Source organism: Heterodontus francisci, chromosome 39, assembly GCF_036365525.1.
Source record: "Heterodontus francisci isolate sHetFra1 chromosome 39, sHetFra1.hap1, whole genome shotgun sequence".
In the NCBI taxonomy this organism is placed as follows: Eukaryota; Metazoa; Chordata; class Chondrichthyes; order Heterodontiformes; family Heterodontidae; genus Heterodontus; species Heterodontus francisci.
In genome coordinates, this window is record NC_090409.1 from 39,042,676 (window position 1) to 39,166,398 (window position 123,723).

At 52.7% G+C, this 123,723-nt stretch overlaps 2 protein-coding genes across 2 annotated transcripts; both read right to left on the reverse strand.

The window, feature by feature from the left end:
- Window positions 1–10,912: 10,912 nt before the first annotated feature.
- Window positions 10,913–69,531, reverse strand: smg9 (SMG9 nonsense mediated mRNA decay factor). Its single transcript, XM_068018515.1, has 14 exons — window positions 69,425–69,531; window positions 39,003–39,063; window positions 37,993–38,067; window positions 36,625–36,856; window positions 33,871–33,968; window positions 32,567–32,679; window positions 28,981–29,092; window positions 28,639–28,734; window positions 28,303–28,388; window positions 25,417–25,523; window positions 24,725–24,832; window positions 22,642–22,767; window positions 16,985–17,129; window positions 10,913–12,583 (listed from the first exon to the last, which is right to left on the reverse strand). The coding sequence occupies exons 3-14, from the start codon at window positions 38,035–38,037 to the stop codon at window positions 12,505–12,507; spliced, it is 1,347 nt and encodes a 448-aa protein (XP_067874616.1). The 5' UTR covers window positions 38,038–38,067; window positions 39,003–39,063; window positions 69,425–69,531; the 3' UTR covers window positions 10,913–12,504.
- Window positions 69,532–79,281: 9,750 nt separating this feature from the next.
- LOC137352750 (intermediate conductance calcium-activated potassium channel protein 4-like) lies at window positions 79,282–121,247 on the reverse strand. The gene is made up of 8 exons (XM_068018517.1): window positions 120,895–121,247; window positions 107,942–108,031; window positions 103,100–103,485; window positions 102,035–102,173; window positions 100,212–100,322; window positions 93,939–94,057; window positions 90,509–90,578; window positions 79,282–80,602 (listed from the first exon to the last, which is right to left on the reverse strand). The coding sequence occupies exons 1-8, from the start codon at window positions 121,165–121,167 to the stop codon at window positions 80,342–80,344; spliced, it is 1,449 nt and encodes a 482-aa protein (XP_067874618.1). The 5' UTR covers window positions 121,168–121,247; the 3' UTR covers window positions 79,282–80,341.
- Between the last annotated feature and the right edge of the window lie 2,476 nt (window positions 121,248–123,723).

Genomic DNA, 123,723 nt, shown 5'->3' on the forward strand with positions numbered 1-123,723 from the left:
CTTGAAGGGAGTGACACTGGCGGAAAAAATACGTCGCCACTGCACACCATCTGGGAGGACGCTCGACGTACAGGTATCTCTGCAGGGTCCGAAGGCGGAGAGTCGCAGCCTGGGTGCGGACGCACACCAGCGACTGACCGCCCTCCTCAATCGGGAGACTCAGGACCGCGGCAGAGACCCAGTGTTTCCTCTTGCCCCAGAAGAAATCGACGAGTTTCTTCTGGATCTTGGTGGCAAATACAGGGGGCGGGGCCAAAGTGACCAACCTCCACAACATGGAGGCCACCAGTTGGTTTATGACCAACGCTCGGCCCCTGTAGGAAAGCACTCGGAGCAGTCCTGTCCAGCGCCCCAGCCGAGCGCTGACTTTCGCCTCCAACTCCTGCCAGTTTGCCAGCCAGGCTTCCTCAGCGGGGCTAAGGTGGACTCCCAGATAGAGGAGGTGCGTGGTGCTCCACGCAAAAGGTGTCATCTCCTCCGGCTGGGAGTCCACCCGCCACTGACCAACCAGGAGTCCGGAACATTTCTCCCAATTGATCCTCGCGGAGGACGCGGCAGAAAAGGTCTGCTGGCAGTCGTGCATCCTCCGCAAGTCAACGGGATCTGTGATTGCGAGGAGCACGTCGTCGGCGCAAGCCGAGAGGACGACCCGCATGGCCGGCTCGCGCAGAGCCAATCCCGTCAACCTCCTGCGAAGCAGGCACAGGAAGGGCTCCACGCAGATGGTATACAATTGGCCGGACATGGGGCATCCCTGACACACTCCTCTCCCAAAGCGAAGGGGCGCCGTCAAGGACCCGTTAACTTTGACCAGACACTCTGCGGCGGCGTATAAAAGTCAGACCCGGGCCACAAAATGCGGCCCGAGTCCGAAAGCGCGCAGAGTCCCGAAAAGGTAATCATGATCCACCCTGTCCAAAGTCTTCTCCTGATCGAGGGAGAGAAAGGCGACCGACTGACCAGTCCTCTGGGAAAGATGGATCAGGTCCCGGACCAGGTGGATGTTGTCCTGGATGGACCGGCCCGGGACCGTGTAGGACTGGTCGGGGTGGATCATGTGGGCCAGCACGGAGCCCAGGCGGGTAGACATAGCCCGGGCAAAGATCTTATAATCCGTGCTGAGGAGGGAGACCGGACGCCAGTTTTTAAGCAGGCGGAGATCGCCCCTCTTCGGCAGCAGGACGATGACCGCCCTGCGCCACGAGAGGGGCATCTCCCCGGTCGCCAGGCTTTCCCCCAGGACCCGCGCGTAATCGTCCCCCAGGACGTCCCAGAACGCCCTGAGGAACTCCACGGTCAACCCATCCAGCCCTGGGGATTTTCCCCTCGAGAGCTGGTGGAGGGTGCCAGTCAGCTCCGCCAACGTGAGCGGAGCCTCCAATCCTTCGGCGCCCTCCGGGCTGACCTGCGGCAGGTCCTCCCACAAAACTCTGCGCGCATCCTCGCTGGACGGATCCGGAGAGAACAACGCACTGTAATAAGTCCGGACCAGGAGGCCCATTCCCTCCGGATCCGTGATGGAGGATCCGTCGTCGGCCAGCAGCTCAACGAGCTGCTTACGGACCCCCGCCATTTTTCCAGTGAGTAGAAGAAGGGTGAGGCGCGGTCCAAATCTTCCAGGATCTGGATCCGCGACCTCACGTACGCGCCTCGGGACCCTATGAGCTGCAGGTCCCTCAGCGCGCCCTTCTTCTCTTTGTACGCCTGCCACAGGGCCGGGTCCACGACGGCATGACCGAGGCGGGACTACAAGTCGAGCACCTCCCTCTCAAGGCGCCCGAACTCGGCTTCCCGCCTCTTGGTTGACCCCTTCGAGTACTCCTGACAGAAGACGCGGATGTGAGTCTTGCCCACATCCCACCATAGCCTCAAGGAGGGGAAGCCCCCCTGCTTCCTTCTCCAGTCGGCCCAGAATCGACAGAACGAGTCCCGAAATCGCACGTCCTCCAGCAGCCGGCTGTTAAAGTGCCAGTACGCGGACCCCGCCCGCATGCGGAGCGGAGTGAACTCCGCCCACACCAGGTGGTGGTCCGAGCACGGCACCAGCCGCATGGAGGCCGCCGAAACGCGGGAGACGTACGCCTGCGAAATGTAGAGGCGGTCGATTCGCGACCCCCCTCCTCCAGACCTCCACGTGAAGGTGCTGGAGTCGGGATGGAGATTCCGCCAGACGTCCACCAAGTTAAGGGAGCTGATCAGTCCCCTCAACTTCTCCACCGACGCTTGGCCGCGCTGGGGACCGGAGAGATCCCCCACCTCGAGGGTGCAGTTAAAATCCCCCCTGAGGATGATGCACTCGCCGCTATCGATGGAGCTCAAGAGAGCGGACACTTCTTCAAAGAAGCGCGCTTGCAACGCGCCGGGCCTGGGCGCGTACACGTTCACAAAGTGGAGCGGCACGCGACCCAGGCGAACGGCAAGGTGGAGCAAGCGGCCCGGCACTAGCTCCTTGACCCCCAAGATCTGCGGCTGAAAAGTCGGGGCCAACAAGATAGCCACCCCACTAGAAATAGGGGTGAGGTGACTCATGTAGACCCCACCCTGCCACTCCAGGAGCCAGGTGGCTTCGTCTCCCGGAACGGTGTGGGTTTCCTGCAGAAAGCTCACCGCGTATCTCCCTTTCCTAAGGACTGAGAGATTGTGAAATCTGCGGTGAGACCCCCTGCTGCCGTTGATGTTGAGGCTGGCTATGGTTATCTTCATGTCAAAGGTACTTAAAACCCGTCACCAACAGCTCACTGTGAGGAGGGAGTGGAAGTGCACCTGGCCCTCCACTCCCCCAGCAACCCATTGAGGAACACATTAAAACGGCGCCTCTCAACCAGTTTCACGTCCGCGCGCTTCCCCGTTACCTTCAGGGCAGCACGGACGGACTGGATGATCAGCGCCAGATTCGACCAGCGGTCGAGGGCCAGCTGAACTTTATTGCGGCAGCCCCTGCAAACCGCGAGGAAATCCCAGAGTTCCGCCGTGGGGATGAGAGGAGATTCGGTGGGAGGCACGAGGGACTCCACCACCTCACTGGCGATGGAATCAAGATCATCCTCCGTGCCCCGCACCGAATCCCCATCCTCCTCCGGGTCGTCACCGCCAGCGGCCGACACATCCACCACACACTGTGGGGCGGACGTCCCGGCCGCGCCAGCTGGTCCCGCCTCCGTCACGATCCCACCCCCAGGATTGATGGCGGAGGAGTCCTCTCTGGGTTCTATTGTAAAACTGGAGCCTGTGGGCGCCAGCAGCCCAGGACCCCCCTCCACCTCCGTCCCCAGGCCAACGAGTGGTCCAGGGGAGACATAAGATCCCGACTCCGGAAATCCAGCCGGAGCCGAGACCGGAGGCGGAGAGAGGAGGCCATCTCCCGCTCTGTGAGCACCCACAGGTCCAGCAGACGGGGCAGCATTCTCAGTTTTCACCAGGTCGGGTGTCTCCTGGTTGGTGGTGGACTTCGGCTGGGAGGGGTCACCCTCTGGGGCGTCGCCCTCCCCTTCATTCAGGGCACCCGACCCAGTAGCAGTGGCGGAATGGGCGGCGTCCCCAGGCTCCCCCACCACAAGCAGGGCCCCACTTACTCCTTCAGGAGGGGCCTCATGTACCGGGGCCTTCCCCTCCCCTCCATCCTGAGGAATAGGGAGCTCCTGCCCGGACTTTGCAGCCTTGGTGGTGGCAGTAGGGGGAACCTGAGGACCAGAAACAGGGGACAGCTCTCCTCCAACAGATGGGCCCTGCACCTCAGGGCCCTGTGTTATTTCTGTGGAGGGGTGCCTTCTCCTCTTTTACCCACTTGGGCGCGGAGGCTCAGAGACCTCCATGTCATCAGAGGCCTCTGCACCCTTTTTTTCCTTTTTAGTCCCCCTGGGCCTGAGCCCAGCCCTGGGACAGGTGGATTCCATGGGAATGGGCTTTGGGCTGAGCTCAGGCTCGGGTTGAGTCAAAGTGTCCAGGGGACGCGCCTCATGATGTTTCTTTTTTCCCCGCGTCTTCCTTCTGCTCGGACGGACGCTCCCCTCCCCGCCGGAGGCCGTGAAAACCACAGCCTCTGGAACCGACTGAGCGGCGTCTCTTGGATGTGTGGGGGGAGTGGGAGGAGGTGCTGTGGAACCACTCTGGGCCGCCGAGGTGGAGCTGGCGGCCGGGAGGTTGGGGCAGTTCTTACGAACATGCCCCACCCCCTTGCAGACGTGGCATCGCGCCCCATCCGAGGTCCAGAAGACGCGGTAGGCCGTCCCCTGAAACTCTATACCGAAGTGGCCCTCCAAGAGCTCCTCCCACGCCAGCTGTATGAATAGCTGGCGGCGGAAGGAGTACACATGTCGGAGGCTGTGCTCCCGAAGACCGAGCGGGACTGGGGTGAACCCTGACCTCACCTCCCCCAGATGGTGTAGGTGAGGGAGGAGGAGCTCATCAGGAATGAAGGGTGGGACGTTCAACAAGGTACCCGATGTGCAGTGGCCCCCAGAGGGTCCACTGGCAGGAAAATCCCACCCACTGTGAGCCCGCACTTAGGGCGAGGGACACAGCCCGCTCGGTCTTCAGGAAGAACACAGCCTTCCCATCCATCTTTGAGGCTGCAACAATGGCCGAGGGGCCGACAACCACGGCCATTGCCTTAACACAAGCCTCAATAGTCATATTAGGATGAATGTAACTCTTCACCCCATGCTTTGATGTTAAGATTTTAAATGGTGACGGGGCCACAGGAGCAGCTGTCGCAGCTGCTGCAGCATAGGAGGGCCCCGCCACCGGAGAGGACTGAGAAGTCATGGGGTAGAAGAGTTACAGGCACTTTGCTGAGAGAAAACAAAAGAGCAAATACAATAAATCAAAAAAGCAACATTTAAAGGATGTAGCACAGGGGAAGAGGCTGAGGGAGAGGAAGGCCAGGAGGAATCAGTCTTTGTTGGTATTTTAAAGAAGTCTTGTAGCTGGTCTTCCAGTTGGGAGGGTGGGGTGATGTCTTCACCTGGGTCAGCTGTAAGCTGCCAAGGCACACGCCTCCTTCGATGTTCAGATAAGAGAAAAGAGAAGTCTCTTCACCTGGGCAGCTCCAGCTGTCCCAGGCTTAGTAGTTGGGGTGGGGAGGGAGCTCCCTATCCAAAGATGTTAAACACAGGAGCTCCCTATTGAACAATGCAGCCCCACCCAAGGTCTTCAAGGTCTCTTCTTTCCCCACCCCCAACAATCAATGAAAAAGACTTCAGGATAAAACAAACTCACAAAAGAGCTTCCAGTTCTTTGCCTTCCTTCCTTTGTTGAAATTTGGAACAAACTTTTGTTTCAGTTTGAATCTCCCTCTTGCAGCAGTCACACAGCCTGCAGCCTCCAACCTGTGCACACAGCCACAGTCAGCTGCACCTCGTTGATGCACTCAGGCTCCCAAATCAGAGAGCAGCCAATCCCAGTGCTGTACCTGGCCTGGGAGTGTTTGACGGGGACAGTGTGGAGGGAGCTTTACTCTGTATCTAACCCTGTTTTTTTTGGACAGTGTAGACGGAGCTTTACTCTGTATCTAACCCCCGTACTGTACCTGTCCTGGGAGTGTTTGATGGGGACGGTGTCGAGGGTGCTTTACTCTGTATCTAACCCCGTGCTGTACCTGCTGTCGGAATGTGCAATGCTGACACTGCTTGTCTAAATCTCCGCAGCATTAGCATTTCTCAGTTGAGTAAGCACGAAATTTTGCCAGAAGTCTTATAAATATATCTAACCCATCCTGCCCTGGGCGTTCCTGTCTGCTACGTGCTCTCATTGTTTCCAGAGTAACTGATGAAAGAAAGTGACCCAGCCAGGCCATGATTTTCTAACTTCCTGGCATTAAAGGCACTGATTCAACTCATTGTCTCCTCTTCATTCTTCATATTAAGGATTTCCAATTCCACAGAGGCTGGACCCCTCCACCTCTTTTTAACTCATTGTGCGAGGTATTTCAGCTCCTGCAGGGAGCTGACACACGCACGATGGGCTGAATGGCCTCCTTCTGTGCTCTGTCATTCAACAACTTAGAAAATGCTCAATTGAAATCCTCAAGATTTGAGTTTGATAGATTTTGGTTGGGTTCAGGACGCGCAGAACATGCGTGGTCTGCCTGAGTTGCAGAATGGGCTGGAGGGGCTGAATGGGCTGTCCCTGTTCCGATGCGACAGGCTCGAGCGGAGTTGAATGGGCCTCCTCGTGTTCCTAAGCTCCTCACAGCTATCCCTGTGGGACAGATCATTCGTGGTCTCAAGAAACTCTGACAGATTATATGACAATTTCTGGGCCGGGTCCCTCAGTCTCCTTTCGCAACCGGACTCAATCTTTTTCACATGCTATTTCAGGCAGTGCTGTGTAATATGAGAAGATGGCTTCATTTACAGTCTCCATGGCTCAGGGCTCAAGGGACCTGAGGAACATAGCAGCAGGAGTAGGCCATTCAGCCCATCGAGCCTGCCCCGCCCTTCAAAACGATCATGGCTGATCATCCACTTCAATGTCTTTTCCCCACACTATCCTCATATCCCTTTATGTCATTTGTATTTAGAAATCTGTCAATCTCTGCTTTAAACATACTCAATGACTGAGCTACCACAGCCCTCTGGGGTAGAGAATTTCAAAGATTCACAACCCTCTGAGTAAAGACATTTCTCCTGATCTCTGTCCTAACTGGCTTCCCCCTTATTTTGAAATTGTGTCCCCTGGTTCTAGATTCCCCAACCAGGGGGAACATCCTGGCTGTATCCACCCTGTCTATCCCTTTCAGTATTTTGTAGGTTTCAATGAGATCATCTCTCATTCTTCGAAAGTCTAGAGAATACAGGCCCAGTTTCCCCAATCTCTCTTCATAGGACAGTCCCACCATCCCGGGAACAAGTCTGGTGAATCTTCATTGCACTCCCTCCATGGCAATAATATCCTTCCTAAGGTAAGGGGACCAAAACTGCACACTGTACTCCAAGTGCAGTCTAACCAAGGTTCTATACAATTGAAGCAAGTCTTCACGACTCCTGTACTCAAATCCTCTTGTGATAAAGGTTAACAGACCATTAGCCTTCTTAATTGCTTGCTGCACCTATATGTTAGCTTTCAGTGACTTATTGACAAGGACACCCAGGTCCCTTCGTACATCTACACTTTCTAATCTCTTACCATTTAAGAAATACTCTGCACATCTGTTCCTCCTTCCGAAGTGGATAACCTCACATTTTTTGAATTTAATTTCTTCCAGCTGCCATGGTGGGATCAAGGGCAAGACTTCAAGGGCTATCTCAGAAACTTCACATGCCACGCCTCTTAAGACTTCCTCCGCTGATTATTAATAGTCTGTATGAATTCAAGTCAAAAATGTTTTTGTTTTGCGTATTTTCATTCCAGCCTTTTTTGGGGATTTTTCTCCCAAAATTAATATTTTTTTAACAAATTGGCTGGATTTCATGTAAATACAAGGAACGCTGAACAATAACCTGGGGCTTGAAAAGGAATTGACATAGCATTCCTTTATCAAATCCCCAGATTTGTTCCAGAGGTTATGGATCAGCCATCCACGCTGATTTAAATCGGAGAAGTGCGTTATAATCAGGGGCTTATTCACTCCTTGGTTTCTCCGGAATCAACAATTCCAACGCTCTCCTGCCCCGCCTCCCATCCCCCACCCTTTGTAAACTTCAGCTCATCCACAACTCTGCTGCCCCTGTGTCCCAACTCGCACCCAGTTCACCGTTCACCCGTCACCCCATGTTTCTCTCTGACCTACGCTGGCTCCCTGTCTGGCAACCCCTCCACTTTCAAATTCTCATTGTTTTCAAACCCCCCTTCGCCTCCTCCCTAGCTCCAACCTGCCCCAGCCCCGACAACCTTCTGTCGGAGGGTCAGCACTGAGGGTCTGCTGCACTGTCGGAGGGTCAGCACTGAGGGGCTGCTGCACTGTCAGAGGGTCAGCACTGAGGGGCTGCTGCACTGTCAGAGGGTCAGCACTGAGGGGCTGCTGCACTGTCAGAGGGTCAGCACTGAGGGGCTGCTGCACTGTCAGAGGGTCAGCACTGAGGGGCTGCTGCACTGTCAGAGGGTCAGCACTGAGGGGCTGCTGCACTGTCAGAGGGTCAGCACTGAGGGGCTGCTGCACTGTCAGAGGGTCAGCACTGAGGGGCTGCTGCACTGTCAGAGGGTCAGCACTGAGGGGCTGCTGCACTGTCAGAGGGTCAGCACTGAGGGGCTGCTGCACTGTCAGAGGGTCAGCACTGAGGGGCTGCTGCACTGTCGGAGGGTCAGCGCTGAGGGGCTGCTGCACTGTCGGAGGGTCAGCGCTGAGGGGCTGCTGCACTGTCGGAGGGTCAGCACTGAGGGGCTGCTGCACTGTCAGAGGGTCAGCACTGAGGGGCTGCTGCACCGTCAGAGGGTCAGCACTGAGGGGCTGCTGCACTGTCAGAGGGTCAGCACTGAGGGGCTGCTGCACTGTCTGAGGGTCAGCACTGAGGGTCTGCTGCACTGTCGGAGGGTCAGCACAAGTGCCAGGCAATGACATCTCCATCAAGAGATCTAGTGATCCAGATCATCTACCCATCTCCCCTTGACATTCAATGGCATTACGAGAACTGAATCCCCCACTATCAACATCCTGGGGGTTACCATTGACCAGAAACTGAACTGGAGTAACCATATAAATACTGTGTCTACAAGAGCAGGTCAGAGGCTGGGAATTCTGCAGTGAGTAACTCACCTCCTGACTCCCCAAAGCCTGTCCACCATCTACAAGGCACAAGTCAGGAGTGTGATGGAATACTCTCCACTTGCCTGGATGGGTGCAGCTCCAACAACACTCAAGAAGCTCAACACCATCCAGGACAAAGCAGCCCACTTGATTGGCACCCCATCTACAAACATTCACTCCCTCCACCACTGACGCACAGTGGCAGCAGTGTGTACCATCTACAAGATGCACTGCAGCAACTCACCAAGGCTCCTTAGACAGCACCTTCCAAACCCGCGACCTCTACCACCTAGAAGGACAAGGGCAGCAGATGCATGGGAACACCACCACCTGCAAGTTCCCCTCCAAGTCACACACCATCCTGACCTGGAACTATATCCCCGTTCCTTCACTGTCGCTGGGTCAAAATCCTGGAACTCCCTTTCTAACAGCACTGTGGGTGTACCTACCCCACATGGACTGCAGCGGTTCAAGAAGGCAGCTCACCACCACCTTCTCCAGGGCAATTAGGGATGGGCGGTAAATGCTGGCCGAGCCAGTGACGCCCACATCCCATGAATGAATTTTAAAAAAGTACTGAGGGAGTGCTGCACTGTCGGAGGTGCCGTCTTTCAGATGAGACATTAAACCGAGGCCCCCGTCTGCCCTCTCAGGTGGGTGTAAAAGATCCCACGGCCACTATTTGGAAGAAGAGCAGAGCGGAGAGTTCTCCCCGGTGTCCTGGGGACAATATTTATCCCTCAACCAACATCACTAAAAAAACACAGATGATCTGCGTCATTATCACATTGCTGTTTATGGGATCTTGCTGTGCACAAATTAGCTGCTAAGTTACACAGTGACCACACTTCAAAAGGACTTAATTGGCTGTAAGGCGCTTTGGCACATCCTGAGGTTGTAAAAGCTACTAAAAAATGCAAGACTTTCTTGAAAGTGGAATTCACACCAGTTCCCTCCCTGGTGGAAGCAATGTTGTTCTTTGTATATACTAACCGCAAACAGCTGGCAAGTATTATGGGTATGTTATGCTCGTTAGCTCCTGAATTATCGAATGCTATAGCACAGCAGGAGTCCATTCGGCCCATCGTGCCTGTGCTGGCTCTTTGAAAGATCTATCCAATTAGTCCCCACTACCCCCCCTGCTCTTTCCCCCATCATCCTGCACATTTTTCCCCTTCCAGTATTTCTCCAATTCCCCCTTTTGAAAGTTACTATTGAATCTGCTTCCACCGCCCTTTCAGGCAGCGCGTTCCAGATCACAACAACTCACTGCGTCAAAAAAATTCTCATCTCCCCCTCTGGTTCTTTTACTGATTATCTTCAATCTGTGTCCGTCTGGTTACCGACCCTCCTGCCAGTGAAAACAGTTTCTGCTCATTTCCTCCATCAAAACCCCCTCATGGGTTTGAACACCTCGATTAAATCTGCCCTGAACATGAACAACATCAAAGGCCAGCTCAGCCTTCTTGGCAACAAGAAGATTAGCAAATGTTCCTTTTTGAGCATCCAGCAATTTTTACGAGTTGCCTATCACCGCCAACAACAACTTGCATTGATATAGCCCCTCTGGCGTAGCACAATTCCCCAAGGTGCCTCGCAGAAGTTCTCAGCCAAAATTTGACCTCCAGGCAACCTACAGATGACCAAAAGCTTGGTCAAAGGTGGAGGTTTATCGGAGGGGAGAGGGGGAGGGAGGGAGAGAGAGAGAGAGAGAGAGAGAGAGAGAGAGAGAGAGAGAGAGAGAGAGAGAGAGAGAGAGAGAGAGGGAGGTGAAGAGGTTTAGGGAGGGAATTTCAGAGCTTAGGGCGCTGCCAATGGTGGAGCGACGGGAAGGGGGGGGATGCGCGAGAGGGCGGAATTGGAGGAACAACATTGAGTCTTGTGTTGGAGACATGATACACTCTCTCACACACACCTTCCAGTTACCTCTGCATTCTAAAATATCACTTCCTGATTACGAACTCCATTGAAGTGCTGCCCCTGATTGGTGGAGATAAGTGCAGGCTGTAATATTCCCCGGCTGCAGCTATTATTTAAACAAATAGATAATTTCCCTTGCCTGCTTTCCTGAGTGTGGGTGGCGACCCTAACACCGAGTCCTTACGGACTTTCTCCCAGGTTTACTGGGAGGCTCTTGGGTTCCAATCGCTTTGGTTCATATTCCCCACGTGTGCACACACACACACACACACACACACACACACACACAAAAAAAACCCAGTCTTTGAATCAATTGAAACGACAACTTTAATGACACCTATTGGACGAACTGCCAAAAATTGGGATGGCTTTTGTCCCCCATTAACACGTGCAAAAACTTTCACTTCAAAACTAGGCACAGCTTTAATTCAATGGGACATAAAGCCGACTAACACACACCAACCGGTAGCAGTTTCTGAACACGTCCAAGGGACCGGGCATTCAGGGGCTCCGATATAATGTATTGATTGGAAGATGAGCTGCGTTGGTAACAGTGGAAAATAGCAAGGAAGGGGAGTTGGTGGCTTTGCTCTATCTGTATCCCAGCTGCTGTCCCCGCATTCTCTCCTCCTCCATTTTAAGATGATTAAAGGATTCGATCGGGTCGAAAGAGAGGAACTATTTCCTCGGGTGGGGGGAGGGGGGAGTCCAGAACAAGGGGGCAGAACCTTAAAATTGGAGCCAGGCCGTTCAGGGGTGATGTCAGGAAGCATTTCTTCACACAAAGGGGAGTGGGAATCTGGAACTCTCTCCCCCCAGAAAGTTGTCGAGGCTGGAGGGGGGTTAATTGAGATTGATGGATTTTTGTCAGGGAAGGGGATTAAGGGTTACAGAACCAAGGCGGGGAGATGGAGTTAAGGTACAGATCAGCCATGATCTAATTGAATGGAGGAACAGGCTCGAGGGGCTGAATGGCCTCCTCCTGTTCCACACGGACGATTTCCTCCCCTTTATCTTGGTCGCCCAACACTGCCTCACCTCTGACTCCGTGACCTGCCTCCAGAATGTCAGAGAAGATCAGGGCTGCCGGTGCATTGAGTGGTGAGATCTGAGCCACAGCAAGTGAGGGGGAAATTGGGTCTTGGGTCAGTGATGTAATTTCACGGAGGCTGGTGATTCAGGTTTAAGGGAACTAGTGAACGTGTGAGGGCCGAGCACCCAAAGCCAACACTGGTCATCGGGGAAATGGGTTTGCAGGCCAGAGGGATAGGGGCTCGCTCCTCTCTGTCTTGCCCCACCAGAGGTTCCAGATTCCAGCTCAACAGTTCAGAACATCAACGACTCAAGTGACAGCCTTGGGAATCGAGAGCTGTCCTGCTTCAGTTTGCCTGGGTACCAGAGAACAGGTAACACAACCACCACAGAGTTCCCCAGTGGTCCAACTGGCCGACTGTCTTCAAACTCCCCAAGATGCACTTTCTAAATCATTGAACCAATCTCAAGCCAAGTCAACAAGATTGCGTCCCCCGAGCAGTACAATACAAATATGGTTAAGTATCGAGCAGTGAGACTGTTCTGGGTAAGACAGAATGAGGCCCAAGGACAACACATCCTGTCCAAACCATTGGACAGCAATTCCTCAAAGAGTCAGTTGTATCAAAGCTCCAGTCCATCTCTGAGAAAACATGCCTCATACTGATGAGAACACATTGCGAAATAAACATTCAAACTGGAAATGTACATACTGTGCTGGCAATGGTCAACGGTTGCACAATTACACTGGGATCGACTGAACCATCCTCAAATCCAGGAGGTGATTCAACCTCAGTTCCTTCCCGTTCCCACTCGAAGGCCTGTCGTCTCTGCAATACCTGCCACGCACATCAAATCGGAAGGGCGAGCTAGGACAACAGGCGGCTGTATTCGGAGAGCGCGGAAGACTTCTTCACACCATCCCAGATTCGAGCAGCGTAGTGGAACCTATGAAAGAAAAGAAAGAACTTGCATTTATATAGAGCCTGCTACGACCTCAGGAGCTACCAGGGAGCTTTAGAGACAATGAAAAACATTTTGACGTGTAGTCACTGTTATAATGCAGGGAACACAGCAGCCATTTTGAACATAGCAAGATCCCACAAGCGGCCATTAGTGACCAGATCATAATTTTATGAAATCATGTTGGTTGAGGGATAAATATCGTCCCCAGGACACCGGGGAGAACCCCCCCCCACTGCTCTTCTTCCAAACGGAGGCCGTGGGATCTTTTACACCCACCAGAGAGGACAGAAGGGGGGCCTCAGTTTAATGTATCATCTGAAAGACGGCACCTCTGACAGTGCGTCACTCCCTCTGTACTGACCCTCCGACAGTGCGGCGCTCCCTCAGTACTGACCCTCCGACAGTGCGGCACTCCCTCAGTAACTGACCCTCCGACAGTGCGGCACTCCCTCAGTACTGACCCTCCGACAGTGCGGCACTCCCTCAGTACTGACCCTCCGACAGTGCGGCACTCCCCTCAGTACTGACCCTCCGACAGTGCGGCACTCCCTCAGTACTGACCCTCCGACAGTGCAGCACTCCCTCAGTACTGACCCTCCGACAGTGCGGCACTCCCTCAGTACTGACCCTCTCGACAGTGCGGCACTCCCTCAGTACTGACCCTCCGACAGTGCGGCACTCCCTCAGTACTGACCCCTCCGACAGTGCGGCACTCCCTCAGTACTGACCCTCCGACAGTGCGGCACTCCCTCAGTACTGACCCTCCGACAGTGCGGCACTCCCTCAGTACTGACCCTCCGACAGTGCGGCACTCCCTCAGTACTGACCCTCCGACAGTGCGGCACTCCTCAGTATCTGACCCTCCGACAGTGCGGCACTCCCTCAGTACTGGCACTGGGGAGTTCTCAGCCTGGATTTTGTGCTGAAATCTCTGGGAATGACATTAACCCAGGGCTTTCTGACTCAGAGGAGAGAGTGCTGTCCACTGAGACACTGTTGACATGTTTCGGAGAAGAGGGGGGAAAAGCAAGAGACAGATAGTAAGGGATCACCTGTACATTTGCAATGCCACCACTTTCAGGAGAATTCCTTGAATGGCAATGGTCTATGACTGAACCTAACGATTTACACTCTGTTTCAGCAGCTGGTACTACTGTGCACTGTGGAATGAATTTTGAAATGTTTTACACAGTGCACCCATCCAGCACACAGGGTTTTACCCCACAGGCACTTTCATTGAGGTGAACCAATGTTCAAGAACCAAAGGAAAACGCCCACATCCATCTACCCAACATCGACTCTGCCAATCTGCTGCTCAGAGACCCTCATCCCTGCCTCTCATCTCCAGACTTGACTATTCCAACCCTCTCCTGGCTGCTCCCTTCCTCCATATCCCATCCTCTGTAAACTTCAGCTCATGCCAAACTCTGCTGCCCCAGTTTCCTAACTCGCACCCAGTCCCGTTCAACCTGTCACCCCCTCTTTCTCGCTGACCGACACTGGCTCCTGGTCCGGTAACACCTCCCATTTTAAAATTCACATCCTTGTTTTCAAATCCCTCCATGGCCCTCATCACCCCCTCCCTATCTCTGTAACCTCCTCCAGCCCCCTACAACCCTCCCTATCACTGTAACCTCCTCCAGCCCCTACAACCCTCCCTATCTCTGTAACCTCCTCCAGCCCCTACAACCCTCCCTATCTCTGTAACCTTCTCCAGCCCCTACAACCCTCCCTATCTCTGTAACCTCCTCCAGCCCCAACAACCCTCCCTATCTCTGTAACCTCCTCCAGCCCCTACAACCCTCCCTAACTCTGTAACCTCCTCCAGCCCCTACAACCCTCCCTATCTCTTTAACCTCCTCCGGCCCCCTACAAACCCTCCCTATCTCTGTAACCTCCCTCCAGCCCCTACAACCCTCCCTATCTCTGTAACCTCCTCCAGCCCCAACAACCCTCCCTATCTCTGTAACCTCCTCCAGCCCCTACAACCCTCCCTAACTCTGTAACCTCCTCCAGCCCCTACAAACCCTCCCTAACTCTGTAACCTCCTCCGGCCCCTACAACCCTTCCCATCTCTGTAACCTCCTCCAGCCCCTACACCCCTCCCTATCTCTGTAACCTCCTCCAGCCCCTACAACCCTCCCTATCTCTGTAACCTTCTCCAGCCCCTACAACCCTCCCTATCTCTGTAACCTCCTCCAGCCCCTACACCCCTCCCTATCTCTGTAACCTCATCCAGCCCCGACCACCCTCCCTATCTCTGTCACCTCCTCCAGCTCCTACAAACCCTTCTATCTCTGTAACCTCCTCCAGCCCCTACAATCCTGCCTAACTCTGTAACCACCTCCAGCCCCTACAACCTCTCTATCTCTGTAACCTCCTCTTGCCCCTACAACCCTCCCTAACCCTGCAACCTCCTCCAGCCCCTACAACCCTCCCTAACTCTGTAACCTCCTCCAGCCCCTACAACCCTCCCTATCTCTGTAACCTCCTCCAGCCCCTACAACCCTCCCTAACTCTGTAACCTCTTCCAGCCCCTACAACCCTCCCTATCTCTGTAACCTCCTCCAGCCCCTACAACCCTCCCTAACTCTGTAACCTCCTCCAGCCCCTACAACCCTCCCCAACTCTGTAACCTCCTCCAGCCCCTACAACCCTCCCTAACTCTGTAAACCTCCTCCAGCCCCTACAACCCTCTCTATCTCTGTAACCTCCTCTAGCCCCTACAACCCTCCCTATCTCTGTAACCTCCTCCAGCCCCTAAACCCTCGAGATCTCTGCATTTTTCCAATTCCGCCCTCTTGCCCATCCCCCGATTCCCATCGCTCCACCATTGGCGGCCATGCCTTCAGCTGCCTGGGGCCCTAAGCTCTGGAATTCCCTCCCTAAACCTCTCCCCCCCCTCTCTCTCCTCCTTTAAGACGCTCTTTAATAAAACCGACCTCTCTGACCGAGCTTTTGGTCGCCGGTCCCTAATATCTCCGCAGGTGTCTGCGGGTCAGATTTTGTTCAATACATTGCTGAGAAGCGTTTGGGTTGCTTTACTCTGCTGCAGGCGCTTTGTAAATGGCAATTCATTATTGTTTCAGGGCAGACTCTTTCGTGCAGCTCTGGTCAGTTCTGACCCAGGGTCATCCCTTTTGCCCTTTTGATTTTCGCAGAACGCAACATAAACTTATCACTAATAACTTACTAACAAAAGAAAAATGGTTCAGGACGGGGCAGCACCTGTTCGGATTACTGCAGCACCTCACCCCGTGACCCTTTTTAGTACAGAAAACGAAAAGACATATTCCCACAAGCATCCTCGTTTTTCTTGTTGCCACGGTAACCCCTTCTTGTCCAGCTTCCAAGTAGCTGCTGAACCTCGGGAATCAAAGCCAGCAGCTGGGAGCCGCAAATCCCACGTTGGAACGAATGGAGACAGAAGATGATTGAGAATCAATATTGACCATAAATCACCATTGTATATGTAACCTCAGCAATGGAGGTCAACAGTAAGGGCTGCCAACTATGATTGGACATATTCCTGGAGGTTTCATCACATGACCTCCAGACGCCCCCATCCACTCCCACTATTGGCCGTCTGACGTGTCCACCCTTGTGCGGCCAACCAGAGAGCTAGTAGACTCTTTGCCAACCCGATTGGGTGAATCTTAATGGTCAGTCAAAACACCCTTTCTCTCCCACATGTTCAATACCTTTTTTCACAGTTGAACGAAAGCAAAGAAAATTTAAAAAAATAATTTCCTTTTCATAAAACCTCCCCATGTTGCTCACAGCAGTGACCCCAGAGGAGGTTAGTCTTTAGTTCCTCTAGACTCGGTGGGGGGGGGGAAATGGCAATTCTGAAGTGTTGGTAACCCCTGGTCAGCAGAGAATCTCACTGGACATGTTCAAACTCCATGTTAAAGGATCCACCATTATTAGCCTTGTCCACATATCACAACTGGATTCCATACTTGCAAACAATATCAGGAAACAGTGCAGCCGAGCAAGGAGAGAAGCCTAACTCGGCCGTCTCCATGGCAACAACAAAGCTGATGAGCAAGCCGTGTAAAACATAGACTGCACAGCGCAGAAACAGGCCATTCAGCCCAACAGGTCCGTGCAAGCCTCCTCCCAACCGCCCTCTTCATCTCACCCCATTAGCCTATCTTACTATCCCCTTCGCCCTCGTGTGTTTATCCAGATTCCCCTTAAAAATGCATCGATACTGTTCACCTCGACCACTCCTGTGGCAGCGAGCTCAACATTCTCACCACTCTGCTGATGAGAGAGGAGATGAGGAAGGATGAGAGGAGGCTCGAGCGGAGCATGGAGGGGCTGGGCCGAACGGCCTGTTTCTCTGCTGTCGTCCGGCTGATTTGAGATTTTTCCTACCAGTTTTTCTCGGTCAGGATGGTGTGCGAGAGTTGGGGCCGAGACATGGACAGGATCTGGCTCCGCAGCTTACTGACCAGGGACTGGAAGCTGGGATGTCCTTTGTAACCTGGAAGCAGCGTGAACAAGGACACTCCTCCGGCCCCTGTTAAATAAAGCAAAGCTGACCGTTAGCGAACTGAGAAAGAGAGAGAATTGTGGAACTGTCACAAAAAGAACGTTTCAAAACAAAACCAATCAATAAGGGAGGGGACGTGGGGGAACACTGATGACCTTTGACCTCCGGGACCCGGATGGACGGGACCGAGATCATTGAACCTCACAGCACAGGAGGCAGCTTTTCAATTTAGTCCCACGCCCCAGCTTTTCTCCCCCTAACCCTGCAAAATGCAGCCTCTCCGAGTATGCATCCTTTTCGAGGAGCTCCTGCCTGCTGGCTGCGATGGGCTTGACGTACAGTGGGCTTGGCATGCACTCGATTCAGCTGACCGCCACAAAACCACTCCTAATATGGTGTGCACTGGAAAGACTTCAGCAGCCCATGGCTGATAGGGATGGATGGCGTAGGAAGTGGAACAGAGCCACACTGAGGCATTTGGGGCGGGGGAGAAGGGGGCGTGCCATTTTAGACAGGCATCAAAGGTCACTGCAGAGGGAACCTACCTCTGTATATAACCCTTCAGAACACCCAGAGGTTCTGAAAAGCGCCAACAAAGCGTCAATGCTGCACCCAGTCCACCTCTGTCTTTACGTATCCAGTGTAGCCTGTTTAAAACATTATTTCCCCAAAGTGTCCTGTCTGCTGGTTTGATCAGTGATCCCAACGCTCATTATATCTTTGTATGTTTCTGGAGAAGGGGGGAGGAGAGTGGCTGTATGCCTCTGGTAAATTACAGTGTGCCTGGATCTGGTCTCTCTGTGAGATGCCTGTAGGTTTCATGCTGACTAACATGTCCCATGGTGACAATGTGGACTGATATTTTACAGATGCTGTGTTATCCTTGGCTTGCTGCTCTGATTTGAGATTAGTCGAATGGGACGAGGAACCTCTTTCACACGCTCTTGTTTACAGAGTTTGTGAACTGTATAGGAATTTTCAAAGTAACTTGTGGTGAATGTTGTGATTCAAAAATACTGTCATAAAACACTGTGGCTACAAGAGCAGGTCAGAGGCTGGGAATTCCGCGGTGAGTAACTCACCTCCTGACTCCCCAAAGCCTGTCCACCATCGACAACTCACAAGTCAGGAGTGTGATGGAATATTCTCCTGGATAGGTGCAGCTCCAACAACACTCAAGAAGCTCGACACCATCCAGGACAAAGCGGCCCGCTTGATTGGCACTTCATCTACAAACATTCACTCCCTCCACCACCGACGCACAATGGCAGCAGTGTGTACCATCTACAAGATGCACTGCAGCAACTCACCAAGGCTCCTTAGACAGCACCTTCCAAACCCTCAACCTCTACCACCTGGAAGGACAAGGGCAGCAGATACATGGGAACACCACCACCTGCAAGTTCCCCTCCAAGTCACACACCATCCTGACTTGGAACTATATCGCCTTCCTTCACTGTGACTGGTCAAAATCCTGGAACTCCCTTCCTAACAGCACTGTGGGTGTACCTACCCCAACTGGACTGCAGCGGTTCAAGAAGGCAGCTCACCACCACCTTCTCAAGGGCAAATTAGGGATGGGTAATAAATGGGTATCGGTTAAAACTCCCCTGTTCTTCTTCCTTCTTCAAAACAGAGCCATCAGTTTACTATCTCATCCGAAAAACAGCCGCTTCGACAGTGCGGCACTCCCTCAGTACTGACCCATCCGACAGTGCGGCACTCCCCTCACTACTGACCCTCCGACAGTGCGGCACTCCCTCAGTACTGACCCTCCGATAGTGCGGCACTCCCTCAGTACTGACCCTCCGACAGTGCAGCACTCCCTCAGCACTGACCCTCCGATAGTGCGGCACTCCCTCAGTACTGACCCTCCGACAGTGCGGCACTCCCTCAGTACTGACCCTCCGACAGTGCGGCACTCCCTCAGTACTGACCCTCTGACAGTGCAGCACTCCCTCAGTACTGACTCTCTGACAGTGCAGCACTCCCTCAGAACTGACCCTCCGACAGTGCGGCACTCCCTCAGTACTGACCCTCCGATAGTGCGGCACTCCCTCAGTACTGACCCTCCGACAGTGCGGCACTCCTCAGTACTGACCCTCTGAACAGTGCGGCACTCCCTCAGTACTGACCCTCCGACAGTGCGGCACTCCCTCAGCACTGACCCTCCGACAGTGCGGCACTCCCTCAGTACTGACCCTCCGATAGTGCGGCACTCCCTCAGTACCAAACCTCCGACAGTGCAGCTCTCCCTCAGTACTGACCCTCCGACACGACAATGCTCACCACTGTCCTGGCACTGAGACTGTCAACCTGGATTAGGTGCTCAAGTTTTTGTGGGGGTGGTGGTGGGGGGGGGGGGGGGGGGGGGGGGGTGTTTGAACCCATGACCTTTTCACACAGATGCGACTTTGTTGCTCCTGGTTGACATGAGCCCACAGCATCAAGATGCCTCTCACCCAGCAACCAATCGCAATCTCCCTCAGACAGCCCAGCATATACAATGCTGTAATGTGCAGTGTGAGGTGCATTTCAGAGAGTTGGGGTTCAGACATATCGATGGGACATTCTCAGGTATTCAGCTAACAAGGGGAGGGTGTGATCAGACAGTGTAGAGGGAGCTTTACTCTGTATCTAACCCTGTACTGTACCTGTCCCTGGGAGTGTTTGATGTGGACAGTGCAGAGGGAGCTTTACTCTGTATCTAACCCCCGTGCTGTACCTGTCCTGGGAGTGTTTGATGGGGGACAGTGTAGAGAGAGCTTTACTCTGTAATTAACCCCGTGCTGTACCTGTCCTGGGAGTGTTTGATGGGGACAGTGTAGAGGGAGCTTTACTCTGTATCTAACCCCAGTGCTGTACCTGTCCTGGGAGTGTTTGATGGGGACAGTGTAGAGGGAGCTTTACTCTGTATCTAACCCCCGTGCTGTACCTGTCCTGGGAGTGTTTGATGGGGACAGTGTCGAGGGAGCTTTACTCTGTATCTAACCCTGTGCTGTACCTGTCCTGGGAGTGTTTGATGGGGACAGTGTAGAGAGAGCTTTATTCTGTATCTAACCCCCGTGCTGTACCTGTCCTGGGAGTGTTTGATGGGGACAGTGTAGAGGGAGCTTAACTCTGTATCTAACCCTGTACTGTACCTGTCCTGGGAGTGTTTCTGTTTAAATGTACCTTTCTCCTGATCTAGAAATTCCCACTATTGCTACTAAACCTCCTAATTCTCCTCTCTCAGGTAATATATTCATTCAATATGGCAGTTTGTAGGATTTGAGTAGATTTAAGCATTAACTCCATTCAGCTTATTGAGAGTTGCTTGGTAGTATAGATATATATATTTATATATCTGCAATCTGCTTTCCTTCCCTGCAGCTAGAAATTGCTCTGGAAGAATCAAGCGATACTTCCACTAAGATTTTATTTGCCATATCATTGCTTCGAGCTTCACTTGCTGTTTTTGAGAAGGTTTTTGCTGTCAATACATAGATAGGTACAGTTAATCTCTCAGCCTGATGGTCTTGTACTGAGAGTCGATGATGAAGGTAGCTTGATGCTTTAGACTAGTATTTCATGTTGCATACTAGTTCGGGTTTTACTGACTTACCTTATCTAAATTATTAACCACAATGTCACTTTGGGAGCACGCGATAGATCAGGGCAACAGAGCAGATTGCGTGTGGCTAATTGCGTCGCACTCTCACATCTGAGTGGTTAGATTCCCCACACCAGAGACTTAAGCCCCATAATGCAGTCTGACACCCCCAGTGCTAGTACTGAGGGAGAGCCGCAAGGTCGGAGGTTCAGTACTGAGGGAGAGCTGCACTGTCGGAGGTTCAGTACCGAGGGAGAGCCGCACTGTCGGAGGGTCAGTACTGAGGCAGTGCTGCACTGTCGGAGGGTCAGTACTGAGGGAGAGCCGCACTGTCGGAGGGTCAGTACTGAGGGAGAGCTGCACTGTCAGAGGGTCAGTACTGAGGGAGAGCCGCAAGGTCAGAGGTTCAGTACTGAGGGAGAGCCGCACTGTCGGAGGGTCAGTACTGAGGGAGTGCTGCACTGTCGGAGGGGCAGTACTGAGGGACTGCTGCACTGTCAGAGAGTCAGTACTGAGGGACTGCTGCACTGTCAGAGAGTCAGTACTGAGGGTGCGCTGCACTGTCGGAGGGTCAGTACTGAGGGAGTGCTGCACTGTCGGAGGGTCAGTACTGAGGGAGTGCTGCACTGTCGGAGGTGCCATCTTTCAGCTGAGACGCTAAACCGAGGTCCACGTCTGCCCTCTCAGGTGGGTGTAAAAGATCCCACGGCCACTATTTGGAAGAAGAACAGGGGGGGGGCGGGGGGGGAGTTCTCCCCGGTGTCCTGGGGACAATATTTATCCCTCAACCAACATCACTAAAAAAACAGATGATCTGGGTCATTTTCACATTGCTGATTGTGGGATCTTGCTGTGCGCAATTTGGCTGCCACATTTCCTACAACAGTGAGCACACTTCAAAAAAAAAGTACTTCGTTGGCTGTGAAGCCGTTTGGGATGTCCTGAGGAGGTGAAAGGCGCTAGTGAAATGCAAGTTCTTTAATTACAGTTGGAGCACGGCTGAGAGATTCCTGGAGTTCAACTAAAACTCCCGAGTACACATTGCTGGTTAATAAGTTAATAACAGATCCTAATTATTGATTAGTAATCAACAAAACCAAATGATTCCGACTGCGATTGTAGTTGGAAGTTTACTATCCTACTGCTGACATTGCGGGTGACAATAAAGGCCATTTGCTATGTGGTGGTCGAGTTATTAAGAGGCAGAAAATGTACTGGAACACCCATGATAGTACAGAGGTTATCAAACCCCAGCAGCACAGCCGGCTGGTCCAGAGAGTCAGATTTCCTGTGGTAAAATCTGTTGAGAGTGAGGGGCTCCTGATCAGACGGATTCTTGAAATACAGACATGAGAATTCAATCAAAGATTGCAGGAACTTGATTGAGCTCCACTGTTTCCTGACTGGGTGTTAGAAACCTGAGGCATTACTGCTCATTGTGTTCCTATCGAGGACAGCATTCAGCACTGCGCACTGTATCCAATGTCTGGTGCTCTGCATTGCATCCAGTGTCTCTGCATTATATCCAGTATCTGACGCAATGCGTTGTATCCATTGCCCAGCACTGTGCACTGGATCCAGTGACTGGCACCTACACAGAGTCCATGAGCAAAAAGCAGTGATGATACCAGTACCTCAAAGTGTTTGGAGGGAGTCAGTTTGAGTTGGTAGTTTTGAAGTGTATCGTTAGATAAATTCCCTTGAGAAATTTTCACGCCTTTTAAGCTTTCAATAAGGCTGGTTTGATTCTGCACTGTTACCTTGATTTAATTTTGTTTTCTCACTGCTCTCATTCAGAGAATCTATCAATCTCGGCTCGATATGAAGTATTCTGATCACTGTATTCGCTGCTGAAAGATTTCCAATACTCTGCATCTAACTTCATCTGCAATGGATCTTCTTCCATGTTCTATCTGAGTTTGAATGGCGCAGGAATTGTAACCTTACCGGCCCTGGCTAGGTTTTCCTCAACCTCGCTTTCCATCACAGGAAGTAGAAACAAGTTGACCTCTGACTCCAGGAATTCATTGCTCAAACCAGGAAAGATGTTGCAGTCCAACATGGAGAGTGCACCTGGTTTAACAGGACGTAGCGTAAACCATACATGAGGGAAATTAGCACGACAAAAGACAAAACAACCACTGAACTGTATTAATTATCAGACTGAAAGAGATTACAAACCAGTGCGGTGTGCAATTTTCCTCCATCTTTCCCCACTGTAAATTCTACATGTATAATGGAAACTTTATATGTAAACATGTCACGCAGCAATGGCATGCTCCCACCTTTGATAGCTACATCCACCGGCTCGATGCATCTATCGTGCACCAGACATCACATTTTGTTACAGATGGTCAACAGTGCAGCCTGAACTTACAAGCAGCTTTTAAATTGAAGAAGTTCCCTCAATGCACCAATTAAACTGAGGATGTGTTCACTTAACAATTGGACACTGTGCACCTTTGCAGCAAAATAATATGCTGAATTACACTGACACAGGAGGCCATTCAGCCCATCGTGCCTGTGCAGGCTCTTTGAAAGATCTATCCAATTAGTCCCCACTCTCCCCCCCACAGCTCTTTCCCCCATCACCCTGCAAATTTTCCCCCTTCCAGTATTTCTCCAATTCCCCTTTTGAATGTTACTATTGAATCTGCTTCCATCGCCCTTTCAGGCAGCGCGTTCCAGATCACAACAACTCACGGCGTCAAAAAAATTCTCCTCATCTCCCCCCTCTGGTTCTTTTACCGATTATCCTCAATCTGTGTCCCTCCGGTTACCGACCCTCCTGCCACTGGGAACAGTTTCTCCTCATTTACTCCATCGAAACCCCCTCATGATTTTGAAGGCCTCGATTAAATCTCCCCCCTTAACCTTCTCTGCTCTAAGGAGAACAATCCCAGCTTCTCCCAGTCTCTCCTCAAGTCCCTCATCCCTGGGAACATTCCAGTAAATCTCCATCCGAACCCTCTCCGAGACCCCGACATCCTTCCTAAAGTGTGTGGCGACCGGAATTGGACACAATTCTCCAGCTGGTGCCGAACCCAGTGATTTATAAAGGTTCAACATAACTTCCTTGCTTTTGTACTTTTGAAGCCAAGTATCTGTCGGCCTTTTTTTCCTCACAGTTCTAAAGAGTGTGCAGGAACAGAGGGACCTGGGGGTGCATGTGCATCGATCTTTGAAGGTGGCAGGACATATTGAGAAGAGTGGTTAGTAAAACACATGGGATCTTGGGCTTCATAAATAGAGGCATTGAGTACAAAAGCAGGGGAGTTATGCTGAACATTTCTGCTGAACTGGAGTATTGTGTCCAGTTCTGGTCAACACACTTTAGGAAGGATGTGAGGGCCCTTGAGAGGGTGCAGAGGAGATTTACTAGAATGGTTCCCGGGGTTGGAGGATTTTAGACACAAGGTTAGGTTGGAGAAGCTGGGGTTGTTCTCTGTAGAACAAAGGAGATTGAAAAGAGATTTAAGAGAAATGTACAAGATTATGAGAGGTTTAGATGATTGAGACAAGGGACAAATAGTACAAGGACTAGGGGAGATCTTTTTAAAGGTTTTGCATAAAAGATGCAGGGGGAATATGAGGAAGCACTTTTTTTTTTAACACAGCGGGTCGGAAGGACCTGGTACTTGCCCACAAGGGTGGTGGAATCGGAGACGATCAATGACTTCAAGAGGAAATTGGATGGCCACCTGAGAGAAATAGACTTGCTGGGCTACGGGGAGTGAGACTGACAGGATAGCTCTGTGGAGAGCCAGCATGGAGTCAATGGGGCGAACGGCCTCCCTCCGTGCCGTATATGATTCTAAACATCCTCAGCTACTTCTCCTGCCACCTCCGAAGATTTCTGTACGCAAGACGCCCATGTCTCTCTGATCCTGCACCCCACACCCCCCCACCACCCCCATCAATGGTTTAGCTTACACAGTAGTACAGCAGCCAGCTCAATGGGTGCAACATTGCAGGAGGCCCAGGACTCACTTCCCTGGCCGTAAAATGAATGACAGTGTGAAGCAATTACCTTTACACTTGAGGTGTGAATGTAGCATGAGCTTGTCGATGACCGCGTGCATCTTCTTGAGGTTCCGAGGGCAGAAATCCTCGCGCCTGGCTTTATTCTGTAGGAAAACTGTCCAGAAGTGGGAGAGTTAAACTGAAGAGGACTGAAGAAAGGGTTAGATACAGAGTAAAGCTCCCTCTACACTGTCCCCATCAAACACTCCAAGACTGACCATGAACTGACTGAATGGTAGAACAGTTTCAAAGGACTGAATGGCCTGCTCCTAGTCCTAATCTCAGCCAATTGTCTAACCCAATATATACCACCTTGTCCCTGCGTTCTTCATCTACATCCTCCTTCTGCCTGGTCTTTTCAACATCAATAGCACCCACCATCCCGACTCAGAAATATATCGGCCGTTCCTTCATCGTCACTGGGTCAAAATCCTGGATCTCCCTCCCTAACGGCACCGTGGGAGCACCTTCACCACACGGGACTGAAACGGTTCAAGAAGACCCAGCACCACCTTCACAAGGGGCGTCTCGGGATGGAAAATAAATACCAGCCTTGCCAGTGACACCCACATCTCAGGAATGAATGAAACAAAAACTGCAGCACAATATTAAGGCTCAACTGTCCCTCTGCCCGGTCTTTCTAACATCCACAGGAGCTGCAGTGAGAGGGCTGACCTGCTCAAGCTCCCGCTGCCTTACCAATGTTAGGGTAGTATTCGGTGCCTTCGTCAGACCCAGGACCCCCGCTCGATTCGTGACTGGGGGAGGGTGTCGAGGGCTTCAACATTTCAGCAGTCTGGAGAAACCTGTGTGGGAGAAAAACAAAAACAAAAACACTTCCGCAATCGTCAACTGACACTTGCCCTCGTTCTCTGGTGTATCTGTGACTTTGTGCCCTCCTTTCCTGAAGGCGCAGCCTCCTGCCGGTTTCTACGGGCACTCTCTATCACTCGCTTCAAAATCAGAGGTCATGGGTTTAAAGCCCCAGTCCAGAGACTCGATCCCCACAATCCAGGCTTTCATCAGTAACGAGGGAGTGCTGCACTGTCGGAGGGTCAGTACTGAGGCAGTGCTGCACTGTCGGAGGGTCAGTACTGAGGCAGTGCTGCACTGTCGGAGGGTCAGTACTGAGGGAGTGCCGCACTGTCGGAGGGTCAGTACTGAGGGAGTGCTGCACTGTCAGAGGGTCAGTACTGCACTGTCAGAGGGTCAGTACTGAGGGAGTGCTGCACTGTCGGAGGGTCAGTACTGAGGCAGTGCTGCACTGTCGGAGGGTCAGTACTGAGGCAGTGCTGCACTGTCGGAGGGTCAGTACTGAGGGAGTGCTGCACTGTCGGAGGGTCAGTACTGAGGGAGTGCTGCACTGTCAGAGGGTCAGTACTGCACTGTCAGAGGGTCAGTACTGAGGGAGTGCTGCACTGTAGGAGGGTCAGTACTGAGGCAGTGCTGCACTGTCGGAGGGTCAGTACTGAGGGAGTGCTGCACTGTCGGAGGGTCAGTACTGAGGGAGTGCTGCACTGTCGGAGGGTCAGTACTGAGGGAGTGCTGCACTGTCGGAGGGTCAGTACTGAGGGAGTGCTGCACTGTCGGAGGGTCAGTACTGAGGGAGTGCTGCACTGTCGGAGGGTCAGTACTGGGGGAGTGCTGCACTGTCGGAGGGTCAGTACTGAGGGAGTGCTGCACTGTCGGAGGGTCAGTACTATGGGAGTGCAGTACTGTCGGAGGGTCAGTGCTGAGGGAGTGCTGCACTGTCGGAGGGTCAGTACTGAGGGAGTGCTGCACTGTCGGAGGGTCAGTACTGAGGGAGAGCCGCACTGTCGGAGGGTCAGTACTGAGGGAGTGCTGCACTGTCAGAGGGTCAGTACTGAGGCAGTGCTGCACTGTCGGAGGGTCAGTACTGAGGGAGTGCTGCACTGTCGGATGGTCAGTGCTGAGGGAGTGCTGCACTGTCGGAGGGTCAGTGCTGAGGCAGTGCTGCACTGTCGGAGGGTCAGTGCTGAGGCAGTGCTGCATTGTCGGAGGGTCAGTGCTGAGGCAGTGCTGCACTGTCGGAGGGTCAGTGCTGAGGCAGTGCTGCACTGTCTGAGGTGCCGTCTTTTGGGTGCAGATTAAAGATCCCACGGCCACTATTTGGAAGAAGAGCAGGGGGGGTGGGGGGGGGGGGGGGAGGGGGAGTTCTACCCAGTGTCCTGGGGACAATATTTATCCCTCAACCAACTTCACTGAAAAAAAAAGATTTTTTTGTTCAAACGGCAGTCACCTCAGAAGTAATTCACAGCCTTTGGGTCATCGTGAGGTCGCTGTATAAACACAGGACTTCTTTTTCTCTCCAAGGCCTGTTGATCTTCACCGATCCAAAGCCAGACCATCTCCCGTCCATCAGCAATGCTGGGAGCGCCAAGAGGAATAAATCCTTTCCCAGGGTAAATCAGGAACACTGCAGTCTGCAGCCAACTCCCACTGGCTTCAGTTTCCAACATCCACTGAAATCAGAGCTGCCGCCAAGTCCTGACGGATGTCGCAGTCACTGTGTCTTCCCACTGAACAGTCCACTGATGGGAGGCTACACTATACAGTCCTGACAGGCCTCTGACTGGAGTCCCTGGACTTGGGCTAAATTGGCTGATCTCAGCCAATGGAGTTATGTTTAAAGTGGGAATGGATCCAGTGTTTACACAGGGACTCGCACAGTGGATCGTTTTGGGCTCCCTACCTAAGGAAGGATATCCTTGCCTCAGAGGGAGTACAACAAAGGTTCATCCAACTAATTCCTGGGATGAGAGGGTTGTCCTCCGAGGAGAGACTGAATAGATTGGGTCTATATTGTCTGGTGTTTAGAAGAATGAGAGGTGATCTCATTGAAACGTATAAAATGCTGTGAGGGTTTGACAGGGTAGATGGTGAGAGGCTGTTTCCCCTCCGACTGGAGAGTATAGAACTAGTGGGGGTGGGGGGTGTCCCAGTCTCAGGGTAAGGGGTCGGCCATTGGGGACTGAGATGAGGAGAAATGTCTTCACTCAGAGGGTTGGGAATCTCTGGAATTCTTTACCCCAGAGAGCTGTGGATGCTCAGTCATTGAGTATATTCAAGACTGAGATCAAGAGATTTCTGGACACTGAGGGAGATCGAGGGATAGGGCGGGAAAGTGGAGTTGAGGTAGAGGATCAGCCATGATCTTATTGAACAGGGTAGCAGGCTCGAGGGGCCGAGTGGCCTCCTCCTGCTCCTATTTCTGATGTTCTCACATACCAATGGCTGTGGAATGGGACTTGAACTCACAAACTTCCGACTCAGAGGAGAGACAGCTACCCACTGAGACTTGGTGTCCCAATGACACCCTCTGGGGCTGTGACCATTTTGTCTCCTAGACCTCTCTGCAGGCTCTGAGCCGGCTGACTCCGGCACCCCCCCCACCCCCCCCCAATGTCTCCCCTCTATTATCCGGCTGGGCGGGACTGTCCTCGTCCGGCCGTCTTTCCGACCCGGAGCACCGCCGCCTAATTCCCGTCAGGCCCCAACCCGCTCCCCCCCACGCTCGCCCAACCCTCACTCCGTGCCAGGCCTGCTCTGGAATCGGGGTCCTACCTGTACAGGTTGAGGTCAGTGAACCAGTCCTGGACCAGGAGGACCGCGTGGCACACAGTGAATAGGAAGGCGGTCATCTGGAGAGACTGCGGGCACACAAGACACTTCATGTTAGAGAGCGAAACAGCAGGGGAACCAGTCCATGGAGAAACTGTCCCGCAAGGGGTGGCAGGAGAGAGAGAGAGAGAGGGAGGGAGGTCAGGCGAGGGAAAGGGGGCTGAGGGGGTGAGGTGTGGTGGAAGGCGAGTGGGGGGGGGGGGGGGGTTGTGGGGGGCAAGGGGTACAGACCTGGGACAGTACCGAACACAATACTCATAAAAGGAAATGAATAGTTACCTGCATCTCCACATATGTGTGAGGCAAACTATATTCTGGAGGAAGCTTTCTGTCATTGTTGATCAGGTGGTCGAGAACAGCAGGACTCAGAATGGGCTGCAAGAGGAAGGGTCAAAGGTAAGCGGTTAGACCCTCCTTCTCCGCTCTCCTAAAACTGTCACAAGTGCTCAAATACAGTGGAACGGACTGACAGGAGGATCAGAAACCAGGACTAAGGGATGAGAGTGGGTAACTCAGAGAGGGTGCTGTGCCCCAGCCTCTCACTGCGGTACATTCGCTGTGAACACTGCTCATCCCAATTCGACAATACCACAGAAAACAGAGACCGTCAGAGTTACACACCTGAGTGTCCAGGAAAATGATTCGCTCCTGGGTGATGAAGAAGTCAATACCATTGGTCTGATTTCCACCACGTTCTTTAATCTCCTGGGTCTGGGTTCTGAAGACATACAACCTTGAAAAACAAAATTCAACACCACACTGTTAAAGAAGAAATCAGAACCAATCTGGCCTTACTGTGAACTTCACAACACCATGGGAGATTGTCTGACAACTACACACACACACTTACACATGTAAACACACAGTAAACACACATGTAAAAACACGCACACAGGTAAAGACAAACATACACGCATATAAACATACATGCAGGTAACACACACAAATGTAAATACGGGCCTAAACACACATGCACACAAACTCACATGTAAACACACAGGCACACAAACTCACAAGTAAACACACACGCACACAAACTCACAAGTAAACACACACGCACACAAACTCACATGTAAACACACACGCACACAAACTCACATGTAAACACACACGCACACAAACTCACAAGTAAACACACACGCACACAAACTCACATGTAAACACACAGGCACACAAACGCACATGTAAACACACATGCACACACTCTCACAAGTAAACACACACGCACACAAACTCACAAGTAAACACACACGCACACAAACTCACATGTAAACACACAGGCACACAAACTCACAAGTAAACACACATGCACACAAACTCACATGTAAACACACAGGCACACAAACTCACAAGTAAACACACAGGCACACAAACTCACAAGTAAACACACAGGCACACAAACTCACATGTAAACACACAGGCACACAAACTCACAAGTAAACACACAGGCACACAAACTCACATGTAAACACACAGGCACACAAACTCACAAGTAAACACACATGCACACAAACTCACAAGTAAACACACAGGCACACAAACTCACATGTAAACACACAGGCACACAAACTCACAAGTAAACACACAGGCACACAAACTCACAAGTAAACACACAGGCACACAAACTCACATGTAAACACACAGGCACACAAACTCACAAGTAAACACACAGGCACACAAACTCACAAGTAAACACACACGCACACAAACTCACATGTAAACACACACGCACACAAACTCACAAGTAAACACACACGCACACAAACTCACAAGTAAACACACAGGCACACAAACTCACAAGTAAACACACATGCACACAAACTCACATGTAAACACACAGGCACACAAACTCACAAGTAAACACACAGGCACACAAACTCACAAGTAAACACACAGGCACACAAACTCACAAGTAAACACACAGGCACACAAACTCACATGTAAACACACAGGCACACAAACTCACAAGTAAACACACATGCACACAAACTCACAAGTAAACACACAGGCACACAAACTCACATGTAAACACACAGGCACACAAACTCACAAGTAAACACACAGGCACACAAACTCACATGTAAACACACAGGCACACAAACTCACAAGTAAACACACAGGCACACAAACTCACATGTAAACACACAGGCACACAAACTCACAAGAAAACACACAGGCACACAAACTCACAAGTAAACACACAGGCACACAAACTCACACTTGCGTACACACATGCACACAAACTCACAAGTAAACACACAGGCACACAAACTCACAAGTAAACACACAGGCACACAAACTCACAAGTAAACACACAGGCACACAAACTCACAAGTAAACACACAGGCACACAAACTCACAAGTAAACACACAGGCACACAAACTCACACTTGCGTACACACATGCACAAATTCTCACATGGGAAAACACGCGCGCAAACACACAATCAAAACAACTGAGGTCAGGGCCAATCCTGAAATCTGTCTGCAGCTGGATTCCAGAACAGAAGACAAACAATAGCTGCAGTGTAACATGAAGCAGCACAGGGACTGCCAGATCCAGCTGGGCACAGTGCTCACTCGTTGCTGCCAGCTCCTTCCAGTCTGGAGAGGAAACCTGTTTAACCTGCCCAGGCCTCCCGGAGGCAAACTGGCAGAGTGACTGACTGCCGATGGAGCACGGTGGACTCCCCCCCCCCCCACACAGCCCCCTTCTTGACGAAAAGGAAATGAGTTTTTATGCGTTTTATTTTCATTTAGCTTCGTGTTTCCCCCACAAAGAGGAGAGGAAGCTTGCAATAATATTAAAGTCAAATTTACTTTATTAAATCGAGCACTTCACACGTAAACAAACTGTGCCGAACACTCATCACAAAAAGTGCAATAGTCCTGATTTCCTCCGACTCTCTGGCAAAATGGAGTCAGAAAGTCAAGGTTTCGAATCCACTCCAGTAACTTCAGCCCCATAAAACAGGCCAATATTTCCCCTGTCAGTACTGAGGGAGTGCTGCACTGTCGGATGGTCAGTACTGAGGGAGTGCTGCACTGTCGGAGGGTCAGTACTGAGGGAGTGCTGCACTGTCGGAGGGTCAGTACTGAGGGAGTGCTGCACTGTCGGAGGGTCAGTACTGAGGGAGTGCTGCACTGTCGGAGGGTCAGTACTGAGGGAGTGCTGCACTGTCGGAGGGTCAGTACTGAGGGAGTGCCGCACTGTCGGAGGGTCAGTACTGAGGGAGTGCCGCACTGTCGGAGGGTCAGTACTGAGGGAGTGCCGCACTGTCGGAGGGTCAGGACTGAGGGAGTGCTGCACTGTCAGAGGGTCAGTACTGAGGAAGTGCCGCACCGTCGGAGGGTCAGTGCTGAGGGATTGTCGCACTGTCGAAGGATCCGTGCTGAGGGAGTGCTGCACTGTCGGAGGGTCAGTGCTGAGGGAGTGCTGCACTGTCAGAGGGTCAGTACTGAGGGAGCGCCATACTGTCAGAGGGTCAGTACTGAGGAAGTGCGGCACTGTCGGAGGGTCAGTACTGAGGGAGCGCCATACTGTCAGAGGGTCAGTACTGAGGGAGCGCTGCACTGTTGGAGGGTCAGTACTGAGGGAGCGCCACACTGATGGAGGGTCAGTACTGAGGGAGCGCCACACTGATGGAGGGTCAGTACTGAGGGAGCGCCGCACTGTCGGAGGGTCAGTACTGAGGGAGCGCCGCACTGATGGAGGATCAGTACTGAGGGAGCGCCGCACTGATGGAGGATCAGTACTGAGGGAGTGCTGCACTGTCGGAGGGTCAGTACTGAGGGAGCGCCGCACTGATGGAGGATCAGTACTGAGGGAGTGCCGCACTGATGTAGGGTCAGTACTGAGGGAATGCTGCACTGTCGGAGGATCAGTACTGAGGGAGCGCCGCACTGATGGAGGATCAGTACTGAGGGAGCGCCGCACTGATGGAGGATCAGTACTGAGGGAGCGCTCTCTTGGAGCTGGCACTGAGAGTGTGGCCTGGGTTATGGGCCTCAAGTTTCCAGTCTGTGACTCAACCCCTCGAGCTCCTGTCTCAGGTGAGAGAGAGAGAGAGAGAGGAACCCATTGAGCCCCCACTGACCCCTGACGAGAGAGGAAAGTCAGTATGTTCTTTAACATTGGTCTCTGCATATCCGAGTGTATGTCAAGCTGCATGTCTGCTGTTGAGAGCCCAAACCCCATCTCTCAGTACCTCTGGTCCTCTTCTGGAGTGTTTGTGGAGAGCAGTGACATGATGGTGGATTTGCCAGTTCCTTGCAGTCCGATGATTCCGATTACGAGCACGTCAGTCTGGTCCAGCAGGTACTGCAACTCCAAACACATGTAAGTTACTGACAGGACCAGGCAGAGGCAACTCAGCCCTGCCGCTCAATTCAATTCGAACTCGTGTTGACCTCGCCTGCATCAACCCACCTTTCTCCACAATCCTTAATCCCCTTACATAACAAAAATCCATCCTCTGAAATTTCCAACTGACCCCCAGCATGCAAAGCCTTTTTGGGGGGAGTGTGTTCCAGATTCCCAGGCCCCTTTGTGTGAAGACACGTTCCGGGTATGACCCCTGAATGGCCTGGCTCGAATTTTAAGGCTCTGTCGCCTTGTTCTGGTTCCTCCCGATTTCCGGCAGCAAATGGGCTTCCCTGTCCACTGACAGCTGCGGCTCGGCCTGTCGCACTCTTGTCTCTGAGTTACAAGGCTGTGGGTCCAAGTCCCACTCCAAATGCAGTACTGAGGGAGTGCTGCACTGTCGGAGGGTCAGTCCTGAGGGAGTGCTGCACTGTCGGAGGGTCAGTACTGAGGGAGCACTGCACTGTCGGAGGGTCAGTACTGAGGGAGTCCTGCACTATCGGAGGGTCAGTACTGAGGGAGTACTGCACTGTCGGAGGGTCAGTACTGAGGGAGTGCTGCACTGTCGGAGGTGCCGTCTTTCAGATGAGACATTAAGCCGAGGCCCCCGTCTGCCCTCTCAGGTGGGTGTAAAAGATCCCACGGCCACTATTTGGAAGAAGAGCGGAGAGCGGGAGGGGGTGGGGGGAGTTATCCCCGGTGTCCTGCAGACAATATTTATCCCTCAACCAACATCACTAAAAACACAGATGATCTGGGTCATTATCACATTGCTGTTTGTGGGATCTTGCTGTGCAAATTGGCTGCTGCGTTTCCGACATTACAACAGTGACCACACTTCAAAAAAAAGTCCTTCATTGGCTGTGAAGCACTTTGGGACTTCCTGAGGTGTTGAAAGGCGCTAGTGAAATGCAGGTCTGTTTTTACCATTGGCAGCCATGCCTTCAGCTGCCTGGTGCCCCAAATCCCTGGAATTCCCTCCCTAAACCTCTCCGCCTTGCTCCCCCTTCTTCAAATCTACCTCTCTGACCAAATTTCTGGTCCCCTAATCCCGCATCTCCGAACACAGCTCGTTATCACATTTTGTCTGATTTATGCTGCAATGAGGGTGCTATATAAATGCACGGTGTTGTTGTTGGTGGAACCTACCTCCATGGCGCTATCACACCAATTCATCTGGTCATCCACCAGCTTAATGGCGTGTTTCATCCTCTCGGGTGGGTGAAGCTTGGCCTGTCCGATTACAGCTGTGAATCCAGATAAATAAGGCTTTAGTACAGCAGCATCCGACGACTCAGCGCTCGCTCGAGGCGAGGGACACGAGGGCTGGCGGGCAAGCTGCAGGCAGCAACGCCGCCAACTCACCCGCAAACGAAAGCCCTCACCTTAACGGGAGAAAACAGTAACAAGTCTGCTCCCCTGCAGCATCTCAGTGCAAGCTAGTGCGTTAATCAGGAGCATTGGTCCAGGCTCAGTGCATTTAGCAATCTCGCCTCCGAAACACTAAGTGGCGAATTCAAATCCTCACTCCAGAGACTTGAGCCTGTAAACCAGGCAGTGCCAATACAGAGGGTGTGCTGCACTGCTGGAGAGGCAGTACTGAGGGAGTGCTGCACTGTCGGAGGGTCAGTACTGAGGGAGTGCTGCACTGCTGCAGAGGCAGTACTGAGGGAGTGCTGCACTGTCAGAGGGTCAGTACTGAGGGAGTGCTGCACTGCTGCAGAGGCAGTACTGAGGGAGTGCTGCACTGTCGGAGGGTCAGTACTGAGGGAGTGCTGCACTGTCAGAGGGTCAGTACTGAGGGAGTGCTGCACTGTCAGAGGGTCAGTACTGAGGGAGTGCTGCACTGCTGGAGAGGCAGTACTGAGGGAGTGCCGCACTGTCAGAGGGTCAGTACTGAGTGAGTGCTGCACTGATGGAGGGTCAGTACTGAGGGAGTGCTGCACTGTCGGAGGGTCAGGACTGAGGGAGTGCTGCACTGTCGGAGGGTCAGTACTGAGGGAGTGCTGCACTGTCAGAGGGTCAGTACTGAGGCAGTGCTGCACTGTCAGAGGGTCAGTACTGAGGGAGTGCTGCACTGTCAGAGGGTCAGTACTGAGGGAGTGCTGCACTGTCAGAGGGTCAGTACTGAGGGAGTGCTGCACTGTCAGAGGGTCAGTACTGAGGGAGTGCTGCACTGTCAGAGGGTCAGTACTGAGGGAGTGCTGCACTGTCAGAGGGTCAGTACTGAGGGAGTGCTGCACTGTGAGAGGGTCAGTACTGAGGGAGTCCTGCACTGCTGGAGAGGCACGACTGAGGGAGTGCTGCACTGTCTGAGAGACCATCTTTCTGACGAAAGGTTAATATCCAAGTCCTGTCTGTCCTCTCAGGTGGATGGATAAGATCCCACGGCAGTATCTGAAGTACAGCAGGCTTTTCTCCCCATTTATCCCTCAATCAACATCACAAAAAAATCAACCGATCCGGGTCATTATTCAATTGCTGATTGTGGGATCTTGCTGTGCACAAATTGGCTGCCACATTTCTGACATTACAATGCTTCAAAAGAAACAAACATCATTGGCTGTAAAGCACGTCGGGGAATTCTGATGTCATGAAACAGAAATGCCAGTCTTTCTCGATGAGCCTTCACTGTCATAAAAAATACAGCACAGGAGGAGTCCATTCAGGCTTTCATGTCTGTGCTGGCTCTTTGAAAGATCTATCCAATTAGTCCCCACTCTCCCCCCTGCTCTTTACCACCCCCCCCATCCTCCTGTAAATCTTTCCCCTTCCAGTATTTCTCCAATTCCCCCTTTTGAAAGTTACTATTGAATCTGCTTCCACCGCCCTTTCAGGCAGCGCGTTCCAGATCACAACAACTCACTGCGTCAAAAAAATTCTCCTCCTCTCCCCCCTCTGGTTCTTTTACCGATTATCCTCAATCTGTGTCCCTCTGGTTACCGACCCTCCTGCCACTGGGAACAGTTTCTCCTCATTTACTCCATCAAAACCCCCTCATGATTTTGAACGCCTCGATTAAATCTCCCCCTTAACCTTCTCTGCTGTAAGGAGAACAATCCCAGCTTCTCCCAGTCTCTCCGCATCAACTGAAGCCCCTCATCCCTGGGAACATTCTAGTAAATCTCCCTCCGCACCCTCTCAAAGGCCTTGAACATCAGAAACGGGAGGTGGCCATTCGGCCCCTCGAGCCTGCTGCCCCATTCAGTTCGATTGTAGCTCATCTTCCACCTCAACTCCACTCTCCCTCCCTATCCCTCGATTATCTCAGTGCCCAAAAAACTCGCGATCTCAGTCTTGAATACACTCAATGACTGAGCATCCACAGCTCTCTGGGGTAGAGAATTCCACAGATTCCCAACCCTCTGAGTGAAGACATTTCTCCTCATCTCAATCCCCAATGGCCAACCCCTTATCCTGAGACTGACCCCCCCCCCAGTTCTAGACTCTCCAGTCGGTGGGGAAACAGCCTCTCAGCGTCTACCCTGTCAAACCCTCTGAATTATATACGTTTCAATGAGGTCACCTCTCAGAGAATACAGGCCCATTCTACTCATCCGTCCGAAAGTGCTCAGCGCCCAGAATCAGACCCAACACTCCAGCGGGGGGGGGGGGGGGGGGGGAGGGCAACAAGTGGCGTATAGAGTTTAGGGTAACCGCCTTGCTTTGAATCGAGGTGAATAGTATCGATGCATTAAAGGGGAAGCGGCATAAATACATGAGGGAGAAAGGAATAGGAGGATATGGTGATGGGGTGAGAGCAGACGCGCATGGAACATGCACCTGATGGGCTGAACAGCCTGTTTCTGTGCTGCAGACTCGATGTGATTTGATGTAACCGGAGGCTCAGCCAGACTGCCTTGTGCCCTCTGGTCGGGCGCCGACACTCGGCACTCTACTTACGGTCCACATTAGTGCTGGGGGCTGAGGGCGCCATGCCCCGGTTCTGGATCTGGTAGACGGGCTGTGTGGGCCTTTGGAACTCCTTCTCCGACTTTGCCGACGTGGCGGGTGCCTGCAATGTCCCGTCTCCCGTCGCCGAGGGCTTGCCCTCGTCTCGAGCTTTCATCAACACGATGGGCTTCTCGGCGGGGTTGCTGGCGGGCACGGCCGCCGTGGGTGCCGCCTTGTTGGTCTGTCAGGTGGAGGAAACAGAATCGATGTTAGACAGCGAGCGGAGTGAGACGCGTGCCGTGCACTCCCTCCCCGACCCTAACTGGCAACAGCTTCCAAAGCCAATGGAATTGTCTCCCAAGACCTTGTGTGGCTCAAGGGGTTTCACACTCTCTCTCAAGCCTCGGAGTCAGAGGGTCGTGGGTTCGAGACCCCAGTCCAGAGAGACTTCAGCCCCATAAATCAGGCTGTCAAAAGCCAGTGCCAGTACTGAGGGAGGGCTGCACTGTCAGAGGGTCAGTACTGAGGGAGCGCTGCACTGTCGGAGGGTCAGTACTGAGGGACTGCTGCACTGTCAGAGGGTCAGTACTGAGGGAGTGCTGCACTGTCAGAGGGTCAGTACTGAGGGAGTGCTGCACTGTCAGAGGGTCAGTACTGAGGGAGTGCTGCACTGTCAGAGGGTCAGTACTGAGGGAGTGCTGCACTGTCAGAGGGTCAGTACTGAGGGAGTGCTGCACTGTCAGAGGGTCAGTACTGAGGGAGTGCTGCACTGTCAGAGGGTCAGTCCTGAGGGAGCGCTGCACTGTCGGAGGGTCAGTACTGAGGGAGCGCTGCACTGTCGGAGGGTCAGTACTGAGGGAGTGCTGCACTGTCAGAGGGTCAGTACTGAGGGAGCGCTGCACTGTCAGACAGTCAGTACTGAGGGAGTGCCGCACTGTCGGAGGTGCCGTCTTTCAGATGAGACATTAAACCGAGGCCCCCGTCTGCCCTCTCAGGTGGGTGTAAAAGATCCCACGGCCACTATTTGGAAAAAGAGCAGGGGGGAGTGGGGGAGAGTTCTCCCCGGGGTCCTGGGGACAATATTTAAATGACCACACTCCAAAAAGTGTCTGTGAAGCGCTTTGGGATGTACTGAGTTGGTGAAAGGTGCTCCAGAAATGCAGGTGCTTTTTTTTTTCCCCCTTCCTGATGGTGGTGGCCAGAAGTGAACACAGTTACTCCAGGCAGGAAGGGTCTGCCCAGCACTTTATACAGCTGCAGCGTGACTGTTGTACCAGACTGCACCCTACTGGGAAAGGAATGCAGTGACTCCATCCCTCAAACAGCTGCAATGGGCCACAATGTGTGTAAGCGATATGGTGCTGGCACACTTCCTACCCTCTCTGCAGGAGGCTTGGCGAGAATGATTGGTGTTTTCTGCATTGTTGCTCCTACCGATTCTTCACTCCCATCCTACGAAGAAAGCACAAGTTAAAGAGCAGCCGGGACGGATAGCGACTTCGGGGAACATCACTCGCCCCAGACGACGGCGGAGAGGATTCTCACATTGACGGATAGTCCAAGGAGCAGCTCCTGCAACAATGCAGCACTCCTCTCCTTCACTGTGCTGGAGCATCGGCCCAGACCAGGAGCAGCTAAAGCTAAGGCCTGTCCATCACACAATGATAAAGCACAGAGGGAGGCCATTCAGCCCATCAGGCCTCTGATGACTCTTTGAAAGTTACCATTGACTCTGCTTCCGCCGCCCTTCCAGGCAGCGCGTTCCAGATCACAACAACTCACTGCGTCAAAAGAAATTCTCATCTCCCCCCTCTGCTTCTTTTACTGATTATCCTCAATCTGTGTCCCTCTGGTTACCGACCCTCCTGCCACTGGGAACAGTTTCTCCTCATTTACTCCGTCGAAACCCCATCGTGATTTTGAACGCCTCGATTAAACCTCCCCCTGAACCTTCTCTGCTCTAAGGACAGCAGGGGCACGAAGTATCCACCTGCTGCTGTTCCTTATATTCTCATATATGTTCTGATTAACAATTAAACAAAGTTTTTGGTTGCTCTGTGTTCAGTTAACAATCAAACATTATGATCTCCAAAGCAGAATACATTTCGCAATATGTGGTTTTATCATTTCGGTCCGCAGAGAAATTGGACAGAGATTTACATGATATATACAAGTGTCAGCAACAAAAATATCCCGATTCCGGCCTGGTTAAAATTACAGTTCGTGATTCAAAATATTGATGTTAACTGTGATGGAATTATCCAATAATCGGAACTAAGCAACACAAAATACAGAGGAAAGCAGGAATTCAAAGGATTCAAATTATCAGATCATTTGAATGAAGCAACTTTGAGTTAAGAAAATAGATTTCATCGATGTCTGTTTACCTCTATTTCTCCAAGACTTGTACAGAATCCACTCACTACGAGCAACACAATGGGATGTCCACTGGAATGATACATGAACAGGATGTTAGGCATTAGAACAGTCAGTGAAGACAGAATGCTGCTGCTCCCTCTCTCGTGTACAGTAACTCTCCCATCCAAGCACACCCCTCCGAAACTCCTCACTGAAATCTAACTTTCTGGTCTAGTCATTCTCCCATCAAAACCCAACTGGCTAGAACTCTCCATTGAAGACCATCTCTCCAGTTCCCTAACTCTCCCAAAGACCATCCCTCTCGTCCCCTAATTCTCCCATCAAAACCCAACTGGCTAGAACTCTCCATCGAAACCCATCTCTCTAGTTCCCTAACTCTCCCAAAGACCATCCCTCTCGTCCCCTAACTCTCCCATCGAAGACCATCTCTCTAGTTCCCCAACTCTCCCATCGAAGACCATCCCTCTCGTCCCCTAACTCTCCCATCGAAGACCATCCCTCTAGTCCCCTAATTCTCCCATCGAAGACCATCCCTCTAGTCCCCTAATTCTCCCATCGAAACCCATCTCTCTGGACCCCTAACTCTCCATTAAAGACCATCCCTCTAGTCCCCTAATTCTCCCATCGAAACCCATCTCTCTAGTCCCCTAACTCTCCCATCAAAACCCATCTCTCTGGACCCCTAACTCTCCCATTGAAGACCATCCCTCTAGTCCCCTAATTCTCCCATCGAAACCCATCTCTCTAGTCCCCTAACTCTCCCATCGAAGACCATCCCTCTAGTTCCCTAACTCTCCCAAAGACCATCCCTCTAGTCCCCTAACTCTCCCATCGAAGACCATCCCTCTAGTCCCCTAATTCTCCCATCGAAACCCATCTCTCTAGTCCCCTAACTCTCCCATCGAAGACCATCTCTCTAGTTCCCTAACTCTCCCAAAGACCATCCCTCTAGTCCCCTAACTCTCCCATCGAAGACCATCCCTCTAGTCCCCTAATTCTCCCATCGAAACCCATCTCTCTAGTCCCCTAACTCTCCCATCGAAGACCATCTCTCTAGTCCCCTAACTCTCCCATCGAAGACCATCCCTCTAGTCCCCTAATTCTCCCATCGAAACCCATCTCTCTAGTCCCCTAACTCTCCCATCAAAGACCATCCCTCTAGTCCCCTAATTCTCCCATCGAAACCCATCTCTCTAGTCCCCTAACTCTCCCATCGAAGACCATCTCTCTAGTCCCCTAACTCTCCCATCGAAGACCATCCCTCTAGTCCCCTAATTCTCCCATCGAAACCCATCTCTCTAGTCCCCTAACTCTCCCATCGAAGGCCATCCCTCTAGTCCCCTAACTCTCCCATCAAAGACCCTCCCTCTAGTCCCCTAACTCTCCCATTGAAGACCATCCCTCTAGTCCCCTAACTCTCCCATCGAAGACCCTCCCTCTAGTCCCCTAACTCTCCCATCGAAGACCCTCCCTCTAGTCCCCTAACTCTCCCATTGAAGACCATCCCTCTAGTCCCCTAACTCTCCCATCGAAGACCCTCCCTCTAGTCCCCTAACTCTCCCATTGAAGACCATCCCTCTTGTCCCCTAACTCTCCCATCGAAGACCATCCCTCTAGTCCCCTAACTCTCCCATTGAAGACCATCCCTCTTGTCCCCTAACTCTCCCATCGAAGACCCTCCCTCTAGTCCCCTAACTCTCTCATCGAAGGCCATCCCTCTAGTCCCCTAACTCTCCCATCGAAGACCATCCCTCAAGAACAGTAATCCTGATATCATATTGAAGAACCTCAATGTTCATTCTGTTGGGTCAGTCCAAAAAGTGACCACAGCCTCAGATCCACTCAGAAACCAGCAGATATAGGCTGATCAACAATGTGGACATTGCTGCCAAGGATGGTATTTATTGCCCATACATAGCGGCAGTGAGCCACCTTCTTCCTGAACTCTTGTGTTCAGTGCTTGGATACAACCTGCTAGGCCCCTTCAGAGGGCAGTTAAGAGTTGACAAGGTTGGTCTGTGGGGCTGGAGTCACATATAGGCCCAGACCGGGGAAAGACGGCAAGTTTCATTCCCTGAAAGGGCATAAGTGAATCGGCTGGAGTTTTTAAACAATGAGCTGACATTACGTTAGCTGTCCTGAGAGTGAGGTCTGGTCCAATGGGGAACAGAGGGAGCCAACATTCAATATGAATGAAATAGAAACTCAGAGACTTTTAACTTGGAGTGATAAACCTACAACACTCTCAGGCAGACCAAAAATACGTACATCACCACCATCTACTGGCTGGAGAGGGGTCCAGCATGAAAAATGCTAAATTCAGGCTCCGAACATCCCAAACCTGGAGGTTCCGATCGAGGGAGAGGCGGAGAGGTTTAGGGAGGGAATTCCAGAGCTCAGGGCCCCAGGCAGCTGAAGGCACGGTCGGCAAACGTGGAGCGATGGGAATCGGGGGATGGGCGAGAGGCCGGAATTGGAGATTTGGGACCTATCGTACACCACAATAGGCCTTAATTTCAAAATTAGGAATTTAAATCAAACAAAAAATTAGTTCAGCCTCAGCTGGAGTACGGTTGGGCCCCACACACTTTAGGAAGGAAGGATGTCGAGTGCTTGGAGAGGGTGCGGAGGGAGATTTACTGGAATGTTCCCGGGGATGAGGGACTTCAGTTGATGCGGAGAGACTGGGAGAAGCTGGGATTGTTCTCCTCAGAGCAGAGAAGGTTAAGGGGGAGATTTAATCGAGGCCTTCAAAATCATGAGGGGGTTTTTGATGGAGTAAATGAGGAGAAACTGTTCCCAGTGGCAGGAGGGTCGGTAACCGGAGGGACACAGATTGAGGATAATGGGTAAAAGAACCAGAGGGGGAGATGAGGAGAATTTTTTTGACACAGTCAGTTGTTGTGATCTGGAACGCGCTGCCTGAAAGGGCGGTGGAAGCAGATTCAATAGTAACTTTCAAAAGGGGAATTGGAGAAATACTGGAAGGGGAAAAATTTGCAGGGAGATGGGGGAAAGAGCAGCGGGGGGACAGTGGGGACTAACTGGATAGATCTTTCAAAGAGCCAGCACAGGCACGATGGGCCAAATGGACTCCTCCTGTGCGGGATCATTCTATGATGCTTTGTGGCAACATTTACAGTAGGGTTTTATTACCCCAGGAAATTTAAAAACATCTGCCCCCGCTACAACAGCAGCAGCAATTAACTTTGAGTGCAGTATCTTTGTAACTAGTATAACTAGCAGCAGCGTGGTATCTGGGACCAAGCATAACGACCCAGTACGTGGCATCCTAGATCTAGCATAACCAGGGGGAAGAGCGGGACCCTGGATCTAGTATAACCAGGGGAGAGCGGGACCCTGCAACTAGTATAACCAGGGGGAGAGCGGGACCCTGGATCTAGTATAACCAGGGGGAGAGCGGGACCCTGGATCTAGTATAACCGGGGGAGAGCGGGACCCTGGATCCAGTATAACCGGGGGAGAGCGGGACCCTGCAACTAGTATAACCAGGGGGAGAGCGGGACCCTGGATCTAGTATAACCAGGGGGAGAGCGGGACCCTGGATCTAGTATAACCGGGGGAGAGCGGGACCCTGCAACTAGTATAACCAGGGGGAGAGCGGGACCCTGGATCTAGTATAACCAGGGGGAGAGCGGGACCCTGGATCTAGTATAACCGGGGGAGAGCGGGACCCTGGATCTAGTATAACCAGGGGGAAGAGCGGGACCCTGGATCTAGTATAACCAGGGGGAGAGCGGGACCCTGGATCTAGTATAACCTGGGGGAGAGCGAGACCCTGGATCTAGTAACAACTGGGGGAGAGCGAGACCCTGGATCTAGTATAACCAGGGGGAGAGCGAGACCCTGGATCTAGTATAACCTGGGGGAGAGCGAGACCCTGGATCTAGTATAAACTGGGGGAGAGCGAGACCCTGGATCTAGTATAACCAGGGGGAGAGCGAGACCCTGGATCTAGTATAACCAGGGGGAGAGCGAGACCCTGGATCTAGTATAACCAGGGGGAGAGCGAGACCCTGGATCTAGTATAACCGGGGGAGAGCGAGACCCTGGATCTAGTATAACCGGGGGAGAGCGGGACCCTGCAACTAGTATAACCAGGGGGAGAGCGGGACCCTGGATCTAGAATAACCTGGGGGAGAGCGAGACCCTGGAACGAGTGAAATCAGGGGTAGAGCGGGACCCTGGATCTAGCATAACCAGGGGGAAGAGCGAGACCCTGGATCTAGTATAACCTGGGGGAGAGCAAGACCCTGGAACGAGTGTAATCAGGGGGAGAGCGGGACCCTGGATCTAGTATAACCAGGGGGAGAGCGAGACCCTGGATCGAGTATAAACAGGGGGAGAGCAAGACCCTGGAACGAGTGTAATCAGGGGGAGAGCGGGACCCTGGATCTAGTATAACCTGGGGGAGAGCGAGACCCTGGAACGAGTGAAATCAGGGGTAGAGCGGGACCCTGGATCTAGTATAACCTGGGGGAGAGCGAGACCCTGGAACGAGTGAAATCAGGGGTAGAGCGGGACCCTGGATCTAGTATAACCAGGGGGAGAGCGAGACCCTGGATCGAGTATAAACAGGGGAGAGCGGGACCCTGGATCTAGTATAACCAGGGGAGAGCGGGACCCTGGATCTAGTATAACCGGAGGAGAGCGGGACCCTGCAACTAGTATAATCAGGGGGAGAGCGAGACCCTGGATCTAGTATAACCTGGGGGAGAGCGAGACCCTGGAACTAGCGTAATCAGGGGGAGTGCGGGACCCTGGATCTAGCATAACCAGGGGGAGAGCGGGACCCTGGATCTAGCATAACCAGGGGGAGAGCGGGACCCTGGATCTAGCATAACCAGGGGGGAGCGGGACCCTGCAACTAGTGTAATCAGGGGTAGAGTGGGACCCTGCAACTAGTATAACCAAGGGGAAGAGCGAGACCCTGGATCTAGTATAACCTGGGGGAGAGCGAGACCCTGGATCTAGTATAACCAGGGGGAGAGCGGGACCCTGGATCTAGTATAACCAGGGGGAAGAGCGAGACCCTGCAACTAGTCTCAACAGGGGGAGAGCAGGACCCTGGATCTAGTATAACCGGGGGAGAGCGGGACCCTGGATCTAGTATAACCAGGGGAGAGCGGGACCCTGGATCTAGTATAACCGGAGGAGAGCGGGACCCTGCAACTAGTGTAATCAGGGGTAGAGTGGGACCCTGGATCTAGTATAACCAGGGGGAAGAGCGAGACCCTGGATCTAGTATAACCAGGGGGAAGAGCGGGACCCTGGATCTAGTAACAACTGGGGGAGAGCGAGACCCTGGATCTAGTATAACCAGGGGGAGAGCGGGACCCTGGATCTAGTATAACCTGGGGGAGAGCGAGACCCTGGATCTAGTAACAACTGGGGGAGAGCGAGACCCTGGATCTAGTATAACCAGGGGGAGAGCGAGACCCTGGATCTAGTATAACCGGGGGAGAGCGGGACCCTGGATCTAGTATAACCTGGGGGAGAGCGAGACCCTGGATCTAGCATAACCAGGGGGAGAGCGAGACCCTGGATCTAGTATAACCAGGGGGAGAGCGAGACCCTGGATCTAGTATAACCAGGGGGAGAGCGAGACCCTGGATCTAGTATAACCAGGGGGAGAGCGAGACCCTGGATCTAGTATAACCGGGGGGAGAGCGGGACCCTGGATCTAGCATAACCAGGGGGAGAGCGAGACCCTGGATCTAGTATAACCGGGGGAGAGCGGGACCCTGCAACTAGTATAACCAGGGGGAGAGCGGGACCCTGGATCTAGTATAACCAGGGGGAGAGCGAGACCCTGGATCTAGTATAACCGGGGGAGAGCGGGACCCTGCAACTAGTATAACCAGGGGGAGAGCGGGACCCTGCAACTAGTATAACCTGGGGGAGAGCAAGACCCTGGAACGAGTGTAATCAGGGGGAGAGCGAGATCCTGGATCTAGTATAACCTGGGGGAGAGCAAGACCCTGGATCGAGTATAAACAGGGGGAGAGCAAGACCCTGGAACGAGTGTAATCAGGGGGAGAGCGGGACCCTGGATCTAGTATAACCTGGGGGAGAGCGAGACCCTGGAACGAGTGAAATCAGGGGTAGAGCGGGACCCTGGATCTAGCATAACCAGGGGGAAGAGCGAGACCCTGGATCTAGTATAACCTGGGGGAGAGCAAGACCCTGGAACGAGTGTAATCAGGGGGAGAGCGGGACCCTGGATCTAGTATAACCAGGGGGAGAGCGAGACCCTGGATCGAGTATAAACAGGGGGAGAGCAAGACCCTGGAACGAGTGTAATCAGGGGGAGAGCGGGACCCTGGATCTAGTATAACCTGGGGGAGAGCGAGATCCTGGAACGAGTGAAATCAGGGGTAGAGCGGGACCCTGGATCTAGTATAACCTGGGGGAGAGCGAGACCCTGGAACGAGTGAAATCAGGGGTAGAGCGGGACCCTGGATCTAGTATAACCAGGGGGAGAGCGAGACCCTGGATCGAGTATAAACAGGGGAGAGCGGGACCCTGGATCTAGTATAACCAGGGGAGAGCGGGACCCTGGATCTAGTATAACCGGAGGAGAGCGGGACCCTGCAACTAGTATAATCAGGGGGAGAGCGAGACCCTGGATCTAGTATAACCTGGGGGAGAGCGAGACCCTGGAACTAGCGTAATCAGGGGGAGTGCGGGACCCTGGATCTAGCATAACCAGGGGGAGAGCGGGACCCTGGATCTAGCATAACCAGGGGGAGAGCGGGACCCTGGATCTAGCATAACCAGGGGGGAGCGGGACCCTGCAACTAGTGTAATCAGGGGTAGAGTGGGACCCTGCAACTAGTATAACCAAGGGGAAGAGCGAGACCCTGGATCTAGTATAACCTGGGGGAGAGCGAGACCCTGGATCTAGTATAACCAGGGGGAGAGCGGGACCCTGGATCTAGTATAACCAGGGGGAAGAGCGAGACCCTGCAACTAGTCTCAACAGGGGGAGAGCAGGACCCTGGATCTAGTATAACCGGGGGAGAGCGGGACCCTGGATCTAGTATAACCAGGGGAGAGCGGGACCCTGGATCTAGTATAACCGGAGGAGAGCGGGACCCTGCAACTAGTGTAATCAGGGGTAGAGTGGGACCCTGGATCTAGTATAACCAGGGGGAAGAGCGAGACCCTGGATCTAGTATAACCAGGGGGAGTGCGGGACCCTGGATCTAGTATAACCAGGGGGAGAGCGGGACCCTGGATCTAGGATAACCAGGGGGAGAGCGGAACCCTGCAACTAGTATAACCAGGGGGAGAGCGGGACCCTGGATCTAGTATAACCAGGGGGAGAGCGGGACCCTGGATCTAGTATAACCAGGGGGAGAGCGGGACCCTGCAACTAGTATAACCAGGGGGAGAGCGGGACCCTGGATCTAGGATAACCAGGGGGAGAGCGGGACCCTGCAACTAGTATAACCAGGGGGAGAGCGGGACCCTGGATCTAGTATAACCAGGGGGAGAGCGGGACCCTGGATCTAGTATAACCGGGGGAGAGCGGGACCCTGGATCTAGTATAACCAGGGGGAGTGCGGGACCCTGGATCTAGTATAACCAGGGGGAGAGCGGGACCCTGGATCTAGTATAACCGGGGGAGAGCGGGACCCTGGATCCAGTATAACCAGGGGGAGAGCGGGACCCTGGATCCAGTATAACCAGGGGGAGAGCGGGACCCTGGATCTAGTATAACCAGGGGGAGAGCGGGACCCTGGATCCAGTATAACCAGGGGGAGAGCGGGACCCTGGATCCAGTATAACCAGGGGGAGAGCGGGACCCTGGATCTAGTATAACCAGGGGGAGAGCGGGACCCTGGATCTAGGATAACCAGGGGGAGAGCGGGACCCTGGATCTAGGATAACCAGGGGGAGAGCGGGACCCTGGATCTAGTATAACCAGGGGGAGAGCGAGACCCTGGATCTAGCATAACCAGGGGGAGAGCAGGACCCTGGATCTAGCATAACCAGGGGGAGAGCGGGACCCTGGAACTAGCACAACCGGGGGGAGCGGGACCCTGGATCTAGTATAACCAGGGGGAAGAGCGAGACCCTGCAACAAGTCTCAACAGGGGGAGAGCAGGACCCTGGATCTAGTATAACCGGGGGAGAGCGGGACCCTGGATCTAGTATAACCAGGGGAGAGCGGGACCCTGGATCTAGTATAACCGGAGGAGAGCGGGACCCTGCAACTAGTATAACCGGAGGAGAGCGGGACCCTGCAACTAGTAGAACCAGGGGGAAGAGCGTGACCCTGGATCTAGTATAACCTGGGGGAGAGCAAGACCCTGGATCTAGTGTAATCAGGGGGAGTGTGGGACCCTGGATCTAGTATAACCAGGGGAGAGCGGGACCCTGGATCTAGTATAACCGGAGGAGAGCGGGACCCTGCAACTAGTATAACCAGGGGGAAGAGCGTGACCCTGGATCTAGTATAACCTGGGGGAGAGCAAGACCCTGGAACTAGTGTAATCAGGGGGAGTGTGGGACCCTGGATCTAGTATAACCAGGGGGAGAGCGGGACCCTGGATCTAGTATAACCAGGGGGAGAGCGGGACCCTGGATCTAGTATAACCAGGGGGAGAGCGAGACCCTGGATCTAGTATAACCAGGGGGAGAGCGGGACCCTGGATCTAGTATAACCAGGGGGAGAGCGGGACCCTGGATCTAGTATAACCAGGGGGAGAGCGGGACCCTGGATCTAGTATAACCAGGGGGAGAGCGGGACCCTGGATCTAGCATAACCAGGGGGAGAGCGGGACCCTGGATCTAGCATAACCCTGGGAGAGCGGGACCCTGGATCTAGCATAACCAGGGGGAGAGCGGGACCCTGGAACTAGCACAACCAGGGAGGAGCGGGACCCTGTATCTAGTACAACCAGGGGGAAGAGCGAGACCCTGCAACTAGTCTCAACAGGGGGAGAGCGGGACCCTGGATCTAGTATAACCGGGGGAGAGCGGGACCCTGGATCTAGTATAACCAGGGGGAGAACGGGACCCTGGATCTAGTATAACCAGGGGGAGAGCGAGACCCTGGATCTAGCATAACCAGGGGGAGAGCGGGACCCTGGATCTAGCATAACCAGGGGGAGAGCGTGACCCTGGAACTAGCACAACCAGGGGGGAGCGGGACCCTGGATCTAGTATAACCAGGGGGAAGAGCGAGACCCTGCAACTAGTCTCAACAGGGGGAGAGCAGGACCCTGGATCTAGTATAACCGGGGGAGGGCGGGACCCTGGATCTAGTATAACCAGGGGAGAGCGGGACCCTGGATCTAGTATAACCGGAGGAGAGCGGCACCCTGCAACTAGTATAACCTGGGGGAGAGCGAGACCCTGGATCTAGCATAACCAGGGGGAGAGCGGGACCCTGGATCTAGCATAACCAGGGGGAGAGCGGGACCCTGGATCTAGCATAACCAGGGGGAAGAGCGAGACCCTGCAACTAGTCTCAACAGGGGGAGAGCAGGACCCTGGATCTAGTATAACCGGGGGAGAGCGGGACCCTGGATCTAGTATAACCGGGGGAGAACGGGACCCTGCAACTAGTCTCAACAGGGGGGGAGCAGGACCCTGGATCTAGTATAACCGGGGGAGAGCAGGACCCTGGATCTAGTATAACCGGGGGAGAACGGGACCCTGCAACTAGCCTCAACAGGGGGGGAGCAGGACCCTGGATCTAGTATAACCGGGGGAGAGCGGGACCCTGGATCCAGTATAACCGGGGGAGAGCGGGACCCTGCAACTAGTATAACCAGGGGGAACAGCGAGACCCTGGATCTAGTATAACCGGGGGAGAGCAGGACCCTGGATCTAGTATAACCGGGGGAGAGCAGGACCCTGGATCTAGTATAAACAGGGGAGAGCGGGACCCTGGATCTAGTATAACCGGGGGAGAGCAGGACCCTGGATCTAGTATAACCGGGGGAGAGCGGGACCCTGGAACTAGTATAACCGGGGGAGAGCGGGATCCTGGATCTAGTATAACCAGGGGGAGAGCGAGACCCTGGATCCAGTATAACCAGGGGGAGGGCGAGACCCTGGATCTAGTATAACCGGGGGAGAGCGGGACCCTGGATCCAGTATAACCGGGGGAGAGCGGGACCCTGGATCCAGTATAACCGGGGGAGAGCGGGACCCTGGATCGAGTATAACCGGGGGAGAGCGGGACCCTGGATCTAGTATAACCGGGGGAGAGCGGGACCCTGGATCTAGTATAACCGGGGGAGAGCGGGACCCTGGATCTAGTATAACCGGGGGAGAGCGGGACCCTGGATCTAGTATAACCGGGGGACAGCAGGACCCTGGAACTAGTATAACCGGGGGAGAGCGGGACCCTGGATCTAGTATAACCGGGGGAGAGCGGGACCCTGGATCTAGTATAAACTGGGGGAGAGCGAGACCCTGGATCTAGTATAACCGGGGGAGAGCGGGACCCTGGATCTAGTATAACCGGGGGAGAGCAGGACCCTGGAACTAGTATAACCGGGGGAGAGCGGGACCCTGGATCTAGTATAACCGGGGGAGAGCGGGACCCTGGATCTAGTATAACCTGGGGGAGAGCGGGATCCTGGATCTAGTATAACCGGGGGAGAGCGGGACCCTGGATCTAGTATAACCTGGGGGAGAGCGGGATCCTGGATCTAGTATAACCGGGGGAGAGCGGGACCCTGGATCTAGTATAACCAGGGGGAGAGCGAGACCCTGGATCTAGTATAACCAGGGGGAGAGCGGGACCCTGGATCTAGTATAACCAGGGGGGGAGCGAGACCCTGGATCTAGTATAACCAGGGGGAGAGCGGGACCCTGGATCTAGTATAACCAGGGGGAGAGCGGGACCCTGGATCTAGTATAACCGGGGGAGAGCGGGACCCTGGAACTAGTATAACCGGGGGAGAGCGGGACCCTGGAACTAGTATAACCGGGGGAGAGCGGGACACTGGAACTAGTATAACCGGGGGAGAGCGGGACCCTGGATCTAGTATAACCAGGGGAGAGCGGGACCCTGGAACTAGTCTCAACAAGGGGAGAGCGGGACCCTGGATCTAGTATAACCGGGGGAGAGCGGGACCCTGGATCTAGTATAACCAGGGGGAGAGCGGGACCCTGGATCTAGTATAACCGGGGGAGAGCGGGACCCTGGAACTAGTCTCAACAAGGGGAGAGCGGGACCCTGGATCTAGTATAACCAGGGGGAGAGCGGGACCCTGGATCTAGTATAACCAGGGGGAGAGCGGGACCCTGGAACTAGTATAACCGGGGGAGAGCGGGACCCTGGAACTAGTCTCAACAAGGGGAGAGCGGGACCCTGGATCTAGTATAACCAGGGGGAGAGCGAGACCCTGGATCTAGTATAACCAGGGGAAGAGCGAGACCCTGGATCTAGTATAACCAGGGGGAAAGCGGGACCCTGGATCTAGTATAACCAGGGGGAAAGCGGGACCCTGGATCTAGTATAACCGGGGGAGAGCGGGACCCTGGATCTAGTATAACCAGGGGGAGAGCGAGACCCTGGATCTAGTATAACCAGGGGGAAAGCGGGACCCTGGATCTAGTATAACCAGGGGGAAAGCGGGACCCTGGATCTAGTATAACCAGGGGGAAAGCGGGACCCTGGATCTAGTATAACCAGGGGGAGAGCGAGACCCTGGATCTAGTATAACCAGGGGGAGAGCGGGACCCTGGATCTAGTATAACCAGGGGGAAAGCGGGACCCTGGATCTAGTATAACCAGGGGGAGAGCGAGACCCTGGATCTAGTATAACCAGGGGGAAAGCGGGACCCTGGATCTAGTATAACCAGGGGAAGAGCGAGACCCTGGATCTAGTATAACCAGGGGGAGAGCGGGACCCTGGATCTAGTATAACCGGGGGAGAGCGGGACCCTGGATCTAGTATAACCAGGGGGAAAGCTGGACCCTGGATCTAGTATAACCAGGGGGAAAGCGAGACCCTGGATCTAGTATAACCAGGGGGAAAGCTGGACCCTGGATCTAGTATAACCAGGGGGAAAGCGGGACCCTGGATCTAGTATAACCAGGGGAAGAGCGAGACCCTGGATCTAGTATAACCAGGGGGAGAGCGGGACCCTGGATCTAGTATAACCAGGGGGAGAGCGGGACCCTGGATCTAGTATAACCGGGGGAGAGCGGGACCCTGGATCTAGTATAACCAGGGGAAGAGCGTGACCCTGGAACTAGTGTAATCAGGGGTAGAGTGGGATCCTGGATCTAGTATAACCAGGGGGAGAGCGAGACCCTGGATCTAGTATAACCAGGGGGAGAGCGAGACCCTGGATCTAGTATAACCAGGGGGAGAGCGAGACCCTGGATCTAGTATAATCAGGGGGAGAGCGAGACCCTGGATCTAGTATAACCGGGGGAGAGCGGGACCCTGGATCTAGTATAACCGGGGGAGAGCAGGACCCTGGATCTAGTATAACCGGGGGAGAGCGGGATCCTGGATCTAGTATAATCAGGGGGAGAGCGAGACCCTGGATCTAGTATAACCGGGGGAGAGCGGGACCCTGGATCTAGTATAACCGGGGGAGAGCGAGACCCTGGATCTAGTATAACCAGGGGGAGAGCGGGACCCTGGATCTAGTATAACCGGGGGAGAGCGAGACCCTGGATCTAGTATAACCAGGGGGAGAGCGGGACCCTGGATCTAGTATAACCAGGGGGAGAGCGAGACCCTGGATCTAGTATAACCGGGGGAGAGCGGGACCCTGGATCTAGTATAACCGGGAGAGAGCGGGACCCTGGATCTAGTATAACCAGGGGGAGAGCGAGACCCTGGATCTAGTATAACCAGGGGGAAAGCTGGACCCTGGATCTAGTATAACCAGGGGGAAAGCGAGACCCTGGATCTAGTATAACCAGGGGGAGAGCGGGACCCTGGATCTAGTATAACCGGGGGAGAGCGGGACCCTGGATCTAGTATAACCAGGGGAAGAGCGTGACCCTGGAACTAGTGTAATCAGGGGTAGAGTGGGATCCTGGATCTAGTATAACCAGGGGGAGAGCGAGACCCTGGATCTAGTATAACCAGGGGAAGAGCGGGACCCTGGAACTAGTATAACCGGGGGAGAGCGGGACCCTGGATCTAGTATAACCGGGGGAGAGCGGGACCCTGGAACTAGTATAACCGGGGGAGAGCGGGACCCTGGATCTAGTATAACCAGGGGGAGAGCAGGACCCTGGATCTAGTATAACCGGGGGAGAGCGGGACCCTGGAACTAGTATAACCGGGGGAGAGCGGGACCCTGGATCTAGTATAACCAGTGGGAGAGCGTGACCCTGGATCTAGTATAACCGGGGGAGAGCGGGACCCTGGAACTAGTCTCAACAGGGGGAGAGCGGGACCCTGGAACTAGTATAACCGGGGGAGAGCGGGACCCTGGAACTAGTCTCAACAGGGGTAGAGTGGGATCCTGGATCTAGTATAACCAGGGGGAGAGCGGGACCCTGGATCTAGTATAACCAGGGAGAGAGCGGTACCCTGGATCTAGTATAACCAGGGGGAGAGCGAGACCCTGGATCTAGTATAACCAGGGGGAGAGCGGGACCCTGGAACTAGTATAACCGGGGGAGAGCGGGACCCTGGATCTAGTATAACCGGGGGAGAGCGGGACCCTGGATCTAGTATAACCGGGGGAGAGCAGGACCCTGGATCTAGTATAACCGGGGGAGAGCGGGACCCTGGAACTAGTATAACCGGGGGAGAGCGGGATCCTGGATCTAGTATAACCAGTGGGAGAGCGGGACCCTGGATCTAGTATAACCAGGGGGAGAGCGAGACCCTGGATCTAGTATAACCAGTGGGAGAGCGGGACCCTGGAACTAGTCTCAACAGGGGGAGAGCGGGACCCTGGATCTAGTATAACCGGGGGAGAGCGGGACCCTGGAACTAGTCTCAACAGGGGGAGAGCGGGACCCTGGAACTAGTATAACCGGGGGAGAGCGGGACCCTGGAACTAGTCTCAACAGGGGTAGAGTGGGATCCTGGATCTAGTATAACCAGGGGAGAGCGGGACCCTGGATCTAGTATAACCAGGGAGAGAGCGGTACCCTGGATCTAGTATAACCAGGGGGAGAGCGAGACCCTGGATCTAGTATAACCAGGGGGAGAGCGGGACCCTGGAACTAGTATAACCAGGGGGAGAGCGGGACCCTGGATCTAGTATAACCGGGGGAGAGCGGGACCCTGGATCTAGTATAACCGGGGGAGAGCAGGACCCTGGATCTAGTATAACCGGGGGAGAGCGGGACCCTGGAACTAGTATAACCGGGGGAGAGCGGGATCCTGGATCTAGTATAACCAGTGGGAGAGCGGGACCCTGGATCTAGTATAACCAGGGGGAGAGCGAGACCCTGGATCTAGTATAACCAGTGGGAGAGCGGGACCCTGGAACTAGTCTCAACAGGGGGAGAGCGGGACCCTGGATCTAGTATAACCGGGGGAGAGCGGGACCCTGGAACTAGTCTCAACAGGGGTAGAGTGGGATCCTGGATCTAGTATAACCAGGGGGAGAGCGAGACCCTGGATCTAGTATAACCAGTGGGAGAGCGGGACCCTGGAACTAGTCTCAACAGGGGGAGAGCGGGACCCTGGATCTAGTATAACCGGGGGAGAGCGGGACCCTGGAACTAGTCTCAACAGGGGTAGAGTGGGATCCTGGATCTAGTATAACCAGGGGGAGAGCGGGACCCTGGATCTAGTATAACCGGGGGAGAGCGGGACCCTGGAACTAGTCTCAACAGGGGTAGAGTGGGATCCTGGATCTAGTATAACCAGGGGGAGAGCGAGACCCTGGATCTAGTATAACCAGGGGGAGAGCGGGACCCTGGATCTAGTATAACCGGGGGAGAGCGGGACCCTGGATCTAGTATAACCAGGGGGAGAGCGAGACCCTGGATCTAGTATAACCAGTGGGAGAGCGGGACCCTGGAACTAGTCTCAACAGGGGGAGAGCGGGACCCTGGATCTAGTATAACCAGGGGGAGAGCGAGACCCTGGATCTAGTATAACCAGTGGGAGAGCGGGACCCTGGAACTAGTCTCAACAGGGGGAGAGCGGGACCCTGGATCTAGTATAACCGGGGGAGAGCGGGACCCTGGAACTAGTCTCAACAGGGGTAGAGTGGGATCCTGGATCTAGTATAACCAGGGGGAGAGCGAGACCCTGGATCTAGTATAACCAGTGGGAGAGCGGGACCCTGGAACTAGTCTCAACAGGGGGAGAGCGGGACCCTGGATCTAGTATAACCGGGGGAGAGCGGGACCCTGGAACTAGTCTCAACAGGGGTAGAGTGGGATCCTGGATCTAGTATAACCAGGGGGAGAGCGGGACCCTGGATCTAGTATAACCGGGGGAGAGCGGGACCCTGGAACTAGTCTCAACAGGGGTAGAGTGGGATCCTGGATCTAGTATAACCAGGGGGAGAGCGAGACCCTGGATCTAGTATAACCAGGGGGAGAGCGGGACCCTGGATCTAGTATAACCGGGGGAGAGCGGGACCCTGGATCTAGTATAACCGGGGGAGAGCAGGACCCTGGATCTAGTATAACCGGGGGAGAGCGGGACCCTGGAACTAGTATAACCGGGGGAGAGCGGGATCCTGGATCTAGTATAACCAGTGGGAGAGCGAGACCCTGGATCTAGTATAACCAGTGGGAGAGCGGGACCCTGGATCTAGAATAACCAGGGGGTGAGCGAGACCCTGGATCTAGTATAACCGGGGGAGAGCGGGACCCTGGATCTAGTATAACCGGGAGAGAGCGGGACCCTGGATCTAGTATAACCGGGGGAGAGCGGGACCCTGGATCTAGTATAACCGGGGGAGAGCGGGACCCTGGAACTAGTATAACCGGGGGAGAGCGGGACCCTGGATCTAGTATAACCAGTGGGAGAGCGGGACCCTGGATCTTGTATAACCGGGGGAGAGCGGGACCCTGGAACTAGTATAACCGGGGGAGAGCGGGACCCTGGAACTAGTCTCAACAGGGGGAGAGCGGGACCCTGGAACTAGTATAACCGGGGGAAAGCGGGACCCTGGAACTAGTCTCAACAGGGGTAGAGTGGGATCCTGGATCTAGTATAACCAGGGGGAGAGCGGGACCCTGGATCTAGTATAACCAGGGAGAGAGCGGTACCCTGGATCTAGTATAACCAGGGGGAGAGCGAGACCCTGGATCTAGTATAACCAGGGGGAGAGCGGGACCCTGGAACTAGTATAACCGGGGGAGAGCGAGACCCTGGATCTAGTATAACCAGGGGGAGAGCGAGACCCTGGATCTAGTATAACCAGGGGGAGAGCGGGACCCTGGATCTAGTATAACCGGGGGAGAGCGGGACCCTGGAACTAGTCTCAACAAGGGGAGAGCGGGACCCTGGATCTAGTATAACCAGGGGGAGAGCGGGACCCTGGATCTAGTATAACCAGGGGGAGAGCGGGACCCTGGAACTAGTATAACCGGGGGAGAGCGGGACCCTGGAACTAGTCTCAACAAGGGGAGAGCGGGACCCTGGATCTAGTATAACCAGGGGCAGAGCAGGACCCTGGATCTAGTATAACCGGGGGAGAGCGGGACCCTGGAACTAGTCTCAACAAGGGGAGAGCGGGACCCTGGATCTAGTATAACCAGGGGAAGAGCGAGACCCTGGATCTAGTATAACCAGGGGGAGAGCGAGACCCTGGATCTAGTATAACCAGGGGGAGAGCGAGACCCTGGATCTAGTATAACCAGGGGAAGAGCGAGACCCTGGATCTAGTATAACCAGGGGGAAAGCGGGACCCTGGATCTAGTATAACCAGGGGGAAAGCGGGACCCTGGATCTAGTATAACCAGGGGGAAAGCGGGACCCTGGATCTAGTATAACCAGGGGAAGAGCGAGACCCTGGATCTAGTATAACCAGGGGGAGAGCGAGACCCTGGATCTAGTATAACCAGGGGGAGAGCGGGACCCTGGATCTAGTATAACCAGGGGAAGAGCGAGACCCTGGATCTAGTATAACCAGGGGGAGAGCGAGACCCTGGATCTAGTATAACCAGGGGGAAAGCGGGACCCTGGATCTAGTATAACCAGGGGGAGAGCGGGACCCTGGATCTAGTATAACCAGGGGGAAAGCGGGACCCTGGATCTAGTATAACCAGGGGGAGAGCGAGACCCTGGATCTAGTATAACCAGGGGGAAAGCGGGACCCTGGATCTAGTATAACCAGGGGAAGAGCGAGACCCTGGATCTGGTATAACCAGGGGGAGAGCGGGACCCTGGATCTAGTATAACCGGGGGGAGAGCGGGACCCTGGATCTAGTATAACCGGGGGAGAGCGAGACCCTGGATCTAGTATAACCAGGGGGAAAGCGAGACCCTGGATCTAGTATAACCAGGGGAAGAGCGAGACCCTGGATCTAGTATAACCAGGGGGAGAGCGAGACCCTGGATCTAGTATAACCAGGGGGAGAGCGAGACCCTGGATCTAGTATAACCGGGGGAGAGCGGGACCCTGGATCGAGTATAACCGGGGGAGAGCAGGACCCTGGATCTAGTATAACCGGGGGAGAGCGGGACCCTGGATCGAGTATAACCGGGGGAGAGCAGGACCCTGGATCTAGTATAACCGGGGGAGAGCGGGACCCTGGATCGAGTATAACCGGGGGAGAGCGGGACCCTGGATCTAGTATAACCGGGGGAGAGCGAGACCCTGGATCTAGTATAACCAGGGGGAAGAGCGAGACCCTGGATCTGGTATAACCAGGGGGAGAGCGAGACCCTGGATCTAGTATAACCAGGGGGAGAGCGAGACCCTGGATCTAGTATAACCAGGGGGAGAGCGAGACCCTGGATCTGGTATAACCAGGGGGAGAGCGAGACCTGGATCTAGTATAACCAGGGGGAGAGCGAGACCCTGGATCTAGTATAACCAGGGGGAGAGCGAGACCCTGGATCTGGTATAACCAGGGGGAGAGCGAGACCCTGGATCTAGTATAACCAGGGGGAGAGCGAGACCCTGGATCTGGTATAACCAGGGGGAGAGCGAGACCCTGGATCTAGTATAACCAGGGGGAGAGCGAGACCCTGGATCTGGTATAACCAGGGGGAGAGAGCGAGACCCTGGATCTAGTATAACCAGGGGGAGTGCGAGACCCTGGATCTAGTATAACCAGGGGGAGAGCGAGACCCTGGATCTAGTATAACCAGGGGGAGAGCGAGACCCTGGATCTAGTATAACCAGGGGGAGAGCGAGACCCTGGATCTAGTATATACCGGGGAGAGCGGGACCCTGGATCGAGTATAACCGGGGGAGAGCAGGACCCTGGATCTAGTATAACCGGGGGAGAGCGGGATCCTGGATCTAGTATAATCAGGGGGAGAGCGAGACCCTGGATCTAGTATAACCGGGGGAGAGCGAGACCCTGGATCTAGTATAACCGGGGGAGAGCGGGACCCTGGATCGAGTATAACCGGGGGAGAGCAGGACCCTGGATCTAGTATAACCGGGGGAGAGCGGGATCCTGGATCTAGTATAACCGGGGGAGAGCGGGACCCTGGATCGAGTATAACCGGGGGAGAGCAGGACCCTGGATCTAGTATAACCAGGGGAGAGAGCGGGACCCTGGATCTAGTATAACCAGGGGGAGAGCGGGACCCTGGATCGAGTATAACCGGGGGAGAGCAGGACCCTGGATCTAGTATAACCAGGGGGAGAGCGAGACCCTGGATCTAGTCCTGGATCTAGTATAACCGGGGGAGAGCGGGACCCTGGATCTAGTATAATCAGGGGAGAGCGAGACCCTGGATCTAGTATAACCGGGGGAGAGCGGGACCCTGGATCTAGTATAATCAGGGGGAGAGCGAGACCCTGGATCTAGTATAACCGGGGGAGAGCGGGACCCTGGATCTAGTATAACCGGGGGAGAGCGAGACCCTGGATCTAGTATAACCGGGGAGAGCGGGACCCTGGATCTAGTATAACCAGGGGAGAGCGAGACCCTGGATCTAGTATAACCGGGGGAGAGCGGGACCCTGGATCTAGTATAATCAGGGGGAGAGCGAGACCCTGGATCTAGTATAACCGGGGGAGAGCGGGACCCTGGATCTAGTATAACCGGGGGAGAGCGAGACCCTGGATCTAGTATAACCAGGGGGAGAGCGAGACCCTGGATCTAGTATAACCGGGGAGAGCGGGACCCTGGATCGAGTATAACCGGGGGAGAGCGGGACCCTGGATCTAGTATAACCGGGGGAGAGCGGGACCCTGGATCTAGTATAATCAGGGGGAGAGCGAGACCCTGGATCTAGTATAACCAGGGGGAGAGCGAGACCCTGGATCTAGTATAACCGGGGGAGAGCGGGACCCTGGATCGAGTATAACCGGGGGAGAGCGGGACCCTGGATCTAGTATAACCGGGGGAGAGCGAGACCCTGGATCTAGTATAACCAGGGGGAGAGCAGGACCCTGGATCTAGTATAACCGGGGGAGAGCGGATCCTGGATCTAGTATAATCAGGGGGAGAGCGGGACCCTGGATCTAGTATAACCGGGGGAGAGCGGGACCCTGGATCTAGTATAACCGGGGAGAGCGAGACCCTGGATCTAGTATAACCGGGGGAGAGCGGGACCCTGGATCTAGTATAACCGGGGAGAGCGGGACCCTGGATCTAGTATAACCGGGGGAGAGCGGGACCCTGGAACTAGTATAACCAGGGGGAGAGCGAGACCCTGGATCTAGTATAACCGGGGGAGAGCGGGACCCTGGATCTAGTATAACCGGGGGAGAGCGGGACCCTGGAACTAGTATAACCAGGGGGAGAGCGAGACCCTGGATCTAGTATAACCGGGGGAGAGCGAGACCCTGGATCTAGTATAACCGGGGGAGAGCGAGACCCTGGATCTAGTATAACCAGGGGGAGAGCGAGACCCTGGATCTAGTATAACCGGGGGAGAGCGGGACCCTGGATCTAGTATAACCGGGGAGAGCGGGACCCTGGAACTAGTATAACCGGGGGAGAGCGGGACCCTGGATCTAGTATAACCAGTGGGAGAGCGAGACCCTGGATCTAGTATAACCGGGGAGAGCGGGACCCTGGAACTAGTATAACCGGGGGAGAGCGGGACCCTGGATCTAGTATAACCAGGGGGAGAGCGAGACCCTGGATCTAGTATAACCGGGGGAGAGCGGGACCCTGGATCTAGTATAACCGGGGGAGAGCGGGACCCTGGAACTAGTATAACCAGGGGGAGAGCGAGACCCTGGATCTAGTATAACCGGGGGAGAGCGAGACCCTGGATCTAGTATAACCGGGGGAGAGCGAGACCCTGGATCTAGTATAACCAGGGGGAGAGCGAGACCCTGGATCTAGTATAACCGGGGGAGAGCGGGACCCTGGATCTAGTATAACCGGGGGAGAGCGGGACCCTGGAACTAGTATAACCGGGGGAGAGCGGGACCCTGGATCTAGTATAACCAGTGGGAGAGCGGGACCCTGGATCTAGTATAACCGGGGGAGAGCGGGACCCTGGAACTAGTATAACCGGGGGAGAGCGGGACCCTGGATCTAGTATAACCAGGGGGAGAGCGAGACCCTGGATCTAGTATAACCGGGGGAGAGCGGGACCCTGGATCTAGTATAACCGGGGGAGAGCGGGACCCTGGAACTAGTATAACCGGGGGAGAGCGGGACCCTGGATCTAGTATAACCAGTGGGAGAGCGGGACCCTGGATCTAGTATAACCGGGGGAGAGCGGGACCCTGGAACTAGTATAACCGGGGGAGAGCGGGACCCTGGAACTAGTCTCAACAGGGGGAGAGCGGGACCCTGGAACTAGTATAACCGGGGGAGAGCGGGACCCTGGAACTAGTCTCAACAGGGGTAGAGTGGGATCCTGGATCTAGTATAACCAGGGGGAGAGCGGGACCCTGGATCTAGTATAACCAGGGAGAGAGCGGTACCCTGGATCTAGTATAACCAGGGGGAGAGCGAGACCCTGGATCTAGTATAACCAGGGGGAGAGCGGGACCCTGGAACTAGTATAACCGGGGGAGAGCGGGACCCTGGATCTAGTATAACCGGGGGAGAGCGGGACCCTGGATCTAGTATAACCGGGGGAGAGCAGGACCCTGGATCTAGTATAACCGGGGGAGAGCGGGACCCTGGAACTAGTATAACCGGGGGAGAGCGGGATCCTGGATCTAGTATAACCAGTGGGAGAGCGAGACCCTGGATCTAGTATAACCAGGGGGAGAGCGGGACCCTGGATCTAGAATAACCAGGGGGTGAGCGAGACCCTGGATCTAGTATAACCGGGGGAGAGCGGGACCCTGGATCTAGTATAACCAGGGGGAGAGCGGGACCCTGGATCTAGTATAACCAGGGGGAGAGCGGGACCCTGGATCTAGTATAACCAGGGGGAGAGCGGGACCCTGGATCTAGAATAACCAGGGGGTGAGCGAGACCCTGGATCTAGTATAACCGGGGGAGAGCGGGACCCTGGATCTAGTATAACCAGGGGGAGAGCGGGACCCTGGATCTAGAATAACCAGGGGGTGAGCGAGACCCTGGATCTAGTATAACCGGGGGAGAGCGAGACCCTGGATCTAGTATAACCGGGGGAGAGCGGGACCCTGGATCTAGTATAACCAGGGGGAGAGCGGGACCCTGGATCTAGTATAACCGGGAGAGAGCGGGACCCTGGATCTAGTATAACCGGGGGAGAGCGGGACCCTGGATCTAGTATAACCGGGGGAGAGCGGGACCCTGGAACTAGTATAACCGGGGGAGAGCGGGACCCTGGATCTAGTATAACCAGTGGGAGAGCGGGACCCTGGATCTTGTATAACCGGGGGAGAGCGGGACCCTGGAACTAGTATAACCGGGGGAGAGCGGGACCCTGGAACTAGTCTCAACAGGGGGAGAGCGGGACCCTGGAACTAGTATAACCGGGGGAAAGCGGGACCCTGGAACTAGTCTCAACAGGGGTAGAGTGGGATCCTGGATCTAGTATAACCAGGGGGAGAGCGGGACCCTGGATCTAGTATAACCAGGGAGAGAGCGGTACCCTGGATCTAGTATAACCAGGGGGAGAGCGAGACCCTGGATCTAGTATAACCAGGGGGAGAGCGAGACCCTGGATCTAGTATAACCAGGGGGAGAGCGGGACCCTGTATCTAGTATAACCAGGGGGAGAGCGGGACCCTGGATCTAGTATAACCAGGGGGAGAGCGGGACCCTGGATCTAGTATAACCAGGGGGAGAGCGGGACCCTGGATCTAGTATAACCAGGGGGAGAGCGGGACCCTGGATCTAGTATAACCAGGGGGAAAGCGGGACCCTGGATCTAGTATAACCAGGGGGAGAGCGAGACCCTGGATCTAGTATAACCAGGGGAGAGCGAGACCCTGGATCTAGTATAACCAGGGGGAGAGCGGGACCCTGGATCTAGTATAACCAGGGGGAGAGCGGGACCCTGGATCTAGTATAACCGGGGGAGAGCGAGACCCTGGATCTAGTCTAACCAGGGGGAGAGCGGGACACTGGATCTAGTATAACTAGGGGGAGAGCGAGACCCTGGATCTAGTGCAATCAGGGGTAGAGCGGGACCCGGGATCTAGTATAACCAGGGGAAGTGCGAGACCCTGGATCTAGTATAACCAGGGGGAGAGCGAGACCCTGGATCTAGTATAACCGGGGGGAGAGCGAGACCCTGGATCTAGTATAACCGGGGGGAGAGCGGGACCCTGGATCTAGTATAACCAGGGGGAGAGCGGGACCCTGGATCTAGTATAACCAGGGGGAGAGCGAGACCCTGGATCTAGTATAACCGGGGGGAGAGCGAGACCCTGGATCTAGTATAACCGGGGGGAGAGCGGGACCCTGGATCTAGTATAACCAGGGGGAGAGCGGGACCCTGGATCTAGTATAACCAGGGGAAGAGCGAGACACTGGATCTAGTATAACCAGGGGGAGAGCGAGACCCTGGATCTAGTATAACCAGGGGGAAAGCGGGACCCTGGATCTCGTATAAACAGGGGGAGAGCGGGACCCTGGAACTAGTATAACCAGGGGGAGAGCGGGACCCTGGATCTAGTATAACCAGGGGGAGAGCGAGACCCTGGATCTAGTATAACCAGGGAGAGAGCGGTACCCTGGATCTAGTATAACCAGGGGGAGAGCGAGACCCTGGATCTAGTATAACCAGGGGGAGAGCGAGACCCTGGATCTAGTATAACCAGGGGGAGAGCGAGACCCTGGATCTAGTATAACCAGGGGGAGAGCGGGACCCTGGAACTAGTATAACCGGGGGAGAGCGGGACCCTGGATCTAGTATAACCGGGGGAGAGCAGGACCCTGGATCTAGTATAACCGGGGGAGAGCGGGACCCTGGATCTAGTATAACCGGGGGAGAGCGGGACCCTGGATCTAGTATAACCGGGGGAGAGCAGGACCCTGGATCTAGTATAACCGGGGGAGAGCGGGACCCTGGATCTAGTATAACCAGTGGGAGAGCGGGACCCTGGATCTAGTATAACCGGGGGAGAGCGGGACCCTGGATCTAGTATAACCGGGGGAGAGCGGGACCCTGGATCTAGTATAACCGGGGGAGAGCGGGACCCTGGATCTAGTATAACCGGGGGAGAGCGGGACCCTGGATCTAGTATAACCAGTGGGAGAGCGGGACCCTGGATCTAGTATAACCAGGGGGAGAGCGAGACCCTGGATCTAGTATAACCGGGGGAGAGCGGGACCCTGGATCTAGTATAACCGGGAGAGAGCGGGACCCTGGATCTAGTATAACCGGGGGAGAGCAGGACCCTGGATCTAGTATAACCGGGGGAGAGCGGGACCCTGGAACTAGTATAACCGGGGGAGAGCGGGACCCTGGATCTAGTATAACCAGTGGGAGAGCGGGACCCTGGATCTAGTATAACCGGGGGAGAGCGGGACCCTGGAACTAGTATAACCGGGGGAGAGCGGGACCCTGGAACTAGTCTCAACAGGGGGAGAGCGGGACCCTGGAACTAGTATAACCGGGGGAGAGCGGGACCCTGGAACTAGTCTCAACAGGGGTAGAGTGGGATCCTGGATCTAGTATAACCAGGGGGAGAGCGGGACCCTGGATCTAGTATAACCAGGGAGAGAGCGGTACCCTGGATCTAGTATAACCAGGGGGAGAGCGAGACCCTGGATCTAGTATAACCGGGGGAGAGCGGGACCCTGCAACTAGTATAACCAGGGAGAGAGCGGTACCCTGGATCTAGTATAACCAGGGGGAGAGCGAGACCTTGGATCTAGTATAACCAGGGGGAGAGCGGGACCCTGGAACTAGTATAACCAGGGAGAGAGCGGTACCCTGGATCTAGTATAACCAGGGGGAGAGCGAGACCCTGGATCTAGTATAACCAGGGAGAGAGCGGGACCCTGGATCTAGTATAACCAGGGGGAGAGCGGGACCCTGCAACTAGTATAACCAGGGAGAGAGCGGTACCCTGGATCTAGTATAACCAGGGGGAGAGCGAGACCCTGGATCTAGTATAACCAGGGAGAGAGCGGGACCCTGGATCTAGTATAACCAGGGGGAGAGCGGGACCCTGGATCTAGTATAACCAGGGGGAAAGCGGGACCCTGGATCTAGTATAACCAGGGGGAGAGCAGGACCCTGGATCTAGTATAACCGGGGGAGAGCGAGACCCTGGATCTAGTCTAACCAGGGGGAGAGCGGGACCCTGGATCTAGTATAACTAGGGGGAGAGCGAGACCCTGGATCTAGTGTAATCAGGGGTAGAGCGGGACCCGGGATCTAGTATAACCAGGGGGAGTGCGAGACCCTGGATCTAGTATAACCAGGGGGAGAGCGAGACCCTGGATCTAGTATAACCAGGGGGAAAGCGGGACCCTGGATCTCGTATAAACAGGGGGAGAGCGGGACCCTGGAACTAGTATAACCAGGGGGAGAGCGGGACCCTGGATCTAGTATAACCAGGGGGACAGCGGGACCCTGGATCTAGTATAACCAGGGGCAGAGCGGGACCCTGGATCTAGTATAACCAGGGGGAGAGCGAGACCCTGGATCTAGTATAACCAGGGGGAGAGCGAGACCCTGGATCTAGTATAACCAGGGGGAGAGCGGGACCCTGGAACTAGTATAACCAGGGGGAAAGCGGGACCCTGGATCTCGTATAAACAGGGGGAGAGCGGGACCCTGGAACTAGTATAACCAGGGGGAGAGCGGGACCCTGGATCTAGTATAACCAGGGGGACAGCGGGACCCTGGATCTAGTATAACCAGGGGCAGAGCGGGACCCTGGATCTAGTATAACCAGGGGGAGAGCGAGACCCTGGATCTAGTATAACCAGGGGGAGAGCGGGACCCTGGATCTAGTATAACCAGGGGGAGAGCGAGACCCTGGATCTAGTATAACCAGGGGGAGAGCGGGACCCTGGAACTAGTATAACCGGGGGAGAGCGGGACCCTGGAACTAGTCTCAACAAGGGGAGAGCGGGACCCTGGATCTAGTATAACCAGGGGCAGAGCAGGACCCTGGATCTAGTATAACCAGGGGGAGAGCGGGACCCTGGATCTAGTATAACCAGGGGAAGAGCGTGACCCTGGAACTAGTATAACCGGGGGAGAGCGGGACCCTGGAACTAGTCTCAACAAGGGGAGAGCGGGACCCTGGATCTAGTATAACCAGGGGCAGAGCAGGACCCTGGATCTAGTATAACCAGGGGGAGAGCGAGACCCTGGATCTAGTATAACCAGGGAGAGAGCGGGACCCTGGATCTAGTATAACCAGGGGGAGAGCGAGACCCTGGATCTAGTATAACCGGGGGAGAGCGGGACCCTGGATCTAGTATAACCAGGGGAAGAGCGTGACCCTGGAACTAGTGTAATCAGGGGTAGAGTGGGACCCTGGATCTAGTATAACCAGGGGGAGAGCGAGACCCTGGATCTAGTATAACCAGGGGGAGAGCGTGACCCTGGATCTAGTATAACCAGGGGGAGAGCGAGACCCTGGATCTAGTATAACCGGGGGAGAGCGAGACCCTGGATCTAGTATAACCAGGGGGAGAGCGTGACCCTGGATCTAGTATAACCAGGGGGAGAGCGGGACCCTGGATCTAGTATAACCAGGGGGAGAGCGGGACCCTGGATCTAGTATAACCAGGGGGAGAGCGGGACCCTGGATCTAGTATAACCAGGGGGAGAGCGAGACCCTGGATCTAGTATAATCAGGGGGAGAGCGAGACCCTGGATCTAGTATAACCAGGGGGAGAGCGAGACCCTGGATCTAGTATAACCGGGGGAGAGCGAGACCCTGGATCTAGTATAACCGGGGGAGAGCGGGACCCTGGATCTAGTATAACCGGGGGAGAGCGGGACCCTGGATCTAGTATAACCAGGGGGAGAGCGAGACCCTGGATCTAGTATAACCAGGGGGAGAGCAAGACCCTGGATCTAGTATAACCAGGGGGAGAGCGGGACCCTGGAACTAGTATAACCGGGGGAGAGCGGGACCCTGGAACTAGTCTCAACAAGGGGAGAGCGGGACCCTGGATCTAGTATAACCAGGGGCAGAGCAGGACCCTGGATCTAGTATAACCAGGGGGAGAGCGGGACCCTGGATCTAGTATAACCAGGGGAAGAGCGTGACCCTGGAACTAGTATAACCGGGGGAGAGCGGGACCCTGGAACTAGTCTCAACAAGGGGAGAGCGGGACCCTGGATCTAGTATAACCAGGGGCAGAGCAGGACCCTGGATCTAGTATAACCAGGGGGAGAGCGAGACCCTGGATCTAGTATAACCAGGGGGAGAGCGGGACCCTGGATCTAGTATAACCAGGGGAAGAGCGTGACCCTGGAACTAGTGTAATCAGGGGTAGAGTGGGACCCTGGATCTAGTATAACCAGGGGGAGAGCGAGACCCTGGATCTAGTATAACCAGGGGGAGAGCGTGACCCTGGATCTAGTATAACCAGGGGGAGAGCGAGACCCTGGATCTAGTATAATCAGGGGGAGAGCGAGACCCTGGATCTAGTATAACCAGGGGGAGAGCGAGACCCTGGATCTAGTATAACCAGGGGGAGAGCGGGACCCTGGATCTAGTATAACCGGGGGAGAGCGGGACCCTGGATCTAGTATAACCAGGGGGAGAGCGTGACCCTGGATCTAGTATAACCGGGGGAGTGTGAGACCCTGGATCTAGTCTAACCAGGGGGAGAGCGTGACCCTGGATCTAGTATAACCGGGGGAGAGCGAGACCCTGGATCTAGTATAACCAGGGGGAGAGCGTGACCCTGGATCTAGTATAACCAGGGGAAGTGCGAGACCCTGGATCTAGTATAATCAGGGGGAGAGCGAGACCCTGGATCTAGTATAACCAGGGGGAGAGCGAGACCCTGGATCTAGTATAACCAGGGGGAGAGCGAGACCCTGGATCTAGTATAACCGGGGGAGAGCGGGACCCTGGATCTAGTATAACCAGGGGGAGAGCGGGACCCTGGATCTAGTATAACCGGGGGAGAGCGAGACCCTGGATCTAGTATAACCGGGGGAGAGCGGGACCCTGGATCTAGTATAACCTGGGGGAGAGCGGGACCCTGGATCTAGTATAACCTGGGGGAGAGCGAGACCCTGGATCTCGTATAACCGGGGGAGAGCGAGACCCTGGATCTAGTATAACCGGGGGAGAGCGGGACCCTGGATCTAGTATAACCGGGGAGAGCGGGACCCTGGATCTAGTATAACCAGGGGGAGAGCGAGACCCTGGATCTAGTATAACCGGGGAGAGCGGGACCCTGGATCTAGTATAACCGGGGGAGAGCGGGACCCTGGATCTAGTATAACCAGGGGGAGCGTAGTATTCTACGATAAGTATCATGGGCCTCCCTCAATCCCTGCCCCGGGACTCCCCCACTCCCTCCCTCTCTCACGGGACTCCCTCACCCACCCTTCCGCCCATCCCAACTCGGCCTCCCTCAATGCTTGGCCCCCTCTACCCTGGGCATCCCTCACTCTGTCCCCCACTCAATTCCCCCAGCACCTCCCTGGGCCTCGCTCACACCCTCCTCCCCCACTCCTCCCTCCTTCATTCCCTTTCCCCCCTTCCGTCCCCCACTCCTCCCTCCTTCATTCCCTTTCCCCCCTTCCGTCCCCACTCCTCCCTCCTTCATTCCCTTTCCCCCCTTCCGTCCCCCACTCCTCCCTCCTTCATTCCCTTTCCCCCCTCCCTCCCCACACCTCCCTCATTCCCTCTTCTCCCCCCACTCCTCCCTCATTCCCTCTTCTCCCCCCCCACTCCTCCTCATTCCCTCTTCCCCCACTCCTCCCTCATTCCCTCTTCCCCCACTCCTCCCTCATTCCCTCCCTCCTCCCTCATTCCCTCCCTCCTCCCTCATTCCCTCTTCCCCCTACTCCTTCCTCATTCCCTCTTCCCCCCCACTCCTCCCTCATTCCCACTTCCCCCCCACTCCTCCCTCATTCCCTCTACCACCTCCCCCACTCCTCCCTCATTCCCTCGACACCCCTCCCCCATTCCTCCCTCTACCCCCCTCCCCACTCCTCCCTCATTCCCTCGACACCCCTCCCCCATTCCATCTTTCCCCCTCTTCCGCTCCTCCCTTATTACCTCCCTCCCCACTCCTCCCTCATTCCCTCTTCCCACCCTCCCACACTCCTCCCTCATTCCCTCTTCCCCCCCCTCCCAGGCACCCTTCCATTCCTTCCCCTCCCTCACTCCACCCACCCCTCCCTCACTCCCCCTCATGGTACAACTCACCATCTCCTCCAGGCCTCCCTCACTCCCTCCCGCAGGCTTGCTCATGACCTCCCCTCCCTCACTCCCCCTCCTTCACTCTCCCTCACTCCCCCTCCTTCACTCTCCCTCACTCCCCCTCTCCTCTCCCTCCCCTTCCCACCTCCTCACACACTCACCTGCTCTCCAACTCCCCCCTCCCTCCCGTCCCCCACCCTCCTCTCCCTCACTCCCCCACCCCCTCCCTCCTCCTCTTCCTCCCTCCTACCCTCCCCCTCTCTCCTTCCTCACCTCGCCCTCGCTCCACCCCTCTGTCTACTTCTCCCTCCCTCCCCCTCTCCCTCCTCCCCTCTCTCCCTCCTCCCATCCCTCCTTCCCTCTCCCTCCCTCCTCCCCTCTCTCCCTCCTGCCCTCTCTCTCCGTCCCACCCTCAACCCCCTCCCTCCTCTCCTCCCCTCTCTCTCGGTCCCTCTCTCTCCCTCCTGCCCTCTCTCTCCATCCCACCCTCAACCCCCTCCCTCCTCCCTCCTCTCCTCCCCTCTCTCTCCCTCCTCCCCTCTCTCCCTCCTCCTCTCTCTCTCTCCCTCTCCTCCCCTCCCTCTCTCCCTCCTCCCCCTCCGTCCTCCCCTCTCGCTCCTTCCCTCCTCCCCTCCCCTCCCTCTCCTCTCGCTCCTTCCCTCCTCTCCTCACTCTCTCCCTCCCTCTCCCTCCCTCCTCCCCTCTCTCTCCCTCCTCCCCTCTCCCTCCCTCCCTCCTCCCCTCTCTCTCCCTCCCTCCTCCCCTCTCTCCCTCCCTCCTCCCCTCCTCTCTCTCCCTCCTCCCCCCTCTCTCTCCCTCCTCCCCCCTCTCTCTCCCTCCCTCCTCCCCTCACCTCTCTCTCCCTCCTCCCCTCACCTCTCTCTCCCACTCTCCCTCCCTCCTCCCCTCTCTCTCCCTCCTCCCTCCCTCCTCCCCTCCCTCTCCCTCAGTCCCTCCCTCCCCCCTCCCTCTCCCTCAGTCCCTCCCTCCCTCTCTCCTCCCCTCTCCTCACGCTCTCTCTCTCTCTCCCTCCTCCCTCTCCTCTCTCTCTCCCCCCCTCCTCCCCCCTCCCCTCTCTCCCCCCCTCCTCCCCCTCCCCTCTCCTTCTCTCCCCCTCCTTCTCTCCCTCCCTCCCTCCTCTCTCCCTCACTCTCCCTCCCTCCTCCCACTCCCCTCTCTCTCTCCCTCCCTACCCTCTCTCTCTCCCTCCCTCCTCCCGTCTCCGTCCCTCCTCCTCTCTCCCTCCCCTCTCCCTCCTCACTTCTCTCTCTCCCTCCTCTCCTCCCCTCTCTCTCCCTCCCCCCTCTCTCTCTCTCCTCACTCTCTCAATCCCTCCCCCTCCGCTCTCTCTCAATCCCTCCCTCCTCCCCTCTCTCTCAATCCCTCCTCCCCAATCCCTCCCTCCCTCTCCCCTTTCCCTCCCAACCTCCTCCCCTCTCTCTCCCTCCCTCCCCTCCTCCCCTCTCTCTCCCTCCCCTCCTCCCCTCTCTCTCCTCCTCCCCTCTCCCCTCCCCTCCTCCCCTCTCTCCTCCCTCTCCCCTCCTCCCTCTCTCCTCTCTCTCTCTCCCTCTCCCTCCTCTCTCTCTCTCCCTCTCCTCCCTCTCACCTTCCCTCGGCCTCTTCTTCCTCTCCTGCGGGCTGAACAGTCTCCGCCCGGTTAACTGTCGGGGCGGACCCTGCAGTCGCAAAGTGTGTCAGCGTCAGAAAGATCCGGCTGGAGCAGCGGGTCTCGGGACTATAGTTCCGGGGCAGTCATTCACTTCCCCCCCCCCCCCCCCCCCCACTGCAGCTCAGACAGAGACAGAGACACTGAGCAGCCTCTCCACTGCAGCTCAGACAGAGACAGAGACACTGAGCAGCCTCTCCACTGCAGCTCAGACAGAGACAGAGACACTGAGCAGCCTCTCCACTGCAGCTCAGACAGAGACAGAGACACTGAGCAGCCTCTCCACTGCAGCTCAGACAGAGACAGAGACACTGAGCAGCCTCTCCACTGCAGCTCAGACAGAGACAGAGACACTGAGCAGCCTCTCCACTGCAGCTCAGACAGAGACAGAGACACTGAGCAGCCTCTCCACTGCAGCTCAGACAGAGACAGAGACACTGAGCAGCCTCTCCACTGCAGCTCAGACAGAGACAGAGACACTGAGCAGCCTCTCCACTGCAGCTCACACAGAGACACTGAGCAGCCTCTCCACTGCAGCTCAGACAGAGACACTGAGCAGCCTCTCCACTGCAGCTCAGACAGAGACACTGAGCAGCCTCTCCACTGCAGCTCAGACAGAGACAGAGACACTGAGCAGCCTCTCCACTGCAGCTCAGACAGAGACACTGAGCAGCCTCTCCACTGCAGCTCAGACAGAGACAGAGACACTGAGCAGCCTCTCCACTGCAGCTCAGACAGAGACAGAGACACTGAGCAGCCTCTCCACTGCAGCTCAGACAGAGACAGAGACACTGAGCAGCCTCTCCACTGCAGCTCAGACAGAGACACTGAGCAGCCTCTCCACTGCAGCTCAGACAGAGACACTGAGCAGCCTCTCCACTGCAGCTCAGACAGAGACAGAGACACTGAGCAGCCTCTCCACTGCAGCTCAGACAGAGACAGAGACACTGAGCAGACTCTCCACTGCAGCTCACACAGAGACAGAGACACTGAGCAGCCTCTCCACTGCAGCTCACACAGAGACAGAGACACTGAGCAGCCTCTCCACTGCAGCTCAGACAGAGACAGAGACACTGAGCAGCCTCTCCACTGCAGCTCACACAGAGACAGAGACACTGAGCAGCCTCTCCACTGCAGCTCACACAGAGACAGAGACACTGAGCAGACTCTCCACTGCAGCTCACACAGAGACAGAGACACTGAGCAGACTCTCCACTGCAGCTCACACAGAGACAGAGACACTGAGCAGCCTCTCCACTGCAGCTCACACAGAGACAGAGACACTGAGCAGCCTCTCCACTGCAGCTCAGACAGAGACAGAGACACTGAGCAGCCTCTCCACTGCAGCTCACACAGAGACAGAGACACTGAGCAGCCTCTCCACTGCAGCTCACACAGAGACAGAGACACTGAGCAGACTCTCCACTGCAGCTCACACAGAGACAGAGACACTGAGCAGACTCTCCACTGCAGCTCACACAGAGACAGAGACACTGAGCAGCCTCTCCACTGCAGCTCACACAGAGACAGAGACACTGAGCAGCCTCTCCACTGCAGCTCACACAGAGACAGAGACACTGAGCAGACTCTCCACTGCAGCTCACACAGAGACAGAGACACTGAGCAGACTCTCCACTGCAGCTCACACAGAGACAGAGACACTGAGCAGCCTCTCCACTGCAGCTCACACAGAGACAGAGACACTGAGCAGCCTCTCCACTGCAGCTCACACAGAGACAGAGACACTGAGCAGCCTCTCCACTGCAGCTCACACAGAGACAGAGACACTGAGCAGCCTCTCCACTGCAGCTCACACAGAGACAGAGACACTGAGCAGACTCTCCACTGCAGCTCAGACAGAGACAGAGACACTGAGCAGCCTCTCCACTGCAGCTCACACAGAGACAGAGACACTGAGCAGCCTCTCCACTGCAGCTCACACAGAGACAGAGACACTGAGCAGACTCTCCACTGCAGCTCAGACAGAGACAGAGACACTGAGCAGCCTCTCCACTGCAGCTCAGACAGAGACAGAGACACTGAGCAGCCTCTCCACTGCAGCTCACACAGAGACAGAGACACTGAGCAGCCTCTCCACTGCAGCTCAGACAGAGACAGAGACACTGAGCAGCCTCTCCACTGCAGCTCAGACAGAGACAGAGACATTGAGCAGCCTCTCCACTGCAGCTCAGACAGAGACAGAGACACTGAGCAGCCTCTCCACTGCAGCTCACACAGAGACAGAGACACTGAGCAGCCTCTCCACTGCAGCTCAGACAGAGACAGAGACACTGAGCAGCCTCTCCACTGCAGCTCAGACAGAGACAGAGACATTGAGCAGCCTCTCCACTGCAGCTCAGACAGAGACAGAGACACTGAGCAGCCTCTCCACTGCAGCTCAGACAGAGACAGAGACACTGAGCAGCCTCTCCACTGCAGCTCAGACAGAGACACTGAGCAGCCTCTCCACTGCAGCTCAGACAGAGACACTGAGCAGCCTCTCCACTGCAGCTCAGACAGAGACAGAGACACTGAGCAGCCTCTCCACTGCAGCTCAGACAGAGACAGAGACACTGAGCAGACTCTCCACTGCAGCTCAGACAGAGACAGAGACACTGAGCAGACTCTCCACTGCAGCTCAGACAGAGACAGAGACACTGAGCAGACTCTCCACTGCAGCTCAGACAGAGACAGAGACACTGAGCAGCCTCTCCACTGCAGCTCAGACAGAGACAGAGACACTGAGCAGCCTCTCCACTGCAGCTCAGACAGAGACAGAGACACTGAGCAGCCTCTCCACTGCAGCTCAGACAGAGACACTGAGCAGCCTCTCCACTGCAGCTCAGACAGAGACACTGAGCAGCCTCTCCACTGCAGCTCAGACAGAGACACTGAGCAGCCTCTCCACTGCAGCTCAGACAGAGACACTGAGCAGACTCTCCACTGCAGCTCAGACAGAGACAGAGACACTGAGCAGCCTCTCCACTGCAGCTCAGACAGAGACAGAGACACTGAGCAGCCTCTCCACTGCAGCTCAGACAGAGACAGAGACACTGAGCAGCCTCTCCACTGCAGCTCAGACAGAGACACTGAGCAGCCTCTCCACTGCAGCTCACACAGAGACAGAGACACTGAGCAGCCTCTCCACTGCAGCTCAGACAGAGACACTGAGCAGCCTCTCCACTGCAGCTCACACAGAGACAGAGACACTGAGCAGCCTCTCCACTGCAGCTCAGACAGAGACACTGAGCAGACTCTCCACTGCAGCTCACACAGAGACAGAGACACTGAGCAGACTCTCCACTGCAGCTCACACAGAGACAGAGACACTGAGCAGCCTCTCCACTGCAGCTCAGACAGAGACACTGAGCAGCCTCTCCACTGCAGCTCAGACAGAGACAGAGACACTGAGCAGACTCTCCACTGCAGCTCACACAGAGACAGAGACACTGAGCAGCCTCTCCACTGCAGCTCAGACAGAGACAGAGACACTGAGCAGCCTCTCCACTGCAGCTCACACAGAGACGGAGACACTGAGCAGCCTCTCCACTGCAGCTCAGACAGAGACACTGAGCAGCCTCTCCACTGCAGCTCAGACAGAGACACTGAGCAGACTCTCTACTGCAGCTCACACAGAGACAGAGACACTGAGCAGATTCTCCACTGCAGCTCACACAGAGACAGAGACACTGAGCAGCCTCTCCACTGCAGCTCAGACAGAGACACTGAGCAGCCTCTCCACTGCAGCTCAGACAGAGACAGAGACACTGAGCAGACTCTCCACTGCAGCTCACACAGAGACAGAGACACTGAGCAGCCTCTCCACTGCAGCTCAGACAGAGACAGAGACACTGAGCAGCCTCTCCACTGCAGCTCACACAGAGACGGAGACACTGAGCAGCCTCTCCACTGCAGCTCACACAGAGACAGAGACACTGAGCAGCCTCTCCACTGCAGCTCACACAGAGACAGAGACACTGAACAGCCTCTCCACTGCAGCTCACACAGAGACAGAGACACTGAGCAGACTCTCCACTGCAGCTCACACAGAGACAGAGACACTGAGCAGATTCTCCACTGCAGCTCAGACAGAGACAGAGACACTGAGCAGCCTCTCCACTGCAGCTCACACAGAGACAGAGACACTGAGCAGACTCTCCACTGCAGCTCACACAGAGACAGAGACACTGAGCAGACTCTCCACTGCAGCTCACACAGAGACAGAGACACTGAGCAGACTCTCCACTGCAGCTCACACAGAGACAGAGACACTGAGCAGCCTCTCCACTGCAGCTCAGACAGAGACACTGAGCAGCCTCTCCACTGCAGCTCAGACAGAGACAGAGACACTGAGCAAACTCTCCACTGCAGCTCACACAGAGACAGAGACACTGAGCAGCCTCTCCACTGCAGCTCACACAGAGACACTGAGCAGCCTCTCCACTGCAGCTCAGACAGAGACACTGAGCAGCCTCTCCACTGCAGCTCACACAGAGACAGAGACACTGAGCAGCCTCTCCACTGCAGCTCACACAGAGACACTGAGCAGCCTCTCCACTGCAGCTCACACAGAGACAGAGACACTGAGCAGCCTCTCCACTGCAGCTCACACAGAGACACTGAGCAGCCTCTCCACTGCAGCTCAGACAGAGACAGAGACACTGAGCAGCCTCTCCACTGCAGCTCAGACAGAGACAGAGACACTGAGCAGCCTCTCCACTGCAGCTCAGACAGAGACACTGAGCAGCCTCTCCACTGCAGCTCAGACAGAGACACTGAGCAGCCTCTCCACTGCAGCTCAGACAGAGACAGAGACACTGAGCAGCCTCTCCACTGCAGCTCACACAGAGACACTGAGCAGCCTCTCCACTGCAGCTCAGACAGAGACACTGAGCAGCCTCTCCACTGCAGCTCAGACAGAGACAGAGACACTGAGCAGCCTCTCCACTGCAGCTCACACAGAGACAGAGACACTGAGCAGCCTCTCCACTGCAGCTCAGACAGAGACAGAGACATTGAGCAGCCTCTCCACTGCAGCTCAGACAGAGACAGAGACACTGAGCAGACTCTCCACTGCAGCTCAGACAGAGACAGAGACACTGAGCAGCCTCTCCACTGCAGCTCAGACAGAGACAGAGACACTGAGCAGACTCTCCACTGCAGCTCACACAGAGACAGAGACACTGAGCAGACTCTCCACTGCAGCTCAGACAGAGACACTGAGCAGCCTCTCCACTGCAGCTCACACAGAGACACTGAGCAGCCTCTCCACTGCAGCTCAGACAGAGACAGAGACACTGAGCAGACTCTCCACTGCAGCTCAGACAGAGACACTGAGCAGCCTCTCCACTGCAGCTCACACAGAGACAGAGACACTGAGCAGCCTCTCCACTGCAGCTCACACAGAGACAGAGACACTGAGCAGCCTCCCCACTGCAGCTCAGCTTCAATTTGATCTATTTGTATTTATACATATAAATTTGTGTCTATATTTGGTGCCCCTTTTCAAAGAGGGACGCCTGACGTTAAATAGAGCAGAATGATCTTCATTGGAAAGCGAGAAGTAGAGGTGGAGAGATTAGGATGTGCGTGACATCAGCAGTGTGCTGTCTAATAGTTTCCATTCCCGTAACCCCTTATTACAGATCCTGGACTTTGGGAATTGCAGGAACAAAATTGCAGACGACACAGGGTTAGGCTGGACTACAAATTTGTTTATTTAAAAAAGCACAAAAGCCCTCCTCACACCCTGTCGCAAAGACCTCTAAACTAATTTAAAGGACACCGCACGACACTTGATTGGTTAGTCCAATTTAACTCCCTCCACGATTTCACCCTTCGCGCACATCCAAACACACAAGTCCCCATGACTTATAAAATAAACCTTCTCGGGAAAAAAAACCGCAGGCAAAACCCCACGTTTCTGCCCCAAATTCACTCAATTCAAAACCCAAACCCTCCCAGGAATTGGCTGATAACTTGCAATCCTGCACGCAGTTGGACTTCCAGTGAGAATTGTACGAGCCAGCCTGACCGTTCCTGACCCTCCTTCCCGACTGCAGTCCCCACAGTACAAACCCCTTCAGGAATTGACTGAAAAACTTACAATCACCCACATGGCTGGTCATTACCAATGTTGATTGTGGGCTTGGACCTGAGGTGACCAGTCCTTCTTCACGTAACTGCTGCTCCAAACCCTTCGATCTTGTCCTTTTTCTGATGATCTTTATCGAAATATCATGAACACATCTCCTGAAGCCATCCTGCTGGATTGGTCAGCACTTAGCACCTTTTAATCGCTTTCCTCTTTTACCTGTCTGGTCCAGACAGATCCATTTAGTGCTGATGTGATTTTCCTAACCGAGATCAATGAACTCCACCAAGGTGAGGTATTCCAGGCTCTAAAGCTGATTATACATGCAAGAGGTTTCCCTCCTGTCTTGAAAGGAGTGAATGCTGTGCTCTGGGTCCAGTTAGTTGTCACAATGGCTTCCCCAATCACTTAACATGATAGCAGTTATTCTGTGTCACTGTTATGATGATGTCCCAAATTCCAGTCCTTTAATAGTATCTGTTCTGTTGTGATGTCGGGATGTTTGTAAATTGACCCACAGGAATGCAAGGAATGCAGCCTGCCTCGGTGTGCTTTGTGTTGAGGTTTGGCTCTTATTTACAGTACTCATACTCCACAAAGTCCAATTTTAAAGTCCAGTTGTTGGGGGGGTGGGGGGGAGCGGGGAGGAATTCCCATCCCGCAGCTGACACTTGTGTACTCCACGATGGACCTGCCACAGGTAAAGCAGAGACCTTTATTGGAAGGGGATTGGAGTGTAAGAGCAATTATCTGGGGCTTCGGTGAGGCCACACAGTCAGAGAGTCAGTTCCGGCACCGAAGGAGGCCGTTCAGCCCATCGGGTCCACGTTGGGCTCTCCACGGAGCTAGGCAGTCAGTCTCACTACCCCGCTCAATCCCCGTAGCCCTGTGAGTCTAATTCCTTCAAGTGGCCATCAATTTCCTTTCAATATCGTTGATCGTATTCGCTTTCATCTGCCCTTTTGGTCAGCGAGTTCCAAGTTGTTACCACCCACTGCGTTTACAAAAAAGTTTCTTCTTCATATTCCTCCCTGCATCTCTTGCCCCAAAAATCTTCAATCTGTTACCCCTAGTCCCTGTACCATTTGTTAATGGGAATGGTTTTTCATTGTCTAACTTATCGAAGCCTGTCATAATCTTGTACACTTCTATTCAATCGCCTCTCAATCTCCTTTACTCCAGGGACAACAACCCCAGCTTCTCCGACCTAACCTTGTAACTAAAATCCCCCATCCCCCGGAACCATTCTGGTAAATCTCCTCTGCTCCCTCTCAAGGACCCTCACATCCTTCCTGAAGTGTGGTGACCAGAACTGGACGCAATACTCCAGTTGGGGCCTAACCAGAGCTTTATAAAGGTTCGGCATAACTCCCCTGCTTTTGTACTCAATGCCTCTATTTGTGAAGCCCAAGATCCCATGTGTTTTACTAACCACTCTTCTCAATATGTCCTGCCACCTTCAAAGATCGATGCACATGCACCCCCAGGTCCCTCTGATCATAAGGTCATAAGAACTAGGAGCAGGAGTAGGCAATTCAGCCCCTCGAGCCTGCTCCTCCATTCAATATGATCATGGCTGATCTCATCTCGGCCTCAACTCAACTTTCCTGCCTGTTTTCCATAACTCTTCAACCTTTTACTAATTATAAATCTGTCTATCTCCTCGTTAAATTTACCCAATGTCCCAGCATCCACCACCCTCTGGGGTAGTGAATTCCACAGACTCAAGACCCTTTGAGAGAAGTAATTTCTCCTCATCTCTGTTTTAAATCTGCTACCCTTTATCCCAAAACTACGACCTCTCGTTCTAGATTGCCCCACAAGAGGAAACATCCTCTCTACGTCTACTTTGCCAATCCCCTTAATCATCTTATATACCTCAATTAGATCTCCTCTCATTCTTCTAAACTCTAGAGAGTAAAGGTCTAAACTGCCCAATCTCTCTTCATAAGACAAACCCCTCATCTCTGGAATCAATCTAGTGAACCTCCTCTGAACTGCCTCCAATGCAACTACATCCCTCCTCAAGTAAGGGGACCAATGCTGTACGTAATACTCCAGGTGCGGTCTCATTAATGCCTTGTACAGTTGCAGCAACACTTCCCTACTTTTATACTCTATTCCTTTAGCAATAAATGCAAAAATTCCATTTGCCTTCCTTATTACCTGCTGTACCTGCATACTAGTTTTCTGTGATTCATGTACGAGGACACCCAGATCCTTCTGCACCGAAGCATTCTGAAGTTTCTCTCCATTTAGATAATAATTTGCCTTTCTATTCTTCTGACCAAAGTGGATAACCTCACACTTATCCATGTTAAACTCCATCTGCCAAATTTTGGCCCATTCACCATAGCTTGTAAATTTATTATTTCTTTATTGCAGCTTACTATCCCACCTATTTTAGTGTCATCTGCAAATTTGGCTATAGTACCTTCTGTCCCTGCATCCAAGACATTTATATAGATTGTAAATAGTTAGGGCCCGAGGACCGAACCCTGTGGCACCCCACTAGTTACATCTTGCCAACCAGAAAAAGACCCATTTATCCTGACTCTCTGTTTTCTGTTGGTTAGCCAATCCTCTACCCAAGCTAATAAATTGCCCCTAACCCCATGTAGTTTTACCTTGTGTATTAACCTTTTGTGTGGCACCTTATCAAATGCCTTCTGGAAGTCCAGATATACTACATCTACAGGAGCCCCATTATCCACTTTACTTGTTACAGCTTCGAAGAACTCTAGCAAGTTAGTCAAACACGATTTACCCTTCATAAAACCATGCTGACTCTGACGGATTGCGTTTTGACTTTCTAAATGTCCTGTTATTACTTCCTTAATAATGGATTCTAACAATTTCCCAACGACAGATGTTGAACTAACTGGTCTGTAGTTTCCTACTTTCTGCCTCCCTCCCTTTTTGAATACACTCATGTACACTCTTTAGAACTGTGCCATTCAGTATACATTGCCTCACCCTATTCCTTGTGCCAAAAATGCCGCACCTCACATTTCTCTGCATTAAATTCCATCTGCCACCTGTCTGCCCATTCTGCTGGCATTTCTATGTCCTGTTATAGGTGGTTCATATTATCGTCATACCTGGAGTACTGTGTACAGTTTTGGTCTCCATACCTAAGGAGGCAGTGAAATGACTGATTCCTGGGATGAGAGGATTGTCCTATGAGCAGAGCTTTAGTAGATTGGGTCTATATTCTCCTGAGTTGAGAAGAATGAGAGGTGATCTCATTGAAATGTATAAAATTCTCAGAGGTATTGACAGGGTAGATGTTGAGAGGCTGTTTCCCCACAACTGGAGAGTCTAGAACTGGGTGGGGGGAAGGGAGTCCCAGTCTCAGGATAAGGGGTCGGCCATTGGGGACTCAGATGAGGAGAAATGTCTTCACTCAGAGGGTTGTGAATCTCTGGAATTCTCTATCCCAGAGAGCTGTGGATGATCAGTCATTGAGTATATTCAAGACTGAGATCGAGAGAGTTTTGGGCGCTGAGGGAATCGAGGGATAGGGCAGGAAAGGGGAGTTGTGGGAGAGGATCAGCCATGATCGATTTGAATGGCGGGGCAGGCTCGATGGGCCGAATGGCCTACTCCTGCTCCTATTTCTGACGTTCTTTGGTTTCGCCTGACTAAATTCTGGATTTTCAGCGAATGTGCACTTGGATTGTAAAGAAACTCTTAGTCTCTGTTTTTCATTCAAAAAGCGTGCTGTTTTATTGAAAATGGTCTCAGTCAAAAAAATGTACACAAAGCACCAACTATATTACAACAAGAACATAGACCATCTCCCTCAGACACAACAAAAACATCCCAGAGACTTTACAGAAACAGAGAACGTTAGAGCCAAGAAGGAGGCCATTGGGCCCATCGTCCCTGTGCATGATCTTTGAAAGATCTAATTCCCCCATCTCCCTGCAAATTTTCCCCCTTCCAGTATTTCCCCAATTCCCCCTTTTGAAAGTTACTATTGAATCTGCTTCCACCGCCCTTTCAGGCAGCGCGTTCCAGATCACAACAACTCACTGCGTCAAAAAAATTCTCCTCATCTCCCCCCTCAGGTTCTTTTACCCATTATCTTCAATTAGTGCTGGGGTGGAGGGAGGGGGTGCTATGTGACAAAATAATATCCTTGTAAAGGTGTTCACCCACAGCAATCAATTCTGAAAAAGAACCCACCATTTGGGAACGGGCCATACACAACAGTTCTAATCTCAGCATCTGTCTTTGTGGATTCATGTATTTGAACTCAGATGGGCAGACATCGGGAGAGCGATGGTCGGGGAGGTCAGACACAGACCAGGGTCCCTGCTTCTCAGCAACAAGACTTCCGTCTTGCCAGAAAACCTGTGCATGTCACAGGAGGGGCCGCGGGATCATGCAGCTCACGGTTGAACATCCCACACATGCTCACAGATTTAGTCAGTGCTAGAGGACTATCAGAGCCTGAGGTTCATGGGTTCGATTCCCACTCAAGGACTTGAGCAGAACATTCCAGGTGGAAACTCCAGTGACAGTACTGAGGGAGTGCTGCACTGTCGGAGGGTCAGTACTGAGGGATTACTTGGAGAGCAATTTCCTCGACTTATTTTACCCTCAATTTGGCCACGATATTTCATCTGATTTTTCGCCTCTGCCAGGAGATTATTTAGGGCATTTGAGTACGACCGGCAGAGTCTGTTTTGAAATACACACGGACATAATTGTGTGGGACCTGATGCCTGGACCGGAGAGCGTGTTTCGGTCTCTCATCATTCGTATATAATCTTCCTGTCATTGTTCAGCTGATCCAACCCCTCAGGGTTTGCTCTTTGGGTCCCAGGACGAGAAAGTGATCTGGCACTTCGACTGCAGTTGCTGCATTCACTGAAGGCCTCGCAGACGAGGCTGGGCAACTCCTCGAAACCCAGCGCCAGACCATCTACTTTCGTCACTAAGCCTCCCAATTTCTTTTCCAACTCATTGTAGGAGTCAACCATCCTGGAGTTCATGTCATTCAGGAGCAACTGCATCTTGAACATGGGAACAACAACATTAAACCCCAGTGTGTAATCAAACATTATACACAATCCCAATGGATCAAACCCCTTCCCATTCACTCCCATTATACACAATCCCAATGGATCAAACCCCCTTCCCATTCACTCCCATTGAACACAATCCCAATGGATCAAACCCCCTTCCCATTCACTCCCATTATACACAATCCAAATGGATCAAACCCCTTCCCATTCACTCCCATTATACACAATCCCAATGGATCAAACCCCTTCCCATTCACTCCCATTGAACACAATCCCAATGGATCAAACCCCCTTCCCATTCACTCCCATTATACACAATCCAAATGGATCAAACCCCTTCCCATTCACTCCCATTGTACACAATCCCAATTGATCAAACCCCTTCCTGTTCACTCCCATTGTACACAATCCCAATGGATCAAACCCCTTCCCATTCACTCCCATTGAACACAATCCCAATGGATCAAACCCCTTCCCATTCACTCCCATTGCACACAATCCCAATGGATCAAACCCCTTCCCATTCACTCCCATTGAACACAATCCCAATGGATCAAACCCCTTCCTGTTCACTCCCATTATACACAATCCCAATGGATCAAACCCCTTCCCATTCACTCCCATTGCACACAATCCCAATGGATCAAACCCCTTCCTGTTCACTCCCATTATACACAATCCCAATGGATCAAACCCCTTCCCATTCACTCCCATTGTACACAATCCCAACAGATCAAACCCCTTCCCATTCACTCCCATTGAACACAATCCCAACAGATCAAACCCCTTCCCATTCACTCCCATTGAACACAATCCCAATGGATCAAACCCCTTCCCATTCACTCCCATTGTACACAATCCCAATGGATCAAACCCCTTCCCATTCACTCCCATTGTACACAATCCCAATGGATCAAACCCCTTCCCATTCACTCCCATTGTACACAATCCCAATGGATCAAACCCCTTTCCATTCACTCCCATTGTACACAATCCCAATGTATCAAACCCCTTCTCATTCACTCCCATTATACACAATCCCAACAGATCAAACCCCTTCCCATTCACTCCCATTGAACACAATCCCAACAGATCAAACCCCTTCCCATTCACTCCCATTATACACAATCCCAACAGATCAAACCCCTTCCCATTCACTCCCATTGTACACAATCCCAAAAGATCAAACCCCTTCCCATTCACTCCCATTGAACACAATCCCAACAGATCAAACCCCTTCTCATTCACTCCCATTATACACAATCCCAACAGATCAAACCCCTTCCCATTCACTCCCATTGAACACAATCCCAACAGATCAAACCCCTTCCCATTCACTCCCATTATACACAATCCCAACAGATCAAACCCCTTCCCATTCACTCCCATTGTACACAATCCCAACAGATCAAACCCCTTCCCATTTACTCCCATTGTACACAATCCCAATGGATCAAACCCCTTCCCATTCACTCCCATTATACACAATCCCAATGGATCAAACCCCTTCCCATTCACTCCCATTATACACAATCCCAATGGATCAAACCCCTTCCTATTCACTCCCATTATACACAATCCCAATGGATCAAACCCCTTCCCATTCACTCCCATTATACACAATCCCAATGGATCAAACCCCTTCCCATTCACTCCCATTGTACACAATCCCAACAGATCAAACCCCTTCCCATTTACTCCCATTGTACACAATCCCAACTGATCAAACCCCTTCCCATTCACTCCCATTATACACAATCCCAATGGATCAAACCCCTTCCCATTCACTCCCATTATACACAATCCCAATGGATCAAACCCCTTCCTATTCACTCCCATTATACACAATCCCAATGGATCAAACCCCTTCCCATTCACTCCCATTATACACAATCCCAATGGATCAAACCCCTTCCCATTCACTCCCATTATACACAATCCCAATGGATCAAACCCCTTCCTATTCACTCCCATTATACACAATCCCAATGGATCAAACCCCTTCCCATTCACTCCCATTATACACAATCTCAATGGATCAAACCCCTTCCCATTCACTCCCATTATACACAATCCCAATGGATCAAACCCCTTCCCATTCACTCCCATTATACACAATCCCAATGGATCAAACCCCTTCCCATTCACTCCCACTGTACACAATCCCAATGGATCAAACCCCTTCCCATTCACTCCCACTGTACACAATCCCAATGGATCAAACCCCTTCCCATTCACTCCCATTATACACAATCCCAATGGATCAAACCCCTTCCCATTCACTCCCATTATACACAATCCCAACAGATCAAACCCCTTCCCATTCACTCCCATTGAACACAATCCCAACAGATCAAACCCCTTCCCATTCACTCCCATTATACACAATCCCAACAGATCAAACCCCTTCCCATTCACTCCCATTGTACACAATCCCAACAGATCAAACCCCTTCCCATTTACTCCCATTGTACACAATCCCAATGGATCAAACCCCTTCCCATTCACTCCCATTGAACACAATCCCAACTGATCAAACCCCTTCCCATTCACTCCCATTATACACAATCCCAATGGATCAAACCCCTTCCCATTCACTCCCATTATACACAATCCCAATGGATCAAACCCCTTCCTATTCACTCCCATTATACACAATCCCAATGGATCAAACCCCTTCCCATTCACTCCCATTATACACAATCCCAATGGATCAAACCCCTTCCCATTCACTCCCATTATACACAATCCCAATGGATCAAACCCCTTCCTATTCACTCCCATTATACACAATCCCAATGGATCAAACCCCTTCCCATTCACTCCCATTATACACAATCCCAATGGATCAAACCCCTTCCCATTCACTCCCATTATACACAATCCCAATGGATCAAACCCCTTCCCATTCACTCCCATTATACACAATCCCAATGGATCAAACCCCTTCCCATTCACTCCCACTGTACACAATCCCAATGGATCAAACCCCTTCCCATTCACTCCCACTGTACACAATCCCAATGGATCAAACCCCTTCCCATTCACTCCCATTATACACAATCCCAATGGATCAAACCCCTTCCCATTCACTCCCATTATACACAATCCCAACAGATCAAACCCCTTCCCATTCACTCCCATTGAACACAATCCCAACAGATCAAACCCCTTCCCATTCACTCCCATTATACACAATCCCAACAGATCAAACCCATTCCCATTCACTCCCATTGTACACAATCCCAACAGATCAAATCCCTTCCCATTTACTCCCATTGTACACAATCCCAATGGATCAAACCCCTTCCCATTCACTCCCATTGAACACAATCCCAACTGATCAAACCCCTTCCCATTCACTCCCATTATACACAATCCCAATGGATCAAACCCCTTCCCATTCACTCCCATTATACACAATCCCAATGGATCAAACCCCTTCCTATTCACTCCCATTATACACAATCCCAATGGATCAAACCCCTTCCCATTCACTCCCATTATACACAATGCCAATGGATCAAACCCCTTCCCATTCACTCCCATTATACACAATCCCAATGGATCAAACCCCTTCCCATTCACTCCCATTATACACAATCCCAATGGATCAAACCCCTTCCCATTCACTCCCATTATACACAATCCCAATGGATCAAACCCCTTCCCATTCACTCCCACTGTACACAATCCCAATGGATCAAACCCCTTCCCATTCACTCCCATTGAACACAATCCCGATGGACTCAAACCCCTTCCCATTCACTCCCATTATACACAATCCCAATGGATCAAACCCCTTCCCATTCACTCCCATTATACACAATCCCAATGGATCAAACCCCTTCCCATTCACTCCCATTGTACACAATCCCAATGGATCAAACCCCTTCCCATTCACTCCCATTGAACACAATCCCGATGGACTCAAACCCCTTCCCATTCACTCCCATTGCACACAATCCCAATGGATCAAACCCCTTCTCATTCACTCCCATTGAACACAATCCCGATGGACTCAAACCCCTTCCCATTCACTCCCATTGAACACAATCCCGATGGACTCAAACCCCTTCCCATTCACTCCCATTATACACAATCCCAATGGATCAAACCCCTTCCCATTCACTCCCATTATACACAATCCCAATGGATCAAACCCCTTCCCATTCACTCCCATTGTACACAATCCCAATGGATCAAACCCCTTCCCATTCACTCCCATTGAACACAATCCCGATGGACTCAAACCCCTTCCCATTCACTCCCATTGCACACAATCCCAATGGATCAAACCCCTTCTCATTCACTCCCATTGAACACAATCCCGATGGACTCAAACCCCTTCCCATTCACTCCCATTGCACACAATTCCAACAGATCAAACCCCTTCCCATTCACTCCCATTGCACACAATCCCAATGGATCAAACCCCTTCTCATTCACTCCCATTGAACACAATCCCAATGGATTCAAACCCCTTCCCATTCACTCCCATTGCACACAATCCCAACAGATCAAACCCCTTCCCATTCACTCCCATTGCACACAATCCCAATGGATCAAACCCCTTCTCATTCACTCCCATTGAACACAATCCCAATGGATCAAACCCCTTCCCATTCACTCCCATTGTACACAATCCCAATGGATCAAACCCCTTCTCATTCACTCCCATTGAACACAATCCCAATGGACTCAAACCCCTTCCCATTCACTCCCATTGCACACAATCCCAACAGATCAAACCCCTTCCCATTCACTCCCATTGCACACAATCCCAACAGATCAAACCCTTTCCCATTCACTCCTATTGAACACAATCCCAACAGATCAAACCCCTTCTCATTCACTCCCATTGAACACAATCCCAACAGATCAAACCCCTTCCCATTCACTCCCATTGAACACAATCCCAACAGATCAAACCCCTTCTCATTCACTCCCATTGTGCACAATCCCAATGAATCAAACACCTTCCCATTCACTCCCATTGTACACAATCCCAACAGATCAAACCTCTTCCCATTCACTCCTATTGAACACAATCCCAACAGATCAAACCCTTTCCCATTCACTCCTATTGAACACAATCCCAACAGATCAAACCCCTTCTCATTCACTCCCATTGCACACAATCCCAACAGATCAAACCCCTTCCCATTCACTCCTATTGAACACAATCCCAACAGATCAAACCCTTTCCCATTCACTCCTATTGAACACAATCCCAATGGATCAAACCCCTTCCCATTCACTCCCATTATGCACAATCCCAATGAATCAAACACCTTCCCATTCACTCCCATTGTACACAATCCCAATGGATCAAACCCCTTCCCATTCACTCCCAATGTACACAATCCCAATGTATCAAACCCCTTCCCATTCACTCCCATTGTACACAATCCTAATTGATCAAACCCCTTCCCATTCACTCCCATTGAACACAATCCCAATGGATCAAACACCTTCCCATTCACTCCCATTGTCCACAATCCCAATGGACACAAACCCCTTCTCATTCACTCCCATTGTACACAATCCCAATGAATCAAACACCTTCTCATTCACTCCCATTATGCACAATCCCAATGAATCAAACACCTTCCCATTCACTCCCATTGTACACAATCCCAATGGATCAAACCCCTTCCCATTCACTCCCAATGTACACAATCCCAATGTATCAAACCCCTTCCCATTCACTCCCATTGTACACAATCCTAATTGATCAAACCCCTTCCCATTCACTCCCATTGAACACAATCCCAATGGATCAAACACCTTCCCATTCATTCCCATTGTACACAATCCCAATGTATCAAACCCCTTCCCATTCACTCCCATTGTACACAATCCTAATTGATCAAACCCCTTCCCATTCACTCCCATTGTACACAATCCCAATGAATCAAACACCTTCTCATTCACTCCCATTATGCACAATCCCAATGAATCAAACACCTTCCCATTCACTCCCATTGTACACAATCCCAATGGATCAAACCCCTTCTCATTCACTCCCATTGCACACAATCCCAACAGATCAAACCCCTTCTCATTCACTCCCATTGAACACAATCCCAATGTATCAAACCCCTTCCCATTCACTCCCATTGTACACAATCCCAACAGATCAAACCCCTTCCCATTCACTCCTATTGAACACAATCCCAACAGATCAAACCCTTTCCCATTCACTCCTATTGAACACAATCCCAACAGATCAAACCCCTTCTCATTCACTCCCATTGCACACAATCCCAACAGATCAAACCCCTTCTCATTCACTCCCATTGTACACAATCCCAACAGATCAAACCCCTTCCCATTCACTCCTATTGAACACAATCCCAACAGATCAAACCCTTTCCCATTCACTCCTATTGAACACAATCCCAACAGATCAAACCCCTTCTCATTCACTCCCATTGCACACAATCCCAACAGATCAAACCCTTTCTCATTCACTCCCATTGTACATAATCCCAACAGATCAAACCCCTTCCCATTCACTCCTATTGAACACAATCCCAACAGATCAAACCCTTTCCCATTCACTCCTATTGAACACAATCCCAACAGATCAAACCCCTTCTCATTCACTCCCATTGCACACAATCCCAACAGATCAAACCCCTTCTCATTCACTCCCATTGTACACAATCCCAACAGATCAAACCCCTTCCCATTCACTCCTATTGAACACAATCCCAACAGATCAAACCCCTTCTCATTCACTCCCATTGTACACAATCCTAATTGATCAAACCCCTTCCCATTCACTCCCATTATGCACACTCCCAATGAATCAAACACCTTCCCATTCACTCCCATTGTACACAATCCCAACAGATCAAACCCTTTCCCATTCACTCCCATTGTACACAATCCCAACAGATCAAACCCCTTCCCATTCACTCCTATTGAACACAATCCCAACAGATCAAACCCCTTCTCATTCACTCCCATTATACACAATCCCAATGTATCAAACCCCTTCCCATTCACTCCCATTGTACACAATCCCAATGGACCCAAACCGCTTCCCATTCACTCCCATTGTACACAATCCAAATGGGTCCAAACCTCTTCCGCTTCACTCCCAATGTACACTATCCCAATGAATCAAACCTCTTCCCATTCACTCCCATTGTACACAATCCCAATGGATCAAACCCCTTCCCATTCACTCCCATTGTACACAATCCCAATGGATCAAACCCCTTCCCATTCACTCCCATTGTACACAATCCAAATGGGTCCAAACCTCTTCCGCTTCACTCCCAATGTACACAATCCCAATGAATCAAATCTCTTCCCATTCACTCCCATTGTACACAATCCCAATGAATCAAACCTCTTCCCATTCACTCCCATTGTACACAATCCCAATGGATCAAACCCCTTCCCATTCACTCCCATTGTACACAATCCCAATGAATCAAACCTCTTCCCATTCACTCCCATTATGCACAATCCCAATGAATCAAACACCTTCCCATTCACTCCCATTGTACACAATCCCAATGGATCAAACCCCTTCCCATTCACTCCCAACGTACACAATCCCAATGTATCAAACCCCTTCCCATTCACTCCCATTGTACACAATCCTAATTGATCAAACCCCTTCCCATTCACTCCCATTGAACACAATCCCAATGGATCAAACACCTTCCCATTCACTCCCATTGTACACAATCCCAATGAATCAAACACCTTCTCATTCACTCCCATTATGCACAATCCCAATGAATCAAACACCTTCCCATTCACTCCCATTGTACACAATCCCAATGGATCAAACCCCTTCTCATTCACTCCCATTGCACACAATCCCAACAGATCAAACCCCTTCTCATTCACTCCCATTGAACACAATCCCAATGTATCAAACCCCTTCCCATTCACTCCCATTGTACACAATCCCAACAGATCAAACCCCTTCCCATTCACTCCTATTGAACACAATCCCAACAGATCAAACCATTTCCCATTCACTCCTATTGAACACAATCCCAACAGATCAAACCCCTTCTCATTCACTCCCATTGCACACAATCCCAACAGATCAAACCCCTTCTCATTCACTCCCATTGTACACAATCCCAACAGATCAAACCCCTTCCCATTCACTCCTATTGAACACAATCCCAACAGATCAAACCCCTTCCCATTCACTCCTATTGAACACAATCCCAACAGATCAAACCCCTTCTCATTCACTCCCATTGCACACAATCCCAACAGATCAAACCCCTTCTCATTCACTCCCATTGTACATAATCCCAACAGATCAAACCCCTTCCCATTCACTCCTATTGAACACAATCCCAACAGATCAAACCCTTTCGCATTCACTCCTATTGAACACAATCCCAACAGATCAAACCCCTTCTCATTCACTCCCATTGCACACAATCCCAACAGATCAAACCCCTTCTCATTCACTCCCATTGTACACAATCCCAACAGATCAAACCCCTTCCCATTTACTCCTATTGAACACAATCCCAACAGATCAAACCCCTTCTCATTCACTCCCATTGTACACAATCCTAATTGATCAAACCCCTTCCCATTCACTCCCATTGTACACAATCCCAACAGATCAAACCCTTTCCCATTCACTCCCATTGTACACAATCCCAACAGATCAAACCCCTTCCCATTCACTCCTATTGAACACAATCCCAACAGATCAAACCCCTTCTCATTCACTCCCATTATACACAATCCCAATGTATCAAACCCCTTCCCATTCACTCCCATTGTACACAATCCCAATGGACCCAAACCGCTTCCCATTCACTCCCATTGTACACAATCCAAATGGGTCCAAACCTCTTCCGCTTCACTCCCAATGTACACTATCCCAATGAATCAAACCTCTTCCCATTCACTCCCATTGTACACAATCCCAATGGATCAAACCCCTTCCCATTCACTCCCATTGTACACAATCCCAATGGATCAAACCCCTTCCCATTCACTCCCATTGTACACAATCCCAATGGATCAAACCCCTTCCCATTCACTCCCATTGTACACAATCCCAATGGATCAAACCCCTTCCCATTCACTCCCATTGTACACAATCCAAATGGGTCCAAACCTCTTCCGCTTCACTCCCAATGTACACAATCCCAATGAATCAAATCTCTTCCCATTCACTCCCATTGTACACAATCCCAATGAATCAAACCTCTTCCCATTCACTCCCATTGTACACAATCCCAATGGATCAAACCCCTTCCCATTCACTCCCATTGTACACAATCCCAATGAATCAAACCTCTTCCCATTCACTCCCATTGTACACAATCCCAATGAATCAAACCTCTTCCCATTCACTCCCATTGTACACAATCCCAATGGATCAAACCCCTTCCCATTCACTCCCATTGTACACAATCCCAATGGATCAAACCCCTTCCCATTCACTCCCATTGTACACAATCCCAATGGATCAAACCCCTTCCCATTCACTCCCATTGTCCACAATCCAAATGGACCCAAACCTCTTCCCATTCACTTCCATTGTCCACAATCCAAATGGACCCAAACCTCTTCCCCTTCACTCCCACTTTAGAGCATTTCAAAGAAAGGTGCGTTGTAGAGAAAGGCTCTTCCAATCTTTCCACCATTTCCGAGATTCAGTTAACCCCAATGTCCACCTCTCAGGGAGGAAAAGTCAGCAGAGTGAGCTTGGTGGGGGTCAATAAGTGATCAGCCATTCCGACAGGCCTTGTTGTGCAGTGTGCTGTCCTGCTGTTCCACCAGACAAAGGAATAAGCTCCTGGGGCCAGGCGGGTGGACAATGGCTTCACATCATTCATGAGGGGTTTGTGACCTGCAGAGAAAATTCAGAGCAGCTGCTGTTACCTTGGAGACATCCATCATGGTGTTGACTTGATCATGGAGTTTCCTCTGCCTCAGTTTTGCCCTGCGGAATCTGACGAGATGAGTTACACGTTAATCACGATTGCCTCATAAATCATTCAGCCGTGGCTCGGTGGGTGGCACTCTCTGCTCTGACTCAGGTTCAAGTCCCACACCAGAGACTGAAGCACAGAAATCGAGGCTGAAACTCCAGTGCAGTACTGAGGGAGTGCTGCACTGTCGGAGGGTCAGTACTGAGGGAGCGCTGCACTGTCGGAGGGTCAGTACTGAGGGAGCGCTGCACTGTCAAAGGGTCAGTACTGAGGGAGTGCTGCACTGTCGAAGGGTCCGTACTGAGGGAGCGCTGCACTGTCAAAGGGTCAGTACTGAGGGAGTGCTGCACTGTCGAAGGGTCCGTACTGAGGGAGCTCCGCACTGTCGGAGGGTCAGTACTGAGGGAGCTCTGCACTGTCGGAGTGTCAGTACTGAGGGAGTGCTGCACTATCGGAGGGTCAGTACTGAGGGAGTGCTGCACTGTCGGAGGGTCAGTACTGAGGGAGCTCTGCACTGTTGGAGTGTCAGTACTGAGGGAGTGCTGCACTGTCGGAGGGTCAGTACTGAGGGAGCTCTGCACTGTCGGAGGGTCAGTACTGAGGGAGTGCTGCACTGTCAGAGGGTCAGTACTGAGGGAGTGCTGCACTGTCAGAGGGTCAGTACTGAGGGAGCACTGCACTGTCGGAGGGTCAGTACTGAGGGAGCACTGCACTGTCGGAGGGTCAGTACTGAGGGAGTGCTGCACTGTCGGAGGGTCAGTACTGAGGGAGTGCTGCACTGTCGAAGGGTCAGTACTGAGGGATTGCTGCAATGTCGGAGGGTCAGTACTGAGGGAGCACTGCACTGTCGGAGAGTCAGTACTGAGGGAGCGCCGCACTGTCGGAGGGTCAGTACTGAGGGAGTGCTGCACTGTCGGAGGTGCCGTCTTTCAGATGAGACATTAAGCCGAGGCCCCCGTCTGCCCTCTCAGGTGGGTGTAAAAGATCCCACAGCCACTATTTGGAAGAAGAGGAGGGGGAAGTTCTCACCGGTGTCCTGGGGACAATATTTATCCCTCAACCAGCATCACTAAAAAAACAGATGATCTGGGTCATTATCACATTGCTGTTTGTGGGATCTTGCTGTGCGCACATTGGCTGCTGTGTTTCCTACGTTACAACAGTGAGCACACTTCCAAAAAAAGCCCTTCATTGTGTGAAGCCCTATGGGACGTCGTGAGGAAGTGAAAGGCACCAGAGAAATGGAAGTCTTTCTTTCTTCCTATGACTGCTGGACATGTATATCTGGATTCATGCATTGTGTTGTGATTGGTCTCTGATCTGTGTATCAGTTGGGCGATTGCAGGAGAACTGGAGCTGCCTCTGTCCTCAGAAAACCTGAGCTCGAGCAGAGATAAAGCCAGCCAGGGTTCCTGCCCCTGCTCGCTAAACATTCACCCCATGTGTGTACAGGATCAGGCTTCATTGTGATGCCCCACAGTCGAACAGCCCCCTGAAAATCATTGCCCAGACTCTCAGGAGACGTGTCGTCATAATGATGGAATAAGGGACTCGATGGGAGAGTTAGGGGATTGGAAGGATGGTCTTCGATGGGAGAGTTAGGGGACCAGAGGGATGGTCTTCGATGGGAGAGTTAGGGGACTAGAGGGATGGTCTTCGATGGGAGAGTTAGGGGACTAGAGAGATGTTCTTCGATAGGAGAGTTAGGGGACTAGAGGGATGCTCTTCGATGGGAGAGTTAGGGGACTAGAGGGATGCTCTTCGATGGGAGAGTTAGGGGACGAGAGGGATGGTCTTCGATGGGAGAGTTAGGGGACTAGAGGGATGCTCTTCGATGGGAGAGTTAGGGGACTGGAGGTATGCTCTTCGATGGGAGAGTTAGGGGACTAGAGGGATGGTCTTCGATGGGAGAGTTAGGGGACTAGAGGGATAGTCTTCGATGGGAGAGTTAGGGGACTAGAGGGATGCTCTTCGATGAGAGAGTTAGGGGAGTAGAGGGATGGTCTTCGATGGGAGAGTTAGGGGACTGGAGGGATGCTTTTCGATGGGAGAGTTAGGGGACTAGAGGGATGGTCTTCGATGGGAGAGTTAGGGGACTAGAGGGATGGTCTTCGATGGGAGAGTTAGGGGACTAGAGGGATAGTCTTCGATGGGAGAGTTAGGGGACTAGAGGGATGCTCTTCGATGGGAGAGTTAGGGGAGTAGAGGGATGGTCTTCAATCGGAGAGTTAGGGGACTAGAGGGATGGTCTTCGATAGGTGAGTTAGGGGACTAGAGGGATGGTCTTCGATGGTAGAGTTAGGGGACTAGAGGGATGGTCTTCGATGGGAGAGTTAGGGGACTGGACGGATGCTCTTCGATGGTAGAGTTAGGGGACTGGAGGGATGGTCTTCAATGGGAGAGTGACGGGACTAAAGGGATGGTTTTTGATGGGAGAGTTACGGCAGTGGAGGGATGGTCTTTGATGGGAGAGTTAGGGGACTGGAAGGATGGTCTTCGATGGGAGATTGAGGGGACTAAAGGGATGGTTTTTGATGGGAGAGTTAGGGGACTGGAAGGATGGTCTTTGATGGGAGAGTTAGGGGACTGGAGGGATGGTCTTCGATGGGAGATTGAGGGGACTAAAGGGATGGTCTTCGATGGGAGATTGAGGGGACTAAAGGGATGGTCTTCGATGGGAGAGTTAGGGGACTGGAAGGATGGTCTTCGATGGGAGATTGAGGGGACTAAAGGGATGGTTTTTGATGGGAGAGTTAGGGGACTGGAGGGATGGTCTTCGATGGGAGATTGAGGGGACTAAAGGGATGGTTTTTGATGGGAGAGTTAGGGGACTAGAGGGATGGTCTTCGATGGGAGATTGAGGGGACTAAAGGGATGGTCTTCGATGGGAGAGTTAGGGGACTGGAGGGATTGGTGACGCTGCCTTTCCTTTTCTATTTCCATTCATGGGATGTGGGTGTCACTGGCAAGGCCGGTATTTATTGTCCATCCAGAGACGCCCCTTGTGAAGGTGGAGCTGGGTCTTCTTGAACCGTTTCAGTCCCGTGTGGTGAAGGTGCTCCCACGGTACCGTTAGGGAGGGAGATCCAGGATTTTGACCCAGTGACGATGAAGGAATGGCCGATATATCTCCAAGTTGGGACGGTGTGTGTGTGACTCAGAGGAGAACATGGAGGCGATGGTTTTCCCATGCTCCTGCTGCCCTTGTCCCTGCCTTCAATCAGTGAACGCAGCAGAGGCCATGGATGGAATCTGGGATGTCTGTGGCCTGGGCGGCTCAATGCCGCAGCGAGTAACAGGGCAGTCACCCACCCAGTGAGTGGAACACAGGGGAACATCTTCACCAGCTAACATTACAGCGGATTGTGTGGTTCACTCACCCACAAATTGCAGAAAGCACATCGCGCTGATACTTCCTGATCTTGTGCACATTTCTGTTCTTCTTTTGTTTGTACAACAGCCAAGCCACTCTAATCAAGTCAGCAGCAGTCTTCTGGACCTGGCACCAGATAAATAGCACAGTGTTGAAGAGGGAACCTCATCAATATAACCTTAAATAGCATCACCAGTGTTTGGTTATCAGCATCTCTTTCAAAAATGGAGGCTCACGCTGACACTCCCATCGAAGACCATCCCTCTAGTCCCCTAACTATCCCATCGAAGACCATCCCTCTAGTCCCCTAAATCTCCCATCGAAGACCATCCCTCCAGTCCCCTAACTCTCCCATCGAAGACCATCCCTCTAGTCCCCTAACTCTCCCATCGAAGACCATCCCTCTAGTCCCCTAACTATCCCATCGAAGACCATCCCTCTAGTCCCCTAAATCTCCCATCGAAGACCATCCCTCCAGTCCCCTAACTCTCCCATCGAAGACCATCCCTCTAGTCCCCTAACTCTCCCATCGAAGACCATCCCTCTAGTCCCCTAACTCTCCGATCGAAGAGCATCCCTCCAGTCTCCTAACTCTCCCATCGAAGACCATCCCTCTAGTCCCCTAACTCTCCCATCGAAGAGCATCCCTCCAGTCCCCTAACTCTCCCATCGAAGACCATCCCTCTAGTCCCCTAACTCTCCCATCGAAGACCATCCTTCTAGTCCCCTAACTCTCCCATCGAAGACCATCCCTCTGGTCCCCTAACTATCCTGTCGAAGACCATCCCTCTAGTCCCCTAACTATCCTGTCGAAGACCATCCCTCCAGTCCCCTAACTCTCCCATCGAAGACCATCCCTCCAGTCCCCTAACTCTCCCGTCGAAGACCATCCCTCCAGTCCCCTAACTCTCCCGTCGAAGACCATCCCTCCAGTCCCCTAACTCTCCCATCGAAGACCATCCCTCTAGTCCCCTAACTCTCCCATCGAAGACCATTCCTCTAGACCCCTAACTCTCCCATCGAAGACCATCCCTGTAGTCCCCTAACTCTCGCATCGAAGACCATCCCTCCAGTCCCCTAACTCTCCGATCGAAGACCATCCCTCCAGTCCCCTAACTCTCCCGTCAAAAACCATCTCTCCAGTCCCCTAACTCTCCCATCGAAGACCATCCCTCCAGTCCCCTAACTCTCCCATCGAAGACCATCCCTCCAGTCCCCTAACTCTCCCATCGAGGACCATCCCTCCAGTCCCCTAACTCTCCCATCGAAGACCATCCCTCTAGTCCCCTAACTCTCCCATCGAAGAGCATCCCTCCAGTCCCCTAACTCTCCCATCGCAGACCATCCTCTAGTCTCCTAACTCTCCCATCGAAGACCATCCCTCCAGTCCCCTAACTCTCCCATCGAAGACCATCCCTCCAGTCCCCTAACTCTCCCATCAAAGACCATCCCTCCAGTCCCCTAACTCTCCCATCGAAGACCATCCCTCTAGTCCCTTAACTCTCCCATCGAAGACCATCCCTCTAGTCCCCTAACACTCCCATCGAAGACCATCCCTCCTGTCCCCTAACTCTCCCATCGAAGACCATCCCTCCAGTCCCCTAACTCTCCCATCGAAGACCATCCCTGTAGTCCCCTAACTCTCGCATCGAAGACCATCCCTCCAGTCCCCTAACTCTCCCATCGAAGACCATCCCTCCAGTCCCTAACTCTCCCATCGAAGCGCATCCCTCCAGTCCCCTAACTCTCCCATCGAAGACCATCCCTCCAGTCCCCTAACTCTCCCGTCGAAGACAATCCCTCCAGTCCCCTAACTCTCCCGTCGAAGACCATCCCTCCAGTCCCCTAACTCTCCCATCGAACACCATCCCTCTAGTCCCCTAACTCTCCCATCGAAGACCATTCCTCTAGTCCCCTAACTATCCTGTTGAAGACCATCCCTGCAGTCCCCTAACTCTCCGATCGAAGACCATCTTTCCAGTCCCCTAACTCTCCCGTCAAAGACCATCTCTCCAGTCCCCTAACTCTCCCATCGAAGACCATCCCTCCAGTCCCCTAACTCTCCCATCGAAGACCATCCCTCCAGTTCCCTAACTCTCCCATCGAAGACCATCCCTCCAGTCCCCTAACTCTCCCATCGAAGACCATCCCTCTAGTCCCCTAACTCTCCCATTGAAGAGCATCCCTCCAGTCTCCTAACTCTCCCATCGAAGACCATCCCTCCAGTCCCCTAACTCTCCCATCGAAGACCATCCCTCCAGTCCCCTAACTCTCCCATCGAAGACCATCCCTCCAGTCCCCTAACTCTCCCATCGAAGACCATCCCTCTAGTCCCCTAACTCTCCCATCGAAGACCATCCCTCTAGTCCCCTAACTCTCCCATCGAAGAGCATCCCTCCAGTCCCCTAACTCTCCCATCGCAGACCATCCCTCTAGTCTCCTAACTCTCCCATCGAAGACCATCCCTCCAGTCCCCTAACTCTCCCATCGAAGACCATCCCTCCAGTCCCCTAACTCTCCCATCGAAGACCATCCCTCCAGTCCCCTAACTCTCCAATCGAAGACCATCCCTCTAGTCCCCTAACTCTCCCATCGAAGACCATCCCTGTAGTCCCCTAACTCTCGCATCGAAGACCATGCCTCCAGTCCCCTAACTCTCCCATCGAAGACCATCCCTCCAGTCCCCTAACTCTCCCATCGAAGACCATCCCTCCAGTCCCTAACTCTCCCATCGAAGAGCATCCCTCCAGTCCCCTAACTCTCCCATCGAAGACCATCCCTCCAGTCCCCTAACTCTCCCGTCGAAGACCATCCCTCCAGTCCCCTAACTCTCTCGTCGAAGACCATCCCTCCAGTCCCCTAACTCTCCCATCGAAGACCATTCCTCTAGTCCCCTAACTCTCCCATCGAAGACCATCCCTCTAGTCCCCTAACTATCCTGTCGAAGACCATCCCTCTAGTCCCCTAACTATCCTGTCGAAGACCATCCCTCCAGTCCCCTAACTCTCCGATCGAAGACCATCCCTCCAGTCCCCTAACTCTCCCGTCAAAGACCATCTCTCCAGTCCCCTAACTCTCCCATCGAAGACCATCCCTCCAGTCCCCTAACTCTCCCATCGAAGACCATCCCTCCAGTCCCCTAACTCTCCCATCGAAGACCATCCCTCCAGTCCCCTAACTCTCCCATCGAAGACCATCCCTCTAGTCCCCTAACTCTCCCATCGAAGAGCATCCCTCCAGTCCCCTAACTCTCCCATCGCAGACCATCCCTCTAGTCTCCTAACTCTCCCATCGAAGACCATCCCTCCAGTCCCCTAACTCACCCATCGAAGACCATCCCTCAGGTCCCCTAACTCTCCCATCGAAGACCATCCCTCCAGTCCCCTAACTCTCCCATCGAAGACCATCCCTCCAGTCCCCTAACTCTCCCATCGAAGACCAGCCCTCTAGTCCCCTAACTCTCCCATCGAAGACCATCCCTCCTGTCCCCTAACTCTCCCATCGAAGACCATCCCTCTAGTCCCCTAACTCTCCCATCGAAGACCATCCCTGTAGTCCCCTAACTCTCGCATCGAAGACCATCCCTCCAGTCCCCTAACTCTCCCATCGAAGACCATCCCTCCAGTCCCCTAACTCTCCCATCGAAGAGCATCCCTCCAGTCCCCTAACTCTCCCATCGAAGAACATCCCTCCAGTCCCCTAACTCTCCCATCGAAGAGCATCCCTCTAGTCCCCTAACTCTCCCATCGAAGAGCATCCCTCCAGTCCCCTAACTCTCCCATCGAAGACCATCCCTCTAGTCTCCTAACTCTCCCATCGAAGACCATCCCTCCAGTCCCCTAACTCTCCCGTCGAAGACCATCCCTCCAGTCCCCTAACTCTCCCGTCGAAGACCATCCCTCCAGTCCCCTAACTCTCCCGTCGAAGACCATTCCTCTAGTCCCCTAACTCTCCCATCGAAGACCATCCCTCTAGTCCCCTAACTATCCTGTCGAAGACCATCCCTCTAGTCCCCTAACTATCCTGTCGAAGACCATCCCTCCAGTCCCCTAACTCTCCGATCGAAGACCATCGCTCCAGTCCCCTAACTCTCCCGTCAAAGACCATCTCTCCAGTCCCCTAACTCTACCATCGAAGACCATCCCTCCAGTCCCCTAACTCTCCCATCGAAGACCATCCCTCCAGTCCCCTAACTCTCCCATCGAAGACAATCCCTCCAGTCCCCTAACTCTCCCATCGAAGACCATCCCTCTAGTCCCCTAACTCTCCCATCGAAGAGCATCCCTCCAGTCCCCTAACTCTCCCATCGCAGACCATCCCTCTAGTCCCCTAACTCTCCCATCGAAGACCATCCCTCCAGTCCCCTAACTCTCCCATCGAAGACCATCCCTCCAGTCCCCTAACTCTCCCATCGAAGACCATCCCTCTAGTCCCCTCACTCTCCCATCGAAGACCATCCCTCTAGTCCCCTAACTCTCCCATCGAAGACCATCCCTCCTGTCCCCTAACTCTCCCATCGAAGACCATCCCTCTAGTCCCCTAACTCTCCCATCGAAGACCATCCCTGTAGTCCCCTAACTCTCGCATCGAAGACCATCCCTCCAGTCCCCTAACTCTCCCATCGAAGACCATCCCTCCAGTCCCCTAACTCTCCCATCGAAGACCATCCCTCCAGTCCCTAACTCTCCCATCGAAGAGCATCCCTCCAGTCCCCTAACTCTCCCATCGAAGAACATCCCTCAGTCCCTAACTCTCCCATCGAAGACCATCCCTCTAGTCTCCTAACTCTCCCATCGAAGACCATCCTTCCAGTCTCCTAACTCTCCCATCGAAGACCATCCCTCCAGTCCCCTAACTCTCCCATCGAAGACCATCCCTCTAGTCTCCTAACTCTCCCATCGAAGACCATCCTTCCAGTCCCCTAACTCTCCCATCGAAGACCATCCCTCCAGTCCCCTAACTCTCCCATCGAAGACCATCCCTCTAGTCCCCTAACTCTCCCATCGAAGACCATCCCTCTAGTCCCCTAACTCTCCCATCGAAGACCATCCCTCCTGTCCCCTAACTCTCCCATCGAAGACCATCCCTCTGGTCCCTAACTCTCCCATCGAAGACCATCCCTCTAGTCCCCTAACTCTCGCATCGAAGACCATCCCTCCAGTCTCCTAACTCTCCCATCGAAGACCATCCATTCAGTCCCCTAACTCTCCCATTGAAGACCATCCCTCCAGTCCCCTAACTCTCCCATCGAAGACCATCCCTCTAGTCCCCTAACTCTCCCATCGAAGACCATCCCTCCAGTCCCCTAACTCTCCCATCGAAGACCATCCCTCCAGTCCCCTAACTCTCCCATCGAAGACCATCCCTCCAGTCCCCTAACTCTCGCATCGAAGACTATCCCTCCAGTCCCCTAACTCTCGCATCGAAGACCATCCATCCAGTCCCCTAACTCTCCCATCGAAGACCATCCATCTAGTCCCCTAACTCTCCCATCGAAGACCATCCCTCTAGTCCCCTAACTCTCCCATCGAAGACCATCCATCCAGTCCCCTAACTCTCCCATCGAAGACCATCCATCCAGTCCCCTAACTCTCCCATTGAAGACCATCCCTCCAAATCCCTAACTCTCCCATCGAAGACCATCCCTCTAGTCCCTAACTCTCCCATTGAAGACCATCCCTCCAAATCCCTAACTCTCCCATCGAAGACCATCCCTCTGGTCCCTAACTCTCCCATTGAAGACCATCCCTATTGCCTCTCAGTGACACACTTCACATTCCTGTACGACCTTATTCAAGTTCTTCTGGATGCAATAGTTGGAGGCGGTCGCATCGTGCTAATATCATTGGACCAGTAATCCAGAGGACCAGGCTAATGCTTTGGGGACATGGGTTCGAACCCCACCAGGGCACCTGGTGAAATTCGAATTCAGTAATCAAGCTGGAATTAAAAGGTTGTCTAATGGTGACGATGAAACCACTGCCGATTGTTCACTCATGTCTGTTCGGGAAGGAAATCCGCTGACCTTACCCGGTCTGGCCTACATGTGACTCCAGACCCACAGTAATGGTGGTTGACTTTAACTGCCCTCTGAAATGGCCCAGCAAGCCATTCAGTTAGTGGGCAGCTCACCACCACCTTCTCGAGGGCAATTAGGGATGGGCAGTAAATGCTGGCATGGCCAGCGACGCCCACGTCCCATCAATGAATAAAAAATAAATCCTAACTGACTGCATCCCCGCACCTCCTACCCTGGTTCACCATCTGTCTGACTCCTCACCTCCTTCACAAGCTGGATGTCCTGCATGAAATTATGGACGTGTTTTTCATCCTTGCTCAGCTCCATCTTCTTGGCAATCACGGCGATGAATAAAGCCGTGCAGGTAACACCCTTTGGGAAGCAAACACGGAGCTGGGTTATACTTCACTTGCACCTTCAGTGCCCCACACAAACATAAAAAGAAAGACTTGCATTTCTAGAACACCTTTCACAACCTCAGGGTACCCCAAATGCTTAATAACCAACTATTTTGATGTGCAGACATCCGAACCTCTGTTGCCCCCATGTCTTAACTCGCACCTGGTCCCAATTCCCCCGTCACCCCCTGTTACTCACTGACCTACACTGGCTCCCGGTCCAGGAACACCTCCCATCTTAAAATTCACATCCTTGTTTTCAAATCCCTCCACGGTCTCCTCGCCCCCTCCATATCTCTGTAACCGCCTCCAGTCCCTACACCTTTCCCTATCTCTGTAACCTCCGCCAGCCCCTACACCTTTCCCTATCTCTGTAACCTTCTCCAGTCCCGACACCTTTCCCTATCTCTGTAACCTCCGCCAGCCCCTACACCTTTCCCTATCTCTGTAACCGCCTCCAGTCCCGACACCTTTCCCTATCTCTGTAACCTCCGCCAGCCCCTACACCTTTCCCTATCTCTGTAACCGCCTCCAGTCCCGACACCTTTCCCTATCTCTGTAACCTCCGCCAGCCCCTACACCTTTCCCTATCTCTGTAACCTCCTCCAGTCCCGACACCTTTCCCTATCTCTGTAACCTACTCCAGTCCCTACACCCCTCCCTATCTCTGTAACCTCCACCAGCCCCGACACCTTTCCCTATCTCTGTAACCTCCGCCAGCCCCTACACCTTTCCCTATCTCTGTAACCTCCGCCAGCCCCTACAACCCTCCCTATCTCTGTAACCTCCTCCAGTCCCTAAACCTTTCCCTATCTGTGTAACCTCCTCCAGCCCCGACACCTTTCCCTATCTCTGTAACCTCCTCCAGCCCCTCCAACCCTCCGAGATCTCTGCACTCCTCCAATTCCGGCCTCTCGCCCATCCCCCAATTCCCATCGCTCCACCATTGGCGGCCGTGCCTTCAGCTGCCTGGGGCCCTAAGCTCTGGAATTCCCTCCCTAAACCTCTCCCCCTCTCTCTCTCCACCTTTGAGACGCTCTTTAAAAACCGACCTCTTTGACCGAGTTTTTGGTCATCGGTCCCTAATATCTCCTGATGTGGCTCGGGGTCAAATTTGTCTGATTTACGCTCCTGTGAAGCACTCTGGGAAGTTTTACTAAAGTTAAAAGGGTGCTAAAAAAATGCAAATGGTTGTTGCTGTCATGTAAGGAAGATAGCCAGCAATTTGTGCACAGCAAGATCCCACAAACAGCAATGTGATAATGACCCAGATTATCTGGTTTTTTTTAGTGATGTTGGTTGAGGGATAAATATTGTCCCCAGGACACCGGGGAGAACTCCCCCCCCCTGCTCTTCTTCCAAATAGTGGCCGTGGGATCTTTTACACCCACCCGAGAGCTGTTTTCGTTTTGACCTTGGAATTCTTTCTGAGGATTTGAAGTATTTTTAATTTCTTGGTTTGCTGTGCGTGTGCATGCTTCAATGTGATTGGCTCCTTAGCTGCTTGCTGACATCACTGCTGCTGCATGCCCGAAGATCCCTTGATTTAAACCGCCACCGGGAGAAAGGAGATTGCGAGGTCTTTGCGGGCTGCTTTCTCTGAGGGCTTTAACAAGCAGACGAGTGACAACCCCAACCACTAACTGCAGAAGCTAACATAGTCCGAGTGAAACAACTTGCTCTTACCGTAACCCCTATCATCAGGCAGATGAACTTGCCGCACGTGGAATCTGGAACCATGTCTCCGTAGCCGATGGTGAAAAAGGTGATCGGGATGAGCCACATTGAAGCGATGAAGTTCAGCGTGCTGTTAAGGCAACGTTGCCTGTGGGATACGGGGAGAGGGGTGGGGGGTGGGTACGAGAGGAGGCAAGCGTCAGTGGATCCACAAACTCCGCACATCAGGGACATGACTCATGAGACGAATAACCGCGCGATCTATCAACGTGAAGAAGGAAAGGAATGCGAGAAAGAAAGAGTCGGTGTTTGTGTGCGTTTGTGCGGACGTTGGGGGGGGGGGGGAGGTTGTAATTCATCACTGGGCTCGGACCGTGATGCATTTCATGGTCGAATAGCTCCCTGACACTATTTGGGCTCGCGCACAGAAATGTCTCGTCGGGGCAGCACCCAAACACGAGGGCATGTTGACAAAACGTAATGAGATCGCGGCTGACCTGCGATCTAACTCCCTATTCCCGCCTTTGCCCCGTATCCCTCAATAACTTTGGCGAACAGAAACCTCTGAGTTCTGATGAAGGGTCGCACGACCTGAAACGTTAACTCTGCTTCTCTCTCCACAGGGGCTGCCCGACCTGCTGAGTATTTCCGGCACTTTCTGCCCTTTATTTCAGAATCCCAGCATCGGCTGTATTTTGCTCTTATTACAATCGATCGAGCTCAGATTTAAAATTAATCACTGATCCAGACATCGATTCCCGTTTGCGGAAAAGAATTTCCAAACTTCTCCCGCCCTTTGTGTGTGGAAGTGTTTCCGAATTTCACTCCTAATTTTTCGACTCGGCCCCCAAACCAGCGGGAATAGTTTCTCGCTATCGACCCTATCGGTTCCCCCTTCATATCCCAAAATCTTCGATCAAATCACCCCTTAAACCATCTAAATTCCAGGGAATGCAACCCGGGTTTGTGTAATCCCTCCTCGTAATTTAACCCTTTGAGTCCCGGTGTCATTGCTGTCGACCATTGCTTGTCAGGGGAGCGCTCAAACAAAAGGCATCCCGTTAGGTCATTTACCTCTCGCACAGGCTCAGCATCCACGAGGCGACGAACCAAATGAGGAAGATGAGGAGAAAGAGAATCTTGCCTGGGCAACTGTTCATGAGAATCTTCAAGACAAAGTGGAACCTGAGGTTAATCCTGTTGAGGGAGCCGATGGTTCGATAGGACGGGTTGAGGACCTCACTGTACATGAAGATGACTCGCTGAACCAAGTAGACGCGAAGGAACATTACATTGGACAGGACGATGGCAGTGTTGGACAGGATTGGGTCGGAGGTCCCAGGGAACGCGAGGGGAAATGGGTGGGCAGCGCACACCAGCAGCTCCAGGGTCACGGAAAGCTTCCTCTTCCGGGTCAGGGCCACCCTCCACTCTTCGACCCCCTCGTCGATCATGAAAAGCTGAGACAGAATTAATGACAGAAACAGTCAACCAACGGGGCAGGTGCTGATGGAAGTGGTTCGTAAGAATGAAAGGAAGCACAGGAGCAGGTCCTTCAGCCCCGCGCGCTCGTTCCATCATTCATCGCAACATAGGAACAGGAGGAGGCCATTCTGCCCTCGTACCCGGGGTGGGGAGGCAATCCCACCATCCTATTAGATCATGCCTAATCTGTAATTTAACTCCTTTGTGCCTTAACCCTTAATCCCCTCAGCCAAGAAAAATCTCAGCTTTTAAGACTCAGTTTAACCACTCACCCAAAAGGTGTGGCCGATGCAGCTAAGTAAATACACATATATGCATATATATATATATATATAAGATGAAAGTGTAGCAACATATTGTTACAAAATGGGGTATTTACCCAAGGCATTGTGGGACAAGTTAGTTAGCTTGCAGCCTTGAGCATGGTACTGCTTAGCACAGGCAATTAGCCTGACCAAGGAGGGCCCCTCATATCAGTGCATAAGACAGCTGCTCTGTTTAATTGAGGACTACGCAAAGCAACTAGGAATGCAGGCCTGATAGAGGTAGAAGGATTCATTGTGAAGACTCAAGGATAGTTGATAAGGGGGGGTTTGGTAAACAAGCTGAGATGGTCAGGGGCGTACCACGAGCTACCCCCACAACCACATGATGCATGATTAATAATTTTATTGGTAATGAACGTAATATATGTAATCAATAACCGTTATGATTGGATTATGTCCAGCCGGGATGGGCTGAGTAACTGTATATCTGTTGTGGATTTTCCTTTGTTCGGTGGAGAGGCATCTGGACAGCCCAGTGACCTGCTCCCCGCTGGCGTAACTCAATAAACTATTTGACATTGGAGCAGACCTAAGTGTCGAGTGATTCTGCCAGATTCATTCTCGCTAACAATACTGACCCTCCGACAGTGCAGCACTCCCTCAGTACTGACTCTCCGACAGTGCAGTGCTCCCTCAGTACTGACCCTCTGACAGTGCAGTGCTCTCTCAGTACTGACCCTCCGACAGTGCAGCACTCCGTCAGTACTGACCCTCCGACAGTGCAAAGAACAAACAAAGAACAACAAAGAACAATGAACAAAGAAAATTACAGCACAGGAACAGGCCCTTCGGCCCTCCAAGCCTGCGCCGATCCAGATCCTCTATCTAAACCTGTCGCCTATTTTCTAAGGGTCTGTATCTCTTTACTTCCTGCCCATTCATGTGTCTGTCTAGATACATCTTAAAAGACGCTATCGTGCCCGCGTCTACCACCTCCGCTGGCAAGGCGTTCCAGGCACCCACCACCCTCTGCGTAAAGAACTTTCCACGCATATCCCCCCTAAACTTTTCCCCTCTCACTTTGAACTCGTGTCCCCTCGTAATTGAATCCCCCACTCTGGGAAAAAGCTTCTTGCTATCCACCCTGTCTATACCTCTCATGATTTTGTACACCTCAATCAGGTCCCCCCTCAACCTCCGTCTTTCTAATGAAAATAATCCTAATCTGCTCAACCTCTCTTCATAGCTAGCGCCCTCCATACCAGGCAACATCCTGGTGAACCTCCTCTGCACCCTCTCCAAAGCATCCACATCCTTTTGATAATGTGGCGACCAGAACTGCACGCAGTATTCCAAATGTGGCCGAACCAAAGTCTTATACAACTGTAACATGACCTGCCAACTCTTGTACTCAATACCCCGTCCGATGAAGGAAAGCATGCCGTATGCCTTCTTGACCACTCTATTGACCTGCGTTGCCACCTTCAGGGAACAATGGACCTGAACACCCAAATCTCTCTGTACATCAATTTTCCCCAGGACTTTTCCATTTACTGTATAGTTCACTCTTGAATTGGATCTTCCAAAATGCATCACCTCGCATTTGCCCTGATTGAACTCCATCTGCCATTTCTCTGCCCAACTCTCCAATCTATCTATATTCTGCTGTATTCTCTGACAGTCCCCTTCACTATCTGCTACTCCACCAATCTTAGTGTCGTCTGCAAACTTGCTAATCAGACCACCTATACTTTCCTCCAAATCATTTACATATATCACAAACAACAGTGGTCCCAGCACGGATCCCTGTGGAACACCACTGGTCACACGTCTCCATTTTGAGAAACTCCCTTCCACTGCTACTTTCTGTCTCCTGTTGCCCAGCCAGTTCTTTATCCATCTAGCTAGTACACCTTGGACCCCATGCGACTTCACTTTCTCCATCAGCCTACCATGGGGAACCTTATCAAACGCCTTACTGAAGTCCATGTATATGACATCTACAGCCCTTCCCTCATCAATCAACTTTGTCACTTCCTCAAAGAATTCTATTAAGTTGGTAAGATATGACCTTCCCTGCACAAACCCATGTTGCCTATCACTGATAAGCACATTTTCTTCCAAATGGGAATAGATCCTATCCCTCAGTATCTTCTCCAGCAACTTCCCTACCACTGACGTCAGGCTCACCGGTCTATAATTACCTGGATTATCCCTGCTACCCTTCTTAAACAAGGGGACAACATTAGCAAATCTCCAGTCCTCCGGGACCTCACCCGTGTTTAAGGATGCTGCAAAGATATCTGTTAAGGCCCCAGCTATTTCCTCTCTCGCTTCCCTCAGCAACCTGGGATAGACACCATCCGGACCTGGGGACTTGTCCACCTTAATGCCTTTTAGAATACCCAACACTTCCTCCCTCCTTATGCCGACTTGACCTAGAGTAATCAAACATCTGTTCCTAACCTCAACATCCTTCATGTCCCTCTCCTCGGTGAATACTGAATAGTGAGTACTCGTTTAAAATCTCACCCATTTTCTCTGACTCCACGCATAACTTTCCTCCTTTGTCCTTGAGTGGGCCAATCCTTTCTCTAGTTACCCTCTTGCTCCTTATATATGAATAAAAGGCTTTGGGATTTTCCTTAACCCTGTTTGCTAAAGATATTTCATGACCCCTTTTAGCCCTCTTAATTCCTCGTTTCAGATTGGTCCTACATTCCCGATATTCTTCCAAAGCTTCGTCTTTCTTCAGCCGCCTAGACCTTATGTATGCTTCCTTTTTCCTCTTAGCTAGTTTCACAATTTCACCTGTCATCCATGGTTCCCTAATCTTGCCGTTTCTATCCCTCATTTTCACAGGAACATGTCTCTCCTGCACGCTAATCAACCTCTCTTTAAAAGCCTCCCACATATCACATGTGGATTTATCTTCAAACAGCTGCTCCCAATCTACATTCCCCAGCTCCTGCCGAATTTTGGTATAGTTGGCCTTCCCCCAATTTAGCACTCTTCCTTTAGGACCACTCTCGTCTTTGTCCATGAGTATTCTAAAACTTACGGAATTGTGATCACTATTCCCAAAGTAGACCCCTACTGAAACGTCAACCACCTGGCCGGGCTCATTCCCCAACACCAGGTCCAGTATGGCCCCTTCCCGAGTTGGACTATTTACATACTGCTCTAGAAAACCCTCCTGGATGCTCCTTACAAATTCTGCTCCATCTAGCCCTCTAACACTAAGTGAATCCCAGTCAATGTTGGGAAAATTAAAATCTCCTATCACCACCACCCTGTTGCTCCTACATCTTTCCATAATCTGTTTACATATTTGTACCTCTATCTCATGCTCGCTGTTGGGAGGCCTGTAGTACAGCCCCAACATTGTTACCGCACCCTTCCTATTTCTGCCGAAGGACTGTCACCAGCACCTCATGTGAACTGCTCCTATCTCCTGAGTGCATCTGCAGCCTGTGAAAAGCTGAGATAAACTAGCCTGTCCACATTGTGTCAGCGATACAGATTATCTGGGCTTCTCACACACACGCACACACACACACACACATACAGCTACTGTACCCATTTCACAAGAAGCAGTGCACGATGTACTCATGCGGAAGGTAACGTGATTTCAGCAGGTGATTGTATCAAATTATTGTGTACATAAATTCTATTGGCACCGCCCTGGGGCAAAGCTGCTCATGAGAGCAAAGTTAACCGTTTCAACATTCTCTCGAAGACTTCTACACTCCCTCAGATAAAACAGGAGATATGTTCCAGGGATGTGGGCGTCGCTGGTCAGGCCAGCATTTATTGCCCATCCCTAATTGCCCTTGAGAAGGTGGTGAGGTGGTGGTGAGCTGCCTTCTTGAACCGCTGCAGTCCATGTGGGGTAGGTACACCCACAGTGCTGTTAGGGAGGGAGTTCCAGGATTTTGACCCAGCGACAGTGAAGGAACGGCGATATAGTTCCAAGTCAGGATGGTGTGTGACTTGGAGGGGAACTTGCAGGTGGTGGTGTTCCCATGCATCTGCTGCCCTTGTCCTTCTAGTTGGGAGAGGTCACGGGTTTGCTGTCGTAGGAGCCTCGGTGCGTGGCTGCAGGGACTGGACCCCAGTACATGGGGCAGTAAAGGGTTAAAATGGTTACCAATGTCAAAATTACCTGAATATCCCTCATGTGATAAGCCAGTATTAGGCCAAGCAGTAGGACAGTAGAAACTGTGCTGGAAACACTGACTGTAATCAGAACCAACTGTTAAATAAAAAGAGACAAATACATTCAGAATGAGAAAAGGAAATGATTTAACATGTTCATACATGACACGGCTGTACCTGTACCAGACACTAGCTGCATCCTGACCCTTCCAAGATATGTCGACAATTCAATTCAGAGGTCAATCTTGTTATATCTCAGTGACATGTATATTAGAACCTTGCAAATTGATCATCAGTAAATACTAACACATTGCCCGGGGACCCCCTGTAAATACTGACACACTCCCCGGGGACCCCCTGTAAATACTGACACACTCCCCGGGGACCCCCTGTAAATACTGACACACTCCCCGGGGACCCCCTGTAAATACTGACACACTCCCGGGGACCCCCTGTAAATACTGACACACTCCCGGGGACCCCCTGTAAATACTGACACACTCCCGGGGACCCCCTGTAAATACTGACACACTCCCGGGGACCCCCTGTAAATACTGACACACTCCCCGGGGATCCCCTGTAAATACTGACACACTCCCCGAGGACCCCCTGTAAATACTGACACACTCCCGGGGACCCCCTGTAAATACTGACACACTCCCCGGGGATCCCCTGTAAATACTGACACACTCCCCGGGGATCCCCTGTAAATACTGACACACTCCCCGGGGACCCCCTGTAAATACTGACACACTCCCGGGGACCCCCTGTAAATACTGACACACTCCCGGGGACCCCCTGTAAATACTGACACACTCCCCGGGGATCCCCTGTAAATACTGACACACTCCCCGGGGACCCCCTGTAAATACTGACACACTCCCCGGGGACCCCCTGTAAATACTGACACACTCCCGGGGACCCCCTGTAAATACTGACACACTCCCGGGGACCCCCTGTAAATACTGACACACTCCCGGGGACCCCCTGTAAATACTGACACACTCCCGGGGACCCCCTGTAAATACTGACACACTCCCCGGGGATCCCCTGTAAATACTGACACACTCCCCGAGGACCCCCTGTAAATACTGACACACTCCCGGGGACCCCCTGTAAATACTGACACACTCCCCGGGGATCCCCTGTAAATACTGACACACTCCCCGGGGATCCCCTGTAAATACTGACACACTCCCCGGGGACCCCCTGTAAATACTGACACACTCCCGGGGACCCCCTGTAAATACTGACACACTCCCGGGGACCCCCTGTAAATACTGACACACTCCCCGGGGATCCCCTGTAAATACTGACACACTCCCCGGGGACCCCCTGTAAATACTGACACACTCCCGGGTACCTCCTGTAAATACTGACACATTCCCGGGGACCCCCTGTAAATACTAACACATTGCCCGGGGACCCCCTGTAAATACTGACACACTCCCGGGGACCCCCTGTAAATACTGACACACTCCCGGGGACCCCCTGTAAATACTGACACACTCCCCGGGGATCCCCTGTAAATACTGACACACTCCCCGGGGACCCCCTGTAAATACTGACACACTCCCGGGTACCTCCTGTAAATACTGACACATTCCCGGGGACCCCCTGTAAATACTAACACATTGCCCGGGGACCCCCTGTAAATACTGACACACTCCCGGGGACCCCCTGTAAATACTGACACACTCCCAGGGACCCCCTGTAAATACTGACACACTCCCGGGGACCCCCTGTAAATACTAACACATTGCCCGGGGACCCCCTGTAAATACTGACACACTCCCCGGGGACCCCCTGTAAATGCTGACACACTCCCTGGGGACCCCCTGTAAATACTGACACACTCCCCGGGGACCCCCTGTAAATACTGACACACTCCCGGAGACCCCCTGTAAATACTGACACACTCCCGGGGACCCCCTGTAAATACTGACACACTCCCGGGGACCCCCTGTAAATACTGACACACTCCCCGGGGATCCCCTGTAAATACTGACACACTCCCCGGGGACCCCCTGTAAATACTGACACACTCCCCGGGGACCCCCTGTAAATACTAACACATTGCCCGGGGATCCCCTGTAAATACTGACACACTCCCGGGGACCCCCTGTAAATACTGACACACTCCCAGGGACCCCCTGTAAATACTGACACACTCCCGGGGACCCCCTGTAAATACTGACACACTCCCAGGGACCCCCTGTAAATACTGACACACTCCCGGGGACCCCCTGTAAATACTGACACACTCCCGGGGACCCCCTGTAAATACTGACACACTCCCTGGGACCCCTGTAAATACTGACACACTCCCCGGGGACCCCCTGTAAATACTGACACACTCCCGGGGACCCCCTGTAAATACTGACACACTCCCCGGGGACCCCCTGTAAATACTGACACACTCCCTGGGACCCCTGTAAATACTGACACACTCCCCGGGGACCCCCTGTAAATACTGACACACTCCCCGGGGACCCCCTGTAAATACTGACACACTCCCTGGGACCCCTGTAAATACTGACACACTCCCTGGGACCCCTGTAAATACTGACACACTCCCCGGGGACCCCCTGTAAATACTGACACACTCCCCGGGGACCCCCTGTAAATACTGACACACTCCCTGGGACCCCTGTAAATACTGACACACTCCCCGGGGACCCCCTGTAAATACTGACACACTCCCTGGGACCCCTGTAAATACTGACACACTCCCCGGGGACCCCATGTAAATACTGACACACTCCCGGGGACCCCCTGTAAATACTGACACACTCCCCGGGGACCCCCTGTAAATACTGACACACTCCCGGGGACCCCCTGTAAATACTGACACACTCCCTGGGGACCCCCTGTAAATACTGACACACTCCCGGGGACCCCCTGTAAATACTGACACACTCCCGGGGACCCCCTGTAAATACTGACACACTCCCCGGGGACCCCCTGTAAATACTGACACACTCCCGGGGACCCCTGTAAATACTGACACACTCCCCGGGGACCCCCTGTAAATACTGACACACTCCCGGGGACCCCCTGTAAATACTGACACACTCCCCGGGGACCTCCTGTAAATACTGACACACTCCCGGGGACCCCCTGTAAATACTGACACACTCCCCGGGGACCCCCTGTAAATACTGACACATTGGCCCTGATATTAGAGTGGGGGAGTCGTGCACTAATGTGAGAAGGAGCTGGGGTTCCATTCGCAGGGAGGGAAGCACGGTGACAGGGGGGTGGGAAAAGGGGAAGTCCTCCTCTCCTCCTGGCCCACACTCAGTGCTGGAAAACCCTCACGTGCTGCAGCCGTCAGGCTGAAGTTGTAACCTCCTCTTCCCCTCCCCCAGGCCTCTCTGGTCCCCGACATGCGGTGCTGAAAATGATCCCCATCAAGTCACACTGCTGTCACACAGTTATGAAAAAGAAAATCTGCATCTCTCTGGGGCCTTTCCCCATCTCAGGACATCCCAAAGGGCTTCACAGACAATGAAGGGCTTTTTTCGGAAGTGTGCTGACTGTTGTAATGTCGGAAACACGGCAGCCAATTTTCACACAGGAAGATCCCACAAACAGCAATGTGATAATGACCCAGATCATCTGAGTTTTTTTTAGTGATGTTGGTTGAGGGATAAATATTGTCCCCAGGACACCGGGGAGAACTCCCTCCCCCCCCTGCTCTTCTTCCAAATAGTGGCCGTGGGATCTTTTATACCCACATGAGAGGGCAGACGGGGGCCTCGGTTTAATGTCTCATCCGAAAGACGGCACCTCCGACAGTGCAGCACTCCCTCAGTACTGACCCTCTGACAGTGCAGCACTCCCTCAGTACTGACCCTCTGACAGTGCTGCACTCCCTCAGTACTAACCCTCCGACAGTGCAGCACTCTCTCAGTACTGACCCTCTGACAGTGCAGCACTCCCTCAGTACTGACCCTCCGACAGTGCAGCACTCCCTCAGTACTCATCCTCCGACAGTGCAGCACTCCCTCAGTACTGACCCTCCGACAGTGCAGCACTCCCTCAGTACTGACCCTCCGACAGTGCAGCACTCCCTCAGTACTGACCCTCCGACAGTGCAGCATTCCCTCAGTACTGACCCTCCGACAGTGCAGCACTCCCTCAGTACTGACCCTCCGACAGTGCAGCACTCCCTCAGTACTGACCCTCCGACAGTGCAGCATTCCCTCAGTACTGACCCTCCGACAGTGCAGCACTCCCTCAGTACTGACCCTCCGACAGTGCAGCACTCCCTCAGTACTGACCCTCCGACAGTGCAGCACTCCCACAGTACCGACCCCCTGACAGTGCAGCACTCCCTCAGTACCGACCCTCTGACAGTGCAGCACTCCCTCAGTACTGACCCTCTGACAGTGCAGCACTCCCTCAGCACTGACACTCCGACAGTGCAGCACTCCCTCAGTATTGAGACTGGGAGTGACAGCCTAGTTAACGCTGCTCATGTCTGTGGTGCGGGTCTCAAACTCAGAACCTTGGGATTCAGAGAGAAGTTTGTCTGAAGCAGCAATAAAGGCACTGATTCCACCCCATGACTTTGCATTCAGACCTCTCGCGTTCCTAAGACAGTTCGTCAGAGAAATATGGCACAGAAATATGCCATTCGGCCCATCGAGTCCATGCCAGCTCTCCCTGGAGCAATCCAGTCTGTCCCACTCCCCTCCTCTACCCTTGTCACCCTGCACGTTTATTTCCCTCAAGTGCCCATCCAATATCCTCTTGAAATCACTGATCGTCTCCGCTCCACCAGCCTCGCGGGCAGAGTTCCACATCTTTACCAGCGGTGCCCAGCAGCCAAGTGCAGACGGGCTGCGAGAGGGGAGGTGGTGAAAGGGGGCAAGGAAGAGGGGCCTCTGCTCACGTCTCACCCTCTCCTCCCCCCTCACAGTCCCAGCCCCAAATGCTGCCTCCTGTCCCGATGGCCGTGTCTGTCAGCCCCTGCACAGGTGTGGGTGGGGCAGTCTTCGCAAGAACGGGTTCCGAAACCCAGAGGACGTTCCGCACGATTGTGCGAAGACCCTGAGCAGGGGCGTGGGCAGAAGCCACGGGGCGGGGGGTGCAGTCACCACGTAGGCGAAGTGCGAAGAGGAATTGGAATGACCTCTGGTTGCACAATGGGAGGTGCCATAGGATGTGTCACACAATGTTAGATTGTGACATTTATGTTTGTTGTTCAGTCACACAGAGGTTATTTGTTTACGCCCTTTTCCTGAGCTGCTCACATTTGCTCGTTGGGTAACAAGTGGCGTTATCGCTTGAGATGAAGGATAAGACAAGAGCTGACATAGAGCAATGGGGGGTTGGCAGTGGGGGGCGGGGGGTGGGGGGTGGGTGCCTGTGAGAGGGACCTGCAGGAGTTGGCGGAAGGGCTTTGGGGGAGCAAAGTGGCTTTTGGCACATGGTTGTTAGATGAATGAACTGTCAGGAGACAACCAGACCTCACAATAATCAGGGCAGCAATGCTTTTTTATGTTTATTCACGGGATGTGGGTGTCACTGGCCAGGCCAGCATTTATTGTCCATCCCTAATTACCCTTGAGAAGGTGGTGGTGAGCTGCCTTCTTGAACCACGGCAGTCCATGTGGTGTAGGTACACCCACAGTGCTGTTAGGAAGGGAGTTCCAGGATTTTGACCCAGCGACAGTGAAGGAACGGTGATATAGTTCCAAGTCAGGATGGTGTGTGACTTGGAGGGGAACTTGCAGGTGCTGGTGTTCCCATGTATCTGCTGCCCTTGTCCTTCTAGTTGGTAGAGGTCACGAGTTTGGAAGGTGCTGTCTAAGGAGCCTTGGTGCGTTGCTGCAGTGCATCTTGCAGATGGTACACACTGCTGCCACTATGCGTCGGTGGTGGAGGGAGTGAATGTTTGTGGATGGGGTCTCAATCAAGTGGGCTGCTTTGTCCTGGATGGTGTCGAGCTTCTTGAGTGTTGTTGGAGCTGCACCCATCCAGGCAAGTGGAGAGTATTCCATCACACTCCTGACTTGTACCTTGTAGATGGTGGACAGGCTTTGGGGAGTCAGGAGGTGAGTTACTCACTGCAGGATTCCCAGCCTCTGACCTGCTCTTGTAGCCACAGTATTTATACAGCTACTGCAGTTCAGTTTCTGGTCAATGGTAACCCCCCAGGATGATAATGGAGGATTCAGTGATGGTAATGACATTGAATGTCAAGGGGAGATGGTTACATTCTCTCTTGTTGGAGATGGTCATTGCCTGGCACTTGTGTGGTGCGAATGTTACTTGCCACTTATCAGCCCAAGCCTGGATGTTGTCCAGGTCTTGCTGCTTTTCTACACGGACTGCTTCAGTATCTGAGGAGTTGCGAATGGTGCTGAACATTGTACAATCATCAGCGAACATCCCCATTTCTGACCTTATGTTTGAAGGAAGGTCATTGATGAAGTAACTGAAGATGGTTGGGCCTAGGACACTACCCTGGGGAACTCCTGCAGTGATGTTCTGGAGATGAGATGATTGACCTCCAACAACCACAACCATCTTCCTTGGCGCTCGGTATGACTCCAACCAGCAGAGGGTTTTCCCCCTGATTCCCATTGACCCCAGTTTTACTCAGGCTCCTTGATGCCATACTCGGTCAAATGCTGCCTTGATGTCAAGGGCAGTCACTCTCACCTCACCTCTGGAGTTCAGCTCTTTTGTCCATGTTTGAGCCAAGGCTGTAATGAGCTGAGTGGCCCTGGCGGAACCCAAACTGAGCATCACTGAGCAGGTTATTGCTAACGCCACTTGATGGCACTGTTGATGACACCTTCCATCACTTTATTGATGATCGAGAGTAGACTGATGGAGGGATGGACCTGTCCTGCTGATTATGTACAGGACATACCTGGACAATTTTCCACATTGTCAGGCGGACACTGCTGATGCGTTACGCACGTCCTGTTTCAGCTCCTCCTCTCCTCCTCTGAATCCTCAGAATAGACTCTGTGTCTCACTCCTCCTACCAGTACAAACCTCGCTGTTGTCCAGGGGAGCAGCACACCACGACGATTCTGGAGAGCTGGTAAAGCATCACTGCCACGTCCAGCTGGCGGCAAAATGTCTGCTGTCGCCGGACGCGAGACCCTGAGCCTCCTGAGTCACTGGTGATCAGACACATCGAGGAATCTTATCCTCGGCCTGTCGGCCCCTGTGTTGTGGGAAGGGCCTCCTGTCAGCTGCCATCTCTCTGTCTAACCCCTCCCTCCTGCGGAACAGCAACTCTGAGGCCACAAGAACACAATAGGAGCAGGAGTAGGCCATTCAGCCCATCCAGCCTGCAATACGATCATGGCTGATCTTGGGCTTCAATTCCACTTTCCCGCCCACTCCCCATATCCCTTGATTCCCTGAGAGACTAAAAATCTATCTATCCCAGCCTTAAATGTGTTCAACGATGGAGCATCCACAACCCTCTGGGGTAGAGAATTCCAAAGATTCACAACCCTTTGAGTGTCGTAATTTCTCCTCATCTCAGTCCTAAACAATTGGCTCCTTATCCTGTGACTGTGTCCCCGTGTTCTATATTCCCCGACCAGTGGAAATAATCTCCCAGTATCTCCCCTATCCAGCCCCTTTAGAATCTTATATGTTTCGATGAGATCACCTCTCATTCCTCTAAACTCCAGAGAATACAGGTGCAATTTACTACGCTTCACAACCCCCTCATCCCAGGGACCAATTTAGTAAATCTTCACTGCACTGCCTCCAGTGCAAGTATATCCTTTCTTAAACGTGGAGACCAAAACTGCACACAATATTCCAGATGTGGTCTCACCAAAACCCTGTACAATTGTAGCAATACCTCTTTATTCCTGTACTCCAAACGCCTTGCAACAAAGGCCAACATACCATTTGCCTTCCTAATTGCTCGCTGTACCTGCATGTTAACTTTGTGCGTTCCTTGTACAAGCACACCCAAGTCTCTTTGAACATTAACACTTACCAGTTTCACACCTTTTAAAAAATATCCTGCTTTTCCATTCTTACGACCAAAATGCATAACTTCACACTTCCCTACATTATACTCCATCTGCCACCTTGTTGCCCACTCACTTAGCCTGCCTATATCTCTTTGCAGCCTCTCTACATCCTCCCCTGCAGCTTACCTTTCCATCGAGCTTTGTACCATCAGAAAACTTAGATACATTACTCTCTGTCGCTTCATCTAAATCATTAACATAGAGTGTAAATAGCTGAGGTCCCAGCACTGATCCCTGTGGCACTCCGCTATTTACTGCCTGCCAACTTGAAAATGCTCCATTTTTGCCCAATCTTTGCTTCCTGTCTATTAACCAATCATCTATCCATACTAATATATTGCCCCCAACTCCATGAGCCCTTATCTTGCCAATTAACCTTTTGTGTGGCAACTTATCAAATACCTTTTGGAAATCCAGATATACCACATCTACTGGTTTCCCTTTATCTACCCTCCTAGTTACATACTCAAAAAACTCTAATAAATGTGTCAAACAGGATATAGATTCCAGCATCTTCCCAATGACTGATGTTAGGCTAACTGGCCTGTAGTTTCCTGTTTTCTCTCTCCCTCCTTTCTTGAAAAGTGGCGTAACATTTGCCAACTTCCAATCTGATGGGACTGTTCCCGAATCTAAGGAATTTTGGAAAATCATAGCTAGCGCATCCACTATATCTCTTTTAGTACCCCAGGGTGTAAGCCATCTGGTCCTGGAGATTTGTCAGATTTTAGTCCCTTAAGTTTCTCCACTACCTTGTCTCAGCTGATACGCGTTTCCTGGATTTTCTCACCACTTTTATCCCCAAGGTTACTGCCTATTTCTGGTATGGAACCTGTGTCTTCTACTGTGAAGACAGACACAAAATATTTGTTCAATGCCTCTGCCATTCCCTCGTTCCCCATGATAATTTTTCCTGTCCTGACCAACATCTACTTTAGTTACTCTCTTCCTTTTGATAGACCTACAAAAGCTCTTACAATCTGGTTTTTTTTTTGTTATTGGCTAGTTAAATCTCACTCTTTGTTTTTCTTTTTTATCAACTTTTTGGTGGAACCTTGCTGGTTTCTAAAACACTCCCAATCCTCGGACTTGCTGCTATTTTTTGCAACTTTGTAAGCCTTTTCTTTTAATCTAATACTATCCTTCACTTCCTGAATGAGCCACGGATGGGTCTTTCTGGCTGAGTTTTTGCTTTTCAAAGAAATATATTTTTATTCAACATTTTGAATTGTTCCTTTATAGGTTTCCCACTGTGCATTTATCTCCATACCTTTTAATCTATTTACCCAATCTACCTCAGCCAGTTCTCCCCTCAGTCTCCATGTCACTGTCAAACTTAACATGGAATTCAATGGTATTATGATCACTATTTCCCAGTAGATCTTTTTACTGTGGCTTTGCTTATTAACCCTGCCTCATTACACAATACTCGATCTAAGATTTATACCTAGTAGGCTCCTCAACATATTGCTCCAAAGAACTGTCCCAAAAACATTCTGCAAACTCATCTTCTAGACCACTCCTGCCAATTTCATTGTCCCAGTCTATATGAAGATTAAAGTCCCCCCACAATTATTATATTGCCTTTGTTACAAGCTCCAATCATTTCTTTTTTTATGCTCTGTCCAACAGTATAACTACTGTTAGGGGGGCCGCATAAACTACTCCCACCAGTGTTTGCTGATTCTTGCTATTCCTAATTTCCACCCAAACTGATTCTACTTCATGACCTTCTGAGGCCAGATCCCTTCTCACTAATGCCCTTATGTCATCCTTTACCATCAGTGCTTCCCCTCCTCCTTTGCTATTCTGACTGTCTTTCCGAAATGTTGCATACCTTCGAATATTTATTTCCCAACTTTGTTCACCATGTAACCATGTCTCTGTGATGGCGATTATATTTAAATCATGTACCTCTATTTGTGCCATTCGTTCATCTATCCTATTGCAGATGTTTCACGCATTCAGATATAGAAATTTTAATTTCATTTTTTTGCTTCTGTTCCCTTCAATGACCTTATTTGCTGATGTACAATTTCTGTTAAGCTCTCTGTTTCTTCCTGTCCTGTTCTGCTCGTCTTTACCCAAAACGCCATACTGTTCCACTACCTTTCTCTCTCTCTTCGGATTTCTAAATCTCACTTCTCTTGAACCCTTCCCTCTGTTAGTTCACAACCTCTAGCCTTATCTGCTGGCTCACTCTTGAGTTTGTAAGCACTGTCCCTTCCTGTCACACCCTGATTATCATTAACCATATTGCCATTTACTCTCTTGCTTTCTCCCCCTTTTTTTAAACTATCACAATTTCCCTCACTTGATCCCTCGCCCCCTACTATTTAGTTTAAAGCCCCCTCTACTGCCCTAGTTATACTACTTGCTGAAACATTGATCCCAGCCCGGTTCAGGTGCAAACCGTCCCTACGGTACAGCTTCCACTTTCCCCAGTACTGGTGCCAGTGCCCCATGAATCGAAACCCATTTCTCCCACACCAATCTTGGAGCAGAAATTTAGCTCTCTATCATATTTACTCAATTTGCTCATGATTCAGGTAACAACCCAGAGGTTATTACCTCTGAGGTTCTGCTTTTTAATTTAGCCCCGAGCTGCTCACACTCCCTATGCGCAACCTCTTTCCTAGTCCTATATATGTCGTCGGTACCCATGTGGGCCACGGCAACTGGATCCTTCCCCCTCCCGCTGTAGCTTCCTCTCCAGCCCTGAGCAGATGTCCCAAACACAGCTGTCTGGACTCTCACTCTTGGCTGCAGAGAACAGTGTCTATCCCCTTCACTATACTGTCCCCTACTACCACTAGATTCCTATTAACTCCCCCCACCCCCCCCACCCCCACCACCGTTTGAATGGCTTCCTTTACCACGGTGCCATAATCAGTTTGCTCATCCAACCTGCAGCCCTCACTCTCATCCATACAGGCTGCAAGAACCTCAAACCTGTTGGACAATTTCAAGGGCTGAGGGTCCTCCACTTCTGCCTTCCTGATCCCTTTATCTGCCTCACTCACAGCCACACCCTCCTGTCCCTGACCACTGACCAAATCAGAAGACCCTATCCCGTGGGGTGTGACTGCCTTCTGGAACAAAGTGCCCAGGCAACTTTCCCCCCCTCCCTGACGCGTCGCAGTGTCTGCAGCTCGGCCTCCAGCTCACTGACTCTGAGCCGAAGCTCCTCGAGCCGCAGAAACTTACTGCAGACGTGTTTGCCCTGGATCACGCTGACGTTCACCAGCTCCCACAGACTGCGGCTGCAACGCGTCACCCACTCTGCCATCCCAATTGTCTTTTAATTAACGATATATTGACTTCATGAATTGATAGGAAATATTCACCAGCCAATCTATGAAGCTGCACTAGTATTAGGAAATCAAACCTCGCAATTGGTAAGTTTACCAGATGCTGTTGCTGTTACTAAAAACACACCAGTGGCCATCTGATAGATCAGATTCAAAGTGCATCTCATACGTCCAAACTATCAAAGTTGGGAAAGTAACAACCAATACTGTGAAAATAATTTCTCAGTCCTGACAGCAGAACCTTTCACACACACATCGGCGGGGAAACAGCTGAGAGCACTCAGTACTCATTGGCGTATTTCCCCCTTGTGTCTTCGTAGAATCACAGAATGGTCAGAGCACAGGAGGAGGCCATTCGGCCCGTCCTGTCTGTGCTGGCTCTCTGTCAGAGCAACTCAGCTCGTCCCACTGCCCCCCGCCTTTTCCCCCCCTAGCCCCCGCACAACTTTACTCTTCACATCATTATCCAATTGCCTTTTGAAAGCCACCATTGAATGTTCCTCCACCACACTCTCAGGCAGCGCATTCCACATCCCAAACACTCGCTGACCAAAAAAGTTTCCCCCCTCCCCCATTCCGCCATTGCTTCTTTCTCCAATCGCCTTAAATCGGTGTCCTCTGACTCTCCATCCTTCCACCAACGGGAACAGTTTCTCCCGATCGCCCTGGTGGTTTCAAACACCTCGATCAAATCTCCTCTCAAAGGAGAACAGTCCCAGCTTCTCCAATCTATCCACGTAACTGAAGTCTCTCATCCCTGGAACCATTCTGGTGAATCTATTCTGCACTCTCTCGAAAGCCTTCACATCTTTCTTAAAGTGTGGCGCCCAGAATTGGACACAATACTCCAGCTGAGGCCGAATCAGTGTTTTATAACGGTTCACCATAACTTCCTTGCTTTGTGCTCTATGCCTCTATTTATAAAGCCCAGGATACTGTCTGCTTTATGAACCACTTTCTCAACCTGTTCTGCCATCTTCAATGATTTGTACACATATACCCCCAGGTCCCTCTGCTGCTGCACCCTCTTAAGAATCGTACCCTTTATTTCATATTGCCTCTCCTCGTTCTGCCGACCAAAATGTATCTCTTCACACTCAGCCTCTCAATTGCCCTTGTGTTCTCACTTTGCTTTTACTGTCGAGTTGTCGGGAATCTCCGAGTAACCTGCGGAGCCACAGTGAAATGCCAAAAGCCCCGTTAATGTCTCTGTAATCCAGTGATTAACAGGTCGAGATAGGCACCGCGGGAGGTTTCGCACACGCAGCCTGACGCAGCTGGAGTGGGCCCTTGGGCGCCGGCAAGTTGGAACCCTATCCAGGAAGCGGCTTCATTGGCTGGAAAGTGCTCTGGCACGCCCGGAGGTGGGGAAAGGTGCTACAGAAATGCAAGTCTGTCTTTCTTAAAGCTGCGACCCGACGCTTTTGGAGAGAATTAACGGCTGATTCAGCGAGCGGGTAGTGGGGGGGGGGGCGGGTGGTGGGGGCAGGGGGGAATCAGATTGAGCCCGTGAGGCCCCATGTAGTCAAATAGCCCACTCCCAGGGGGGCGTGCCGCCCACCCTTTCCTTCTGGAAAAGAATTTCCTCTCTCTGAGGCAATAAACGTCAGGAAGCTGTCACTCACCGGTGGGTAGGTGCCGGCCAACGAGAGCTCCATGCTGGCCATCATGAGCCCGATGCCCAGTCCGGCCACCAGCAGCGAGTAGGCACTCAGCCTCCTCTTGTACTCCACGATGCCCTTCCTCCGCTGCAGCCTGACGGCCAGGTCCGCCAGGGGGTCAACCGCCCTCTTCCTGGTATTCTGCCTCCCTGGCACGGTGCCGGGGGTCCGCGTTAGGTCTTCTCGGGGGAGTGGAGAGAGCTGCAGCTCGACCACTGTCACGTCAGGGTAGGACATGCTGGTGGGGTGCTCAGAGAGAGAGAGCGACACACACACACACACAGAAGGAGAGAGAAAGAGAGAGCTCCCTTCAGTGACGCAAGGCTTAGTTTTATCAAACAGGGCTGACATTAGGATAGGAAACACCAGTTTCCTTTGCAAGGCTGAATATAGCCACCACCCACAACATGCGAAGGGGGTTTTACCATCCTGCGGAGGCAGGGGACTTGCCTGGAATCTGTATATTACTCAGCTTTGGCCTTCTCTGCTTTGTGATTCAATGTCATAATGGTGCTTTGAAGCCAGGGACCATCATTGCCGACCAGTCTCCCATCCAAACACCAGAGGACAGGTACATAGCAAGGGTCAGTGGCTCAGCTTAGAGGTAAAACCGCTGCTTAGAATCATGCATTGCAGTAGGAGGCCATTCTGCCCATCGGGTCAGTACTAGCCCTTCACAGGAGCTGTTCAATTCGGGCTTTTTTTTTAAAAAAATTCGTTCATGGGATGTGGACGTCGCTGGCCAGGCCAGCGTTTCTTGCCCATCGCAAATTGAGCCTTCTTGAACCGCTGCAGTCCGTGTGGGGTGGGTACACTCACAGTGCTGTTCGGGAGGGAGCTCCGGGATTTTGACCCATCGACAGTGAAGGAACGGCGATATAGTTCCAAGTCAGGATGCTGTGTGATTTATTTATGTTTCATTTAATCTGTGTCTTTGCACAAAACAAGATACCATCAGAACTCTGTGCGGCTGCCGAGCAACCCTCCCCTGCCGAACTTCCCTATTAAACAGGAGCACCTTTTAAACTCTGCAGCTTTCCCTCGGATTGCTGCATGAACAGAACAGTCCTGCAATAAAGCTGCTATAGACTTACTGCCCACAGGAGGGCACCATTGAGCACAACCCACACAATCCTATTCCCACAGAATGATTAATTGTCAGAAAAAGACTTGCATTTCTCTAGCGCCTTTCATCACCTCAGGACGTCCCAAAGCGTTTCACAGACAATGAAGGACTTTCCAAGGGTCGTCACTGCTGTAATGCAGGAAACGCAGTGGCCAATTTTCACACAGCAAGATCCCAAAATCAGCAATAAGATAATGACACGGATCAGCTGTTTTTTTTCATGATGTTGCTTGAGGGATAAATATTGTCCCCAGGACACCGGGGAGAACTCCCCCCCCTGCTCTTCTTCCAAATAGTGGCCGTGGGATCTTTTACACCCACCTGAGAGGGCAGACGGGGGCCTCGTTTAATGTCTCATCTGAAAGAGGCACCTCCGACAGTGCAGCACTCCCTCAGTACTGACCCTCGGACAGTGCGGCACTCCCTCAGTACTGACCCTCCGACAGTGCAGCACTCCCTCAGTACTGACCCTCCAACAGTGCAGCACTCCCTCAGTCCTGACCCTCCGACAGTGCGGCACTCCCTCAGTACTGACCCTCCGACAGTGCAGCACTCCCTCCATGCTGTCCCTCTGACAGTGCGGCGCTCCCTCAGTACTGACCCTCCGACAGTGCAGCACTCCCTCAGTACTGACCCTCCGACAGTGCGGCGCTCCCTCCGTGCTGTCCCTCTGACAGTGCGGCGCTCCCTCAGTACTGACCCTCCAACAGTGCGGCACTCCCTCAGTACTGACCCTCCGACAGTGCAGCACTCCCTCAGTGCTGTCCCTCTGACAGTGCAGCACTCCCTCAGTGCTGTCCCTCCGACAGTGCAGCGTTCCCTCAGTACTGACCCTCCGACAGTGCAGCACTCCCTCAGCACTGACCCTCCGACAGTGCAGCACACCCTCAGTAACAGGCCTTTCGGCCCATCTGCTCCATGCTGGTGATTCTGCCCCACACGAGCCTCCTCCCACCCCCCTCTCCATCTCACCATATCCTTCTATTCCTTTCTCCCTCATGTCTTTATCCAGCTTCCCCTTAAATGTATCGATACTATTCACCTCAACCACTCCCTGTGGGAGCGAGTTCCACATTCTCACCACTCTCTGGGGAAAGAGGTTTCTCCGGAATTCCCCATTGGATTTATTAGTGACTGTCTGATATTGATGGCCCCGAGTTCTGGTCTCTCCCCCCACAAGTGGAAACATCTTCTCTCCGTCTACCCAATCGAAACCCCCTTCATCATTTTTTTAAAACACAGCTTCAAAAACTGACAACTACAAAAAAGAAAGTCACCTTTATACAACACATTTGACAATCTCAGGATGTCTCAAAACATTCATGCTGGATAAACACATGAGGGAGAAAGGACTAGACGGATATGGTGGGAGGAGGCTGGTGTGGGGCAGTAACACTGTTAATGGACTGCCACAGAGGTCAATGCTGGGACCTCAACTACTTACAATCAATAGTCATGACTTAGATGAAGGGACCGAGTGAATTGCAGCCAAGTTTGCTGGTGATACAATGATAGGTGGGAGAGTAAGTTGTGAATAAGACCCAAAGAGTCAGCAAAGTGATATCGACAGAGATCGGTGAAGTGAGTGGACAAGATTTGGCAGATGGAGTATAATGTGGGAAAATGTGAGGTTGTCCACTTTGGCAGGAAGAATAGAAAAGCAGAAT

Bases quoted from the DNA above. Each gene is read 5' to 3' on its own strand.
- smg9 (XM_068018515.1), bottom strand. From the start codon at position 38,037: ATGCAGAAAACACCAATCATTCTCGCCAAGCCTCCTGCAGAGAGG. The intron at 29,093-32,566 runs GTACTGAGAGAT...TTGTTTTTCAAG, and splicing joins ACTCCAGAAGAGGACCAGAG to GTTGTATGTCTTCAGAACCC. The intron at 28,389-28,638 runs GTAACTATTCAT...GTGTGCCCGCAG, and splicing joins ACACATATGTGGAGATGCAG to TCTCTCCAGATGACCGCCTT.
- LOC137352750 (XM_068018517.1), bottom strand. From the start codon at position 121,167: ATGTCCTACCCTGACGTGACAGTGGTCGAGCTGCAGCTCTCTCCACTC. The intron at 103,486-107,941 runs GTAATTTTGACA...ATTCTGTCTCAG, and splicing joins ATCACATGAGGGATATTCAG to CTTTTCATGATCGACGAGGG. The intron at 94,058-100,211 runs GTGAGGAGTCAG...ATCTGGTGCCAG, and splicing joins ACATCCAGCTTGTGAAGGAG to GTCCAGAAGACTGCTGCTGA.